We start from the raw sequence: 143,751 nt of genomic DNA on the forward strand, positions 1-143,751 counted from the left end.
ATGAACTCTTGGTTCATTTGTCGGATGAACTGATCTCCGATGTATTTATGCTTGAACTTTCTAAGAACAAATACCAAGTTACTTGATCATCGGACATTCTCAATATACGTTGGTCCACCAAATCCTTGCTTGCCCTCGAAGTAATGAGACTATTCCATCCAGCTTCTCTGTGTCGGAACAATGAAGTCCCTCAAGCATGATTTTTACATCATTAAGCCAAAGGTCCGCAACAACAGGACCTTCTTCGGCTTTACCTCTAAACTCAAGTGCTCTTAAACCCTTCAACTCCTTTACAACATTCATTCTCGGAGTTGAAGTATCAGAAGGTTGAAAACGTACCAATACCGCGTCTAGTGTTATGAAGAACACATCTTGATCACTTACAGGCACTCCAGAGGGTTCCTGATCTTCACTCTGCCTGGCCAAGGTAGGTGAATTACTTCTTTCAGCGGGCCTATCGTCACTCGCTTCACTCCTAGTGCTACCATGTCTGGACATCTATAAAAACATACCCATATCATTCTTATTAGCAAACCATAATACTTACTATTCTATCAGATCAGAAGTTTTCACTATTTTATTGGCATGTATACATTATGAAACTTTAGACTCCGGTTTATGCCGAGAATCGACTAAACCATGGTCTGATACCATTAATATAACACCCCAACCCGTACCCGAAATGGATACGAGTCTGAAGTGTCACATTGACTTTTCAAACTTTGACACTTAAAGAAAACAAAGAAAATTTAAACTTTCATTAATACAAAATATGTTAATTTACAAAAAGACCCAAAATACAAAATTGATCAGAGCATTCGTAATTAACAACTTATTACATGCCAACACTCTATACACAACATATCTACTTTGTCAATTACTTCTGATCTGATCTTTTAGTAGTAATGTTGTCCTTGTCGCTTCTATTATTGTTCTTCTTATTTCTTGGTACCTACGTGTAAATCACTTACACGTTAAGTCATAGACTTAGTGAGGCATAACATAATATATGTATACACATGTATAACAATGAATTTATGAACTGCATTCTTATCATTGATCAGGACATTTCAAATTTCATGTATCTCTTACACTATAACATATATGATGATAACATGTACACTAACACATACATTTTCATGCTATTTCACTTTAATTTATCTTTGGATTGCCAATGTACATTATTGAGAACAGAAGGTACATGAGTACATAGAGGTTGTGCATTATGCTGTCACCACAGCTCGTATAATTCCCTCAATGGGCATGAATTTTGTCCCGAATGACCACTGATAATCCCTCGACTCTTGGCATGCCTAATTTGATTATGTATAATGCTTATGATTTCATCTCTATTATGGTGCATTGCCCTCATGTATTCTCTTAATATAATTAAGAATTCAAACTATACATTTTCTTAATTATTGCCTAAATTATATTTCGGTCAATTTATATATCTAATGTTATAAATATTATCATTTTAAGTATTCTGATCACAAACGATCGTTAGAATATTTTATGAAGTTATAAATACGTATCGTTAGAAGAACATTCATTAATCTAATTCAATCAGAGTAGTTAGTATCATTAATAATAACGTAATATTAAAAATATCATGCACATCCATTTTGTTTTACTTCTTATAGTAGTTTTTCTACTTCTATATACGCATAATTTGAAAACCTTATCACTTTGCTTTGCATCCATGACACTAAATATTTAAATAACTAGTACATGATATATTAGATGCATACAGTAATTAATTTCAAGATTTAGATATAGTTAATAGTGAAGAAAGACCCCTAGAAATTACTAAAAGAATTGGCCCATGACTTGAAATAAAAATATTTGTTTGAACATTGATTTGTACTTAAAATCTGTTTAACCATCATTAAGGATTACTTTTAGTTAACCTCGAACTTGATAGTTTTTCTAACTTGATAGTTTGTAATATAATATCATATAATCTACAATAGATACATTTAGATTATCTTTATATTTTAATAGTTTAAATAGTTAATATTGTTAATTAATTTTATTAAAATGATATTGTAATCTTTTTTTTCTTCTTAAAATTACTAATTGTAATATAAAATTATATGATAATATAATGAATTACGTTGATATATGGATGGAATGATAATGAATGCTACAAGAAAAACGCTAACCTAAACCTAAGTTGTCCCCTTCTTGAAAATATTAATATGCAAATATTGAGTGATTAGTTCTATACTATGCTAATATTATTATGCACTAAATATGATGGTTAATGCTTCCATTTTGGTTCTAAATTTATATAAATATTAGCAATTAACATTTGAAATTGAAACTCCAGAATACAAATGGATAGAGTTGGATGGATTTCTCAAGGGTAACGTCGAATATCAAATGGAGTCGAAAACTTTCTAAATTTAGCTTTTCTGAATGCAAGCCAAGAGAATATGATTCTTTTCCCTAAGAATTGTGTGAACATTAATTGGCACATTCGTGAAGTGTACGAGCATCTAGTTATTTTTGGATTTGTTCGGGGTTTAGAAAATGGATCTTTCATGGAGAGTTTTGTATCAGGTAGATTTGTATCCACGAGTTATTCGACTTATCATGCTCCTTCTCACCATCCAACGTTTAGAAGATGACATGGAAGAGATGTTACAGATGCATTTAATTGCACACTCACAACCGTATGTAACAGAATTATTGTCAGAATGATGTTAATGATTTTTGAGATGGGAAGAATTGGAAGTGATGAGAGCCAAATGGAGAAGCGGCAAAGTTTTACAAGTTGTTGAATGAAATGAATGAACAACTTTATGAGGGATTTTTGTTTCTGCATTCGCCTTTTCCACTGAAAATGCCTGGGAGGGTGGACTGGTAACTCCTTTACGCAATTATTGGAGTTACTAGGAGAAGTGTTTCCTTTTGCAAAAATCCCTTAATCATGAAAATAAAGAAAATTATAAAATTTGGGTCTTGGATATGACAAAATTCATAGTTGTCTGAATGATTGCATGTTGTATTGGGGTGATCGAAAAATCAGGACTCTTGTCATGTATGTGGAAAATCTCGATGGATGATTAGGGAGCAGAAAATATTACTGAAGATGAAGCTCAAGGACGATCAAGAAAGAAACCGGTCAAGATTTGCAATATTTTCCTCTCATACCTAGCTACAAAGATTGTTTATGTCCTCAAAGACTGCTGAGTCTATGAGGTGGCATCATGATGGCAGAACCGATGATGGATTATTACGGCATCCTGTAGATTCTCTAGCTTGGAAGTCATTTGACAAAAAGTATCCAACTTTTGCGAGAAATCCTCGAAATGTCTGGCTCGGTCTTGCAACTGATGGGTTTAATCCATTCAAAATCATGAATACTTCGTATAGTACTTGGCCTGTTGTCCTTGTTCCATACAATTTGCCTCCCTGGATTTGCATGAAACAATCATCTTTCATCTTATCCATGATAATCCCCAGCGAGAAAGGCCCCGAGAATGATATTGATATTTACATGCAGCCGTTAATTGCAGAGTTAAAACAGTTATGGGAAGGGGTCGAAACGTACGATGTGTTGATGAAGGAGAACTTTAATTTATGCGCGACTTTATTATAGACAATTAATGATTTTCCTGCGTATGCAAATTTATCTGGTTGGAGTACCAAATGTCGTTATGCTTGTCCTTGTTGTGCTGCACAAACATGTTCGAAATGGTTGGTTAATGGAAAGAAGTTCTCTTATATGGGACATCGTCGGTTGTTACCTGATAATAATAGATTTAGATGTCAAAAGAATATGTTTGATGGTGATAAAGAGTTTCGAAATGCTCCTGACCAAATAATCGGCTCTGAAATATTCAGAATGTTGAAAAATATCAAATTTTACTTATGGAAAGATGAATCAACCAAGTAGTTCATGCTCAAAGAAAAAGGCAAAGCATGTCAATGAAGAGGTTGAAGTTGATGAACAATCAAATGACGAGTCTGATGAAGAGGATGATCCAAATGAGGTAGACTTGTGGAAAAAGAGGAGTATATTCTTCGAGTTGCCTTATTGGAAAAAGCATATTATGAGGCATAATCTTGATGTAATGCATATTGAGAAGAATGTTTGTGAGAATATTATCGGGACCATTCTGAATGATGGTAGAAAATCTAAAGACAATCTTAAGAGTCGACTTGATTTAGTGGAGATGGGAATTCGGCATGATCTTCATCCGCAATTACATCTGAATGGAAGACATTTCTTACCGCCTTTTATATTTTCTCTGTCGTAGAAAGAAAAAGAAGTGTTTTGCACGGTGTTGAAGGATATAAAGGTCCCAGATGGGTATGCATCAAACATTTCTCGATGTATTAGTGTTAAAGATCGAAGACTTTATGGTTTAAAGTTACATAATTATCACATATTAATGCAAGATTTACTGTCAATAGCTTTTTGCGGTTGCATGTCGAGTAAGGTGATGGCTTGTCTCATTGAACTTTCTAATATAATGAAAGCCATCTGTGGGAAAGTTCTAATGATTGAAGAACTTGATAAACTACAAGATCGGGTCTCCTTGACTTTATGCAACTTGGAGAAGATATTTCTGCCTTCATTCTTCAGAATTATGGTACATCTGCTAATTTATCTTTCTCACGAAGCAAGAGTTGATGGACCAGTTTTCTATCGATGGATGTACCCTATAAAGAGGTGTTAATTGAATTACACGTTTTAAATTACTACTGATTATACCTTTTAATAAATGTATTTACGTAGTATTTGTTTTGTGTATAGGTTCTTGGGCAAGTTGAAGTCTTATTATCGTAATAAGCGTTATCCGGAAGGATCAATTGTTGAAGGGTATTTGGCAGAGGAATGTATGACATTTTGCTCAAGATATTTGGAAGATGTTGAAACAAGATGGAATAGACCAAATCAAAATGGTGTGTTAAGTACTAATGACTTCCCTGAACATTATTTGTTTGGAAGTTATGGTCAACCATTAGGGAAAGTTGAAATTGCACACTTAGATGACACGTCTTGGGTACAAGCACACGATATGTTCTTTTCCATCACGATTCAATAGATCTCTTTCGCACGTAAGTCTTTCGGACCCAAGCTATATGAAATCTCTTAATCTTATATATATATATATATATATCAAATTTTAACGACATAATCTACTTTACAGTGAGTTTAAAGAAGTATTGAGATCTCGTGCATGCTCCCGAAGATTAAATCAGCGCGAGCTGCATAAGTTATTCATAGAAACTTTTCATGAATGGTTAGGCCAGACGGTAAGCAACTAAATCTTATGGAATACTTATAAATAATATACGTCTTGCTTTTTATATTGACATCAATGCAAATTAAGTCATCATTCATGTGTAATAGGTTTGGAGTGGGAGAGAAGTTAGTGAAGATGTTAAATGGCTTTCTCAAGGTCCGAATAGAATAGTTAAAAGATATAATGCCTTCCTCATTAATGGGTTCAGGTTCCACACGAAATCTCGTGAAAGATTAAGGATGACCCAAAATTGTGGAGTCGTAGTTACTTCGTCGACTACAAGTTATGCTACTGTCAGGGACAATAATCCGCAGGAGGAAGAGGTCGATTATTATGGAAATCTTACGGACATTATTGAGTTAGATTATTATGGAAAACGAAAGGTTGTGCTGTTTCGGTGTGACTGGGTTGATGTAAACAGATGCATAAAAAGAGATAAATTCGGGTTTACAATGGAGAATTTCTCTCGATTAACTCACACGGGTCAACGTTTGATGGATGAACCATATTTATTTTCTTCTCAAGTGAAACAAGTATTTTATTGTCACGATCCAATGGATGACGGTTGGTATGTTGTGCTCCGAAATACTCCAGAGACTTGTTAGACATCGGGGATGGAAGTAGAGATGAAATTGAAACAAGATCAGAATGTTTACCTCTACTACCACAAAACTTAGATGAAACTATCATAAATACAACACAATTTCAATGGGTTCGGGAGGACGTTGATGAAGATATTTATGAGGACTGACATTACATAAGAATGTCGTACGATTTTATATCATCATTTATTTATTTATAATCTTATAACCTTTTACATGGTGTCTTTCAATATATTCATTAATTAATGAGTTTTTTTATTACACATGTTTGTTTATTACATATACCATGCCGAGGAGAAAAATTACTAATTTGCGGGTTGTTCGAGCTTCTAAAGACCATAAAGAAAGAAATAACGAGGAATCTAATGCACCTGAGTCTTCCGAAGTTCCTGAAACTGTTGAAGAAGAAGTAGAAACTCAAGGTAATCTTCGAAACTTTATTTACTACTTTATTCATTTTCAAAACTGACATTTAATAATTTCTTATATAGTTGAAAATGTTGGAACGCGCAAGACTCGAGGACGTACAACTTTGAAGGAATTATATCAACGTCCTCCTGGGCATTGTGTCAAAGTTTCAAAAAACGATGTCGGTCAACCTATTGGCCCAGAAGCACGTCTTCTAGCAGGTTACTTAGTCATAGTTGGACGTAATGCGAATCTGTTACCGATCAATTATGAGTCGTGGCACGAAATGCCTAATAGTAACAAAAATCAGGCGTTGGATTTTGTTAAGGTAATAATGTCATTATTATTATATACTCTATAGAAATTCAATACTAATGTATCTTACCGTGCACATTTATTTGTTGTATAGGAGAAATTTCTTTAGAGATCTCTAACAATTATGTGAAGCAAGCGTTAGGGAAGAGATGGAGGGACCACAAGAGCTCCTTAAAGAAGAAATACTTCAAGAATGATCTCAGCCTAGAAGAAAAGCTACAAACAGTCCCACCTGGAATGCTCAGGTACCAATGGAAAGATGCAGTCAGATTTCGGAGTTCACAAAAAGGACAGGTATGATGTATTTTTCATTAATAATTGTAACGAATTATAAATCATCATTAAAAGTGTTTGTTTGACATTGTAGAACCGAGAGCATGTTGGTGTTGCTAGCAGGCAACAACAAAAGTTTACGCACATGGCTGGATCGAAGAGCTTTGATTGTATAGCTAATGAGAAGGTATTATAGATTATCCACATTATTTTTTGTATTCCATGTACATACTAACTCATAGTAATTATATTATGGTGCATTGTAGGAAAATACATCTGGTTCTAAAGATGGCTGAATCCAACTATTTGACATGACACATACAAAGAAGGATGTCACTCCTATGACTGCTGAAGCTGCAGAAATTATGGTACGTTTATTGGGTAGATGTTTTAAATTTACCTAACTTTATTTATATTTGTACAATGACATTTTTGCCATTTTAATTATTTATTCACCTTATTATTAGGAAAAATTGAGGGAGAAAAAGGCGGAGTATCACGCTACTAGTTCAAGTCAAGGTCTTGTTAATGATGATGACATTGAAAACCGAGCTATTAATGATGTTTTGGGTCTTGAAAGATATGGTCAGGTGTGGTGTCAAGGATCATTTGTTACTCCCACCAAATATTTTGGAACCAGTTCATCACAGTACACGTCATCACAGTCTCAATCTTCCCAATTAGAAGTTAGTCGTTTAAAACAAAAGTTGGTTGATATGGATCAACAAATGGCTAATATGCAAGCGGAAAATGAAGCAAGGGAAGCAGCGGCAGCACAGAGAGAAGCAATATATCAGCAGAGATGTGAAGAATTTGAAAAACGACTCAATGATATGATGCATATGCTACAGAAAACTCAACCTCAAAATCCACCGTCATAGTCTCATTTATGTTATCAGCATTCTGTTAATGTTACTGAACCGTGTTTAACTAAACTTATATTACGTTAATGAAAAATTTTATTTATTATATTAGATTTGATGTTGCTTGTTATTAATATAGAGTTTAATGTTATAACTGTTATGTTTGTTGGATAATGAAACAGGTTGAAAAAATAGATTTGGGGTAATCGATAATAATTTTTTAATTGGTTAAATTTTGTGTTATTTGTAACAAAAACGCCGCAATATGTCAAATATTTAGCGGCGTTTGTATCAGAAAAATGCCGCGAAATATTAACACCTATTGCGGCGTTTGTATCAAAAAACGCCGCTATGCACCAACTTTTAACGGCGTTTGTATCCTAAAAACTCCGCTATATACCTGACCTATAGCGGCGTTTTGTACCCTAAAAATGCCGCTAAATACTAGACCTATTGCGACATTTTCATAAAAAAATACCGCGAAATATCAACACTTATTGCGACGTTTGTGATAAAAATGCCGCTAAATATTGAAACCTATTGCGGTGTTTTTAAGACAAACGCCGCTAAATATCGGTACCTATTGTGGCGTTTGTTAAACAAGCGCCACTATATATCGTTACCTATTGCGGCATTTTTGGTTAACAAACACCGTGAACTTTAGCTGTGCTATTTTCAATGGCGCATTTTGCGCCGTTTTTCATAATGCCGCATGTGTTTTTGCAGCGCTTAAAAACACCGCTATAGGTAAAAAAAATGCCGCAAAAAGTCAGTTTTTCTGTAGTGATGGGGATTTTATTTTCTAGCACATTGATCGGGTCCTCTGACCTCTCATAAGCCTGAATTCATAGACAACATTTGATAACAGGATATAAACAATACACTCATTTGCAATAGAAGAGAGTTTTATTTTGTTTTTGAAAATATCACCAACAATATTACCTTTGCACCTTTTGCAACTTTTATAATGACATATGGCACCCGATCTCCAACATTTAGAGCAGTAACAACATCTCGCTGCCAATTATAGACAAAAAGTTCATCCTAATTGTCACGGACGTCTTTCGGTTGGGCCCAGAATTGAGTTTCGACTTGAATAACGGTTAGAGTCCCACCGATCACTTTAAAACATTTAGGTAGATTAGACACTATCTTACCATCTGAATATTATCCATAAAGCCGGGGCGTTTAACCAATTGCTCTAAGGGACAACTTAAGCTTTATTGTATATTATAATCACCTTTATCAGGCTAGATGAATCTTATTCATAAAGCTGAGGCGTTAACCAATTGCTCTAGAGGGACAACTTAAGCTTTATTGTATCTCATAATCACCTTTATCAGGCTAGCTAAATCTTATCCATAAAGTCGGGGCATTTAACCAATTGCTCTAGAGGGACATCTCAAGCTTTATTATATATAAATATAATTATAATTGGGTATAAGGATTCAACTTCTTAAGTTTGTCAAGAAGAACCTGTTATAGTTTAGGTGTTGTTGAAAGTCAAGGAATCTCATCTTTAGAGTTCAATTTCCAAGCAATTAACCTAAACTAGATTCACCTACTCGACTATTCCATCTGTGAAGATCATTATCATCACTAAACGTCTTAAACAAAAAGTAGTAATGTCATATAAAAAGGATGCCCCATGTTGTCCGCACCTATACTCATCTAAATACCAAGCCTCTTTTTTGTTCCCTTATGAGAAGGGAAGGTTATATTGGTTATCTGCAAGCGAAGGGTACATTGTTTGAGCGTATCTTCTTGGGTAAGGTCAAAGATCCTTGTTTAATCCTACTACTTTGTCAAAGATCTATAACTCCAATCATTTACAGAGTTTTTAATTCGGTTGATATTCAAAGAATTTCAAGTCTGTAAATTTGATTCATTGCTCACAATATTTAAAGTATCATAAATTTATTCAAATGTTCTTACAAAAACTTGAGAAAAAAAAAAAACAAATTCAAACAAAATGCATCAAATGATGAAATGATCTTCCTCACTTGGATGCCCCCAAGTTGTTGAAGTCGATCCAGTTCTGGTTACGCATCTTCTTCACGATTCTCTTGAATGCGTAACAGTTCTCAATAGTGTGCCCTGGGACACCGCCGTGATATTCACAATGAGCATTTTCATCATACCACTTGGGGTATGGGGGCTTCATGGGTTTCACCGGATATAGTGACACTACGTGGGTGTCGAGAAATTGCTGGTAAAGCTCTTTATAGGTCATGAGAATAGGGTCAAAATGTTCCCTTTCCTTCTTAGGTTCTCTGGAATCTTGTCTAGAAATACCTGACGGTACAACTATAGTTGATTTTGGGCTGGAGATTGTAACACTTTTACTGACGTGGCTGATGATGTTAATCTCTCCATCCCTCTCCCTCATAGGAGGTTTCTTACTGGCCTCCCCATCCTTAATCTTGCCTTACTTTATGGCCGACTCGATCATTTCTCTTGCCATAAGTAAGTCTGAAAAGCTTCCTGATATGATGGCAACCAGGTGTTCGAAGTATGGAGCCTTCAGGGTCTGTACAAAAAGCTTCCGAGTTTCTTTCTCATCCAAGGACAGATGAACTTGTACAACCAAATCCCTTCATTTCTATCCGTATTGCCTGAAACTCTCGTTATTCTTCTTTTCCATGCTTTATAGCATAACTCTATCTGGCATCATATCGTTGGTATGCTTGTATTGTTCCATAAATTACTTAGCCAAGTCCTTCCAAGTCTTGATATGGGATCAACTTAGCTGGTTGTACCACCGGATGACTGAGCCTGACAGACTCTCCTGGAAATAGTGGATCAGGGGTTGGTCGTTTCCTCCATATCATGTCATCTTTCGACATAACATGGTAATGTGAGCGGATGGGCAGCTGTTTTCATCGAACTTCTTGAATTCTGGGGACTTAAACTTCGGAGGAATAACTAAATCCGGGACTAGACTGAGTTCCGCGACATCGACTCTATGGTAGTCATGGTCTCCTTTAACTACCTTTATTTGGTCCTCTAATTGCTTGATTTTCTCCTCCATCTTCTTTGATTTGTCCTCTTCGTCCAAATTTGGTATATGGTAATAACCCGAATTATTCTCAAGATTAGATACAACAGTCTGTATCTTTGTAGCAGACGACGCCTTGTTTTTACAACAGATGAGTCCCCTTGAAGTTCCGGTAAGATTCCAGGTGAGACAACCACTTGCGGGGTAGGTGACATAGTTACCCCTTCCGATGAACTTGCCCCAAGTGTACTCGTTTGATGTAGACCAGAAAACTTGGCCATAATTTGATCGACCAAGGCCTCTTGGCTTTTTGTGATTGCATCCAGAGTATTTCGACTTCTCTGGTTTATCTTGTCCTCCAAATCTCTCTGGAACTTCAATATGTTCTCCTCGATCTGAGTAATTTTGTCTTTCATCTTTTTCTTTTTTTGAGCAAGAGTTATGCGAATGGGGCATGTCAAATGCTTGAGGTGGTATATCCCATATTTGATCATTTTTTTGAGGAGACATGCTTCTGTTAGTTAATGTGAATATAAAGAAATGAAAATAACAAAATGCAAAATATGTTTAAATGTATAATGCATGCAATGTTCGAGGCACTGATCAAAAAATGTGTCTGTTATTATAAATAATCTTATTGGGGACAAAAGTGTTACGTCTTACGAGATAAAAAACATTTTAAAGGTATAGACCCCGAATAACTTCAGACTGGTTGATTCATTTTCAGTCTTTTTCTGTCGCTGGTTGAATGCCCTGTAGAATTGTTCCGATTTCTCTGGCTAAACTGTACAAGCGACGAGCTGCTTGCTCCAAAAAGTCTCGAATGACTGCATTTTCGACTTTTCACTCTCTGCTGATTCTGCCCTCAACGAAAGCGCCTTTGGAAGTATCCATTGGAAAGAACTATCTGAAACTCACTTGTTTGTTTCTTGGATTTGTCAACAATGGTTTGTTGTCTTCGAAGGGACTCTCCAGGTTAAGGACTTTTTTCTCGTCTTGCCCCTGCAACCTTTGCCAGCTCGAAAAGTCGACTTCTGGTGTGCATGGTGTAAATCCTGGTCCATTCTTGGGCATTATTTTATCATAGCTGGATTTCTGAGCTTTTCATCTCTTGTATTATAACCCCTTTGTCCATTAATGCAAATTATTTACGTTTAACGAACACGTTTTTGGTGGATCAACACCTCTTTTTAATAATGCAAATGATGAAAATAAAATAAAAGAGAACAAAAATGAAAAGAGTTAGTGAGATAAAGATAATAATCAAAACAATCATGAAAATAAAAGTCTTACCCCACATGATATCTACCCAAGTATGCTTTTATTATTCCTACCGGACATGATCTCTATCTTGCATGTTGATTTTGAACAAGTCTTAACCACATAAACTTCTAGTTCACATGCTTTGAACAGAAAAATAAAGCAGGAAATAATCTCAACGTAGCCTAGGGTTTGAAATGAGGTTTTGGGGTGAGCTCTAATTCTCTATAGTCTCCCGATTTAGGTTCTAAAAAATGTACCCGAGTTCTCCTTGCTGGTGCCCCCTTGGGCTTACCAAACCCTTAGTCCTAAGCCCATTACAAGCTTGTGTGGACTAAGTTAAACTCGAGATGATACATTCCCTTATGCTCATATGAAGAATAAATTCACACGAAAGCATAAGGTATATGAACCCCGAAGGTTACTTGCTAGACCTATAAAGAGAATAAATTCTCACGAGAGCGTCACTTTCACTCCACTTAAAACAGGTTAGGAGCTCAGGTATAGAGCCTGAGATGAAAATTTTGAAAATCTGTAATCATTAAAAAAACGTCAGTACAACTATTTATTTGAAAATTAATCAAAAATAAATATTTAGAATCGAATAAATAAATTAAAATTAAAATTTATCATTTTCACTCAAAAAGACAACCGAAAATTAATTCTGGCATGACCCACTTACCTGTCCCCAGCAGAGTCGTCAAGCTGTCGCGGCCGTCTTTCAGTTAGGCCCGGAATTGGGCTTCGACTTGAATAATGGGTTAGAGTCACCACCGATCACTTTAAAAACATTTAGGTGGATCGGGCACCATCATACTTGGTATGTGTTTTACCAGAAATATGTCGGGTTCGGAGTCGGTTACGGTCAAGAAAGGATTATCACCCTTGAACCGCCCTTTCGGTACCAATTAATTTATCGGTTGTATTTAATTATGAGAATTAAAAAATTAAATTAAAATTTAAAAATTCAATTCGAATAATTACTTTTAATCGATTGAAATTACCCCTAAAAATCAATTACAATAGTATATTGAACAGAAGTCAAATAGACATATACTAGGAATATAATAATTAAAGGTTGAACAATTACATGAGAAATGACAGAAGTGAAGACATGATGTTAAATAAAATAATAGATAAAAGATGCACTGCATATTGAAAGTAGCCCAATGATGTCTAATGGTACCTAACCTCTGAATTCCAGAACCAATAGTTATACCAATAATAAAAATATATGGAAAAGCAAATGATAAACAACAAGGCTTTAAGAAATGTTATGTTAACCATACTTTATATTGAAATGTTCTGTCAAACAGTAAGCAAGAATAGACAGAAAAAAATGATTCAGTGAACCTAGATTTCAATCTGACAGACATACCCTTTTCGACACCACCAAACCTGAAAATGTTGATCATAAGCAATTTAAAATGATTTTTAGGTCATACGTGTTTATTCAACATCAGCTAAATTATCATATAATAATTCAGGTCAAAGATGGAATCCAGAAAACAAACCACAATAAAACTTGAATCACTTAAAACATCAAGAAAACTGAGAACCTTCTTAAATGTTCAAATATCCACGGGCTAGTACTCACCCCAGAAAGAAAATAACAGCCCTTCTCCCTGGTTTCGTTTTAAATCCCTGCATGATGTATGAAATTGCTTTGAGAACGGCTTCCTGAGGCGGGCCTTGCTCGAGTGTGGAGTTGGGGGGCACAAACCCGTTGGGAGGTAAGACCAAGTCAACGGCTGGCATTTCGAAGGGCCCCAACGTGTCAAGCAATTTATTTAGACGATCCTGCATCAAAGACTAATGGCAAACTCCGAGCGAAATAGGCGCGAGCTTTCTGATGACCCAAGCTGTGGCGCCCCTGAAGAAATATATTTCACGTTCTGCGAGATTGTTTTCAGGCCAAGAGTAAATGGGACCATTGATTCGACACAGTTCAAGACAATTCTTTTCCAATACTTGAAAATCTGGAATTAATCCAAAAAAACCTTGCATTGGTCTGCCCTTATTTACTTCTAGAATACCCATGGCATTCAAGTTACTTGGGTCACCAATGACAGATGGAGGTAAATTACGTATAGAAGCCTTGGCAGCACCAGACACCTTGCTCCATCGGCCCAAACCTTTTCTTTGGCTTTTCTTCAAGACACAACAATTCAACAAGAAAAGGACCGCCCCCAGACCAAGAGCTGCTGCCAGTCCCCCCTCTTCTGTTTTTCGTTTGTGCGGGTTCCCCTTTTATAACTTGTTGCTAACCCCTTAAGATCCCGTAAATCCTGGGATTTAACAAGATTTCGTGGATTCATGGTGGATGTTGAGAGTTTCGTGGGATCATGGTGAGTATCCGTTGAACAGATCGTCGTTTAACGATTCTAACTCCAAAATAGAATACACGATCATCACATCCAGGAGTTATGATTGGACCGTCATCACGGCCATTAAACGTATATATATCAGGTGTAATGCTGCTCTCAGCAAGATCCTTAAACAAAGTATTAACTTGTTTCACATTCCAAGCTTGAGCAAAGGTTCTCGAAAAATGTTGTAAGTGACAACATTGGGTTTACATCGTTTCATTCCCTTCATCTTGTTGAAGCACCCAGGGCTTTGTCCAAAGTTTTAGACTTATCACGGGAATGGAGGTGGTATGTGATAAGGGCATTATAAACCGAAGCATCAGGCCGACAACCACTGTTACGCATCTCGGAGAATAGCCACATCGTCATCCTAGTCTGGCCTTTCTTTCCCATAACCGTAATCAATTTCGAATAAATATATACGCTATAAAAAACCCGGATGCTCTAAAATCAATCAGCACTTACAAAGGAGATCAATTGGGCGGCCTTACAAGAAAACCACTACTACCGGCATCTAGTAAAGGCACCATTCATTATTGCATCTAACAATTATCTAGCAATTAATGATAACATGCAAACTGAGCATAAAATTTACCGTAAGTGCATGCAATATTTGACTGTTTAACAAGTATCTGAAGAAATTAACGAGTCACCCAGAAAACAATGCCACCATCATATCCAATTATTATAATGAGGTTCCTCAGACGTATATGTAGTAGAATGCTGAAACAAAGAAAAAGCATAATACGAACCTTGTGCATGCGTTCAGCAAGTTCGACATGAGCAGCTTTTACCTCATATCATCTCCAGTTTTTGTCCGACCCTGTACATAGGAGCAGGAATAAAGTTAAATAAAGATCGACACAGATTTACACCAAGCATTTAGAAAACTTCACAATGACTAAAGGACCATCAAATGAGGAATAAAGGGTATTTTCTCACCTTAGTAATTACCAAAAGTGACAAATCCATTCGATTCATGAGAAGAACTGAAATGGTATTCTTGACATACTGAACTGCACCAGGAATATCTCTATCAATCAATATTTTGTGCAGACATTCATTTACAAGATTTTTGACCAATAAACAATTGTCTCTTCGAACAGTTTCAATGCCTGTTCATGATGAAAGATGAATTAGCATTCAAGTTCAATAAACTTTCAGAAGCTCACATGGTTGAGAAATATCTTGTTTACCTTTAGTGTCCATTTTGTCATACTTTTGTGGATTAATCCAAATAAACCAGCATATCTTTTCTTGCTAATCAATAGATGGGGATAATAAATCTTCTCGAACTCTAGTTTGATGGGCTAAAAACATCAAGCCATTATAGAAAGAGGAAAAAAATAAAAACAACAAATGAAGAGAATATTAATAAACGGATAAACCAATAAGCAAAAAAAGAGGTTGACAAAAGAATAAAAATTAACTTTCAAGTGATAGTTTTCTATTTCATTGAATGACCTGTAGCATCCGTGGTCTGAAAGGTAATCTCCAAGATACATCAAAATTCAAGATTACAACTGACCAGAATTTTTTAATCAAGTGTAACAAATTAAGACTCGGACAGTTGTAGAACACTTGGCCAACCCAGGTTTACTTCAATTAAAAAGATGAAGAAAGATGAGACACTATTTACTAAAAAAGGTCTTACTTTTGTGAAAGTTCCACTGATGTGTTCAGCAGCTTCTCTCCCCAAGTTCATTGCTGCTTCTACATCAGACACACCAAATTGTACCATTACCGAATCTGTGTCCCTATAAATAACCTGATTATGAAATATTATTTTTAGTACAATTTCTGCCCCAGTATTCAAAACATATGAAGCAAGACCATCAAGCAACAATAAGTACACACATGCAAGCCCAAATATTGTTTCATTCTAATCTCCTTGGTCAGGCGAGTAAGTGAAACTTCCAAAAACCGGGTAAGACAAAGAAGCCTTAACTTTAGGAAGCTGAAATAGATGATATAGTAGGGGAAATAGGATCCATGGTATGAATACATCAGAAACTTAAACCCCCCCCCCCCCCCGAGATTCAATCAAACCTTTAAATGGTTAATCCATCTCAGTTCATTTTGATAAGTATATTGCATCAAGTTCATGACATTGCATATAAGTCTTCAACAGTAAACATTATAACTAAAGCTTTCGGGATGACTTACCTCAGCATTGTGTTCATAGCCTTCTAGCACTGTTAATTTATCTTCAACGAGCTTCTTGGTATGCTCAATCATTTGTCGACCTTCATAAGGTAATCAACACGTTAGATCAAACAAAACTAGAACAACGCATTTTAAATTATTTATAGAGAATGGAAATTTTCTAGCAATGCTGTTAATAAGATCATTCTATCGTACAATAGCTTATAACACTTGAAGAAATCTCTAAACATGGTAGCTGACCAACAGTAGCTCCTGTAAATCCATATACAGAATTCGCACTTACCTGAAACAAATAAAAAATCAAACAAAGCAATAGGTTGAAATTAACCTCTTCATTATCTGCATCATCCTCTGCTTCTAGGACATCCTCCTCCCCCATGTTTAGATCAAGTCTCGCTAGAACATCTGAAATCTCCGCCATGAGATAAGAAAAAAAACGGTTCAGCGACTGGAAAAAAACAAAGAAAAGGAAAAACTGTCAAAAGACAGAGAGAAAGTTGTCAAAATACAGAGAGTTGGAGATCTTAATTAAATTAAATTAACTTTGTAATAGTGTGTTATATAATCAGGGATGTCATTAAAAATATACAGCTTTCGTTTTGTTTAGTTAAAGAGACCAAAGCATAAGCTAAACGAAACAAAAAATACAACGTTAAAACAACGACTGATCTTTCTTGTCCATGTCCGGAATCGTTCATGAAAAATGACAACTTTTCAATAAAAAATGACACAACTTTGTAGGAAAAGTGTTCATGCCAATACTAAGTGGAGTATACTAGAAAGGGCATCGGTTTTTCGAAGATTTTTAGCTTCATTTGGGATAAAGTTGTTGTTTGTTCTCTAGGAAGGCCAATTCAATGTAGGGGATTGAGTACTCTCCCGGAGTCATCATCATCATCGTTGTCTTCTTCTTCTCCTCCGGTGGAAGTTGTGGTGGTCAACAACGATAACGCCTTGCCGGAGGATCATCCTGCGATGATATGTAATGGGTATGAAGTGGATTCCGATTTGGTTAGTTTGAAGATCAGTTTGTTAGGTGACTGCCAAATTGGAAAAACCAGCTTTCTGGTAAGCATATGGTTTTTTGGTCCTTTCTTTTCAGTTCTCTAATGAAATTTCACTTAGAATAAGTATGTTTTAGTGATTTATGTTTCGCTTTTGAAGATCAAATATGTTGGGGATGAACAAGAGAAAAGCCTACAAATGCATGGATTAAATTTAGTGAACAAAACAGTATTTGTTCAAGGTGCCAAGATTGCTTTCACCATATGGGATGTAGGAGGTAAAATTTTTTAATCAAAAAAATTGTTTTTGAACTTTCAGCTTTGTTCTTCTGATATTAAGCTCCACCCCCTGATTTATGTAGGTGATAGTAACTCACTTGATCATCTTCCAATTGCTTGTAAAAATGCCGTAGCAATTCTATTTATGTTCGATCTAACTAGCCGGAGCACCCTTAACAGGTTAGCTTAAAAACCTGTTTTTTTAAATTGAAAATAAATCGGGTACTGAAATTGATAGTTCTACAATATCTACAATAATTTTTCTTTGATTTTGCAGTGTTGTTGGATGGCATAGTCAAGCAAGGAAGTGGAATCAGGTACTAAAACCAGTGTTTCCAGAGAGATTTTCTCTTTCTTTTTCCTTTTGGAGTAGCTAGGATTAGCTGTTTGGCCAAACTTTTCCACATCTGAGAAAGTGGTATTGATTCTTGAAAATGAAAAATACTATTGATGGATGGTGCACGAATCAAGCAATCTTAGTAGTTAAAAGATGGTTGTTATTATTAGAGGTTTCGGGTTCGAACATGACGTTTGTATGGATGTTTGAACGTTCATTATGATTGAAAGTCTTTCGAACAGATACTACCTTATGATCACACCCGAGACTAATTAAAAAAAATAAGCTTGGTAATTGACACTTTAGGAAAGAAACTATGCTTTTGTAATCAATGTGGAAAAATGGCTGAATTCAATATTTTAAGGAAAAGTCATTAGATTGACGTCAAATTCAGGTTTTGCTGGCAAATAATAAAGAGGATTATTGGCAAGTTCAGTAGTAAGGACCATAGAATTGGTGCTCCTATTGATAGGTGGCCTGTATACCAGTAAAGGGTTTTATGAAGTGAAGCCCTTAATTTATGATGATTTTGTCCGTTCTTTATACCATTTCCCAAGTTAAGGGCCTTTTTTCCCCTTATGAATCCTCTAATAATAAGGGATGGTGTTATAGGGCATTACCCTATGTGTTGGCTAACATCAAAGATATTATCCTCTTGGACACCCTTTGGTCCCTCAAGACTGTTTTCATTTAAAATAAAATCTCTTCATTTCTTTCTCTCTCAATATCCTGCAGACAGCAATTCCAATATTAATAGGAACAAAATTTGATGATTTTGTTGGTCTTCCCAGATGTGCAATGGACTATTGTGACTCAGGTACAATACTCATGTTCTTTCTTCTGCATAATTATTTCTGTTAAATACGTTTTCGAGTGACCTAAAAACTTTAGATGAATTATATATATATATGTTTCTGATATTCACTCTTGAATTGAAGAGAATCGTGCATATACTTAGAAGTGACAGGTTTGAATAAAAGGAACGTCCTTTCCTTTTCAATCTAGATTGAAACACAAGGGGCCAACTTGATTGAAGTGTGGCAAATGACCAATGGGGAGTCAATTATCGACTTCTAAAACCTTGTGTATTTGGACTCGGATGTGACTACCGGATAGTATTGGACATAAAAACTTAAAAAATGAAAAGTGGGGTCGAGATAGCTGATGTCTTTTTCCATTGATAATTTAGACAATAGGAACAACGGAAAGAAAAGTTGTTCAGTCATAGCAGTAAATTGACCCCGCAATCACTACACTTAAGTCTTTCATTGTTAGGTTCTTTCCCTTTCCATTGCTTTAGTTTTCCCGGTTCTCTCATTGTAAAGCTCACACGCGGACTTCAAAATTGGATGATATCTGATGCTTCAAATACCGAACATTACTTAAAAATGAGTACAAGCAATGGATAATTTGGGGTCTCGTGGAAACAGTTAAAAATGAATTTCGACGCTCCTTGGATATATTTGGCTACCAATCATCTTAATTTATTTTCAGTAGAAGGCCTTGACAAAACACCATGTACCATGAAAAGAAGTACAAACAACAACGGCTACTTTGGAGAGAACATCGGCATACACAGTTTGAACTAGATTCGACCGAACCATCTGGTTCTACAAGAAACCTCTTCTTTTTCAAATGCAGAGAAACTGAATAGATGATGTTTTTAAATGCAGAGAAACCGAATAGATCAATGCCGTTATTTGCATTTTGTGATAAGGATATCGATAACAATAATAATCTCGCCTCTAGGAACCCATGTAAATCATGTCATCAACATAAAGGCAAATAATGAGAAAATCATGGGTACCTTGCTGTTTGAAATAAAGATTGGGCTCATACTTGCTTCTTTCAAAACCATTTTGAGAAAGTATGCATCGATTTTACTATACCATACGCGTGGAGCTTGCTTCAGCCCATAGAGAGCTTTTCGTAGCTTGTACACTTTTTCTTCTTTGCCTTCGATCGTGAATCCGTCAGGTTGAGCAACATAGACCTCCTCTTGTAAATCACCATTCAAAAAAGCCGACTTAACATCAAACTGATACACTATCTTTTTTACATGTGCAGCCAACGCCAAAACAATCCTGATGGTTTCAAACTGTGCAACCGGAGAGAAAGTATCATCAAAATCTACACCTGGTTGTTGTGAATATCCTTTCGCCACTAGACGTGCTTTGTGCTTTTGAATGTTCCATATGCGTTGAACTTGGTTCTAAAGACCCATTTAACGCCAACGACTCTTCTGTCTTTAAGAAGATCTACAAGCTCCCATGTCTCATTACGTTGTATTGCTGCAATTTCTTCTTTCATTGCAATTCGCCATTCCTCTTTGTCTGCTGCTTCTTCGAAAGTTGAAGGATCAACAACAAATAAGGCCTGCGTAGACGCATAAATCTCCTCCAAAGTTTTGAATTTCTTTGGAGGAGTCTCATCATCGGAGGAAATGCTACCATTCGAAGATGCACTTGACGAAGTTGGAGGAGACGACAGATTTGGAGAAGGGGTTGTAACACTTCGATCTGTGGAGCTGTTTCTTTACTTACAATTTCAAACTTGACATCACCTGCATTTCTTCCCAAGACCAGCTTGCATCCTCATTGAAAATCACATTTCTACTGATTATTATTTTGCCATCAATAGGACTGTAGAACCTGTAAGCTTTGGACTCAGAACAATAACCAACAAAAATGCATTTTGTTGATTTTTCATCAAGTTTGTTGCGTTTATGTGAGTCAACTAAAGTATAAGCAACACAACCAAAAACCTTTAAGTGGTTTACCCAAGGTCTTTTTCCGTACCAAGCCTCATATGGAGTTTGGTTGAGAACAACCCTTGTTGGTGACAAATTCAACAAGTAGATTGTAGTTGCAACAACTTCTGCCCATAATTGATTCGGAAGTCCTTTAGCTTTCAACATGCTTCTTGCTATTTCCACAACCGTCTGATTCTTCCGTTCAGCAACACCATTCTGCTCTGGAGTGTATGGAGCAGTTAGCTCTCTTCTCAGACCATGTTCTTCACAGAAACTATTAAACTCATGTGATACAAATTCACTGCCTCTATCTATACACAGAGCCTTGACGCATCTTCCAATTTGCTTCTCCACAAGTGCCTTGAATCTTTTGAATTTATCAAATGTTTCTGACTTGAACTGTAAGAATTAAACCCAACTCATCCGACTACAATCATCTGTAAATAATAAAAAAATATCTACTCCCACCAAATGATTGAGTTTTCATGGGACCAACCACATCAGCATGTACAAGTTCAAGGCACCTCAATGCCCTTCTAGACTTCCCCTCAAGAAATGGTTTTTTATATTGTTTTCCATATATGCACCCTTCACACGTATCTAAAGACTCAATTTTAGGCAATCCATCAATCATTTTCTTTTGACACAATAATTTCAAACCTTTGACATTTAAATACCCATACCTCAAATGCCATAATCTCAACTCACTGGTTTTTTTGACAGCAAGTGCATGGTTTTGAACATCATAAATAACAAGTGGGAATAACTTGTTTGGTGTCATGCGAACGTCAACTATAGTTTGATCTGATTTTTTTATCTTTGATCACACATGAGGCATCATCGAACATGATAGAGTATCCAGTAGCCATGAGTTGCCCTACACTCAACAGATTTTGTGACAAACTTGGAATGTAATAAACATCATAGAGAAGTTTCACATTACCAGAATTTCTTTTGACTACCACATTGCCCTTCCCTTCCACTTGAATTTGTTTGTTGTCTCCAAGTGTTACTTTTTGTTTGAAGGTTTCATCAATATCGTTGAACAATGACTTCACACCAGTCATATGATTCGAGCACCCACTGTCTAGAAACCAAATGTTGCTATGGCTTGCTGCATTTTCTTGATACGCTATGAACAATTTGATCTCATGATCTTCTTGCTCTGCATAACTTGCTTGTTCCTGCTTTGATCTTCGCCAGCAATCTGCCTTCACATGCCCAAATGTTTTACAGTAAAAGCATTGGATAAGCCTTTTGTTATCTCGTTGTTGTGTTTGATTTTGGTATCCACCGCTTCGGCCTCGTCCTCTGCCACGACCTCCTCGTCCATGAGATCCAACATGACCTCGCCATTTTTGTTCATTTTTCTAGGGAAATGCCTCTCATTTCACATGAAAAGCCTTGTCCTCGATCTTTTCTTCCGTTCTATTCAACCTCGCCTTATGGGATTGCAATGATCTCATCAATTCAACAAATGTGAATGTTTCTAGGTCTTTGGATTCTTCTATGGAAGCCACTACATGATCAAACTTAGGAGTGAGACTCCTTAAAATTTTTGCAGCAATTGTTTGATCATTAATATTCTCCCCATAAGACCGCATTTTGTTGACAATTTCAGCAACTCTGGATAAAAAATCATGCACCGACTCTCCACCTTTCAACTGCAAGTTTTTAAAATCCCGATGAAGTGATTGAAGTTTTATCTTCATTACCTTAAAGGAGCCTTGAAATGTTGTTTGTAAGATTCCCAAGCTTCTTTCACTGTATTTGATGCAGTAATTTAAAAAAAAAACAGTCTCATGAACGGTTTGCTGGATAAAAAATAATGCCTTTGAGTCTTTCTTCTTATTGTCTCTCAATCTCGCCTCTTCATCTAGTTCGGTATAGCCATTCTCAACTAAGTCCCAAAGATCTTGAGACTTGAACAAGGTCTTCATCTTGATGCTCCAAAACTCATAGCTTTCTCCGTTGAAGACTGGAATCGATAGTTGAGATACATTCATGACATTGCCGTTAGTCGCCATTTGTTACAAATCCCAGCTACAAACGAACCTGGATCAGATGCCAAAAATATAGAAAAAATAAAGAAGAAATAATGGACTTTTAGATGACAAAACTTTCATCTTTTTTTCAATGCTTATAATGGAACAAACATAGGCCTTATATAGGCTTGACAACACAATAAACTGACAGAAAAAAGGAACCACTACTGCACGTAAATAACAATAAAATCAGAAAAATAATAAACCACAACGGTCAATACTAAAAATAGGATGACTTTGAATCATTCTTCAACAGAACATACTCTCGGCTGTAAAAACCAAAACGAATTATTTAAAAGGCTACCAATAGCAATGCACAACAATAAAGATTCTTAAGTATACACAATTTCCCAACTAGGCCAGGGGATTAGGCATCTGGCAAGTACTTGGCGACCAAATCAATATGACAATCAAATTATTTCACTAGAAAACCAAACAGATTAGAACTAATTTCTCCTATAGACACGATGGCCGATGGGAGGCTTTTTCAGCATGGACTTTGTTAAAAATACAGCAGTAGCTAAAGCAACATCGATGAATGGATAACTTCCACACAAATAAACACAAGATGACAACAATAATAGCAGCAGCAAAATGCAGTGTGACAACAGGAGAATGACCAAAACAGGAAAGCCTTTATCACAGTCGGAGAAGAAGAAGAATGAGGAAACGATGAAGATTTGGGAAATGAGGAGCGAGGGTTAGGGATTTAAGAGGGGGATTTGGGAATTGAATCACGTGAAGGTCAGGTGATGAACTTACCTGATGAGTTGGAGCAGATCCAAGGAGAGCTGGAGCGGCCCAAACTCGATGGCCCAATACCTGCATAAGAGAAAAAGATAAAAAAGCATTTTGTTATTAGTTTGTTATTCATGACTGTCAGCTGGCATCCTTAGATTCACCATACTGAAATGTAACTAAATAATACCTGCCTGTGGGAGTATATTTTCCTTATGCAATGAATGAATGAACTTTTTCTTCTCTAAATTCTCTCATTATTCTATCATCTTTTCTTGAATTCTTCTCTATTTCTCTTGAGCTATAACAAATTGGTATCCAGAGCCTTATTTCCAGGCAAGTTTCAGTGGGTATGCCAAAGAAGAACCAGAATATGGCTGAAGTTGATCTCTCTGTGCTGCAAAAACAGATTGAAGAATTAGCTATGTTGGTAAAACAATGCCAAAAAGAAACTAATCCACCTAAATGGTGGGAAAGTCAAGAAAATCGTATCACTGCATTGGAGTCAAAGATGTCTACTAATCAAAGCTATATTGATGAACTACTAAAGATTTTAATAGGCAAAAATGGTGAGCAAGAAAATTCTGCTAATGAATAGGTACAAAGTCCTAATACTTCTAAAAATGAAGGGAAGAACCATGTTTTGGTTACTATGGTGAATGATAAAGCCAAATTTACTTATAAAACTGATGAACCTGTGATTTTAAAAGCTAAACCTGATGCTTGCTTAGCCCTTAAGAATAGTTCTAAACCTGATAATCAAATAAGTGAAAACAGTGAATCTAGACCTATTCTGTTGGGTTCTAAAGTAGAAAGAAGAGGCTCAGGGGGCTCCTTTAATAGTTCATGGTCTATATGGCATCGACCTAAAATTAAACTGCCATTTTTTTGAAGGGGTCAATCCTAAGGGGTGGCTTCAGAAATACCTTAAATATTTTTCCCTCTGTAGTGTTCCTGTAGATCAGAGAGTATAAGTAGCCACTATGTATCTAATAGACAAAGTAGATATTTCATTTGATGGCTATATCATGCAGAAACACCATGTAACATGTCATGAGTTTGAAGCAAATCTTTGTCACAGATTCAGTGACATGTATTTTTCTGATATAGTAGAGGAATTTACTAAGTTGACTCAGAATGAGTCTGTTGAGGACTATCAAGAGAGATTTGAAGAGTTACAACCTCACATGCTATTACATAATCCAACCTTAAATGAGGATTTCTTTGTATCACTTTTCATCATTAGACTTAGAGAAAATATCAAACATAAGGTCAAGGCTCTAGATCATAAAAAACTTGTCTGAAGCATGTAAACAAGCTAAGCTTTATGAATTATCTGTTGAGTTTGAGAACAGAAGAATGAGGCCTTCTTTTAAAAACTCACCCTATCCAAACCCCATTACTACTTCTAAGATAAATTCACTGCCAGTACCTACCAAGACCACATCATTACCAAACCCAAAACAGAACCTCATGGACTACAAAAGGCAAAATAACCTCTGTTTCAAGTGTGGTGAGAAATTTCTTCTAGATCAACAGTGTAAAAACAGGCAATTGAATATGATTACTAAAGAAGCTGACACTTCTCCACTGGAAGTTTTTCCTATTGATTCAGATCAATCTCCACAACAACAAGAAGAAAACCTAGAAATTTCTATGAATGTTATTACTGGCTGCATTGGCCATAATACATTGAGAATTCAAGGAACTATTCAGGGTAGACCATTGAATATTTTAATTGATAGCGGTAGCACACACAGTTTTTTGACCCCAAAATGGACTGATACTGGCATACAAATTACTATTCCTTACCCTTTGGCCATCACTGTGGCTAATGGAAAACAACTTTTCAGTTATGCTAGATGCAATAAAGTTGAATGACAAATGCAATGACACACTTTTATACATGATTGCAGATTGCTTAAACTGGGTGGAAGTGACATGGTCTTAGGGGTTGATTGTATGAAGTTATTTAGTCCAATACTAATGGATTTTAATAATATGACATTAAGCTTTGACCATCAAGGAGAGCATATTAGTATTCAGGGTAAATAACCCTCTATAGAACTATAACTGATTTCAGGGGCTACGTTACTTAAAATGACTGCATGGGATTGAGATATTATAAGTCACATTATTCTATTGAACATGACAGGAAATCCTCATCCTATCCTAATAAACTCCAACCTTTATTGGAGAAATACAGTATAATTTTTGATGAACCTGAATGACTACCTCCTCAGAGAACTCATGACCATGCCATTCCACTTAAGCCTAATTCAACACCTGTTAATTTAAGGCCCTACAGGTTTGCTCACAATCAGAAGGCTGATGTAGAAAAATAGATTGCAAGCATGCTCTCTTCTTCTGTTATACAGCCTAGCATGACCCCTTTTGCATCTCCCTGCCTTATTATCAAAAAGAATGATGGAACTTGGAGATTTTGTATGGATTACAGTTAGTTAAACAATATGACAATCAAGGATAAATTCCATATTCCTATGGTGGAAGATTTATTAGATGAATTGCATGGGGCAGTTTATTTTTCAAAATTGATCTGAGATCAAGATATTGGCAAATTAGAATCAGACCAGAGGACATTTACAAGACAACCTTTAGAACACATCAATGCCATTATAAATTTAAGGTGATGCCTTTTGGCTTTACTAATGCTCCTGCTATATTTCAGGCTCTTATGAATGAATTATTTAATTATTTTCTTAGAAAATTTGTCTTGGTATTCTTTGATGACATTTTGGTGTACAGTAGTAGTAAATAAGACCATATTAATCATTTACAGATGGTTTTAGAAGTTTTGTAAGTAAACAAATTATTTGCAAAATTGTCCAAATATTTTTTGGACAGATTCAGGTGGAGTATTTAGGCCACATCATTTTGGCTGTAGGGGTGGATACTGACCCCAACAAGGTGGAAACAATACAGACTTGGCCTAAACCTAAAACCCTTAAGTCTCTACGTGGGTTTCTAGGTTTAATAAGGTACTAAAAAAGGTTTATCAGAAACTATGGGCTTATTAGCAGACCTTTAACATAATTGTTAAAGAAAGATGGTTTCTAGTGGAATTCTGAAACTTATACTGCCTTTGAAAACCTTAAAAAATATATGTGTTCTGCTCCAGTCTTAGCATTACCAGATTTTTCTAAGAGTTTCTATTTAGAAATATATTCTAGTTTTGGTGGTATAGGGGTTGTACTTTCACAGGATGGTCTACCTATTGCCTATCTGAGTAAAGCTCTCAGCCCTCGACACTCTGCACTTTCCATTTATGAACGTGAATATCTTGTTATCCTATTAGTTATTTCAAAGTGGAGGCATTATCTAGAAAATAGACCTTTTTTCATCAAGACTGACCATGAACCCTTAAAGTATCTTTTAGAGTAGAAGTTGACTACCACTATTCAAAAGAAGGGGTTGACCAAACTGCTAGGATTGGACTACACTATACAGTACATAAAAGGAAAATCAAATGTAGTTGCAGATGTTTTATCTAGAAAATGGGAAGATCGAGCTCAATGTTTTACTTTGGGGGTAACAATTTTAATACCTACTTGGGTTCAAGAGTTAGAAGATAACTATTAGGGAGACAACCTAGCTAAGGATTGGATTTCAATCCTAACTATCAATCTTATTGTTGACACTAAATGAAAGTATTCAAAGGGTGTTCTCAGATACAACAACAAAGTGTATATTGGGACTACTGGAAGTCTTAGATTAAAGATTCTTTAAACCTTGCATGACTCTCCTCAAGGTGGTCATTCAGGAGCACAAGCTACATATCACAAGATAAGGTTAAATTTTTATTGGCCTAGACTTAAGGCTATGGTAGCTACTTATGTGAGGTGTAGTGAGACTTGTTAGCAAACTAAGGTGGAACATATAGCAAAGCTTGGTTTGCTATACCTCTGCCTATTCCTAATCAAGTCTGGGAAGTAATTACTATGGATTTTATAGAGGGCCTCCTACTTCCCTCAGAAAAAACTGCATTATGGTAATAGTGGATATGTTTACCAAATACAGTCATTTTCTGCCACTATCTCATCCTTATTGTGCAACTAAGGTAGCTAAACTATACCTAGACAATGTTTATAAGTTACATGGCTAGCCTAAAATGACCATTTCAGACAGGGATAAGACTTTCACTAGTGTCTTTTGGAAGAAATTGATAAAACAGTTGGGTACTAAAACCCTTTTCAGCATTACTTATCATCCAGAAACAGATGGCTAAACAGAAAGAGTCAATCAGTGTTTGGAGCAGTATTTAAGAGGCCTTTGTTTCTTTCAACCTAAACAATGGGCTAAATGGCTACCCCATGCAGAGTGGTGGTGCAACACCACTTACCATACTGCTCTAAAACTTACTCATTTCCAGGCCTTATATGGATACAAACCACCTATTATAGTTTAGCCTACAGACTCTACAGTATAATCAGTAAATGATCTCATGAACAGTAGAGAAGAAATTAGACAGCTGGTTAAACAACAACTATAATTAACTAGTAATCGAATAAAGCAACATGCAGATAAAAAATGATCAGAGATAGTTTTAGCTATTGGGGATATGGTTTACCTGAAATTACAGCCATACCAGCAAACTTCACTTGCCCTATGAAAAAACCTGAAATTAGCAGTCAAATTTTATGGGCCATACAAAATTCTAGAAAAAAAATAGGAGCAGTGGCTTATTGATTAGACTTACCAGAATCATTGCGACTGCACCCAGTATTCCATGTGAGCCTCTTGAAGAAATTCATCGGGGAATCATCCACTTTTGCAACAGATCCTCCTACAATAGATGAAGAAGGTCAGTTAAGAATCAAACCTTTAAAAATTATGGGCAGACGTATAGTGAATCAAATAGCAAACCGTGACTCAGTTTTTGGTTCGATGAGAGAATTTGGATGAAGCAAATGATACTTAGGAAGATTATTCGGTTCTCAAAGGACAGTTTTCTACGTTTTATCCTTGGGGACAAGGCTCGTCTCATGGGGAGGGTATTATTACAGTTGGAGAAGAAGAAGGACGAGGAAACGATGAAGATTTAGGAAATGAGGATTGAGGGTTAGGTATTAAAGAGAGGGATTTGGGAAATGAAGCATGTGAAAGTTAGGTGATGAACTTACTTGATGAGTTGGAGCAGGCTAAGCAGTTCCAATGAGAGCTGGAGCAGCCCAAACCCAATGGCCCAATACCTGCAAAAGAGATAAAAAAATAAAAATCATTTTTTATTAGTTTGTTATTCAGGACTTCCAGCTGGCATCCTTAGATTCACCGTACTGAAATGTAACTAAATAATACATGCCTGTGGGAGCATATTTTCCTTATGCAATGAATGAATGAACTTTTTCATTCTCTAAATTCTCTCTTTCTTCTATCATTTTTTCTCGAATTCTTCTCTATTTCTCTCGAGCTATAATAACCTTTTATCAATCAATACCATAGTGATTAACAATATCTGCGTACCACGGTATATGTGTCTGTGCCAAAAATAATTTTTCCTCAGGAAATTCTTCCTGAATTGGTTCGTCGATATTAGAGGTGGGGAGTCAACTTAGGTGATCTGAGACTAAATTTTCACATCCTTTCTTGTCTTTAATCTGAAGATTAAACTCTTGTAAGAGTAAAATCCATCGTATTAAGCTTGGTTTTGCCACTTTCTTACTTAGTAAATATTTCAAAGTTGTGTGGTCAAAATAAACAGTAATATTAGTACTGAGAAGATAAGAACATAATTTATCCAAAGAAAAAAGGATACCAAAGAGTTTTTTTATCAATCTTTTGTTTGAGCATAGCTGCAACGCTTGAGTCACTTGCATCGTACATGATTTCAAAGGGATAATCCCAATTGGGTGACTGCACTATGGATGCCAAAATAAGTTTTTTCTTTAGGATGTCGAGAGCTTCTTTGCATTCGTCGTCGAATTCAAAAGATTTGTCCTTTTGTAGAAGCTTATAAAGTAGTTACGCTATCCTGGAAAAATTATATATAAACATGTGATAAAATCATGCATGTCCAAGAAAAGAACGAACTTATCTCACAATTGTGGGTTTGAGAATGTGCGAATAATATCAGTTTTTTCTTTATCAGCCAAAATTTTATCAGCGGAAACAATGTGACCAAGAATTAAACATTTGTCAACCATAAAATGACATTTTTCATAATTAACGCACAAGGTTATATTCAAGGCATCATTTTAACACATTAGTTAAATTCAAAAGACACTCATCAAAGGAATTACCTTATACTGTAAAGTCGTCCATGAAAACTTCAATTCCTTTTTCTATATAATCAAAAAAGATACTAAGCCTGTATCTCTGGAATGTAGATGACGCGTTACATAGGCCAAACGACATTTTTCGTTAAGCGAAGGTACCGAAAGGACATTAAATGTTGTTTTATATTAATCTTTCGATGTTACTGAAATCTTAAAAAAAAACCCTGAAAACCATATAGACAAAAATAGTGAGATTTATCAGCTAATCGTTCAATCATTTGATCAATAAAAAGGAAGTGAAAAATGATCTTTTCGAGTAAGTGAATTCAACTTCCTATAATCGATATAAATTCTCTATCCGTTTTGAATTCGTGTAGGAAATAGTTTCGCCTTTAGAATTTTCAATTATCGTTACTCTGGTCTTCTTAGGAACCATATGGATTGGACTTACCCAATTACTATCGAATATCGAATAGATGATATCGACGTCTGAAAGGTTTTGAATTTATTTCTTCACCACCTCCATTATTGAATGATTTAAATGCCTTTGTCCTACTCAGGATGATTTTACACCTTTTTCAAATTTACTCTTATGCATGCATGTCGATGGAGTGAGTCATTTGATGTCGACTATAGTCCAACTGATTGCCTCCTTATGTGCGCATAGAATTATCACCAAGTCTTCTTTCTCCTCCTTTGAAAGCTTATTTGAGATAATTACCGGGAGGGTGGTGTTTTCTCCTAGGAATGCATATTTGAGATGATCCAATAATTGTTTAAGTTCAATATGCGGTGCCTGCAAAATTAAAGGTAAAAGTTTAGATTTACTTGAGGTTAGGCGTAAATCAGATTGGATAGAAAATATATTTTCTATCTCCCTGATTTCTTCATCATAGTCATCAGATAAGTTAGTCTCAATAAAATCATCTACCAAAGGTTCAATAACATCAAAAAAATTAATGCTTGCAACATTATCTAGATATTTCATCGCTTTGTAAACATCAAATTTTACAACCTCACCATCGAATTCCATAGAAATAATTCCACTCTTAACGTCAATTTTTGTCTGTGCTGTGCTTAAGAATGGGTGACCAAGAAGGATCTCAAAAGAAGAATTAGTTCGATCGTTTTCCATGTTGATGACATAGAAATCGACTGGAAAAATTAATTTATTTACCTTAACAAGAACATTTTTAAGAAGTCATTTGGGATGAATGACGAATCTATCAGCAAACTAAATCGTTACTCTAGTTTCCTTAAAAGGCTTAGCAGAAAGTGAATTGTAAACAGATAAAGGCATAACATTAATTGAAGCACCAAGGTCACACATAGCACATTTAATTCCTACCTTGTCGATTTTACAAGGGATAGGGAACATACCTTGGTCTTTTAATTTCGGTGGAAGTCTGCATTGAAAAACAGCTAAGATGTTTTCACTTTTCAATATCGGTAAGTCTCATTTTATTCATGCAAAGATCTTTTAGAAATTTGGTATATCTCATCACTTTTTGTATTACTTCAAGAAGTGGTATATTAATCTCTACTTTTCAAAAAAATCAAGAATTTCATTTTCCTTAGCTTGTTTGTTGCATTTTACTAACCTGGAGGGAAAAGGAGGTGGCGTGGCATAAGGAGAGATTACAGGAGGCATTGGTTTTAAATCTTTCTTTTTATAGGCGTTAGCTTCCTCTTCTTGGGATTTTTATTTCTTTCTTTTTTCTTCCTCTTATGTATCAACTCCTTCTTGATCCTTCTGGGATCTCAAATTTTCTTTCCTTATTGGAATTTGTGACAGATTATTTAGAGATTGGCTTCATCATAGTACTACTTTGAAGGGTGAAGACACTAACGTTCTCTCGTGGGTTTGTCTCAGTTTAAAATGGTAGCTTTCCATATGATTCTATTCGTTCCACGATCTAAGCCAATTGACTTATTTGTTTATCTATTTCCTGTAAATGTGTTTTATTTCGGTTTTGAAATTTTTCTTGATAGAGTGCCAAACTCTCTACGATGGATACGATGGATTCCAGTGAAGACTTTGTCAGTTGGTAATATTGTTATTGAGGTGGTCTCGGTTGATATGGTTGTTGATGAGGATTTTGGTTTCACGCATAGCTGAAGTTTGAATGGTTCTTCCACCCTAGATTATAGGTATTTGCGCTAGGGTTGTATTGTCTCTTTGGAGGTCTTAGAAAATTTCCAGTTGCATTAACTTATGTTGTAGAGTCTTCTTGTAACATCGGACAATAATCTGTGGGATGGTATGACATTGTGCATATTTCGAAAAGTCTAGTCATATTCGGTTTTTCTGTAACAAGAGTTTGAACAATATCAACCAATTTATCAATTTTATTTTCCAATGAAATTGTACTTATCTCGTGAACCCATCGAGTGGGTTCACTCGCAGAGCCAAATAGTTGAAAGTTAGCAGCCATAGTTGAAATCAGATTTCTGACCGCTTGTGGAGTCATATTAACGAGTGCTCCTCTGCTAACTGAGTCAATCATCTTCATCTCCAAATGAAGTAATCATTCGTAAAAGTATTGAAGAAGTGTTTGTTCTGACAATCCATGTTGTAGGCAGTTTTTACAAAGTTTATTGAATCGTTTCCAGTAGTTGTATAACGATTCTCCATTTATTTGTTTCACTCCTATGATTTTTTTTCTTAATTCACTCGTGTTTTTTGTAGGGAAAAACCTGTCAAGAAAAAGATGAGTCATATCAGCCCATGTATTAACAAAATTAGGAGGTAAATAAAATAATCAATCTTTAGCCGAGTCAGCTAAAGAAAAAGGTAAAGCACAGAGTTTAATTTGATCATCAGATACTCTTTGTGGTTTCATGCTAGAGTAAACTAGATGAAACTCAGTATGATGCTTGTGAGCACTTTCGTTGGGCAATCCATGGTAAGTAGGTATAAGATGAATTAAACCTGTTTTCAGCTTAAATGATGTTTCTCCATGAGGGAATGCGGTGCATAACAGTTGTTTTCCAGAAAGTGCCGCAGCAAATTCCTAGATTGTTTGTTGATCCATTGGAATTGGTTTATCGAAGTCTTTTCAACTTCAAAGAAGGTTTCAGCGTCAAAGGGTGTCTCCAAATTAGGTTCTGGATTGGATTTATTTTGTTGTGATTGTTGTTGTTGTTCTCACCTTTCTTGTAGTGTATGTGAACGTATTCTTCGGGATAGTGCTTCGATCTTAGGTACCCAATCAATTGGTTCGCTTGGATTTTTCATGGTCATAAATCAAAATAAATTTTAATCAGTAATTTTACTATATTCCTCGGTAACGACGCCAATTTGAAAAATATCATAATTTTCAAATAAATAATCATTTTTTCTCGAATAATTATGCTAAGAAAATAATATATAGAAGAAGGGTGTCAGTCCACAAGGATTAAAAAATTTGTAATTCGATTTGATCTTGAACCAAGAAACCTGTAAAACAAGTAAATTAAAAAGAAAGGGAACTTTAAAGTAAAATAAAATTAAGATAAAACTAAGATGCAAAAAATAAGAAAAATTGAGAAAAGTAAATTGTAAAGGAATAATAAAAGATGAAAAATAACCTCCAGCTTTGCTTTCCCTCAATCCGTCTCGATCACTGAAATAGATTTTATTTCGGATACTTGTCGGTTACAGTCTACAAGGCTCAACCCTTGTAACTTGCTCTTCTCTCTTTGGAACTGATTTACAAAGCCAATCCTTGAAAATTAGCCCTTGTTTGGATTAATATCGACTATCAATATTAAAGCTAATGTTGGTTTTGAATTGGAAAAGCTCGTGCTCAAATCATAGTGCCTCGATGAGAATTGATCCCTATCTTGATTTCCCTTAGCAAACCGCCACTAAGATTGTTCTTAGGAAATTAAATTTGCTACAAGCTGATTCTCCTCCCCAACTGTAGATCACAACGTTGAACAAACCAATGTGTTCTATACACTCTTTGGATTTAAGATATTGAGATGTTGAAGAAATGTCGATTGTCTCTCATTATTTGCAGAAAAATTAAGAAAGAAATTTAAAGATGTTATACCTTTTTGATTCTCACGAGACTGGTTGAGTTGTCACTCAATTATCAGCTAACGAAAAGTTTAACCAAGCATGGTATAAATCATGTTTGACGTGTAGGCTTATACCTCCTTCAAGCTTCACCCCTACGAGTATGTATAATCTTGAGTTAAACTAATGAAAATAAAATGCAAACTCTTAAAATATTCAAACTCGTAATTCTAACAAACTAAAAATCCTAATTAATAAATATTAAAATCCTAAATAAAAATTCTATACAAACTAAATTCGTTATAAATTAATAAAATCTCAAACGTTTGAATTCAATTATAACTTTTAAATTCCTAAAGAATTATTGTTCGCCTTGATTTCCTCCTTTGATCTTGTTACTTAGAATATTTAATTATAATTTATGTTTGGATCTGTTGAGTTAATCGATCGATGAAATGGCCAAGAGGGGGTGAATTGGCAATAAAACTTTTGGTGGAAGCTTTTGCAAAAAATTGAAAATATTTGCACAGCGATTTAGAGTGGTTCGACTTTCTTAACCAAAGTCTACGTCCACTACCTTAGCTATCCACACTAAGGATTTTCCAACAAATTCACTAATTTGTTCTTTCTTTTAAGGACAAAGAGTAACCTTACAACTCCCTCAAGAATTATACCTCAAATTCTTGAGCACACTCTTTTTCAAAGAGAAATACACAAATTTGCAAACTTACAAGGAAAACCTCATAAGGTAGATTGTTTGCACAATTCTAGAAAAAAGAAAGAACACTCAAGATAATACAATTGAGCACAATAAGTGTTCTTGAAAGCAAAAATGAATATTGAATGAAATAGGCTTGAAAATGCTCAAACTTGAGGTTTGATGTTTTCTCTTTGATTCTCTCTTGATTCTTGTTGATTGTTGTTTCTTGTTGTTGATCAATGGCTTCTAAGCTTGTTTAAATACTCCTTTTATTGATTCTGAATGTTGGGGATGATTAGTGGAGTCAATGGAGCTGTTTAAGTGTGAAAACAATTAATAAAACGGTTTGGAGCGTAGGGGGAATCGATACCCCCTCATAGGGAATCGGTTCCCTAAGTGTAAAATTCAAATATTTCGACCGTTAACAAGGGGGAATCGGTACCCCCTTGGGGGGAATCGGTTCCCTCTGAGCCCCATTCAGGGGGAATCGGTACCCCTTGGGGGAATGTTCCTCTGGACAATCTGGAATTTTGGCTTATTTTTTGTTCGAAATACTTTGTGAAAATTGTTTCAAAAATGGTTTAAGTATAAAACACAATTTTACACTTTAGTAAGGTTTAAAAATATCTTTGAAAGACTCGGAGTAATATTTTGATATTCAAATAATTATATCGAATATTCTTAGAAAATCTTTTGTAAAATCTTAAAATTCATTTATGCTTAGTTTGTTATATCGAGACATCAAAATATTTTCAACAATCTCCCCTTTTTATATAACAAAACATTTAGTAATTTTAAGATTTTTTAATTGAAAATATATCAAGTTTTGAAATTTCTCCCCTTACTATAACACACTTCTCCCTCTTATTATACTTCTCCCCCTTTTTGTTAAATCAAAAAGACTTGAAAATGTTTTTAAACAAGGTTTTGAAAAACATTAGCCAATTGATTTAGAAATTTAAGGCTTTAAGCTGCTAAGATCACAATCTAGAGAAATATTAGCCATTAGTTTCATAATCCAATATTCATAATCAAATGTGAAATGGTAAAGTTGGTTATATGTAACTAATTGTAGATGATGCAATAATGAATAAAAATTTCAACCAAACAAAATATATATATATAAATATAAGTTCAACCATCCACAGAACATAAATCCAAACATATAAGCATTCAAAGTCAAGCAATCCACAAATTCAAGCATTCAAAAACATCCAAAATGTTCAAACAATAAGTTCGGAGTTGTATACAAGAAAACTAAAGCACGACAATAAATCAAGCATCCGTAGGAGGATCGGGAGAAGAAAAATGAGCTCGTATAACGGCCATCTCATGTGTGAGCGCATTAATACGTTCATTCGTAGTTGCGTTGTTCGTGCGCATCTCCCGGAGAATTTCCAATTGTTGAGCTCCCATTGTGGATAAGTAGGACTCTATGGAAGTAAAGCGTGAATCCATGGATGCATACCGGAAATCAAATATTTCCATAAAGGATTGGAAATATGGAGGCATTTGATCCTCTGGTCTGGCTCATCGTCGGCTTCGTCAGCTTTCGGAGGTTGCTCACTGGTACGAACCCATTAACCAGTCTTTGCTTTGATCTTCCATCCCTATTTAATTAAAGAAAGAGGTTGATTTGGTTTTTAAGAGGAAAAGAGTCATCAAGACCAACCCTAAGCCCGACCTTTTTACACATATTACTTAGAATATAACCGTAAACTAGAGATGAACATAGTTTCTTATTTGGAACAAGATTTACGGTTTCGACAAGTTCAGCAAAGACAATCTGTGATAGGTTGATTTTAAGATTATTTTGGACACAATGTAGCCAAAAGAGATCTAAAGCTTGAAGAGTGGAGTAACGCCTCCGGATGGTCGAAACCACAAGAGATCATGAGATGAAGGAAACGATCATGGAGATCTAAATCACTCGCACTATCCCTTCGTTTATATTGAGAACCTACCATTTGTTTTTCATTGTCTAACCGTCATTATCTAATCCTAATGCGTTGGCTATGTATTTCGGGTCAAGATGAAAGAATCGTCCTAGAAGATAGGATCGAATTCCTATAGTTACGGTTTTATCCCAGTTTTGAATGCAAACAGCATTAGAGTAGAAGATGCGAACGATTTGGTGGTAAACTATTGGTTCAAGCTCGAAGAGTTTATCAAATTTCCACTCTTGTAGGGTAGGAAGATGTCGAAAATTGATGTCTAACATGGCTTGAAGAGATGGGATTCGTTCCTCGGATTTTGTAAGACTCAAAGTATTGAGAATACCTAAAGAAAAGATTGTCTACGACCGGGTTCATTGAAGAACGAATTACGAATGGTCATATTTGGATCATTTGGATTTGGATTGGATTGGTGGAGGAAAAGGAGGTCATTTTTTACTCGAGCGACTAGACGATGTTCTAGGTTGTTTAGGATTTGACATGGTTTAAGAAATCGGAAAAGGATAGGTAGCCTACAATTTAAAACGCAATTTCAATCAATCCCAAAACTCAATTGAGTCTGCAATATTCAAGGTTATCTAAATCGAATCCTAATGGGCAAAGTTTTGAAAAATTATGTTTGAAAAACAAGTTTTGAAAATTAATATGCGTATAGTTTTTATAGTAACAACATAATTAAATCAAAAACACAAATTTTGAAATTAATTAAAGATTTTTGTTTTTTTTATTTCGAAAATTCAAAAATTAATTGGAAAAACAATTGTGAGATTTTGATGAAATTAGTTGTAAAATCTAGTTTCTAAACACTAAACAATCAATGCCCGATCATTATATCAATCTAGAACTAATTAAAACTAGTCATATGTTCAAAAATTGATAAAATAGAAGTTTTAGAAAAATACCTTGAAGATCTTCGGATTTGAGTGAAATTGGATGAAGTTTGCACGATTTTAATGATTCTAGCAGGTTTAGGAGATGAAATATGATGAAATTCCGACTAGAAATTGTTGTTTTGAAGCAAAGTGGAGATTTGGGAGATGGAGAGGAGTAAATGGCGTGAGAAGGATAAGGGTTTTGAGAAAATAGGGTATTTTGGCCTTGTAATATCCAGAACCCTCGGGGGGTATCGATTCCCCTACGGGGGGAATCGGTTCCCCTTCAGGGGGTATCGATTCCCTCTGCACCAAAATGCTACAAATATGATTTTAAACACTCAATATGCTAAATCAATTTGCTCTAGTGGTATTGGCAACTCATATATTGAGAATTAATCATGTTCAATCAATCAATTTTATTCTTAAACTACATTTGAACATAAAATTAATTTTCACTAAGAATCATAAACTCCCCCTAACTAATAGCAATTAATGCAATCAAAAATTATTATTATTACAAGAATTTTTCATTTATTCTTAAAAGTGCTAAAATTAATTTAAACACTAAGTGAAGATAGGTCAGTTAAACCTAATTCTCTCCTAAGTGTCCAAAATCTTTCTTTATCTAAAGGTTTTGTAAATATATCCGGTAATTGATGCAAAGTATCAACAAATTCTAGAACTACATATTCCTTAGCGACATGGTCTCTAATGAAGTGATGTCTAATTTCAATATGCTTGGTTCTAGAGTGTTGGATGAGATTTTTAGTGAGAAACATAGCACTAGTATTGTCACACTTAATAGGAATGATACCTACTTTAATTCCATAATCAAAAAGTTGTTGTTTCATCCATAAAACTTGTGCACAACAACTACCGGCTGAAATGTATTCCGCTTCAGTGATAGATAATGCAACATAGTTTTGTTTCTTTGAAAACCAAGAAATCAACATATTTCCAATAAATTGGCAAGTACCGGAGGTGCTTTTCCTATCTAATTTGCATCCTTCATAATCCACATCAGAGAAGGCATGCAAGCTAAAGCTAGAGTCTCTAGGATACCAAAGTCCTAAACTAGGAGTGTCCTTAAGGTATCTAAAGATCCTCTTAACATCTAGTAAATGTGATTCCTTAGGGCATGATTGAAATCTAGCACATAAGAAAACACTAAACATAATGTCCGATCTACTTACAGTTAGATAAAGCAATGAGCCAATCATGGATTTATATAATTTAACATCCACACATTTACCTCATTCATCTATGTCAAGCTTTGTTGATGAGCTCATTGGAGTGTCATGAGGTTTCCCATTTTCCAGACCAAACTTCTTGAGCATATATTTGACGTACTTAGCTTGATTGATGAAGATGCCATCTTTTCTTTGCTTGATTTGGAGTCCCAAGAAAAATGAGAGCTCCCCATCATGCTCATCTCGAATTCACTTTGCATTAGCTTAAAAAATTCTTGGAAAAAAACATCATTAGTAGAACCAATATTATCATCAACATAAATTTGAACTACTAATAATCTTTACCTTATATATCATCAACTTAAATTTGAACTACTAATAAATCTTTACCTTTATGCTTTAAAAACAATATAGTGTCAACCTTCCCTTATGAAAAACCTTTTTCAATTAAAAAGTTTGACAATCTTTCATACCAAGTTCTAGGAGCTTTGTTTTAAACCATAAAGTGCTTTTGTCAATTTAAGAACATGATCTGGAAATTTTGAATCTTCAAAACCAGGAGGTTGTTCCACATACACTTCTTCTTTTATAAAACTATTTAAAAATGTACTTTTAACATCTATTTGATATAATTTAAATTCATTGAAACATGCAAATACTAATAACATTCTAATTGCTTTCATCCTAGCTACGGGAGTGTATGCTTCATCATAGTCTATGCCCTCTTCTTGAGTATACCCTTGAGCAACAAGTCTAGCCTTGTTTCTCACTATATTACTACTTTCATCAAGCTTATTCCTAAATACCCATCTAGTACCTATAGTAGACTTATTACTAGGCCTTTCAACTAATGTCCATACTTTACTTCTCTCAAATTGATTTAACTCTTCTTGCATAGCCATAATCCAATGTTCATCATTTAATGTTTCTTTAATATTCTTAGGCTCTATACATGAGATAAATGCAACATAATTACAAATATTTCTAAGAGAATATCGAGTTGTTACCCCTTTGGATGGATCACCTATAATCTCACCATCCTTGACATAGTTGTACTCTCTTGGGTTAGACACTTTCCTTTCTTCAATGGTTGAATTCTCGAGGGGATCATGAATTTTCTCATCTTTTGTTTCTTCCTTTGATGATGGTTCTCCAACGTCATTTCTAACGTCATTTTCTTGTATAATACCTACATAATCATCAACACAAGAATCATTCCTCGGAAGGAGATTATCATCGAAAATAACATGTATAGACTCTTCTACAACTAAAGTTCTTTTATTAAATACTCGATAAGCTTTAGAATTTAAGGAATAAACTATAAAAATTCCTTCATTACTTTTAGCATCAAATTTTCCAAGATTATCTTTACCATTGTTTAAAACAAAACATTTACATCCAAAAAGGATGAAAATAGCTAATGTTAGGTTTTTTAATTTTAAAAAATTCATATGGAGTTTTCTTCAAAATAAGCCTAATCATTACTCGATTGATAACATAACAAGTGGTATTTGTGGCTTCCGCCCAAAAATATTTTGGCAAATTGTTTTCACAAAGCATGGTTCTAGCCATTTATTCTAAAGTTCGATATTCCTCTCAACAACTCCATTTTGTTGAGGGGTTCTAGGTGCTGAAAAATTATGGCTAATACCATTAGAATTACAAAATTTAGTAAATCTAAGATTTTCAAATTAAGTTCCATGATCACTCCTAACACTAGTTATAGAGTAACCTTTTTCGTTTTGGATTACTTTTGAAGACGTGATAAATTTTTCTAATGCTTCATCTTTAGTACTTAAGAATAGAACCCAATTATATTTAGACTAGTCATCTACCAAGACAAATGCATATTATTTTCCACCCAAGTTAGTAGTCCTAGTTGGCCCAAAAAGATCTAAATAGATCAATTGTAATACTCTACTAGTGGATACGTCATTAATGGATTTAAAAGAAATTCTCTTTTTGTTTTCCTTTAGCACAAGCATCACAAATTTTATCATAATCAAATTTCAGTTTTGGCAAACCTCTTACTAAGTCACCTTGAATTAACCATTGCAAAACACTCATCCTAGTCTCCTATGCCATAACCAACTGTCATGTTCATCCTTAGCAATTAGGCATAAATAAGTCATATCAATAAAATCTAAATGCACCATGTATATGTCCCTATTTTATGACCAACAAGCATAATCAAAATAGATGCAATGTCAATCAATTTTGCAATCATTTAAAATAAGACATTGTATCTTTTATCAAATTCATTTTTCAAAAGATTATGCTTTTAACCCATTCACATATAAAACATTATGCAATAATGATTATAGAGATTAAGTGCATATGCATAATGTTTTAAAGATGTTATGCATTAAAAGTTGATATCATTGAAAATTTGAAATCTATGCATAAACATTAAAAAGTTTAAGGTCAAAAATTTGTAAAACCAAAGTTCTTGAAAAATCGATATCAATTGTTAAATAGATATCAATTACATTTTAAAAACAATTTTGACCAAAAATTAATATGATGAACTAGAGTTTATAAAACATTACAAAAAATTACTATGTTCATCATACAATATCTTTCAACATACATGAGATAAAACATAATCATTTAGAACATTTAAAAACTCATGCATGCATAAACTAAATGAGCAATCAAATAAAATAATTAATTAAGTTTAGAGGTTACCCATTCTTTTTTCATGTGTGGCTAGAGCATTTTGAATATCATCATCTTTGTCACCAATACTCCCACACTCCTACAAGAGACATTTAAGTAGATTTTGGTATCCAAATTGCTTTGGATCCGTGAATGTTAGTTTCAATGCCCCTTGTTCCTTTTGGAACTCATACTTGTCTAATTTTAAATCTTTTTCCTTTCTTTAAAGGACAAGTATGCGTTCCTTATGACCATGATAACGACAATGTGAACACATTGTCATTATTGAACTAGATGAATTATTTAAAATGATCTCTTTTTCTTTTGTTAAGCATTCAAGCTTAACTTTCAAATCAAAATTTTCTTTTTCAATACTTTTAAATTTCATTTTTGAAAGCTCTAAATCCTTTTTCAAGAGTTCATTTTGATTTTAAAAATCCATTTTCGTTTCTAGAAGAAGTTTGTTTAATTTGAATTTTGTTTCAAAGTTTTCTGATTTTAGTTTTGGAAGCTCTAACTCCTTTTTCAACATTTCATTTTGTTTTTCCAAGTCTGTTTTAGCTTTCAAAAGAAAATCATTTTTAGCTATAAATTTAGAAATTAAATTCTTATATTTGGAGTTCATGGTCTCAAACTCCGAAACTAATTCATCATAAGCATCTTGTAACTCATTAAAAGATTTTGAATTTAATTTATTTGAGTTAGAAGATATCTTTGGCTCTATGAGAGCTAATAGAGACATCACCTTTATTGGTTCTTCTTCTTCCTTGTCTCCATAGATCTCCTCAAGCTTATCCCACATTTCCTTGGCACTTGAACAAGAAGAAACTCCTTTATATACATTAGGATCAATTGCACAACATAACATGTGCATAGCCTTTGTGTTTTGTTGAGCTTTCTTCTGTTCTTGATCACCCCACTTCTTTGCCTTCTTCGTAGGAGAGGAATATCCTTTCTCGATTATCATCCAAGCTTTCATATCAAATACTTGGATAAATATCATCATAAACCTCTTACAAAGACGATAATTTATTCCGTTGAAGTGTGGAGGCACGTCAATTGGTCTGGATTCTTCCATGGAGAATGAACCGGAAGTGGACGCCATTTTTATCGATTTAACTCTTCCCAAATCAACTCAAGAAGTGGTTAAACCTTCAAATGAGTGAGGCTCTGATACCAATTGTTGAGTTAATCGATCGATGTAAATGGCCAAGAGGGGGTAAATTGGCAATAAAAATTTTGGTGGAATCTTTTGCAGAAAATTGAAAATATTTGCACAACGATTTAGAGTGGTTCGACTTTCTCAACCAAAGTCTACGTCTACTACCTTAGCTATCCACACTAAGGATTTTCCAACAAATTCACTAATTTGTTCTTTCTTTTAAGGACAAATAGTAACTTTACAACTCCCTCAAGAATTATACCCCAAATTCTTGAGCACACTCTTTTTCAAAGAGAAATACACAAATTTGCAAACTTACAAGGAAAACTCACAATGTAGATTGTTTGCACAATTCTAGAACAAAGAAAAAACACTCAAGAATAATACAATTGAGCACAATAAGTGTTCTTGAAAGCAAAAATGAATATTGAATGAAATAGGCTTGAAAATGCTCAAACTTGAGGTTTGATGTTTTCTCTTTGATTCTCTCTTGATTCTTGTTGATTGTTGTTTCGTGTTGTTGATCAATGGCTTCTAAGCTTGTTTAAATACTCCTTCAATTGATTCTGAACGTTGGGGATGATTAGTGGAGTCAATGGAGTCGTTTAAGTATGAAAACAATTAATAAAACTGCTTGGAGCGTGGGGGGAATCGGTACCCCCTCATAAGGAATCGGTTCCCTAAGTGTAAAATTCAAATATTTCGTCCGTTAACAAGGGGGAATCGGTACCCCCTTGGGGGGGAATCGGTTCCCTCCGAGCAATCTGTTATTTCTCGGAGCCAAACCATTCATCGGTACCCCCTTGGGGGGAATCTGTTCCCTCTGGACAATCTGGAATTTTGGCTTATTTTTTGGTCAAAATACTTTGTGAAAATTGTTTCAAAAATGGTTTAAGTATAAAACAAAAATTACACTTTAGTAAGGTTTAAAAATGATCTTTGAAAGACTAGGAGTAATATTTTGATATTCGAATAATTATATCGAATATTCTTAGAAAATATTTTGTAAAATCTTAAAATTCATTTATGCTTAGTTTGTTATATCGAAACATCAAAATGTTTTCAACAGGATCGAACTTTGAATTTGAGTTGGTGTCAACTTTTCCCAAATAAGTGAAAATCTGTTTAATTTACCTTTTAATTGTTATTTCCTGAAAGAAAAATAAATTCATTCATAAATTCGAATCAAAACAGTCCAAATTAACACTATAAAATGAGATAACATAATTTAATTAATAACAAAATATTAGCTAAATAAAACACTCTATCATTGAGAAAAACATTAACCTATCAACAAAGCTCCACAAACTATTAACGTTTCTAGGAGGCGAATCACGAAAGCAACTATCAAAATCAAGGGGAGACATGGAAGCAGGGGCGGAGCATAATGAGGGTCCAAAGGGGCCCGACTCCTGTTAAATTTATATATTTGATATAATTTTGGTCTAATAGTATTTTAGTTCATGAAAAATAATTATTTTAATTAAAACAATATAAAATTTTATTAAATATTTAATTAGATATGACCGAACTAAAGAACGACCCCATGTTCTCAAAAATTTTAGTCTAATAACAATTTAGGTCATTGCAAGTTTTAATATTACACAAATTAAATGTTATCTAGTAAATTTTGAGTTTTTTTATATAAATCTAGGGTAAATACAATATAATATATGTACAAAAACTCAATTATTTAACAATAAACGCTCATGCCCCCACATGAGCAGTGCTCGAACTCGAGACTTCAATGATAACAACAATCCACTAAGATTGTTGAGTTTTGAGTTTTGAGTTTATATACTTAATAAATTTTTATATATACTTTTTAAATAATTCAATATTTTGACCACTGTCAATATTTAATTATAGTTTCATCACAACATAGAGGGAAGAGATATCTCCATCTGTGTGAAAGAATAGATGTTCGAACTGCATCTTTAGTGGGGAGGAGATGTGACAAATAATAGGATCTGGCAAACTATGATCCCTGTCTAACTTAAAAGGCAATTCTAAGAGCTAATTGAATCCTTTCCTCCAACGCGCGTCTTTTAGAATTTTCCTATATTTCAGTTTCCAACTCCAGTATCAGTTCCCGACATACGTGAAATCTTACCTTTTTTTCGGGCAACTGTGGTTTATGTTCTTACAACCCGATTTCTTCTAGTGTTTTACCGCCTTACCAGAACCACGTGATTCGGCTCAGCAGTCGGACGAATCACTTCCCTTCCTATAAGCGTCAATCCCTCTCTTACTTCACTACTTGGGTCTAATTCTTTTGTTCAAGTCGGTGTGTTGGTGGCCCAAAACAATTTGGGTTTAAATTTGGTAACAAGCACTCGGGCTAGAATTAATCTCATTAGGCCCCAAGAATTAGAGACGATAACTGCATCTCCTTAGTAGGGTCCCTGTGACCCTTTTTCTCTATGTCCCTTTTTAAGTGTCTTATTGCATTTTCAGATAGAGCATTACCTCCAAGTAGTCGAAACACAAGAAAAACTTTTTCGCCACCATTTAAAATCTTCTATTGGCTAGAATTAATCTCATTAGGCCCCAAGAATTAGAGACGATAACTGCATCTCCTTAGTAGGGTCCCTGTGACCCTTTTTCTCTATGTCCCTTTTTAAGTGTCTTATTGCATTTTCAGATAGAGCATTACCTCCAAGTAGTCGAAACACAAGAAAAACTTTTTCGCCACCATTTAAAATCTTCTATTTCAACATTTTATCTGCACTATATTGTATTCAAATATATGTCCGAGATGAGTACGGGTCATAACAAAAAAAAAACTTTAAAATATTGAAATCCACACAGTATAAAATTCATTTATTTTCTCTGGGGAAGGAATCAAATTCGTGACTGACATCTTACTTTCAGAATGCTAAAAAAAGAGTTGAAGCAACAAATATTGCTCCCATAGAACCAGTAACACTCATGAATACTGAAGAAGCTGCATTTAGTGGACATTCACCACTCGGTGCCGGTGTAGGGTTAGTTTCAGCAGTTTCGGGAGGTGGAGACGCAGCAGGAGACTCCGCTGAAGGTTTCTCGACTGGCGGAGACGCAGAAGGAGACTCCGCGAAAGGTTTTTCGACTGGCGGAGACGCAGCAGGAGACTCTACGGAAGGTGCCAGAGGTGGAATTATGTCAATTGAACTAGAAGGCGCAGGAGGAGGAGGGGCTGTTCCATTTGTGGTCGAAGAACAGTTACTCCGGTCGGCTAAAACAACCACCACCAACTTCTCATTCTTTTCACAGTTGCCTTTGTTTCCGCTGATGAAATAGTAAGGACCGGAATGACTCAATGAGAAAACAGTGTGACCATCGGTGTAGCTGGAGAGTGGCGATTCCACACAGCAGTTTTTGTAGGCCTCCTCGTTGACATGAAGCACTGAATCATCTTTTGGTGTGTAGATGAACACTGTGACATAAATTATCAAACACGTAACAAATTAAAGATCGAAAAAAGAAATACAAATATCAGGATTTGAAATCAAAACCCGTTGAAAGAAGTTACCAAGTGAGTCATCAATCTGAAACCTGTTCTTTTCTGCCCATTGATTGTAACTATCAGCATTGTGAAGGCCCCAATTCACTGAGAAATCTCTTGCATAACCCTTCGTTGTCATCAGCACCATGAAACAAATCCCCAACCCTAATACATTATAGGCTTTTCTTTGATAATCTGGTATAAAAATGGAGATAGCCATTGCAATGCAAGGAGCACAAACAATGGACAAACTGTTTTTGAACCTCAAAACTGATCCAATCTGAACTTTAGGGTTGGCAACAGTGGGTGCCAAGACATGGGTTTTTGTAGGACAATTTGCACGGGAACTTTACAAACTGTGGCAGAGAAGTTTTTGCTTCTTTTCCATATTCTATCCCTTTTCCTTTGGATTTCTTGCCTTATGGTGCAGAACATATATCTTTCTCCATGCTATAGTTATAAGATGTAAGTACGTAAAGATCCTTCAGAACATCATAATTTACTAGAACACTCTTTTGAATCATTTATATTACTTGCTTTAGTGAGGGTTTATGCTTTGCTTCTCCTTATGCAATAATATTTATTTACTTATCCTTTGGGAACATCTTGTATACGTTACTGGAATTTGCTTTCACATGACAGGGTATGGTTTTCCAAGAACAATTGATCCTAGTAATTTGTCTGAAGAAGAATGTATTTAAGCTCTGGGTTTATATCGAAGTTCCTTCTTCCTCAAGTTATTCATTGATTTTTTCACCATTATGAAGCATTAGAATCAGAAACAATTAAAAAGAAAAAACGGGGAAAATGATTTCTTTTGAAATAGAGCAGCTAAAACTTGTCAAGAAGTTTGAATCTATGGGTTCACACTTTAATATTATATATTTAATCCTTACAGTTGCATGATACATGTCATAACCATTTTTTTTTTTAAATATTAAAATATTTTTTTAAAAATAATTATGACTTTATTTTTGAAAAATTAATGATTTTGTATTGATTTGAATTAAATAGGATAAGAGTCGTCATCGACCTTTGGGTTAGGTAGGTCGAAGACTTAAAAACGTCGTTTAAAAACAATTTAAAGAAAAATTGCTTTTTAAGACAAAAATGGTATCGTCTATTTTTTATCCGTAAAAAATATTCCCTCATTGATAAATATGTGAATCGAATAAAAATTAAAAAATCAATGTTTTCATTCACATAAAATAAAGTAAATCATTACTTAAAATAACACACATTGCATCATTCGAACAAATTAATTAGTAGAATATACTCGACTTATTTCAAGTTTCTATGTCGTTAAAATGCCGTACCGAATCGCACCACTTCGATCAAGTGGTACTTTCCACGCTCATTCTATGGATACGTGTTCTTGAAATATTCAAATAATATTAATATTTAAGGAAATATAATAGAAACAAATACGATGAGAAATGTAAAATCAAATATTTACAACATAAAATAATAATATTTATTTAATGTTATACCTAAAAATATACAACATGTTAAATATATAAATTCATAAGGGATTAAATCATAACAATAAAAAATTTAAAGGACCAAAATATGATTAACAGAAACTTGAGGACCAAAATAGCAAAAGCAAAAACCTAAAGGACAAAAATAGCAAAAACATAAACTTAAAGGACTAAAATAGCACAAAAAGAAACTTAAAAGACTAAAATAACACAAACAAAAATTTAAAGGATTGAATAATAAATATAATTAAATGAAAATATTAAACAATACAGGTACTATAAATAAAAATAACCCATAAATCATATTAGGGATCAAAATGAAATGAACGGAAACATAAAGGATCAGATAATAGTTAAACCAAATGCCCACACAGTGACTAAAATAATAAATTACAAATATTGTAGCCAAATTCAAACATCCACAAAAATACACAAAACACGATATCAGTGACTAAAACGAAATATTTACAAATATCATAACCAAAATCAAATATTAGTAATAATACATTACATATGAAATCAGTGACTAAATTCCAAGTAATGAAACATAAGTGTTTGAAATAAAATGAAATGAAATTTCATTAAAAGTCTGAAATAGAACGTTACAAAGCTATAGGGACTGACATTGCTATTTTCTCCTAAACCACAAAAACACATAGAAAAAGAAAAGACGAAACTACGTTTTTCGATTGGTACCAAAACGATACTGTTCTGGTCAGAGTATTTAAGCCCAAATGAGGTTGTTTTTTTACCTTCCTCATTTGCTTCTTTGTTCAAAAAAAAAAAGAGTTTTGTGAGCTCTCTCAACCTTCCTCGTCGGAAAAGAATGAGTCTCTCTCCTTCGGCTACATTCGCGGCGGCCGGAAGAGGCTATAGACAAGAATGTTTAATTGGTGCCCATAGACATGAAGCGTCCACCAATTATTCTCGCTTATATTGATCTCAATCTTGAGGTACTTATAAATATAATGATTGACTATTCAAATTTCTTAGGTTTTATGTGACAGCATATTTTTCGTAACTTCCGGTAACCCTTATGTGTTTAATTTAACAGACTTTGGTTGCGACAAGAATGTTGACGTCAACTGGCCCTGGTCAAACTCATTGGGGGTGATTCTGGAGTCAACAATCCAGTACCTGCCACAAATTCTGCAGATGCCCAGTTAAAAGTATTATTTTATTTCTATACTTGATGTTTGACCATAACTGAAGTTGTGATTCACCTTTATATATGTTTGTATTAGTGTTATGATATTTACTGTTTCTTAAAATCTTCTTCTTATGTCTTCTTACAGCAAGAGCTCGCAGCAATATTCAAGAAAATTGGTGACAAGCAGACATGCACCATTGATCTCTATGAGCTTTATCGCATCACTCAGCTATACCCCAAGGTAATTAATATAGTTTCTATTGTGCATCTCTGAAGGTAGCTAAGAAAATTGTGGAGACTGATTTTTCGTATTTTTTTAGATTGATATATTTGCTCAGCTCCAAAATGCTAGTGAGGCATTTCAGACTTATATTAGAGATGACTTGGCTCAGGTTTGTGTTGTTACGTAGCAGAGTAAAATTTTAATGGCTAGATGTGATGATGTGCTTGTTAATGAGTTTTAGTTGCAGATGGAGAAGAATGCTGCTGCTGGAAGGACTCCTTCAAGTGTACCGATGGCTACCCCTCCCCCTGCATCTCTTAATGCTTCATCGCCCGAATTTGTGCCTCTGTCCCCTGTACAGACCAACTCTTTAAATGATTCTAAATCATTAAGCACAAAACCTGAACCAACAAACTTTAATTTGCCACCATCATATGCTGAACACAACCGGGGGTCTGGTAATGCTATGAATACAGCAAGAGTTCGTGCCCCTGAAAATACATTGGCAGACCAAAGAAATGAGAGACTTATGAGTGGTGGTAATTTACTAGTCTTTTATTATTATTTATTGTTACCGTTGCAATATTGTTCCCATGTATACATTTTTTGGATTCACCATTGAAGTTGTTGAATGTACAGTAGCCAGTGGCACGTTGGATGCAATCAGAGAAAGGATGAAGAGTATGCAGCTAGCAGCAGCTGGTGGGAACATCGATGAGTATGCAAACCGATCCTTGGTAGCCCTTTCGAGCTTGGGATTCTTGCCATTGACAAACCTATTAAAATTGATTTCAGCAACGTTACAAAGGCATCCAACATCACAGGATTCTTGCCATTCTGTGCTAGTTTTGAAGGAAATGGAAAAGTAACATTGAAGAACCAAGTATCACCCAACGTTTGTGTGGCAAGCAGGCATGGCCAGTTTGGTTTGATGGTGAAGTCGCCGCAGTCGTTGGCTGTGAGGAAGAATATGCAATGGAAACTGGTGGTGGGATGCTCGATGGGAGCTGCTTTGGGGGTTTTCCTTTTGGGGTTGTTTTTAGTGGCGATGTTTGTTAAAGTTAAGAAAGCAAGAATGAAGGAGTTGGCGAGGAGAGCATATTAATAGGAGGCTCTTCAGGTTTCCATGGTTGGACATATAAGGGCTCGAACATCGCCTGCAACTTAACATCATCTTTTAAATGGTAGCTATGGATTCTTTTTCTTTTTCATGTATGATCATTTTTTTTGCAAGGTTAGCTCTATATGTCTTCAAAATAGAATTGATTCTTATGTTCACTATCTTGGAACATAACAACTCTGTTTTTCAAAGACATGTTAAGCTTCACTTTATTTCATTATTCTCTTTTCCATAACTTCTGGCTCAATGTCTAGGAAAATAATAACACAATTGTTCTTTTTCTTACGATATTTAACAAAGGGTATTCTTTGTTCTCCATGATTCATAAACACATATTTAACAGTATTAATGAAAATAAAGTAGTTTTGTTGGCCGTCGGCGATTCACCTATTTAGAATGTAAACATTGTCGATTGAAAAATACAAGAAACCTCCCAGTGAATGCGTCATGTATGAATCGAAACTAATTTCCACAATGTAAATATTTAGTTAAATGTTGATGTAAAATTTTAATATATTTTTACATAAATTATGTAAAATTTAATATTAATTAAAAATAAAATAATACATTATATATTTAAATACTCAAGTAATATATTATCAACATGTAGAATTTTTATATAAATAATTTTTATTTATATATTTAGAATTTCACTTGTTAAAAATATAGAATAAGGACAATTTGGTAAAATATACATTCCAGTAATCTTTTATTCCTTCAATCAAACACAGTAATGTAACATTCCCAGTAATCCTATCACTGGTAATCTTTTATTCCCACTGATAATCTTTTATTCCCACTGATAATCTTACATTCTGTGAACCAAACGCACCATTAGGAAAAACGAAGCCTCTGACGACCCTTAGTGCTCTCGACTGGCTTCGACCCACGATAAGAACTCCCTCTTTCTATTTTTCTTATTTGGTTTGAGTGATTTTTTCTCTTACCCTTTTTTTTCTCTTCTCTCCCTCGATTCCTCCTCTCTTTTTTTCAAAACCCCCGAATCCCTTTATTTCCCTCTCTTTCTTCTTCTTCTTTCATTTTATGTTCCCTTCTCTCCTTTGAGGGAAGAGGGTATCATTACCCTTTTCTGTTGCTTGATTGACAACCCAATCTGTCTTGGGATTTTATTGAGATTTGCTTTTTTTTTCTCTGATTTCTCTGCCATCTCACTGTTGATTGTCACTGTTGGGTGCAGACTTGTCAACGGCGACGTCAGAGACAGTCGGCAAGGATAGGACTCGGCTTGAGCGAATGGCTGGGAAGCTAAAAAAGCAAGCGACGACAGTTGTTAACATTGGAGCTGCGGTAAAAACCCTAATGGCCACTGATCTGGACTGTTGGATGGGTCCATATTAGACGGTCCCTGATGATGCAGTGTTAGGAAATCATTAGAAATCCTAAGAGATTCTAGGTTAGATGCTGGGCTGGATCTTAGGCCGGTTCGAGTCTAGTTGATCGGGTCATCCGGGTTTTGGGTTAGTTGTAATTGGGATGATGAGTTGGGTCAATTGTATGGGATTGGGTTGTATCATTGGGCTCCACTTTCGGGCCTACAAAAAATGTAAAACAAAATAATAATAAAATAATAATAATAATAATAATATAATTAATATATTTTTTCTCGAGACCCGAATAAAAACGGGTGTCTACAATACATATAAAAGTAATATATTGCATAACAGAAAAGTAGGTCGGACTTCAAGCTGTTTAATTTTTAATTCCGATTTATTTTTCGTACCTAATATTTTCATCTAAATCTTGGATAAAACATGGAATTTCCCTTGTCAATGATCAGATTTCCCCGCCCTTCTCATCCGTCCTGGAACTTTGTTCAATCAATCGGCAAATGCATTATTTGATTTCCCTAAAACAACAAATCAAAGTTCATAATTATAATATGCTCATGATTGATGAATTTTGTTCAATTTGTTTTGAGTTTTAAATACTTACTAAAAGAAAATACACTACAAAGCGAAAAACAAAAGTAAAAGGAAAAATAAAAAGAAGACCACCCAATGATCATCATCATCGTCAACGGAAATGATCTGTCATCAGCAGCAAGAAAGTAACGATCGACAAGAAGACAACAGCCGTGTATGAAACGGGAGAGCTTCGGGTTGCGGCGTTGGGGAAATGAGCGGGCAACGCGCATTCGGCCCCATTGAAGATGACTTTGGAAGGGAATCCGTCGCCTTTTTTAACGTTGAGTCCTTGAATGTTCTTCTTGGTGAATCCGATGACGGATTGTTGTTTGCCAGGAATCCTAGGCTTACCACTACTGGAACCATTTACCTCTCCAACCAAATATTCCGAACCTTTCAAACTCTGGATGAAAATGGTGTTCTTAGGGGACTTCAACTTGGTTGCATTGAGAGAATATACACTGTCGTAACCGGGGAAAGCCTTTTTGAATTGAAGAGCAACGAACCAGTCTTTAAACGGCTCATCTCCCCAGTTAAACAGAGTTATCCGAGCCGTCCATCCGCCCTTATGATCCGAAATGATATGCCAGTTTATGCTAACCCCACAATTATCAGGGCAAGGCAACCTTTTCGGGATTTCCTTGTGCTTCAATGACGCATAGGCTTTAATTTTCAGAGTCCGGTTTTCGGCAGGAACCAAAAGAGCATCCGTTGGAAGCGCCATCGCCTTAGCATCGGGGTTGCATTTATCGGTATTAAGATCATCACATCCGCATGCACAAGTACTGCACGGCACCGCGGCGTCACTGTAATAAGCCGTGTACGAAACACAGCACTTTGCTTCCTTCTTCACCGGTTTCGTCATGTTGCAGACAACTTGCCAGCTTGCTACGGCGTATGTCTTGGCGTCAAGTCCAGTCGAATTGGGGAATTCGGTTGGGTCGACTCGAACCGGCTGACTGCATTTGTATTCGGCACTGACCAAGGTGGTTATATTCCATCTTTGAGGTGGGTACAGCACGGTTTTGGATACATCAGGGGGGATTTTGTATACCCTTAATTGGAATATAGACCTTGCTCTGTTTTTATCCATCACCCGTGACAAAAGTGAACCATCCCTACAACAATAAGGAACAAGGCCAACCTGTGAGTTGTTGGCTCTGTCGGGCGGCAAATCGGATATGACCGGCGTTTTCTCGCAGTTCATCGCTTGGGAGAAATCAAAACCGCTTAGGTATTGGCCCTGTAAGCCGAAAATACACTCGGAATAATCGATTTTCCGAGTGTAGGCTCCTCTCATGCTATAGATGAACTCGCCCCTCATCCATTCCCAAGTTAAGTTCCACTTAGAAAGGCAACTTAAGGGATTGTCATTGTCAATGGTTACTTGAGCCTCGTAGCTTCCTTCATAAGATTTAAGAACATCATACACGAAATTTACGTCCCCATATTGCCTTGCTGCGTACTTGTTGGTACTACTCTTTTTCTTGTATTTTGGGTCTTGTTTGCAACACGAGTACATATACGTAGCTGTAAAACCAAACAACTATGTAAAATTGTTCCATGCATGTCTCATGCAAAAACAAAACCTAATTTCGAACAAGAGTGGAAAAAAGGAAAAAACTTACGATATTTAGTAAGCTTAGGGCATTTCCAGCCATCGTTAACCAGCCTGATCGACTTCGGCAACGGAATCGATTTCTCTTTCATTCCGAACATCGTGCCGGTCAAATCGATCTGAACCGACATCTTCGTATAATCTGCAGCAGTATCAACCGAGGTCTGAAGATCCGCGTTGGGGTATCCTGCTAAGGTTGCTCCCTTACTAACATTGGCCGGAAAATCCCCGGCGCCGTCGACGAGGACGGCGTTGTTTGCCGACACCAATATCTCTCTGTGTTGAAACCCAATAAATATCTTCCATCCTTTTACCTCTTCCAACCCGGTATTCACTATGGTGGCCGTGGATTTAAATGCCCATGATTGAGCCGAAACGTTTTTCAGGTAGGGTAATTCTTTAATCCTTTCGATGAACGTATAGGTCAAGAACACACCATTACAATTCGTTTGCGCCGGGGGCGGTGACGCCGGCTTCTCGTCGTCATCGGAATAGTCATCGTCATAATCCGTAGCACCATAACATATCTGAACTCTTAAATGGATAAATAGAAACGCAATATACATGAGTTTCATCCATGGCAATTTCAAGCTTGCATTTTTTTTTACCTTTACAATCATGGCAATTACATGAGAGTAAGTAGGCAGAGGCGGAGGTGGAGGCGGAGGCAAACAGAAGGTGTTGTGGGGGGGTGAATGCCACGCAGCGACCACGTGGCAAAGAGGAGAGAATTACGAGTGAAATCCCCTATGAAGTTAAGGGATTGAAAGGTTACACGGGAGAAGTGAAAGGGATATAAAGTGGACCAAAGTTCTGTTCCTCTAGTTTCTCTGCGGTTGCTTCGGACAAGGTAAAGTTTATGGTGTTCTAATTTGTGTAATAAAGTTTTTCAGTTTTCCTTTTTCCTATTTTTAGTTGTGGTTGATCAACTATATGTCGCTTCTTGGATTTCAATTCATTAATTTGAAGTGCCTAAAATAAATAAATGGCTGGATAAACAATGGTACTGATCTTAAACAGAGTAATATAGTTAGGGGTTAGGGTTGATCAAAATTTGACTAGGTTCAAAAAATTGAATTTTTTTAATTTCGAGTTATTTAAATTAGAATTATCAATTCGGTTTTCAAGTTCAAGTCAATTTGAAATTTGAAAATTTCGAGTTACTCGAAAAATCAAAAAATAAACTATGTATTTTGACAGTTTTATGATTTAATCCATGATTTCATTATTCATTCAATTCCTCCATTTTAAGTCTATTTTTAACTAAATTTAAACCACATTCTACTAAACTATCATAAAATATATATTTACTTTCAATTCTTTTTTTTTATTTTTTAATTTAGTCTCTCAATTTTTTATAATTTTCTTATTTCTACGGTTCATCTTTTATTTTAAGTTTGTTTTTATCCAATTTGAACCACATGTCATATACTACTGTAAAATATCTATGTAACTTTAATTCTTATTTTTTTACTAAAAATGTACATTTTCTTTTTTATTTAGACCCTTAACATTACATTTTACTTAATTTCGTCTTTTCACTGTAATTGTTTGCGGACTCTTTCTTCTTTCAATTCCTTTACTTTTTTTATATTCTCATTAATATTCTAGCCTCAAAATAAAAAAAATATAATATTATAAATATATTTTATAAATTTATATTATATTTGATATATTAAATAATATTATAATGTGAAAAAAATATGAAATATATATATATATATATATATATATATATATATATATGATTAGAGAAAGTCGAAAATTTAGAACTAATCCTTACTATAATACTATAAATGGTTATAATAAAATTAGTATAGAAACTAGAATAAAACTCAAATTTTTTAAACTCGACTCGATTAAAAAAAAATTCAAGTTAAGTTTGAGTGATAAAATACGACTTGTCAACTCGAATAACTCGAAATTTTTTAACTCAACTCGGTCGAATGCTCACCCCTTTAGAGTGACAATTTAACTCGAATTCGACGGATTCTGATCCAACCTGATTCGATAGGGTCATTTTTTGGTGACTGATAGTTCAGATGGAATTGCTTCTTCATTGTGTCAATGGCCAAGCAAGTGAAATCTGTGGGTGAGTTGGACAGGATCAGTAGTTTGCCTGATCCTATTATTTGTCACATCATGTACTTCCTCCCCACTAAAGATGCAGTTCGAACATCTATTCTTTCACACAGATGGAGGTATCTCTTCCCTTCCATGTCTACCCTTGATATTCGATAGTTGCTTTCGTGATTCGCCTCCCAGAAATCTCAACAGTTTCTGGAGCTTTGTTGATAGGTTACTGTTTTTCCCCAATCAGGTGAGTTTAGAATGCCTTAACCTGCATGATCCTAGTCCTACTTCGCGAGATAATGATTCTCTACGCCTCTATGGTTGTCTATCTGCTGTACTGTGGCGTGCTGTTAAGGAAATCGTTATATCTTCTGAATCTGAGAACTGCCCCTTATTCCCCACTCTTCTCTTCACTAGCCAATCACTGCAGACACTGAAATTGAACATCGATGGCGAAATGAAGGTTCCGACTAATGCCTGTTTACCAAACTTCAAGACTCTACATCTTACAAATCTCGTATTCCTAGATGGTTCAATTCTTAAGTTAATTTCCAGTTGCCATGTTCTAGAAGATTTGTCTCTTGATGTATGTGATTTTTGTAAAACAACTGTGCTTAGCATCCATAATCTTTCACTCATGACTCTGTTTTTAACTTCTCTAGCGATGTTAATCGAAAGTGCAGGATATGTAAATTATGTGGTTGAGATTAACACCCCGAGTCTCGTCTATTTACGGTGCTCTGAGATAATAGCCGAAGGCTATACTTTTAGTAACATTTGTTGTCTAGAAAAAGCTTATATTTCCATCTATCCATCTACAACAACAACAAAACCCAATTCCCATATGCAATGGGGTAAGGGGGAGGTAGGGTAGTAGGCTGCCCCCAACGCCAGGTTGAGAGTAACTTCCGTGGAAGACCTCTGACAGTCAGAAAATTAAAAATATAGATAAAATGCAATGCATGTATAAATAAATACGTAAATACATAGTTGAACAGTATTCATATGCAGTCATTAATATCATATGCGCGTTTGTAATGGACAGTAATCCTTACAAATAAATCCCTGCGAAAAAATCTCTGCATATAGACAAAAACGTAAGACCCGACTAAATTTAAAAGTGAAGAGAATGTTACACAGAAATCAACGATAGCAAGCCCAGCTCTAAGCCTTCATAAATACCAATAACAGAAACGTATAAAAAGTAGAAGTTATGAAAATTACTACAAAGGCATTAAAAGAAGACAGAGATGATACACCCTAGAGATGTGACCCACACTACTCGACTACCCTAATCTTAAGTCTCCATACTTTCCTATCAGAGGTCATGTCCTCGGTAAGGGCTAAATCCATCAAATCAGATCTCAAGCAGTCATTTCCGCCTTGGTCGTCCTCTCCTTCTGGCACCGTCGATTGTAATCGACTCTACCCTCCTGACCGCATCTGACGGTAGTCGCCTAAGGACATGCCCAAACCACCGTAGTCTTCCCTCCCTCAATTTTTCGAAAACATGCACCACCCCCAAAGACATCCTAATAGCAGAGTTTGTTGTCATATCCCACAGGGTCCTACCGCATGTCCATCGAAGAATTCTCATTTCTACAGCCTCTATCCTCCTTATATGATCCTTATTGGTTGCCCAACATTCTGATCCATACAACGCTGGTCTTATTGCCATCTAATATGGGTGCGAGTGCAACATCTGGTGTGGGTCATGTACGTGGTGCAACCCATCTTTTTCAAGCAATTTGCGATGTACAAGATCTGACTTTGCTCATTAATGTTGCTGAAACGGTTAGTGAACTTATATTTTGAGTCATTGTCTTGAATGTCAAAGAGTTTTCTATTAACATCAATATAAAAGTTCAAGTGTTGTTGTTGTGCAGCTTTTTGGAAGCTGTGTAGAAGCAGGGCTTGCATTTCACAACCTTGTTGAACTGAAACTTCTGAATACTGAAGGAGATTGGAATGCGACCAGGACTGTGGAGTTTTGTGTCACGTGCCTAATCTTAAGAAGCTTACACTGGATCTGATATGAAAGCTTCCCTAAATACATTCTCATAGTTAAATGTATGATACAAATTAATCCTCCAGCCTTTCTTCTTGTTTTGTGTGTGAGAGTTTAGGGTGTTCCTCTAGAAGGATTCAGGGTAGAACCTAAACAGACAGTTGCTCCCTGCTTTGTCACAAGACGCACGACTTTGAGGAATACTCCACGAGGCTGCAGGCTTAGAAACCATGGATTTTGATGTTATCCTTCTTCACAATGCCAGCCTGATAAAAAACAAACACGGATGCCAATTACGAAATCAAACACCACACAGAGTCCGATGTGCTTTTGCATAAACTCGCTTAAGACATCAAGATATTCAAAGCAATAACGAATACCTGAACGAGGAAGGTTGACACATTCTTATTCTGGTCACCCTAAAGTTGAATAACCTGAATATATACAGTGACATGACTGACAAACTTAGCAACCGAATACAAATAATAGAATACTGACAATGTAAATAATCTCTTAGTAAGGGGTTATAGACACACCTATCATAATTCAGGGTCCTGGACACTGCTATTGCAGCAAAACTCCTCCTTAGATCTTTTAGTATCTTGTTATAGCTGAATTCTTTCTTCAACCCCTGGACAGTTGTCAGGCTCTTCCGACCATTCCTTTGCTGAATTCGAATATGCACGTACTCCTTTCTGCCGGCACCCGTGTCCTCAGCATTTGCATCATCAAAGGGATCTAACACAGAAAATACATAAGTTACACCCATATTAACAACAACAGAGAGATAAAAAATGACAGCAAATATTAGAAATCAAGTTATGATGGAAGCATACCAGAAGCAGTAGCAATTTGAACGTCAAGATCAGACATGAAACTTAGATGATCAAAGAGGCCATACAAACACAAGCTCAGACCTAAAAACACCGAGAAATAACATTAGATTTAGCATATCTTGATATAACATACACCCATCAAGAATAAGAATAATTTTCAGGTAAAACAAAAAAAAAATACAATTTGATTCAGCAACTAAACAAAAATAAAGCATCTCAATGATTACCATCAACAAGTTAATCAGTAAAACAGACTACTAACAAACCTAGCAAAACAAAAAAGCAAATAAAAGAATAGGAAGATCATTCTGAAATATAATAATTACAAGAAACAAACTTGTTTGCAACAACTGATATTCGGCCTAGCAATGTCAAAGCATAATTTGCAGATTCTCAGATTGATCTCCAAATTCCGCAAAGATTACTAAAGAAAATAAAAGATAAACAATAAATCACCCAGAAAAGTTAGCAACAAATTAATTACATATATCATCATCGATAACCCCAAATATGAAAACTATAGATTGACTATTTAGATTAAATTCACTTGAATCTAAACTACTTTATCTGATAAATAAACAAAGACAAGTTAACCTTAAATGTTAAATTCCGTGCCGTTTCTTCAGAAGAAAACATTCTTAATTCAAAATTAAATATAAACTTTGATCATATGCATATAATCAAAATCCAAGACCAGGACATCTAAGATCAATCAAACAGCTGACAAAGAAACGATCTTTAACACACACAAAAGAGGAAAATAAAACGGAGATGATTGATTGGAGACGTTACCTGATCCGAGGATTCTAGGGCATCGTTTAGATAACTGAAATTCGGGATTATCAGAAAGGTAATCGGTGAAATTAAAAAACCCTAACAATCGGATAAAGTCTGAGAGGGGTGGATTTTAATTTTTCGATCTTGGGTGGCTTTAAAAGACACTTTTTATTTTATTTTCGGAAGCAGCACGCAACTTGGCAATATTATATTAAAAACCAACCATTACTTATTTTTCTAACCGTAACCCCATAGCAGATTTGTTAGTAAAATACTTTAAATTACACACGTATGATTATTTCGTGTTTTATTTAGCGCGGGAACGTGTCTCGCCATCCACAAGGTGTGAGGAATGTCCGACGTGGATGACATTTTCAGAGGACATAATTTAATATTGATATTTAATACCTCACGTTTTGCGTAAAACAAGGTTTTTGAGAAAATGAACCGCCCCGAGAAATTTATCGCGAGTAGTATTCAAGGTGCCTTGCGTTTTCTAAAGCGTGAGGTCTTTGTTTTCCAGCACAAATTCCATGTGCTGATAAGCATGTTCGGGTATTTAATCTCAAAATTTTAGATAGTTAAAAGATTAGAGGCGAAGTATTCGAATTTTTATTTCAATTGAGACAAATATAGAGACATACGAGATATCACGAGAAGGTTGAAAATCGAGTTGAAAATGATTTAAAAGCTTGTTTTGTGCATGAAGGAAATGACAAAATGGTTGTATAGGCATATTTGAGGGGGTTTTCTGGTAGTTAATCTAAAAATTTGCACAATTTCTAAGAGTATAGGTGTAATATCGTAACTTATTTTTTTGATCGAGAGTAATATTGGCACACACGAGACATTTTTTATTGGGGTAAAAATTGTGTTCAAAAAGGTTCTAAAGCTAGGTTTTTCGCATGAAAAATATGCTAACAAACTATTCGAGATTAGGGCGTGATCGATTAGGACATTTGTTCTTCGAGTGGCTAGGATTCCTACAAATAATACAAAGGTTCGGTAGTCCGGTTCTTTCTCGATGGTCGACCAAATCTTCAACACAATAAATCCTCGTTGAACGTGAATGACCTCTTTTTTGACATTGTAGTGTGAAATCTGGACGTATTGTAGGTTCATCATCAACTGCATCCGGATCCCTTTCGTTTCTAATCGGAGGAAACTCGTATTGGTACACATTAGATACGGTTTTTAGTAAGTACACGCAATCAACGAACTGCACGTAATCAATCCTTAGAGAAGAACAAGCGGTAATTACATGAAGATATGGATATTTGAATGTTTGGAATACTCTGCAGTCTCATGTTCTGTCACGTAGATTAATGACGTATGCATTGTGTTGTATGCTTTCGAATGGCCTAGAATATTTTGAAACATAGAATTGATTTGTATAAAAGACGCATGTCGCACTCATCGCGTTTGAGTGATGCAGAAAGGTTTGCAATTTTTTATGGAAGTCTGGGTGGATTATGTGACCACCTGCAATCCACTCATCTGCTTGCCTTCTAAAGATTGCAAACATAGTTGTCAAACGATAATATGTCACTTTGACAATAGAAGTGATAGGCAAATGTCGCACTCCTTTCAGTAATGAATTGATTGCCTCAACCAAATTCGTTGTCATGTGACCATATCATCTGCCCCCATCAAATGACTGAAGTCATTTCTCCATTAGGATTTTAACAAAGTAGTTGAAGCCTTCATGATTCAAGGGTCTTAATTCTTCAAACAGCTTGTTAACCTTGCATGCATATTACGAGTGGCCTACCCATTGAAAATACAATAGTTAATTATAAATAATAAATGAAAAAAAAATATATGAATCCAAATAAATTGAAAGGTATACCCATTCGAAACACTATTATGTGTTTATCTTCGTTTCTAAATTTCTGTAAATAATTTACGGTAATGTGGCGTAAACAATACCGATGATAAATACGGGGAGGCTACCAAGACGATTTAATATGCTCGATTGCGTATCTGATCTCTGTACCTCTGTCAGAAATAAGACATATCCTAACAAGACGCTCTCGCAAGACATGTGATAAAGCATATATGTGCAAGTACTTGAAGAAGAATGCCCAAGAGTCTATATCTTCCTTTTCGACTATTGCTAATGTGATGGGAATTGTTTCCCTATTGTCATCTTATGCCACTGCCAACAACATTATTTGTGTATATCTTCAGTACAACCAAGTGTCGTCTATCTGAACCATCGACTTACAATGCAGAAATGCATTAACACACTACGAAAATGTCCAAAATAGCATGCAAAATGGGCATGCACCTTGTATGACACGGTTGTTTTCATACACCAACACAGTTTCCAGTTTGACGACCATGCTTGGTATGTATTTCTTCACCAGTTTCAGCCATGGATGCAATTCTTTGTATAATTCTTCCCATTGGCCATACACATTTTGTTGAGCATGATACCTAACATACCATGCTTTATGATAGTTAACAGTGTAGTCGTACTGAGATATGATTGCAATAATACAACTGGAAACTGTAATATGTGGATTTACTTTGACCAGTGGTATGAAGGCATCAGAAAGCACGTGAACATCTAAGTTTGGATAATTCTGAGTAAGCCTACTGGCGGTACATCTATGAGGTTGTTTGTACGGACTGAAAGACGATTCCAAGAGAATCATCGCGGATAATTCTACCATCATAATATACCAAAGTAGTAACAATTCCTCTCATCGACATGTTATGAAAATATATACAATCATGCAAAAAGAATATTAAAATATGCACGAAGTGACAATGCCTTCAAACTATGTATGTAACACCCCTAACTCATATTCGACCCGAATACAAGTCCGAGATGTCACATTGACTTTTCAAACTTTGATTCTTAAAGAAAAATTCCGGGAATTTAAAACTTTCATTAAAACAAAATACTTTAATTTACATAAAAGAGACCACTTAATACAAAATTGATCAGAGCATTCGTAATTAACTAATTATTACATACCAACACTTTATACACAACAAAATACATACTTTGTCAATTACTTTTGATCTGATTTCTTAATAATGTTGCTGTCCGTGCAACTGCTATTCTTAATCTTCTTATTTCCTGGTACCTACGTGTAAATCACCTACACGCTAAGTCATAGACTTAGTGAGGCAATAAATGAATATGCAACAATATCTTCATGAATATGCATTCTTACCATTTCCTTCATGAAATTTCAATATGCATGTATCTATTACACAATAACATATATAATCATATCATGCATGTACAAAACTTACCTTTTTGTACCACTTTTACTTTACTTTGTATTTCAATTGCCCATGTATATTATTGAGAATAGAGGTAAGTGAGTGCATTGAGGTTGTGCACTAATGTTGTCACCACAGCTTGTATCAATTCCCTCATGGGGCACCGAACCTTAGTTCCGCATTCGTCCCGAAGGACTGCCATATATATCCCGTAGGACCACTACATCCCGAAGGACTACGTCCCGAAGGGCCATTATACTCTCGACTCTTGGCATGCCAATTACACCTATAGCTCTCATATCGTATACTATGGGCATTATTCTTATATTTTATATGTTCATGTACTCATGTCATTTCTCTTGTGATCATGTAGTTCATGTCATTTCTCTTGTGATCATGTAGCTCATGTCATTTCTCTTGTGATCATGTAGCTCATGTCATTTCTCTTGTGATCATGTAGCTCATGTCATTTCTCTTGTGATCATGTAGCTCATGTCATGTTCTCATATCACATATCATATCACATGTGTATTTGAATCTATTCATATATATACATCATTTATCCAATCACATGAACATATATATACCTTATGCATGTATTACAATAATTATCATGTATGCATGTTCACAACTATTGTACTATGAAAATCAATATAGGAATTAGACTTATCACAAGTCTTATTCTATTATACTATACATATAGTATGCACTCACCTTAGCTTTGCTTTGATTCGATTCTAATCCTTTGATCGTTCCGGAATAAGCTTACTTTTAGTATCTATATAATCACACATGGATCCATATCAGCATTATAGCTAATATACTCTAATGGTTCGCTCTTTAGATTAAGATAAATGCCAATTTCCTCTTTTAATGAAGGTATGCATCGATGCACTACTTGTGCATCGGTGCATAAAATGCATTCGATGTTTTATTATTAATGGGATGTATCGATGCATGCCTTATGCACCGATGCACTAATTGCATTCGTCCTTTTTATTTTAAACACTTTCTGGGTTTAACCTTGATGCATCGATGCACTATGAATATGCATCGATGCACTCTGCTCAGAATCCTCTTTTTGAACCCGAAAATTCATTCATTTTGGATTAAATCCTTCATGTTTAATCCTCTTTTTCATTCTTAACTATATTACACATCCTTTAACCAATTTATACTCATTTATTTCATCTTAAACCTCCAAATTCTATCATTCATATACAATTTAAGAATTACATCAATAATTCAACATGTTTGAATTCCACTTTTAACACTTCGTATATCTTAACTAGATTGATGACAAGTCAAATTTAACTTTCAATTCTAGATATGAACTCTATTCCAAGATTTCAATTAAGAACTTGAAATCTTAAATCTCTCCTAACTCCATCATCCTTTGATGTTAAGATAACTTAAGCTTTCCTTAAGCTTAGTTATCATCTAATAATCAAAACCCAATATTAAATTTAACAAGAAATTCAATAATCAGAAATCTTACATTTGCTTTGGTTCACACGCACAAGGAAGAAAGAAGAAGAGAACTCTGGAAGTCTTGGGTGTTTTCTCCCCTTCCACCCACGTGTATCCTTATATATACATACTTATCCCTTCTTTAATTATTTTTCCTTACAATTACTCTATTATCCTTCCATTCATTATTCCTTTCAATTCCATCCTACATAATAATTTACATGTAAATCTTTATACTATTCATTCATTTTATTTTAACCACCAAATTCTGAGACTTTACAATTTAGTCACTAACCCGGTATTGAGGATGTTACAACTCTCCCCCTTAAGAAAATTCATCCTCAAATTTTCATTATGCAAAGAGGTTGGGGTACTTAATCCTCATGTCCTCTTCACGTTCCCATGTTGCTTCCTCTACTTTGTGATTCCTCCACAAGACTTTAACCAATGGAATAGTCTTGTTCCTTAGTTGTTTGACTTCGTGAGCTAATATTTGAACAGGTTCTTCCTCATAAGTTAAATCTGGTCGAACTTCAATTTCTTCAGTAGTCACAATGTGGGATGGATCAGATCGATATTTCCTAAGCATTGAGACATGAAAGACATTGTGTATCTTTTCTATTTCAGGTGGCAAAATTAGCTGATATGCTACTGGTCCTACTCTCTTAGTAATCTCGTAAGGTCTAATGAATCGAGGACTCAACTTTCCTTTCCGTCCAAACCTCAATACTCTCTTCCACGGAGACACTTTCAAGAACACTTTATCTCCGACTTGAAATTCAATCTCTTTTCTTTTTAAATCAGCATATGATTTCTGTCTATCAGCTGCAGCTTTCAGATTATTCTGAATTACTTGAACTTTTTCTTCCGTATTCTGAATCAACTCAGGACCAATAACTTCTTGATCCTTAAGTTCATACCAGTTCAAGGGCGTACGACATCTTCTTCCGTATAGAGCTTCATAGGGAGCCATTTTGATGCTTGACTGATAATTATTGTTGTACGCAAATTCAGCAAGTGGTAAATACTTTGCCCACGATCCTTTGAATTCAATGACACAAGCTCTTAGCATATCCTCCAGAATTTGAATAGTTCGCTCAGATTGACCATCGGTTTGAGGATGAAAAGTTATACTGAAGTTCAACCGAGTTCCCAGTGCTCCATGTAATGACTTCCAAAACCGTGTTGTGAATCTAGGATCCCGATCAGAAACTATAGAAATAGGTACACTATGCAAACGTATAATCTCTTTAATATACAGTCCCGCATACTTATCCATGGAGAAATCAGTTCGTACTGGAATAAAATGAGCTGACTTAGTCAATCTATCTACGATCACCCAGATTGAATCCTTTTTGTTCGGAGTTAAAGGCAACCTCGTGAAAAAATCCATCGTTATGTTTTCCCATTTCCATTGAGGAATTGAAATTGGTTGTAACAATCCTGACGGAACCTGATGCTCAGCTTTGACTTGTTAACAAGTCAAACACTTTGATACAAATTTTGTAATGTCTTTCTTCATTCCCGGCCACCAATATCGACTCTTGAGATCCATATACATTTTATTCCCTCCCGGATGCATTGTAAATAGACTAGAATGAGCTTCCGTTAACAAATCATTCTTTAATTCATCATCATCCGGAATTACCAATCTTTCTCGATAATACAAATTCTCATCAGACTTAATTTCATAATTCGTACCCTCTCCATTTCTTATCTGTTGTATCTTCTTTAAACACTTTCTATCTTTAGCTTGCAATTCTCTAATTCGATCTAGCCATGCTGGTTTGACAGTCAATTCTGCACAAATTGCACCATCTTCTCTTAACAATAATCTAGTATCAAGAGTTCGCAAAGCTGCAAACGTCTTTCTACTCAAGGCATCAGCTACCACATTCGACTTTCTGGGATGGAAATCAATAACAACATTATAATCCTTGAGAAATTCTACCCCTCTTCTTTGTCTTAAATTCAACTCTTTCTGAGTCATCAAGTATTTTAAGCTCTTGTGATCCGTATACAAGTAGCACTTTTCACCATACAAGTAGTGACGCCAGATCTTTAAAGCAAACACTACTGCCGCTATCTCTAGGTCGTGTGTTGGATAATTCTTCTTGTGCGGTTTTAGTTGTCTTGAAGCATAGGCCACTACCTTGCCTTCTTGCATTAATACGCATCCCAAACCACTATGAGACGCATCACTATACATTATAAAGTTCTTACCAGACTCAGGTTGAACTAACACTGAAGCTTCTGTAAGAATCTTCTTTAACTTTTCAAAACTCTCCTGACATTCTTGATTCCAAACAAATTTTACTTCCTTTTTCAATAGTTTAGTTAGGGTTAATGCTATGATCAAAAAAATTTAACAAACCTTCGATAATAACCAGCTAACCCCAGAAAACTTCTAACTTCTAATACATTCTTTGGAACTTCCCACTCTAGAATAGCTTTAATCTTTTGGGGATCCACTCGAAATCCTTCTGTAGAAATTACATGTCCAAGGAATGTCACTTCATTCAACCAAAATTCACACTTAGAAAATTTAGCATAAAGCTTCTTGTCTCGTAAAATCTGTAAAACAATCTGTAAGTGTGAACTATGTTCTTCTTTTGACTTTGAATATATTAAAATATCATCAATAAATACCACATCAAATTGATCCAAATAAGGTTAGAATATCATGTTCATTAGATCCATAAAAGCAGCTGGTGCATTCGTAACTCCAAACGGCATCACGATAAACTCATAGTGACCATATCTTGTTCTAAACGCCGTTTTTGAAATATCTTTCTCTTGAATCTTTAATTGATGATAACCCGAACGTAGATCAACTTTTGAGAACACTGAAGCTTCCTTTAATTGATCAAATAAATCGTCAACTCAGGGAAGTGGATACTTGTTCTTGATGGTCACTTTATTGAGCTGTCTATAATCAATACAAAGACTCATTGATCCATCTTTCTTTTTAACAAATAGAATAGGAGCTCCCCAAGGTGATACACTTGGTCTAATAAACCCTTTGTCTAGTAACTCCTGTAATTGAATCTTTAATTCTTGCAACTCTTTTGGAGCCATCCTGTATGGTGCCATTGTAATGGGCGTTGTTCCCGGTATTATATCAATCTGGAATTTTACCTCTCTGTTCAGAGGTAAACCTGACAACTCTGCAAGAAATACATCGGGAAATTCTCTGACTATAGGAATTCCTTCAATCCCTTTCTCCTTGGTTCTAACATCCAGCACATTAGCAATGAACCCTTGACATCCTTGTGGCAATAACTTTTTCGCCGATATTACTAAAATTACATTTGCCAATGGATTCCATCCTTCACTAAATACCACCACATCTACCCCTTCTGGACTTCTCAACGTTACTCTTTTCAATCTACAATCGACATTAGCGTAATAACGATATAACCAATCCATTCCAATATCACTTCAAATTCGTCGAAAGGTAATTTCATCAGATTAGCAGGAAATTCAATTCCCTGAATTTGTATGGGACAACCTCGGCTCACCAAAATTTATCCGGGCAATGTGCCCTAATGGGTTCGTCACTATTACCTCATTGCTAGTAGTTTCTAATGGAATGTTCAATTCTTTCACTAACTTACTAGTAATGTATGAATATGTAGACCCCGTATCAATCAATACAATTACACCTTTGTCAAACAATAGAAAGGTACCTGTTATAATATATGGGCCATCACAATCCTCATTGGTCTTGAGGTTGTACACTCGAGCAGTGGAGTGTATCTCCTGTTAAGCAGAGGATTCCGATTGGCTTCTTCCTCTACCTCTACCTCTTCCTCTCTGGCCTGCGGAAATAGATCTCTCTGGCTATGTAGATTCACTGGTTAACATTGGACAATCCAGAAAAAAATGCCCAGTGTCCCCACATCTAAAGCAGACTCCAAAAATCATCCGGCATATCCATGAATGATTCTTTCCACAATATGAGCATTGTCTGGCTTGACTCTGATTAGATCTCCCAGCTCCAGATACCACTGACTGATTTTGTCTACCTCTCATCTGATTTGATCCTCTAGCGGAGGATGCCACTGACTCTGATCTAACTTAGAGTCAAAAACCAGCATCTCTGCCCCTTTTTGATAGTGCGGAACTCGAAGAAGCACCCGTTCTTTTGATTGTCTGAGCTCTCAAATTTTCAAACCTCTCGTTCTGAGCTCTTTCCAGAGCCTTGGCACGGTTGACTACCTCTTGAAACAAGGATAAATTCAAGATAATTAGTATTTCCTTCAACCGAGGACGTAACCCCTCTACAAACCACTCACAAGTATCCTTCTCCGTAAGAACTAGCTCAGCAGCAAAGCGGCTCAACTTATTGAATTCACACTCGTACTCATATACAATGTGATTCCATTGTTTCAAATTCATGAACTCTTGCTTCATTTGATGAACAAATTGATCTCCGATGTACTTATGCTTGAATTCTTCTAAAAATAATGACCAAGTTACTTGGGCATTAGACATCCTCAATGTAACATTGGTCCACCAGATCCTTGTTTGTCCTCTCAATAAGGAAATTACTCCATCTAGCTTCTCAGCATAGGAACAATGAAGTCCCGTAAGCATGACCTTCACGTCATTAAGCCAATGGTCCGCAGTAACAGGACCTTCATCGGCTTCCCCTCTAAACTCTAGAGCTCCTAATCCCTTCAACTCTTTCGCAACATTCATTTTTGGAGTTGAAGTAACAGGAGGTTGGAAATGCGTCAATACCGCGTCTAACGTTCTAAAGAATACATCTTGATCATTTACAGGCATTCTAGAGGATGTCTGTTCTTCACTTTGCCTGGCCAGAGCAGGTGAATTACTACTTTCAGCAGGTCTATCATCTCCCACTTCATTTCTAGAACTAGCTCGTCCGGACATCTATAAAAATACAACCATATAGTTCTATTAGCAAATCAACATACTTACTATTCCATCAGATCAGAAGTTTCCACTATTTTGTTGGTATGTATACATTATCAGACACTCTAGACTCCGGTTTATGCCGAGAATCGACTAAACTGTAGCTCTGATACCATTAAATGTAACACCCCTAACTCATATTCAACCCGAATACAAGTCCGAGATGTCACATTGACTTTTCAAACTTTGATTCTTAAAGAAAAATCCCGGGAATTTAAAACTTTCATTAAAACAAAATACTTTAATTTACATAAAAGAGACCACTTAATACAAAATCGATCAGAGCATTCGTAATTTACCAATTATTACATACCAACACTTTATATACAACATAATACCTACTTTGTCAATTACTTCTGATCTGATTTCTTAGTAATGTTGTTATCCGTGCCGCTGCTATTCTGAATCTTCTTATTTCTTGGTACCTACGTGTAAATCACTTACACGCTAAGTCATAGACTTAGTGAGGCAATAAATGAATATGCAACAATATCTTTATGAATATGCATTCTTACCATTTCCTTCATGACATTTCAATATGCATGTATCTATTACACAATAACATATATAATCATATCATGCATGTACAAAACTTACCTTTTTGTACTACTTTCACTTTACTTTGTATTCCAATTGCCCATGTATATTATTGAAAATAGAGGTATGTGAGTGCATTGAGGTTGTGCACTAATGTTGTCACCACAGCTCGTATCAATTCCCTCATGGGGCACCGAACCTTAGTTCAGTATTCGTCCCGAATGACTGTCATATATGTCCCGTAGGACCACTACATCCCGAAGGACCATTATACCCTCGACTCTTGGCATGTCAATTACACCTATAGCTCTCATATCGTATACTATGGGCATTATTCTTATATTTTATATGTTCACGTACTCATGTCATTTCTCTTGTGATCATGTAGTTTATGTCATTTCTCTTGTGATCATGTAGCTCATGTCATTTCTCTTGTGATCATGTAGCTCATGTCATTTCTCTTGTGATCATGTAGCTCATGTCATGTTCTCATATCACATATCATATCACATGTTCTCATATCACTTGTGCATCGGTGCATAAAATGCATTCGATGTTTTATTATTAATGGGATGCATCGATGCATGCCTTATGCATCGATGCACTAATTGCATTCGACCTTTTTATTTTAATTCGACCTTTTTATGAGTGCATCGATACCCTGTGCATCGATACACCTTCAAACACTTTTTGGGTTTTAACCTTGATGTATCGATGCACTATGAATATGCATCGATGCACTCTGCCCAGAATCCTCTTTTTGAACCCGAAAATTCATTCATTTTGGATTAAATCCTTCATGTTTAATCCTCTTTTTCATTCTTTACTATAGTAAACATCCTTAAACCAATTTGTACTCATTTATTTCATCTTAAACCTCCAAATTCTATCCTTCATATGTAATTTAAGAATTACATCAATAATTCAACATGTTTGAATTCCACTTTTAACACTTCGTGTATCTTAACTAGATTGATGACAAGTCAAATTTAACTTTCAATTCTAGTTATGAACTCTATTCCAGGATTTCATTTAAGAACTTCAAATCTTAAATCTCTCCTAACTCCATCATCATTTGATGTTAAGATAACTTAAGCTTTCCTTAAGCTTAGTTATCATCTAATAATCAAAACCCAATATTAAATTTAACAAAAAAATCAATAATCAGAAATCTCACCTTTGCTTTGGTTCACACGCACAAGTAAGAAAGAAGAAGAGAACTCTGGAAGTCTTGGGTGTTTTCTCCCCTTCCACCCACGTGTATCCTTATATATACATACTTATCCCTTCTTTAATTATTTTTCCTTGCAATTACTCTATTGTCCTTCCATTCCTTATTCCTTTCAATTACATCTTACACAATAATTTACATGTAAATCTTTATACTATTCATTCATTTTATTTTAACCACCAAATTCTAAGACTTTACAATTTAGTCACTAACCCGGTATTGAGGATGTTACAATGTAATAATCAAGAAGCGTCAAATGAACTTATGAGTGAGACTGAGCTTACTGGTCAATTTTGTAACACCCCAACCCGTACCTGACCCGGATACGAGTCCGACGTGTCACATTGACTTTTCAAACCTTGACTCTTAAGAAAAATCCCGGGAAATTTAAAACAAAATACAGACTTTATCAGAGTGCTCGTACTTAATGACTTATTACATGCCAACACTTTATACATAACCAAATACATACTTTGTCAAATACTTCTGATCTGATCTTTTAGTAGTGATACTGTCTTTGCCACTTCTATTCTTTCACTTCTCGTTTCTTGGTACCTATGTGTAAATCACTTACACGCTAAGTCATAGACTTAGTGAGGCATATAAAACATATAATATAACCATATATCATTTCATATAAATAAAAGACATACATATGCAAACACTATCAATAATCATTTCCACTTACCATATACTCATCATATAACACATATATCACTATACACAGAAACACACATAACATCATATAATTCATGTATGTGCATTCATATCATTGAATCATGACATATCAATATGCATGAATCTATTGTATGATAACAATATACAATCAGGTCATGCACACATGCAACTTACCTTCTTGTATCACTTTCACTTTCATTTGTCTTTCAATTTCATTGCCCATGTATATTATTGAGAATAGAGGTATGTGAGTACATTGAGGTTGTGCACTAATGCTGTCACCACAGCTCGTATAAATTCCCTCATGGGGCACCGAACATTCGTTCAGTATTCGTCCCGAAGAACCTGTCCAGAGGTTACAAAGAACCCCGGTAACTATCCAGAGGTCATAAAGATCCTCGGCAACTATCCATATGTTCCTTTCAACATAGGTAAACCCTCGACTCTTAGCATGCCAACTATACCTATAGCTCTCATATCATATACTATGGGCATTTATTTATATATTTCGTATCACTTGTTCTTTCTCTTCTGTCACATACCACATGTATGTGTAACCATATATCTCATACCATATCACATGTATTATATATACATGTATTCACGTAAATCATTTCATGTAATTCATATCACATATATCACATGTGCATATAAGCTTATAGCTTCTTTCACATATACATGTAGTCACATAGCTTTCTTTCATGTAACCATGCATGTCATGTCAAATAACATATATCATATGTTGCATTTTCACTTAAGCATATAAATCATATAACATAGCATCCATCTATTTCTATGTATTAATGCATACATGGTAATCACATAACAATTTAGAAGTTACTTCTTACCATAGTAACTCCATCACTGGCTCATCGCAAGCCAATGTTAATTCAATAAAATAAGTACAAAATAAATTGCACTCACATTAGCTTTGCTTTGATTCGATTCTAATTCCTCAATTGTCCCGAAACGGATCACGTTCTATCTCTACATAACAATACACAGATTCATATCAATATTCCAATTGATATATTCTAAACTGTCACTTCTTAGGCAAAGAGAAAAGCCAATTTCCTCTTTCAATGAAGGTATGCATCGATGCACTACTTGTGCATCGGTGCATAAAATGCATTCGATGTTTCCTTATTAATGAGATGCATCGATGCATACCTTATGCATCGATGCACTAATTGCATTTGATGTTCTATTATTAAAAGGATGCATCGATGCATTATCTATGCATCGATGCATCAAAGGCATTCGATGTTCTTCTTTTAAAGGAATGCATCGATGCACTTATGAATGTGCATCGATGCACCTTGTCCAGAAATTGTATTTCAAGCCCGAAATTCATCAATTCTTCATTCAATTCTTCTATTTTAATCCCCTATCATGTCTTTAAACTCAATTATCATTATTGAAACCAACTTATGTCCATATAAATCATATTTATCTTCCATATTTCATCAAGATTCTTAAAATTAAGAATCTTACTAAACTTTCAATTTTGTTATAAATCTTTTCTAACTTCATAAATCTCTTATTCTTATTGATGACAAGTCAAATTCCATCTTAAAAATCTCTTATTAACTCTTTTCCAGAATTTCCTTTAAAAACTCATTTTTCTTTAATCTTTCATAACTTCTTTATCTTTCAATCTTAAGATAACTTAAGCTTTCCTTAAGCTTAGTTATTATCTAATGATCAAAACCCAACCATAAATTTAGCAAATAACCAACTAACAAAGAAACTCACCTTTGCAAGCTTGGCTCTTCACGTTTGAGAGAAGATGAAGATGAAGAAGATAAGTCTAAAACTTATCTCTTCAATCATACATCTCATGTATTATAATACCCATTTATTAATATTTAATATTATCTTTGTTCAATGACCATTTTGCCCTTCATCTACTTTAATAATTACTAACAACTTTTAGGAATTATTTCCAAATAAATCATTGAATTATTCCATTCTTCTACTTAATTCATCAAATTCTTAAACTTTACAATTTAGTCACTAACCCCTAGTTTGGGATGTTACAAATTTACTTCTTTGCTTTAATTTTTGTATGTGCAGCTTGCTTCTTCACTAATATTTTCCTGAAATACGGATTAGAATGGAAGTCTCATTTTTAATATAATAGTTACTTTACGAGATGTGGAAGGGACTTGGGCGGTATAGAATATTCCTTACTTGACTTAACGTGGCAAGAACCTTGCGTTTTGCAAAGCTCAATTTTCTAATATTCCTGATGTGGCAGCATTCGATTTGATATGATGGTTTACTTGTACGTCACGTCTTGCACAACGCGAGTTGTTGATTATATTCTTGAATCCCAACAACAAATATTCCCCACTATTGCCTTCTTAAATTCCTTTTATTCCACCAAACCAAATCATCTCCGCAAAACCTGCTAAAAAACTTCTAATTTGAAAAATGCATCATCTTTTGGTGGGATCTGGATTTCCTTTGGATACTTCTTGAAATTGTGTTACATTTTTTCCTTTACATTTGGTATCAAAGGTACCAAGAATAATGTTAAGGCATCCTTTTCTGATGGCATCTAGATTTCCGTTTAGGCCTTCCGAACTCTTCCTCCAAGAATTAGCTCCAGGTGAACACCTTTTGAGAAACCTTTTTGAGCTTTTTCCTTTATGCTCAATATCGACTACACGAAGAAAGAAGACGAAGTTTTCCTCTGCGTTTCTTTGGCGCGGTGGTATCCTTTTATTATGGAAGGAAACATCTATTTCTAATTTCCCCTATTGTGCGCTAAAATTAAAATGTAAAAATCGCTCAAGTTATTTACATAAATCGTTCTATGTTTACAATTTCTCATATGTGTTCACACCAGTTTCAATTGAAATATAAGTTACAAAACTACGCTTGTAGCCTCAAACATTTTCATAGATGTTTCGTTTAACATCCCATATTACTCAACAAAATTTTTTATCAATCCATTTTTTAACTTCGGTATTTTTAAAAATAATAACTCTATATATGGTATAAATTTATTGATTTTAAGGTTTTTTGCATTAATTAATACCTCACGTCTTGTGGAACGCGAGTTACGTCTAAATCGCTGGATTTTATTCGATTTAAAATGTTGCGCTTTTCCAATGTGTACCTCGTATCTTGGGAAAACGAGGTCCATCGAATCCTCGCTTCTGGATGAGTGTGAGTCTTGTTATAAATATGGGCCCATTTTGGAAGGATTTCTAACCCTGATTCAAAGCAAAATGACAAAAATGTTTTTTTTAATATTATCGAATTTTTTAGAGAAGTCTTAACAAAATTTTACTTCATGTTGCTTCTAACTCCGTCCTCGATTTCGTAAACTCACAGTTGAGTTGCAAGAGTTTTCATAAAGCTGCCGATCAAGATTATATTTTCAAGAATGTTTCCATGAAAAATATTAGCATCATGCCGTGGTTTTAACCCGAGAAGATGATTCACCAAATATGCCTTCATGCTAACAATCCTGAAGCTTTATATAGAGAATACATGTTTAAATTTTAGTGGAAAAATCCGTTCTTCAGTCTATATTTATTGAAGCAAGCGGTCGATAGAGGTAACATCAATCCCATATATGTATATGGCCTTATTCTAGTTTGTTATGGGTGCAAATCGAGGGATGAAGGACTTCGAATCGTGAGCGCTTTTGATCTCTCGAAAATAAATTTACTTGTTCTTCGTCTGGAGATGAATCATTTTCTACATTTACAGTCGTGGCATCGTCACCACATTGCCTTCCCATAACAAATTAAAGACTGCAATTCTCCTACCAACTGTGCGCGTAATTCAGACCTCCAATATTGGCACCGACATTATGACAATCTATATACTTATTATGCTTCTTATTGTTGGAACCATAAAGCAAGTTTGATTTGTCAAGTTGTACTTGACTATTATGTTCAATATTATTAGTGTCTATTTATATAACAATCTACATGTTTAATATTATTGGCGTTATTAGTGTCTATTTGCAATAAAATCTATTTTTTTAAAATGTTATTACACCAAATATTATGTAATCAAAATAAAATATAGGTGTTATGTAATTTTATTAAATACGATGTAATAAAAATAAAATGATTAAGTTAATTTTAAAAGACATCGCGTTTTGAAAAACGCGAGGTACCTTGAATATCACTCGTGATAAATTTCTCAGGACAGTTCATTTTCTCAAAAATCTTGCTTTACGTAAAACGTGACGTATTAAATGCCAATATTAAATTACGTCATCTGAAAAGATCATCCACGTCGAACGTTCCTCAAGTCTTGTGGATACCGAGACATATTTTCACGTTGAATAAGATACAATATGATTATATGTGTGTAATTTTAGGGTATTTTTTTAATAAATTTGCTAAATAAATTACTGTTAAAAAATAATTAATGGAGTTTTTAATATAATATTCCCACGCAACTTAGGGTGTGAGAATTTGTACTTGCGAGATTTTTTTATGAAGAATTTGTTCTCGCATGATAACCTTTCATGATTAAAGTTCGGAACGTTGCTTGTCATGGAATAAAGCGTGAGTTACACTGTCGGTGGGGGAAAGGGGGAATTTATTGAAGTTGAGGGGCAAGATTGTCTAACGGATGTGGAATTTTCTTTTTTCTTTTGGTTCGAGGTCTTGGTTTAGACGATGTCATTTTTACGCATGGGACAAATCTTAAAGTCGACACTTGGCGGCTGTTGTGTTAATGGACTACATAGGTTAGGACATGAATGGATTCAGATTGGGATGAGATTGGAAGATGGGCCCATAATTCATATGGATTAGGAAAAAAATCCCAATCTAATTAAGAGAAAAACATTATAATTAAGAGAATAAAATTCAGTGAGTAATCGTTTAATTTAACTTTTAAAAAGTTAAATGTTTAAAGTTTTAAATTATTAATATTGATATTGTAAATTTGCTAAATATACTAACAAATGTTAAGTGTAGAATATAATTATAATACTTAACAAACTAAAACGTTTTTTTTCTAGGAGTTACTGAGGAATTATAAGGAACGACAGACTAATATAAAACTAAAAAAATAATACAATCGAAAATATGAAAAGATCCTTAACAAAATAGGTTTAGCGGCACCTAAAATGTTAACTTATTTATAATATATTGGGTTATAACTATTTTAAAATAATTTTAGATGGTATAACCGAGAAATCTAACTTACAAATTAAAAGCATAACACAAAATATTATAAAACGGAACTGAAAAAGTTATCAATGTAGTAACATAATAGGTTACACCTAAAATGTTATAAAGATAAAAGAAATTTATAAATAATAAATGTTATGAATATTATTAACATTTTATGTTGTGCTTAAAATGTTATTAAAGTTTAAGCTGGTGGATCATTGGATTTTTTTATGATAAAAAAAAGTTAAAAATTGAAAAATGTTATGAATATATATAAGAAATACGGATGCGCTTAAAAATGTCATGGTTCAATAAGAAACGGGTTGCGATCTGGAATGTTAATATTTTTATTTAATAAAATGGGTTGCCCCCAAGAATGTTATTGTTCACTAAGAAATAGTTTGCGATCTAGAATGTTAATATTTTTTTAAATAAAATGGGTTGCGCCCAGGAATATCATAATTCACTAAGAAATAAGTTACGATCTGGAATGTTAATATTTTTATAAATAAAATGAGTTGCACCCAAGAATGTCATGATTCACTAAGAAATCGGTTACAATTTGGAATGTTAATATTTTTATTTATAAAATGAGGTGCGCCCAAGAATGTCATGGTTCACTAATAAATATGTTGCGATATGGAATGTTAATATTTTTATTAATAAAATAGGTTGTACACAAGAATGCCATGGTTTACTAAGAAAGCAAGTTGATCTTAAATATTATTTTTTCTATTATAAAAAATTCAAAAGTATGGATAATATTTCAAAACTATCAATACTTTTAAATTCAAAAGTTAAAATATTTTTTTATTTTTTTAAATTCAAAAGTATGACTATTTTTTAAAGCCTTTACATGAACAAACTTAATTTAATTAATAAAAAAAAACACACGTGACCGTTACAACCCACATTTTTCTAAAATAATCAAAATTATAATTATAATTTAATGAATATAATCTTTTCAAGATGAACACATGAACCAGCTAAATATAAGAGCTTTCAAATTTCATTGTCATGTTTGACTGGTTCATTGAAACTGTATTCTAACTGTAAGCTTCAATTTCGTTCAGATCATTGAAATCCTTCAACTGCAATGCTTAAACGGCAAAGCAGATAATCTAAGTGAAGATACCCAAGAATTCAACATCTGTATACTATTGTCAAAGATCTCATGACATATAATTTACAACCTTTAAAAAATATCAAATCTCGTAAATAGGTGTGATTCCCAATAGATTGAAGCATTTAAATTTAAAAGTATCGATACTTTTCTAAAAGTATCAATACTTTTAAATTCAAAAGTTAAAATATTTTTTTTATTTTTTTTTAAATTCGAAAGCATGAATGTTTTCTAAAGCTTTTATGTGAGTGAATGCAAGACATGATCCACTCCCCCAAAATATTATTCCTAATATCGATTTCTGATTTTAAATATTAATATTTAAATCATTAAAAAGTATTGATTGGTAAGAATAAATATTGATATTTCTTTCTAAGTGTCGATAATCATGAGTATTATTAGTACTCAAGTCAAGTGCATTTATTTTATGTAAAACAAAGAGCATATACTCATCATTTACATTGTTGTGTGATATTCTAGTGTTTCATTACCGACATTTTTCGTAATTAGACTTATTAAATGGGGTATATCGGATCTAGTTAGGTCATATTGATTCAAATTTTAAAAGTTTTATGTTATTTGCTTGATTTACTTTAGATTTGATTTATTATAATTTTAAACCATTTCATATTTTGGTTGTTTCAAGTTACTTTTAGATCATTTTAGGTTTAGATTTTTTTATTTAGGTTAAGACAATCTTGATTTTATTTTATTTTTGTCATTTTAGGTGAATTATTTTGAATTTAGATAATTTGAATTTAAATAATTTTAATATCAAATCATATAAAGTTGAAGTTGTTATGTCTTCAAATAAATAAATAATTTCACGTCACTTTGAGTTTTGTTATTCGTGTTTAAAACTCGGGTTGAAATCATTTTATAGTTACTTGTTCAAATTGTTTCGGGGTTTAGAGATGAGTTTAATATTAAGGTTAAAAAATTATAACAGTTGACCTCATATACTGTTAAGGTTAAGAAATTATAATAGTCGATGTAGAATGTTAACGTTAACATTCTTGTTTGCAACCTATTTTATTAATTAAAAACTCTTATCATATTTTAAGTGTAACCTAAAATATTAACAATATTCATAATATTTACCGTTTATAACTTATTTTCTTAACATCTATAATATTTTAATACAACTGTTATATTACTCTAACCAATAACTTTTCTAGTTCCAATTTATAATATTATAAATAGCGTTTTTAACTTGTAACCTTTTTTACTGATCACGCCATTCATTAGTCTTATTTTAGGCTTCGCACACCATAACTCATTACTTGTAATGTTTACTTTTTTATATTTAGAAAAATGATGCATGCTACTTAACCACTCTAAGTAATAATAACTTAGAAGGCACAATTATGAAAACCAAATTTATCCAAAAACATCGTAATGGAAATCTTAAACCTTGAGCAACAACTATCAAAATTATTTTAAGAAAGGCTTAATTCCCAAATAAGTGCCCAAATTATCTCTTTTGTGTCAAATAAGTGCATACGATTTTTTTAATAATATAAGAAAAGTTAATATTTTTTATAAACATAATAATATTTTTAATATTTTTTATAAAAAAATTCAAAATTACCAAGTGTTGACATGTGTCACTTAATGGAAAAAACTAACGGTGTTGACGACCTAAGAACCTAAAAGGGTAATGTTTGTAACGTTTAATACCCAGATGGGTCAAAAAAAACCGTAAGCACTAATTTGGCAAAAAAGACATAGTATGAGCACTTATTTGGACATTAAGCCAGAAATTTATTTTTACTTCAAACCTGCAACGGCATAGTAGTAAGCTCACACAAGCATAGAAACCATCAACATAAACCACTGAAGATACCAAACATTAACTGGACTGACGTTGGATTCCACTTCATAATTTCATACTTAAAAGCCACCACGGAGGCGAAGGACAAGGCGCAAAGTTGATTCCTTCTGGATATTGTAGTTTGCAAGAGTCCTCCCATCTTCAAGTTGTTTCCCAGCAAAGATCAACCTCTGTTAGTCTGGCAGGATTCCCTCCTTATCTGGATCTTAGCCTTAACATTATCAATTGTGTCTGAGCTCTCGACTTCCAGGGTTATGGTCTTTCCGGTCAGGGTTTTCACAAAAATCTGCATCCCACCACGAAGGTGAAGCACTAAGTGGAGGGTGGACTCCTTTTGGATGTTGTAATCAGCCAATGTGCAGCCATCCTCGAGTTTCTTACCAGCAAAGATTAACCTCTGCTGGTCTGGGGGATACCCTCCTTGTCCTGAATCTCAGCCTTGACAATGTCAATAGTATCTGAACTCTCCACTTCCAGGGTGATGGACTTCCTGCTCAGGGTCTTTACAAAAATCTCCATTCCACCTCTCAATCGAAGGACCAAGTGGAGTGTGGACTCCTGCTTGATGTTATAGTCAGCAAGAGTACGACCATCCTCGAGTTGCTTACCAGCAAAGATCAATCTCTGCTGGTCTGGGGGATTCCTTGTCTTGAATCTTGGCCTTCACATTGTCGATAGTATCAGAACTCTCCACCTCCAATGTGATGGTCTTTCCTATGAGGGTCTTAACAAAAATTTACATTCCACCTCTTAATCGAAGGACCAAGTGGAGTGTGGATTCCTTTTGGATGTTATAGTCAGCCAGAGTACGGCCATCCTCCAACTGTTTACCAGCAAAGATCAACCTCTGTTGGTCTGGTGGGATTCCTTCTTTGTCTTGAATCTTGACCTTTGCATAGTCGATGGTATCCAAATTTTCCACCTCAAGGGTGATGGTCTTATCAGTGAGGATTTTAACGAAGATTTGCATCTATATTGAATCAAAATAAAACATAAATAAGTTTAAATAAACTAAAAGAAAATAACAGATGTGCATGTGTATATATATATATAGCCAAATCCAAACCAAACAAAGCAAATTTTTAATAGATTTTTTCTAAATTGATATACAAAATCCTATGAAGAGGGTCCTAACAAATCACGATTCCAGCACTAGCTAATACTATTCATCCTGTTATGATTGGTAAACCCCAATTTGACCTAGATTTTTTAAATAGCAACATCAAGCCATCAATTTAATTGAAGAAAGTAAATTAAAGATTGCAATTTTAAAACGATAAACAAAATCTACAGGCCAGTTCAAATATATTGGAGATAGGTTTCTGTTCTGCAATTGAATATAAAGAAAACCTAAAATTGAAAAGGGGAAGTTCCTAACTTTGATTCATAAGGTTCATGGAACATTTACACAGGAGATACAAGAAATAGTCCAATCCAATATAATCAAAATCAAAGGCAGAAACAGAAGAATCGCGATTGAATTAGGAGGAAACCCTAAAATCAATAAGAGAGCAAAACCCCCGACCTTAATTCAAAAAATATCTTGGGAAAATTTTAAGAAATAAACTAATTAAGAACTAAATCTACTAGAATCGAATACAAGAACGAAAACTGAAATAATATAAATAATAAACAACTTTAATTACCTTGAAAGAAACTTTTTTTGCAAAGGGCTAGAATATATCGATTAAACACGCTGTTCTTGAATTTGAGACGAGATTTACAAAGCCAATATCGCTTTAAAATCTAGGCCTGTAAACGAATAAAAAATTCAACAAACGTTCATCAACAGTTCGACTGAAAGTTCGTTTATTTATTAAACGAACAAAAATAACAAGATTTTATATTGATATAATTAAATGAATAAATACGAATAAAAGTCTCGTTCGTTCATTTACGTTCATCAACATTCGATAATACGTTCGTTTATATTCGTTCATTTATGTTCGTTCGTTTATAGTCACCATACCGTTTGAAAATATAAAGATTTAATAAACTTTAAACTTAAATCCATTAATATTTTTAAACTCAATTAATTTTAAACCCAAATAAAAAGTACTCAAATCAATTAAAAAATATAAATCCTAAAATTATTTGAAAATAAAAAACTCTTATCAAATATAAACTCAATTAATTTTACGTTAGTTTGTTTATGTTCGTTTATATTCGTTCGTTTGTGTTCGTTTACATTCGTTCATTTGTGTTTGTTTATCATTTAAACGAACAAATATAAACGAACACGAACAAGTTAAATTTCTTAATGATCGAACATAAACATGAACATACCCCGTTTAGTATTCATTGAGTTCTTTTACAGGCCTAATAAAATCTATTTATAAATCGTACAATAATATACTAGATAAACATAAATTAATTTATTGTGTTTAAAATTCATAAAAGAAATTAAAAACAGACTCATATATGACATTTATTGTAATATTAGTAATATAATTGACAGCATTAGCAATGTGTGATTCTTTAATTTGTATTGAATTGCTTAGAGATGAGAGAGTAGCTTTTGCTTTCTGAGCTTCTTTATTCGACTTTGAATCAGTTCTCGTTAAAATAACAATTTAAAGGAAATTCTTACAATATACGATTGAAGGCGTAAATGTCTGCAAATCAATCACCGAAATCTTTGTTCCCATATACAAAACTAGTGTACTGATGACTGGTTTATTTGACTTGGACTTGTAATATCATGATTTTTACCTATATGGAGAACTCCGGCCACCACCACCACCCTGTAGTTTTATGAGTGAATAATAAGCTCCGCCGCGACCCAAGGAAACCAGTTCATTATGTGAACCATGTTCCACAACTTTACCGTTCTTTATAACAGCGATGGAATTGGCTTTTTGAATGGTCGATAGCCGGTGAGCGACGACCACGCATGTTCTGTTGACCATCATCTTCTCAAGTGCTTCTTGAACCAAATTCTCCGATACGCTGTCGAGTGCACTGGTGGCCTCATCCAGTAGGAGAATCGAAGGGTTCTTCAGTATGGCTCGTGCAAGTGCGATCCGTTGCTTTTGACCACCTGATAGCTGAACGCCTCTTTCTCCACAATTCGTGTCGTACCCATCCTTCATACCGCTGCAAATCACAACACAAAAATGGTGTTTTCATTGACTGTTGAAACTCCAAAACGAACTAACAAAAGTATGCACCATGCAGTTGACATGTATACCTTATGAATTCATGGGCATTGGCGAGTTTCGCAGCTTTTCGAATCTCAGATTCTTTAACATTTGTTTTCCCATAGGCGATGTTTTCACGGATCGTTCCTGCAAACAGGGTTGGCTCTTGACTGACAAGTGCAATATGCGTTCGCAGCATTCTCAAATTATAGTTCTTTATGTCCTGTGCATCGATGAAAACCGATCCCTTTTTCGGATCGTAAAATCTCTCGATAAGTCCGATAACGGTTGATTTCCCGGAACCACTTTGTCCCACCAGTGCCACTGTCCTCCCTGCTTCAATTCTAAGGTTTAGACCCTTAAAGATCATTTGGTCAGGTCTGGTTGGGTATGCAAAGAACACATTTTTCAGTTCTATTCGTCCCTTAATTGACTTTTTAATCTCTAGACCCCATGTATAAACAGGATCGATCTCACTTCTCCTATCGAGGATCGCAAAAACTGATCGGACCGCACTGTTTCCTTTTGATAAATCATTGGTCATAGTTCCGGCTTCTGCAATGACATAAGCCGTAAATAGCAACACCAAGAATGCTTGAAAGAGATGCTCTGATGATATTGATCCTTGTGTCAATAGTCTCCCACCATACCAGTAAGCTAATGCTGTAGAGGCTGTGTTGAAAAACTGAGAGCTAAAGAGACCTAAACCGGAAAGCCATGAATGCCGAACACTTTCCTTTCTCGGACCTTCTAATGTTTCCTTGAAAAGCCCCACTATTCTTTTCTGAGATGAAAAGGCAGTGATAGTTCTATGGTTCACCACTGCTTCACTTGCTAGTTGGCTTCCTTCCTTCTGTGCTTTTTGAGCCTTTCCCGACATGCTCTTCATCAAGATGCTCCTTGCATAAAAGCTTCCGACGACTAATGGTTGAACTGCGATCATCACCATCGATAATCTCCAGCTAAGTATAAGTGCTAGTACATAAGCGAAAATGGACCCGAAAATGGCTTGAACCAGCAATGACATTCGGTCCCCAACAAGGGAACGAACCATGTTGGCCTCGGTAGCCAATCTTGTGCAAATGGCTGCACTTGTGTTCTCCTCTTCATCAAACCAACTGATCTCAAAAGTCATCAACTTCTCGAGGAACTTCTCCCGTACCCTTTTCGTTAACTTCTCTCCCATTACAGCAAAATTGTAGTGTTGGAGGAGACTTGATGTGAAATTAAGAGCAGCTATGCCTAGGAAAACGAAGGACAAAGTTCTGGATCTCAACTTGATTTCGGATTTGTCCGTGCGGAAGTAAATCGATATAAGTAATCCGACACAGTATGCATTTATAGGCTGAACTGCTCCTGAGCCAATTGCAGCCACACTTCCAATCAAGGCTCTTCCCCATTCCGGCGCATTCATTTTCAACAAACGCCATTGCGACGGAGTAGGATGAGCTACTTGGTTGAAGTCTTCTTCGTCAGTGTCATCGTCAGGATCATATTGGATGGTGTAGGAATAGGGTGTTCCCACGGATAGACCAGGGCTGAAAGGGCTCAATGCTGGAGTGCTCGGAACACTCGATCTATAACTCATCGGACTTTGAGCAACTTGCAACCTGTGGTGTTTTCTTCCTTCGGTTTTGTAGTCTGAATCATCAGAAGATTCGTTTTGCAATGCCATTTTCTGCAACTGTACCATCTGGTAGTATTCTCCACCTTCTCTGCCATTCGTTTGCATTAGTTCATCATGAGACCCTGATTCAATTACTCTACCAGATTGAAGAACCACAATCAGATTTGAATTCCTGATTGTCAATAAGCGATGAGCAATGATGATGGTTGTCCTCCCTACCGATGCCTTATCAATCGCCTCCTGCACTATCCTTTCAGCTTGTGCATCCAATGCACTTGTAGCTTCATCGAGAAGCAAGATTTTAGGGTCCCGGATCAAAGCCCTTGCTATGGCAATTCGCTGCTTCTGGCCACCGGACATCTGAAACCCGAACTGACCAACCTGAAATCCACTCAGTTTTAATGTTATAACCAGGTATAACAATTCAAAAACAGTTTTCAGGTTGAGAGATTAGAAGTTAGCTTACATGAGTTTCGTATCCCTCCGTTAACTTGACAATGAAGTCATGCGCATTAGCCGCCTTAGCTGCGTTTATGACGTCTTCCGTCGATGCTCCTTCTTTCCCAAACAATATGTTTTCTTTTATGGATGTTGCAAAGAGTACAGGCTCTTGACTAACAAGTCCCATTTGAGATCTCAACCATTTCAGCTGAAGTCTACTTATTTTGTATCCATCCAAGAGAACCTCACCTTCTGTAGGATCATAAAACCTTTGAAGCAAAGCAATGGTTGTGGACTTTCCCGAACCACTGCCTCCGACGAGACCGACAGACTTACCGGCTGGAATTCTAAGATTCAAACCTTGCAAGACAGGTGAATCAGGCCTTGACGGATAGGCAAAATGTATGTCCTTAAATTCAAGCTCTCCTCTTACATATGACAAAGCCTTCCCTTTCCTATCATCTGCATCGATAGAAGGAGTCCGGTTAATCATCTCGAAAATCCTAGTAGCAGCAACGGTTGCCTCAGTGATGCCAGTTAAATTCGGTAATGCACCTAACACACTCCTGCAATGACGAATTGAAATGATAAGGAGTTCACAAGTTCAATCAGGATATAAGAAATAAAGTACATCATCATGAAGAATATTACTTACAATCCTCCCATTATGACATTGATTCCAGCTACAAAAATCGAACCCCCTTTTTCACCTTTCTCGGTGACCAAATAAGTCCCTACCCATGCCTGAAAAGCCCATCCTAGATAAATGCTTCCCATGCTTCCCATCAACAAGCCCTTTGCAAAACCTTGCTTTATTCCCAATTCCAAAGTCGTTTCAAGTGCTTGGCTGAACTTCTCAATTGTTTGATTCTCAGCTACATAAGAATATACAGTTCTTATGGAGGAAATTGCTTGCTCTGCAATCCCACCAGCAACACCATAAGATTCAATCATCTTCATTATCACATCCATCATCATTTTCCCGAACAACAGTCCGGGTACTATGAAGAACAGTGTCAAAGGGATCGCAGCTAAGGCAAGTCTCCACGACAGTATGAAGGAAACAACGAGGCAGAAGAACAACATCGAAAGAAACATGAGACAATTCGGGATCTACATGAAGGGAACATGGGGAAACAATGTTGGAAACAATTGAATCAGTTTTGTATGAAACAAGATTACATGGAAGATGTGTACTAATTGACTCTAGACCTTGTCACATATTGCAACTTGGATTGCATTGGCATCAGCTGATATCGTCGACACGACTTGGAACGTTGTCGATGCACCGGTTTCCTGAGTGTCAAAGAAGGCAACTTCCTGTCTGAGGACTGCTTTCAAGTATTTAGTCCGTATTCGGGAAGTCTGTCTCTCCGCCGTTCGTGTCCAACAAACCCCTTCTGTATGTACATAAAATAGCATTCAGTCAAATGGAACAAATGATTCTTGGAAAGGTTCTACACAAGTTATCACAGTTGAACTTACCAACAAAGGCTGAAACTCCGACAATGATCGCAACATAGAGCAGTCTAACTGCATACTGCAGAGCAGAATTTATAGTAATTGTCACAAACTAAAGTATTTGCTGCAATGTTAAGTTAGTGGCACATACCTCATCTACAGTATCATTAGACAAGTTGAAATTGGGATCTCCATAATCATTAATCACTTTGCTAAGAACAAGCATTGTAAGAGGGTACTGCAATCCATCTCCAATACTACCCAAAGTTCCGAAGAACATCAACAGCATGTCGACGCGGTCGGCGTATTGAAACATGCCATCTTTGGCAGCCATTACCGATGCTTCCCTTCAGCAGAAATGAGACCCTGTCTTTTGATTTTTGTTTACTTTTCATCAGCTCTAATGGATGAAGCCTGGATGAGTTTTATATACCGGACTTTATGTACAGTCATCCACAATCTATCTGCAGGCAGAATCTACCTTGTTGTCTTACTTTATTATGCCGATGACAGATGGAATTGATTAAAATTGTTTTAAAATTGGCCGGCTTGAGCATCTTTTGACAGCAGAATGAATGTTGGTATCTATAATTCCAACCATTTCATTGTCGAGTGATTTGTTCGAGTCGAGTGTGAGTGTCGAATACGGGTAATACGGGTAATGTGTGTCAGACACGAATACAACATTCGACAAGCTTTGTTTTGATTGGCAGCCACTGGCATTTTTATATTCTGAAGATTAGGCTTTGTTTTTAACATTTTAAGCAAAATTCTTCACATTTTTCCATTGTCTTGTTCGAGGTAAATATGAGCTTTAGTAAAGCATTGAAAGAGTCAAGTACAAACACATTGAATCATTCACCTCCATTGATACTTTTTTGACGCTTCTATTTTTGGCCAAGTAAAAGTTAAAGCAAAATCTAAATCGGCAGCCCATTCAGGACTTGCCTGCCACATAAAGTTGGATAGAGCATCGTCGGCAGATGGAATATATTATAAAAGGGATAAATTCTAGAAGTTCAAGAAGATAATTTATAAAATTTTACACGAGTAAAAACAAATTATGAATAAAATTAATAAGAAAAAATTAAAATATATAATAATATGAAATTGTCAATCACTGTTTCAACTGTACCTTCGATTCATCTCTATTTTCATCATTTCCATCAACTAAGGATGAAAACGGACGGGACGGGTAAAATATTTAAACTCACAATCGCTTAGGTAAATACATTCTTAAATTTATCCCCACACTACCACCCATCCTATTCCCGTATATATCTACCCATACCGCTAATTTAAAAACGCTGATCTCAATTCTAAAAATGTTTATACCTAACATTTGGTTAAATTATAAATTATGTCAATGAAATCTTAGGATTTACGTAATAGTCTCTAAAATTTTAACTAAATTCATAATGGTTTAAAATTTATATGGTAGGTAGTTAGTGACGGGCATATGTAGGACGACCGGATACAAGGCAGATAAGATCTTAAATCCATCACATACCAACGTCGTGTATGACTTTTTATATCTACACTCGTCTACTACCCACTAAATTTACACACATCCCTACCCCAATTAGTGCGAATACGATACAAAATATATGAAATTATACCGTCTGTCATCCTTACCATCAACCTTGAACCCGCTAATTTAAAAAACGCTGATCTCCAATTCTAAAAATATTTATACCTAATATTTGGTTAAATTATAAATTATGTCCAATAAAATATTAGGATTTACATAATAGTCTCTAAAATTTTAACTAAATTCATAATGGTTTAAAATTTATATATGTAGTTAGTGGACGGGTAGATGTAGGACGACCGGATACAGAATAAATAAGGTCTCAAATCATCACCTACCAACATCGTGTATGACTTTTACATCCATATTCGTCTATTACTTACTAAATTTACACACATCCCTACCTCAATTGTACGAGTACGATACAAAATATATGAAATTATACCGTCTGTCATCCCTACCATCAACCTTGAAATCCTCGCCATCCTCTCATCCACCTTCCGTTCATGCCTTGCTCTTTTCGCTACGACTTCCCCCGCTAAACTTAAAGTGGGCAGCTTAAGAGGACGTAAACCACACTTGGTATTGTCGCGTTATGGTTAGCATATTAGGGTATGTTTGTTTGGGGGAAACAATTTACGGAAATCATCCGATCAAATACCATCACCGACTTCTCACCGGCGACATTTTTTGAGGCCAACGTTCATCTTCTCAGGTAACAAAATCCCCTTTTAATTTCAGATTTATGCCTCCATGTTTTAATCTCAAATCGATTCTTCCGTCCAGCGTCTCACCCCTCTTGTTTCAGAGCCTTCTATCCCTCTCGTTTCACAGCCTATTAACCCTTTCTTCACCTGGTCAATCTCATAATACCCTCTTCGTCGATGTCTTTAGCACCTCCTCCATCGGTTAGCAAAAGCTTTCGCAATTGAGTCATATGCTATATTTTCTATTCTTTCTGAGTGGTTGTAAACCAAAATACAAGATTGAGTTCTATCTGAAAACTCTCCCTATCATCCCGTAAGTAGCAGTCGAATTTAAATACTTTTTGTTCTTTAATCTAGGTTTGAGGAAATCTTAATGTACACTTTGAAGTTTCTAATGTTCTATTTACACTTTGCATTCAGTCTTAGTTACTGATTTTTTGACAATTCTATCTCACGAAGAGTTGTTTTAAACATGAAAAAAAGACTTTATTTGAATCTCATCCTTTTAAAACCTTAGTACATGATGAATTTGTATAATGAATTTTTATGACAATGTCTTTTATGAAGTTCTGAAGCATCTGAATGGTCATTTAGGTTTTATGTTGACTAATCAACCTAAAAGCATTTAGTAATAGATGTGAAACACAATATTTAACAAATGTAGAATAACAGTACCTAATTTTTTTTCACCACCATATTTCACTCAACGAGTAAAATTTATAAATAGTGAAAATCTTTTAATGTACACCTTAGTGTGAGCAGGAATTCAAATAAACTAGCATACTTTTTATCTAACAAAACACTTCAGCATATTGATTTATTTTATACGTTCGAATGCTTGAAAAATTTTATATAGAAACTGAAGTGGTTGTGTTTAAACCATGAGAGGATTAAAACTTGATACCGTTTCTATGAAAGATGGTTATAATGGTATAAAAACAATGAAAATCTTGTGGTGTTTTGACTTTGTCATAGTTCTTCATGGGCACATAGATTTAGTAGGTTGGTTTTCTTTATAGCGTGAATTGTAAAACTATCAATTTCCAATTGAACCTGTCAATTTTAATGATTCAATATTACAGTGCCCGAAACATTTTGTAGGATGATGATCAGGAATCGAAGAATTCGAGTTGATGATGTTTTTTGCCTATGGTGGAGAAAACGAAGACCGTAAAATCAATTACTCAGTAGAACACTAGTAGCATGATCGTAGAATTCGAGGGGTTAAACTAAAGACTCCTCATGACCTGCTGGAATTACTAAAAGATTGATGCTTTATCAGAGTGAGCATTTGGTTCCAACACACATTGTTTGTTTGATGTTCCCTATATTGAGTTGATGATGTTGTCATTGAACGTTAATGCAAAGAAAATGAATGCTTTATTCTTCCTTGGAACAAATGTACAACATAAGTTGCATCTTCTTCTAGTGTTTATGTTATGAGCTATGTTTTTGTGCAACAAGAAGGTTGGTGGTCTTATTTATGAATTTTACTATCAAAAGCAATTGCGGCAACTTCATATGAAATATGGTAAGGTAGTTTTTTTATTGAATTTGAGGTGCTCATATTTACATTAGACTCGTATTTTTTTATTAGGGTGTGAGTTCTTTCTGTGATGTATCCTCTAGTGATGTGGAATGTCATTATTTTTTAAAATGAATTGGACAAAATATGACAAACATGCTCAATCAGTAGAGCTTGTTATGGATACTCAACCTGCTATGTACATTTTCTATGGTTTTAGAATTGTTGCAGGTGGTTCAAGAATTTGGCTTTGGTGTATATAATGAAGAGGTCATTGATGCCATCAATGTGTTTTTAATAAATTATCAATATTAATTATATCAGTTGAAACAACTTATAACATTAATTATAAGCTAAAATATAAATTTCTAATAATAAAATTAAAAAATAGAAAAACACAAGAATAATTCATAAAATATGCATGTTTGTTAATGGAAAACAGATACTCAAAATTGTTTTCAAAAAATTTACCAAACAGTGGAAAACATTTTGCACTACATCATCCAAATAACGAAAAATATTTTCAAAAAAATGTAATTTATTTTTCAGTATTTATTTTCAAGAATTTATTTTTCGGAATTTATTTTCAGTAAAACAAATATACCCTTAAACATAAAAAGGATGAAATATATTGACCATAATATTAATTTAAGAGGATATATAGTAAATACTTAAATATGTTGATATATATTAAATAATAACATCCTCAAGAGCTTTTTCCTAATATATTTAAGAGGATAAACAACAATTAGATATTTGGTTTGCGGAAAAGATCATTCTCAAGGGGAATATTTTTTCCGAAATTATATTCTCATATTTGTTTAGTGGAAATGATTATTACAAATAATAACTTATTACCATTAGTACTAATAGTAGCATTTTTTTTAAAATGGTGGGAATGTCATCACCTCCAAATTGTTAGATAATGAATAATTCCCACTACTTTGGACACAAATACATATGAAATAATATTTTTTTCCATATGGATCATTCTGAATTCTTGTTCTTTATGCTTTACTCAAAATTATAAACTTAATAATAATAATAATAATAATAATAATAATATACAAAGAGTTCAATTTAGTAAAATATTAATAAATTTGATTAGTTAAAATAATTTAAAATTTTAATATATTAATCATTAATTTTATGAGGTGAAAATTTTATTATCGTAAAATATGTAATTATTTGAAACAATATTTAATTTTGAGTTATTAAAAAATAGATCTTATACATTAAAAAATAATAAAATTATCAACTCGAGATTACCATATTATTTTTTATCTTATATTATATTTTATATAAATAAATATGATTCTTATGAATTTTTTAAAAAAATATAAGTTTGATATACTAATTATATTAATTATATGTTAAATGAATTTTTTCCTTTAAACTTTTTTTTATTAATCTGGGGTAAGTACAAGACAATATATGTTTAAAGATATAACCTTTCGACATTGATTGCTTACACCCCTGACATCAAAATCTTATATTCCTCCTATCAAACACTGTAATCATACATTCTTATTAAACAAACCAAACAGGGTAATACAACATTGCCAGAGTAATGTTACATTACAGTAATCTTATTCTCAAAGATAATTCTACATTCTGTGAACCAAACGCACCCTAAGTGTTATGGGAATGTAAATAGTAAAAATATCATCTTAAACTTAATTAGTTAAAAAATAAAAGATTCTTATTTCAATTTATTTATTTCATTGTGATTTTTAGTTTGATGTTTATGTTTTAAAAATTATTAATTTAATATTGAGATTTAACACAATATTTTAAGTAATAAATTAATCAAATTATTGGGTCTAATTATTTTAAAAAATAAAAATATTTTAATTTTATTTTAAATTAAATTTTACGGTAAACTACTTGGGTGACCATACAACTATGGCCAAAAATCATTTTGACCACTAATGTTTCGACTTGATCAATCAGATCACCCAACTATTTAAATGCTTCAGTTAAGCCACCTCATTAACATTTAACGTAGTAGGTGATGTGGCAATTAAAACATTTTGGTATAATTATACAATTGGTCCATGTTATTCATATATTCTTTCAATTTGATCCTAATTTTAATACATCAAAATAAATTTAACCCTCGAGAATCAGGAGGTGCCACATGTCATTGGTGACACATCATGACACTTGTTATCATTCGATTGGTGGACTAAATTTATATTAATTTATATTTAATTTATATGTGTCACCATCTGATTGAAAGAAAATAAATCATCAACAACAGTGGGGATGGGGATTTGAACCTTGGTCACTTGGTCGGAATAGTTACAGCCAAGGCATCCAAATTGGTTTACCTTGGACAACAATGATGTATATCTTGTACCTTATTATGTAAATACTTTACTCAAAATTAATAATATTTTATATATTTAAATTTTAAAAATCTATTTTATTTTTTTCTTAACTTGTTAAATATATTTTTTATTTTAATATAAAAATATATTTTTATTATTATCTTAACTTTTAAATGAAGAATAAAATATATTTTTAATTTAAAATAAGAATAAAATAAAATTTTAAGTGGAGATAAGAATAAACTATATATTTTATATTAAATTAGTAATAAAATGTTTAAATATATTTTAAGTTTAGGTATTTAAAAAAATATTTTTAAGTGATGATAATGATAAAATATATATTTTTATAATAAAATAAAAACAAAATATATATTAATAAGTTAAAACAAAAACAAAATATATTAAATAAGTTAAAACAAAAAATAAAAGACACTTTTAAAATTTAAGATATATAAAATATTAGTAATTTTGGGTAAAACACTTACATACTAAGATACAAGATATATATCATATGTTGTCCAAAATATACTAATTTAATGCCTTTGCTTAATGGTTTGGCTCCAGCTATTCCAGCTAAGTGACTAGGGTTCAAATCCACATCTCTAATGGTTTAAAATTTAAGATGTATAAAATATTAATAATTTTGGATAAAACATTTACATACTAATATACAATATATTTATCATTTGTTGTCCAAAGCCAAGTGACCAGCTTTCAAATCCACCAATCGAATTATGGCATTTTATCTCCTTATTTGAGGGTTAAATTTATTTTAATTTAATAAAATTAGGATAAAATTGAAAGAATATATAAATAATAGGGACCAATTATGTAATCATACAAAAATATTTTAACTACCATTTTACCTCCTCCGTCAAATGTTAATGGCATGTGACTTGATTAAAGTATTTCAATAGTTAGGTGGTTTGATTGACCAAATCGAAGCATCAGTGATCAAAATGATTTTTGACCATAGTTGAGTGGTTATTCATATAGTTTACCCTAAATTCTATCACGTGTAGAATATTAATAAAGGTAAAGTATATAAATAGTCATCTAACTTTTAGGACGCTTGAATTTTGGTCACCCAGCTTCTGAAACTTAAAATACAGTCATCGAACAGGTAGTTCTTTTCCAGTAAGGTCCCTATTATTACATCCGTTAGTTTTTTGTTGACATGACAATTAACCTCCCGTTAACTCCATCTTCTTCTTCTTCCTCCTCCTCGACCTCTTGCTTCTCAAATAAAGTCACATCGCCTATCTAGAATCTCAAAACCAATCTAGTAAGGCAATAAAGGTCAAAGTCGTAAAAAAGGGTTAGCTAAACTCTAGCTACCTTACTGATACTACCTAAGAAAGAATCAATCCAACAATGTTGAAAACATTTTGATGCAAAAAATTTCTAAGTATATTCGTTATAATTATTCGAATATCAAAATATTACTCCAAATCTTTCAAATGTCATTTTTAATCCTTACTCAAGTGTAAAATTAAGTTTTAATCTTAAAATAATTTCAAAACGATTTTACAAAATATTTCGAACCATCTCAAAGCCAAAAATTCCAGATTGCTCAGAGGGAACCGATTCCCCCTGAATGGTTTGGCTCCGAGAATTCCAGTATGCTCGGAGAGAACCGATTCCCCCCAGGGGGTACCGATTCCCCCCACTATTCAACGGTCGAAATATTTGAATTTTACACTTAGGGAACCGATTCCCTATGAGGGGTACCGATTCCCCCCACGCTCCAAGCTGTTTTATTAATTGATTTCACACTAAAACGGCTATATTATCTTCACTAATCATCCCCAACGTTCAGAAGTGATTCAAGGTGTATTTAAGCAAGTTTTGAAGCCTTTGATCAATAAGAAATTATAGAGAAACAAGAGAGAAAACATCAAACACCAAGTTTGTGCAAATCAAGCCAATTTTCCTTTCAATATTCATTTTGCTTTCAAGAACACCATTTGTGCTCATTTGTAATTATTTTGGAGTGTTCTTTTCTTGTTCTAGAATTGTGCAAACAATCTACCTTGTGAGGATTTCCATGTAAGTTTGCAAATTTGTATTGTTCTCTTTGGGAGAGAGTCGAACCACTCTAAATCGTTGTGCAAATTTCTTTCAATTTTCTGCAAAAGCTTCCACCAAAATTTTAATTGCCAATTCACCCCCTCTTGGCCATATTCGTCAATCGATTAACTCAACAATTGGTATCAGAGCAAATCATTTGAAGGTTTAATCGCCTCTTGAGTCGATTCGGGAAGAGTTACATCGATAATCAAAGTCATCAATGGCCTTTACTTCAAACTTCGACTCCGGTCTCGATTCGATTCCCGTCAACAAGCCTCCTTTCTTCAATGGGGCTAATTATGCCTATTGGAAAAATAGATGATGTACTTCATTCAAGCAAGTGACATGGGAGCATGGAATGTCGTAGAAGAAGGATACTTCAAGCCTCTCACTCATCCAAGATTATGGAGTGAATGAGAGACAAAAATGTTCCAGCTCAACTCCAAAGCCATCCATATCATATTTTGTGCTCTTTGACCAGATGAATACGAAAGAGTTTCATCTTGTAAAACCACCAAAGAAATATGGGACAAACTTCAAGTCACTCATGAAGGTACCGATGAGGTAAAGAAATCTAAAATTAGTATTCTAACGCATAGCTATGAAAATTTCAAGATGAAACCAAATAAAGATATCAAAGCTATGACGGATAGATTCTCAACGATTGTCAATGGTCTCAAATCATATGGAGAGATCATTTCAAATGAAAAGCTTGTGAGGAAGTTAGTCTACTCCCTCCCAAAATCGTGGCAATCAAAGAAGACGACAATCATCGAGTCTAAGGATCTAACGTCCTTAACTCTTGAAGAGCTAATCGGTTCACTCCTCACTCATGAAATGATGCTTGAAGATGAGGTGGACCTTGATAAGATTGAAGAGACACCAAAGGAGAAGGAGAAGAAGAAAAATATTGGAGTTGCTCTCAAATCCACAAAAAATGAGAGTGATTCGGATGAAGATGACGATGACGAGGAAATGACATTGTTTGCCAAACGGTTCAGAAAAATGATGAGACCTTACCGAGGAAGAAAATTCAAACGAAATGAAGGCCTAAAAATGAACCAAAAAAGAAGGACCCGATCATTTGCTATGAATGCAAAAAGTCGGGGCATGTCAAATATGACTGCCCATAATTAAAGAGAAAGGGTCAATCAAAGAATAAGCACAAGGCTCATGTGGCTACATGGAGCGATGAAGAAGGTTTTGATGAAGAGGAACAAGAAGTAGCAAACTTGTGCTTGATGGCATTCGGGAAGATCTAAGTAACCTCTAACTCATCTGATTTTGATGATTTATCCTATGATGAGTTAGTAGAGGAATATAATGGGTTGGCTTCGGATTATGAGAAATTGTTTTTAAAATATAAAAATGATGTTTCAAAATTGAAAAATGAAAAAAAAACTCATATCCAAAACCAACAACGACCTTGAAAGTAAAATCAAAGATTTGTAAATCAAACTAGAAGAGTTTGAAAAGAAAATTTTGGATTTGCAAAATTTACTTTCAAAGGTCAATGATGATCATCAAAAGAAAATTGATGATCTTAAAACTTCTTTTGATAAAGTTGGAACAAAACGTTTTGAAAATGGAGAAAATTCAAAATCCAACTTTGTTAGAGAAAGTTTTAAAAACTACATCATAGAGGTCCCCAAAGAACCTCTAATGGAAAATCATTAGAAGTATATGGGTTCCTAAAGAGCCATTACTACTAAAGATAAGGATATCCTACACAAATGGATACCTAAGGGGACTAGGATTTTGGAAACTAATGAATATGGACCCAAAAGAATTTGGGTACCAAAAATTAGAAATTAATCTATGTTTGTAGAAAAGGAGCATGCTATAAGGCACGGAAACAAATCCAAATTCATGGTACCTTGATAGTGGATGCTCAACACACATGACCGGAGACAAAAACCGGTTCATTAAGCTTAACGCCAAGAATGGAGGAGAAGTGACTTTTGGTGATGATTCAAAAGGTCACATTGAAGGTATTGGTACTATTGGTAATACCTCTTCTATACAAATTAAGAATGTTTTATATGTGAATGGATTAAAGCATAATCTATTGAGTATTAGTCAATTTTGTGATAAGGGATTTAATGTCATGTTTGATATTAATGGTTGTAAAGTCATTGACATTGCATCTAATCAGATTATGCTTGTTGGTCATAGAATAGGAAACATATACATGGTGCATTTAGATTCTATTGATATGACTAATTTTTGCCTAGTTGCTAAGGATGAACATGATAGTTGGTTATGGCATAGGAGACTAGGACATGCTAGTATGAGTGTTTTGCAACGGCTAACTCAAGGTGATTTAGTTCGAGAGTTGCCTTAGCTTAAATTTGATAATGATAAAATCTGTGATGCTTGTGCTAAAGGAAAATAAAAGCGAGTTTCTTTTAAATCCATTAATGACGTATTAACTAGTAGAGTATTACAATTGATCCATATAGATCTTTTTGGGCCAACTAGGACTACTAGCTTGGGTGGAAAACAATATGCATTTGTCTTGGTAGATGACTATTCTAGATATACTTGGGTTCTATTCTTAAGTACTAAAGATGAAGTATTAGAAAAATTCATCACGTTTTTAAAAGTAATCCAAAACGATAAAGGTTACTCTATAACTAGTGTTAGGAGTGATCATGGCACTGAATTTGAAAAATCTTGGATTTACTGAGTTTTGTAATTCTAATGGTATTAGTCACAATTTTTCAGCACCTAGAACCCCTCAACAAAATGGAGTTGTTGAGAGGAAAAATCAAACTTTAGAAGAAATGGCTAGAATCATGCTTTGTGAAAATAATTTGCCAAAATATTTTTGGGCGAAAGCCACAAATACCGCTTGTTATGTTGTAAATCGAGTAATGATTAGGCCTATTTTAAAGAAAACTCCATATGAATTTTCAAAATAAAAAGCCTAACATTAGCTATTTTTATCCTTTTGGATGTAAATGTTTTGTTTTGAACAACGGTAAAGAAAACCTTGGCAAATTTGATGCTAAAAGTGATGAAGGAATTTTTCTGGGTTATTCCTTAAATTCTAAAGCTTATCGAGTATTTAATAAAAGAACTTTAGTTGTAGAAGAGTCTATACATGTTGGTTTTGATGATAATCCCCTTCCGAGGAAGGATTCTTGTGTGAATGATGATATATGTATTATAAATACAAATAAAGTTAGACATGACGTTGAAGAACCATCATCAAAGGAAGAAACAAAAGATGATGTAACTCATGATCCTCTTGAGAATCCAACCATTGAAGAAAGGGAAGTATCTTATCCAAGAGAGTACAACTATATCAAGGATTGTGAGATTATAAGTGATCCATCCAAAGGGGTAACAACTCGATCTTCTCTTAGAAATATTTGTAATTATGTTGCATTTATTTCATGCATAGAGCCTAAGAATATTAAAGAAGCATTAAAAGATGAACATTGGATTATGGCTATGCAAGAAGAATTAAATCAATTTGAGAGAAGTAAAGTATGGACATTAGTTGAAAGGCCTAGTAATAAATCTACTGTAGGTACTAGATGGGTATTTAGGAATAAGCTTGATGAGAGTGATAATATAGTGAGAAACAAGGCTAGACTTGTTGCTCAAGGGTATAATCAAGAAGAGGGCATAGACTATGATGAAACATACGCTCTCGTAACTAGAATGGAATCAATTAGAATGTTATTAGCATTTGCACGTTTTCATGAATTTAAATTATATCACATGGATGTTAAAAGTGCATTTTTAAATGGTTTTATAAAGGAAGAAGTGTATGTGGAACAACCTCCAGGTTTTGAAGATTCAAAATTTCCAGATCATGTTCTTAAATTGACAAAAGAGCTTTATGGTTTAAAACAAGCTCCTAGAGCTTGGTATGAAAGATTGTCAAATTTTTTAATTGAAAAAGGTTTTTCAAAAGGAAACGTTGACACTACATTGTTTTTAAAGTATAAAGGTAAAGATTTATTAGTAGTTCAAATTTATGTTGATATAATATTTGGTTCTACTAATGATGTTCTTTGCCAAGAATTTTCTAAGCTAATGCAAAGTGTTGAGATGAGCATGATGGGGCTCTCATTTTCTTGGGACTCCAAATCAAGCAAAGAAAAGATGGCATCTTCATCAATCAATCTAAGTACGTCAAAGATATGCTCAAGAAGTTTGGACTGGAAAATGGCAAACCTCATGGCACACCAATGAGCTCTTCTACAAAGCTTGACTTAGATGAAGGAGGTAAATGTATAGATGTTAAATTATATAGGTCAATGATTGGCTCTTTGCTTTATCTAACTGCAAGTAGACCAAACATTATGTTTAGTGTTTGCTTATGTGCTAGATTTCAATCATGTCCTAAGGAATCACATTTACTAGCTATTAAGAGAATCTTTAGATACCTTATGGACACTCCTAGTTTAGGACTTTGGTATCCTAGAGACTCTAGCTTTAGCTTGCATCCTTTCTGATGCGGATTATGGAGGATGCAAATTAGATAGGAAAAGCACCTCCGGTACTTGCCAATTCCTTGGAAATATGATGATTTCTGGTTTCAAAGAAACAAATTGTGTTGCATTATCTACCACTGAAGCCGAATACATTTCAGCTGGTAGTTGTTGTACACAAGTTTTATGGATGAACAAACTTTTTGATTATGTAATTGAAGTAGGTACCATTCCTATCAAGTGTGACAATACAAGTGCTATTTGTCTCACTAAAAATCTCATCCACACCTAGAACTAAGCATATTGAAATAAGACATCACTTCATTAGAGCCATGTCACTAAGGAAGATGTAGTTCTTGAATTGTTGATACTTTCACCAGTTAGCGGATATCTTTACAAAACCTTTAGACAAGGAATATTTGGACACTTAGGAGAGAATTAGGTTGATCAACTTATCTTCACTTAGTGTTAAAATATTTTAGCACTTTTAAGACTAAATGAAAATGCTTAGAATAGTAATTTTTATTGCATTCATTGCTATTAGTTAGGGGGAGTTTATGATTCTGATTAAAATTAACTGTTCAAATAGTTTAAAGATTAATTTGATTGTTGAACGTGATTAATTTTCAATCTATGAGTTGCCAATACCACTAGAGAAAATTATTTAGCATTTGTGTGTTTAAAATCGGATTTTAGCATTTTGGTGCAGAGGGAATCGATACCCCCATGAGGGAACCGATTCTCCCTTTGAAGGGAACGATTCCCCCACAGGGGAATCGATACCCCCCTGGGGTTCTGGTTTTATCGGGCAGAACCCTTGGTTTGGCTCAAAACATCTCTTCTCTTCTCTCTCCGCCGTTTCCCCTACTCTCAAATCTCCATTCTTGCCTCAAAAAACATTTTTAATCGAATTCACTTCAAAATATCTTCTAACCTCTAGCATCATTAAAATCTTGCAAACAACATCAAAATCCACTCAATCTCATCTTTCAAGGTAAATTTTTCTAAATTCTCTATTTCATTGATTTTGAACATAGGACTTGTTTTAATTAGTTCTAGAAAGAAATAGTGATCGGGCATTGATTGCTTAATGATTAGAAACTAGATATTACAACTAATTTCATCAAAAACACAAGAATTTTTCCAAAAATTTTGAAAATTTTGAAATAAAAAATTATTTTCAAATTATATGTTTTAATTGACCTACTAGCATCATTAAATCTTGCAAACAACATCAAAATCCACTCAATCTCATCTTTCAAGGTAATTTTTCTAAATTCTCTATTTCATTGATTTGATATAGGACTTTTTTAATTAGTTCTAGAAAGAAATAGTGATCGGGCATTGATTGCTTAATGATTAGAAACTAGATATTACAACTAATTTCATCAAAAACACAAGAATTTTTCCAAAAATTTTGAAAATTTTGAAATAAAAAAATTATTTTTCAAATTATTATGTTTTAATTGAATTATGTTGTTGTTATGAAAACTATACATATATTGTTTTTCAAAATCTTATTTTTCAATAGTTTTAAAAAACTTTGCCCATTAGGATTGATTTAGAGAACCTTGAAATATTGAGGACCCAATTGAGTTTTGGGGTTGATTGAATTACATACATGTGTTTTCTAAATTGCAGGTTATCCATTCTATTCCGATTTCCTAAACCATGTCCAATCCTAAACGTGCTAGGTCATCATCTAGTCGCTCACACCGTCAACCAAATCCACCTCTAAATCCTCCTATTCCTGAAATTCCAATTCCTAATCCTAATCCAGTTGATCCCAATTTAACTATCCAAAATTCATGCTTCAATCATCCTGGTCCTAGAAATCATCACTTTTGGTATTATCAATATTTAGACTCTTACAAAATTAGAGAAGAACGTATCCCTTCTCGTCAAGCTATGTTAGATATTAATTTTAAATATCTTCCTCTTTTACAAGAGTGGAAATTTGATAAACTTTGTGACCTTGAACCTATAGTTTACCATCAACTTATTCGCATATTTTATTCTAATGACGTTTGTGTCAAAAACCGAGCTCAAACTGAGACCATAGAAGTTCGTTCCTACCTCCTAGAACAATTCTTACATATTAACTCGGCTTACATAGCCAAGGAATTAGGATTAGATAATGATGGTATTTCAAATGAAAAACAAATTTTAGGTTCTCGTTATAAAATAAGGGATAGTGCGAGTGTCTTAGACCTTCATGAACATTTTCTTCATCTAATGATTTCTTAGTGGTTTCGACCATCCGGAGGTCGTTATTCTACTCTTAGAGCCTTGGATCTTTGGTGGTTACATTGTTTCGAAAAAAGTATTAAAATAAACCTACCTCATATCATTTTTGCTGAAATTATTGAAACCGTAAATCTTGTTCCTAACAAGAAACTTTGTTCATCTCTAGTTTACGGTTGCATTTTGAGTAATCTATTTTCTAAAGCGGGGCTTAGAGTAGGTCTAGATGTCGTTTTTCCTCTAAAGAAACAAATTAATCTTCTTTCCTTAACGAGAGCGGGATGGATAAAGGATAAGGAAACCAGTGAATGGGTTCGATCTTCTGAAAATACTCCGGGAGCTAGTTCTTCACAAGCTCCACCAGAAGCTGACGATGATCCCGAGCTTGAACAATTAATGCGAGACATCAATGAAGCCGAAGATGAGCCTGAGCAGCCCGAGGAGCAGCCGAGGAGCAAGCACAACAAAACGCATCAAATGCCTCCATATTTTCAATCTTTTATGGAGACATTCGATTTCCGATATGCTACCATGGATTCGCGCTTTACTTCTATAGAGTCTCATTTATCCACAATGGGAGCTCAACAATTAGAAATTCTCCGAGAGATGCGCACAAACAACGCTTCGATGAATGAAAGTATTGATGCACTCTCACATGAGATGGATGCGAGCACGTTTTCCTCCTCCCAATCCGGATGTTTGATTCTGTGTTTAGCTTTAGAACTTTGAACTAAAAAATTATTGTTTCAACATTTTGAATATTTTGGAATGTTTGATTTTGTGGATTGTTAGACTTTGGATTTGTTTGGATGTTTGAATTTATATATTTGGTTTAGTTAAATTTATTACATCATTTACATCATGTTAGATATATGACCAATTTTGCCATGTCACATTAATTATGAATATTGATTATGAAACTAATGGCTAACGTTTCTCTTGATTGTGATCTTAGCAGCTTAAACTATAATCAATTGGATAAATGATTTCAAAAACCTTGTTTAAAATCTTTTACGAGTCTTTTTGATTTAACAAAAAGGGGGAGAAGTGTTAAAGTAAGGGGGAGTAATTTTTCAAACGTCGTTTTTGATTTCAAAATATTAAAATTACTAAAATGTTTTGTTATATCAAAAAGGGAGAGATTGTTGAAAAATATTTTGATATTTCGATATAACAAATTAAGTTAAATGAATTTTAAGATTTTCCAAAAAGATTTTCTAAGTATATTCAATATAATTATTCGAATATCAAAATATTACTCAAAATCTTTCAAATGTCATTTTTAATCCTTACTCAAGTGTAAAATTAAGTTTTAATCTTAAAATAATTTCAAAATGATTTTACAAAATATTTCGAACCATCTCAAAGCCAAAAAATTCCAGATTGCTCAGAGGGAACCGATTCCCCCCAAAGGGGTACCGATTCCCCCTGAATGGTTTGGCTCCAAGAATTCCAGTATGCTCGGAGGAAACCGATTCCCCCCACTGTTCAACGGTCGAAATATTTGAATTTTACACTTAGGGAACCGATTCCCTATGAGGGGTACCGATTCCCCCCACGCTCCAAGATGTTTTATTAATTGATTTCACACTAAAACGGCTATATTATCTTCACTAATCATCCCCAACGTTCAGAAGTGATTCAAGGTGTATTTAAGCAAGTTTTGAAGCCTTTGATCAATAAGAAATTATAGAGAAATAAGAGAGAAAGCATCAAACACCAAGTTTGTGCAAATCAAGCCAATTTTCGTTTCAATATTCATTTTGCTTTCAAGAACACCATTTGTGCTCATTTGTAATTATTTTGGAGTGTTCTTTTCTTGTTCTAGAATTGTGCAAACAATCTACCTTGTGAGGATTTCCTTATAAGTTTGCAAACTTGTATTGTTCTCTTTGGGAGAGAGTGTTCTCAAGAATTTGGGGTATAATTCTTGAGGGTTTGTAAGGTTACTCTTTGTCCTCAAAAGAAAGACAAATTAGTAAATTTGTGAAAAATCCTTAGTGTGGATAGCTAAGGTAGTGGACGTAGACTTTGGTTGAGAAAGTCGAACCACTCTAAATCGCTGTGCAAATTTCTTTCAATTTTCTGCAAAAGCTTCCACCAAAATTTTAATTGCCAATTCACCCCCCTCTTGGCCATACTCGTCAATCGATTAACTCAACAAGCAAGGAATATTACCCTAACAAACCCATGATTCCTCAAATGCAAGCTTAAAATTAAATTAGAAAATCAAAAATATAACACACAAAAATATATTAACATAATATAAAATTGGAATATTTATTTCATAATATATTAACATAAAATAGAAAGCTCTTCTCTTTTGTTTGATTGCTTGGATAGTTGTTCTTAACCCTTCTTCAAGTGTCCTTAACTTATTTTTATATGTTGTAATGAGTTTGTGGTCGTTTCTAGTAGTTGGAGATGTTTTGGAGCCGACTGAGATTCATTTTCTTCAAAATAAAATTACCTAGGACATGGAGTACTGATATTCCTTTAATGAGTATAGGTACTACCTTTATAATTTTTAAATAAACTAGCCGTTAAAGATTATTGGGCTTGACCAATATCGATACTATGCTTCATGGTATTGATACCACTGTGTAAAGTAATATCGATACTTATTTTGCATTCTGGAATTTGAGCTATTTGAAAATCAACTGGAAGTATCGATACTACATAGAGAGTATTGATACTTCTCTTACCTTTGGTATATGTACCACATGAACAATATTTACCGAAGACATGACCTCTGATAGGAAAATATAGAGGCTAAAGACTAGGGTAGTCGAGTAGTGTGGGTCACATCTATAGGGTGTATCATCTCTGTCTTCTTTTAATGTCTTTGTAGTATTTTCCATGACTTCTACTTTTTATACGTTTTTGTTATTAGTATTTATGAAGGATTAGAACTGGGCTTGCTATCGTTGACTTCTGTGTATCATTCTCCTCATGTTTCCTCTTTTAAATTTAGCCGGGTCTTATGTTTCTGTCTATATGCAGAGATTCTTTCGCAGGGATTATTATGCAGGGATTAATTCCCGTTACAGACGCACATATGATTTTAATGACTGCATATGAATATTGTTTAGCTATGTATTTATGTATTTATTTTATATATGCATTGAATTTTATCTATATTTTTAATTTTCTGACTGCCGGAGGTCTTCCACGGAAGCTACTCTCAACCTGGCGTTGGGGGCAGCCTACTACCCTACCTCCCCCTTACCCCATACATATGGGAATTGGGTTTTGTTGTTGTTGTTGTGTTGTTGTTATATCAAAATATTATAAAACATGGTTCAACAATCTCCCCTTTTTGATATATCAAAACATTTGAAAAATTATTTTTGGCAAAACTTCCCCTTAATAAAATATTTTATGAAAAAAAGAAATATTTGGAAAATATTAAAGCTCCCCTTTTTCATTGAGAAATTGATTTTTTTTCAAACATATACTTCTCCCATTTTTGGTATATAAAAAATAATTCAACTTTAAAGTTCGAAAATAAAATGGAGAGTAAGTAGTAAATTTTAACAAAAAATAAAAATAAAGGTCCCCCTCAATAAAAGAATTCCAATTGAAAATTTGACTAAAAAAATTAGACACTTAAAAGATAATAGATTTTAACAAAGATGAACAAACAAGCTAATAGCACAAGAAATTCAATATATCCAATTCTAATATATTTTATGCAATATTAATTGTTGAATTTAAGTGCATGTGCATAAAACTATCCAAAAATGTTATGCATTTGAAAAAAATTAATATCAATTGTTAGAGAGATATCATTTTCAATAAATCGCATGCATAAACATTTAAATTAAGGTCAAAAAAAAATTGTAAAATCAAAGCATTAAAACCAATTTGACCAAAAATTATTATGATGAACTAACAATTATGAAAAAACATTAAAACTTTAAAATGTCCATCGTAATACACTTTTTAACATACATGAGATAGAAAACATAAAATTATTTAAATTCAAAACTCAAGCATGCTTAGATTAAATGAGCAACCAATTAATCAAAACAAAAACATTAAGCTTAGAAATTACCCATTCATTTTCAAGTGTGGCTAGAGCATTTGAACATATTCACTTTCATCACCATTGCTCACACACACACCAACAAGAGACATTCATTTGGATTTTGGTATCCAAATTGCTTTGGATCATTGAACGTTAGTTTAAATGCCCCTTTTCCCTTTGGAACCCATATTTGTTTAATTTTAAAATGTTTTCCTTTCTTTAAAGGACAAGTATGTTCCTTGTGACCATGATAATGACAATGTGAACATTTTGTCATTATGGAACTAGATGAATTATTTAAAATGATTTCTTTTTCTTTTGTTAAACATTCAAGCTTAACCTTTAAATCAAAACTTCTTTTTCAAATATTTTAATTTTCATTTTTGAAAGCTCTAAATCCTTTTTCAAAGTTTCATTTATTTTTCAAAATCAACTTTTGCTTTCAAAAGAAAACCGTTTTCAACTTTAAGTTTTGAAATTATTTTCTTGTATTTGGAGTTCATGGTTTCAAACTCCAAAAATAATTCATCATATGCATCTTGTAACTCATCAAAAGAATATGAAGTAGATTCACTAGAGTTAGAAGATACCTTGGGCTCTTCAAGAGCCATTAAGAACACTACATTTAGTGGTTCTTCTTTCTTGTCACCATGAAGTTCTTCGAGCTTATTCCAAAGCTCATTGGTATTTGAATAAGAAGAAATACCTTCCTAGACATCGGGAGCAAATGCACAAAACAACATGTACATGACCTTGGCATTTTGTTGGGTTTTCTTTCTTTCTTAGGCACTCTACTCATTCGTCTTCTTATTTGGAGAAGAGTAGCCATTCTCGATCATCTCCCATACAACAAGATCATTGGATTGGATGAATAGTTTCATTAATTTCTTCCAATGATGATAGTTGGCTCCATTGAAGTATGGAGGCTTGTCAATGGTTGGGAGTCTTCCATGTAGAACGAGCCGGAGGTGGAAGCCATCTTCTCGGTTGTGTCAGAAATGGATGGAGCTTCTTTACGGAGCGTCTCAAGGTTGTTAAACCTTCTAATGAGTCAAGCTATGATACCAATTGTTGGGATTATCGATGAAGCTCAATTGAACAACTAAACAATTGCCAAGAGGAGGTGAATTGGCTTTTTTAGTTTAGGGAGTAAGGAGTAAAACAGATAGGAAAAATTGCACAATAATTTATAGTGGTTCGACTTCTCAACCAAGTGTACATCCACTACCTTAGCTCCTCACTAAGGATTTTCCAACAAATTCACTAATTTGTTCTTTCCTTTTCCAGGATAAAAAGATAACATTTACAACTCCCTAGCTTTTCAAAGGCTTAGCTAGAACCAATCCCCTTTTACAAAAGGTATAAAGAAGTAAACAAGAAAACCTATGAAATATAGGGTGTTTACAAGAAAATTAAGATCACAAGAAAAACAATTAAAAGATTTGCAATGAGGTCAAAAACACAAATATTTACAATAGAAAGGAAAATAAGAATAAAAGTTATTCTCTTGTGTTTGATTGCTTGGATAGGTGTTCTTAACCCTTCTTCAAGTATCATCAACTTGTTTTTATATGTTGGAATGAGTTTGTGGTCATTTCTAGCCGTTGGGGGTGTTTTGGAGTCGTTGGAGATTAATTTTCTGCAAAAAAAAAACACTCAGGACAGGAAGTATCAGTACTCCTTTAATGAGTATTGGTACTACATTTATAATTTTTTAAATAAACTAATTGTTAAAGACCGTTAGGCTTGACCAGTATCGATATTATGCTTCATGGTATCGATACCACTATGTAAAGTATTATCGGTAATCCTTTGAGTATCGGTACCTATTTTGTATTCTGTAATTTGAGCTATTTGAAAAACAACTTGTAGTATCAATACTACCTAGAGAGTATCGATACTTCTCTTACCTTTGGTATCGGTACCACATGAACAATATCGGTACTGTTAATATATTATCAATACTATAAAAACAGTATCGATACTATGTACTCAGAAAATAGTTTTGTGCTCAAATTCAACAAGGGGAGAAATGCTTACTTTGTCCTTTTTTTATTTAAGGAAGGTATCAGAAAGGTCAAGAGTTGGAGCAGTGGTTAGACATCCATTGGAGTGAATCTCTTAGTTGAAACAAATGCTTTATCGGAGGGAAACCGAGATGGAAAAGAGAAGGCATTATGGTTCTTTAACTGGAGAAAACTTGAGTTGAATTAGGAGACCCTAAAACCACTAAGAATATCTATATTTGATGAACCCGTTATAAGAAAGCTCAACACATCTTCTTACGAGATTTTACTATTCGTTTACAGTTATCAAAATAGAAGAAAAATCACAGCTTGAACCAGAGGTTTCAATGACCATCAACCCATAACTCAACTCCTCTAAGAACTTTCGAATAACTTTCCATTTAACATTGAAAACTTTGATAGAATTAGAAAAAGAAATAAAAAAAAGATATATCCTCTATAACTTGTTTTGCTTTCTCTTTTCCACCCATTTTGCTATTCTACTCACTAGTATTAAACAATCCCCATTTTACTTTTGATGAAAGAAATCAAAGGAAGGGCAGTGATTGTTTATCTATGGATGATGATTTCAACTTTTTCTTTCCCATTTCTGCCATCAATCCAGAGCAAATAAAAAGCAAATCTTGTTTATTTTTCACGGAGAAAAAATTGATTTTTTTAGATTTTGCAATAAATCTTTATTGGGGTTCAAATGGATTTCTTCTACACTTTGTCTTTTGATTTTTGTGAGAAACGAAAATGGATGAAAAGAGAATAGTTTTGATAAACTCAAAGCAAAGTTGAAGAATTTAGAAACGGGAATTTTAGGGTTTTTAGTGATTTAGGGTTTTATATGGGTTTAGGGTTGATTGGGTTTATTTTAGAGAGAATAATAAGAAAAAGGGTTAACGTGAGGTTAACTGGCATCAACAAAAAAACTAACGGGTAACGGCAGTGACCTTACTGGAAACAAACTAAAAGTTCGAAAACTGTATTACAAGTTTCAAAAGTTGGGTGACCAAAATAAGCGCCTTAAAAGTTTGGGGACTATTTATATACTTTATCCTATTAATAATTATTGATGAAGTGTTAGGAGTTTATATAAATTTTTTTTATTGAATATTAATATAAATTTTAATTAATTATTTAAAAAATATATAACAAAATTATAAAAGGTTGGTTATAATATAAAGTGAGATAATTTCACATTTTTTAATTAAATTAATGTAATTTAATCAAAATTGTAATAATATATATATATATCAGTTTGGTGTATTTCATTTTTATCACCTGTACCTATTTATAAAAGCTCAAAGTGAAACATAGAAAAGCAACTGACTTGGAGCTAAAACCTTGAATATTGGCTCGCTGGGAAATAAAGTTGGAAAGCGGCAATGGCGAAGACGCCGATAGGGTTAGAACCGGTGGTGGGATCGTTAACGTCATCTAAGAAGAGAGAATACAGAGTCACTAATCGACTCCAAGAAGGCAAACGTCCCTTATACGCTGTCGTTTTCAACTTCATTGACTCTCGTTACTTCAACGTCTTTGCTACCATCGGCGGTAATCGGGTAAGTAATCGGGTAATCTTTGTCATTTTGGGTACCCTTTTCATTTCGAATTAACGGGTTTCTTTTTAGTTTGCGTTTAACCTGTTCAAATGCAAGATTTTACTTCAATTTACTTCAATTTGCCAAGAAAAAGACACCTTTTTGCCTTGGTTTTGAGAAGCTTTAATTATTCAATTTAGTATCTGAAGCTTTAAATTAGCTAATAGCATCCTCTTTTCCTTAGGGAAAACCATTTCTTTGGGATCAGTTTTGCATGAATGAATTAACACTTCCGATATTTTTTTTTTATTTTGCTTTTAGTTTCGATTCTTATTCAGATTAGAAAATTTTCAATCTTTACTAGTTTTCTTTGCTTTTCTACCTTCATTCGTATTTTGAATTTATGTTATGAATGTTAACTTTGTCCTTTTGTTTACAGGTGACCATATACCAATGCCTTGAGGGCGGTGTTATAGCTGTTTTACATCTTATGTAGATGAAGATGTAAGAAACAACACTTACATTGTATTTATTTCTTCCTTTGAAGTTATCTTTTTGAATAACTGCATCATTCGATGTGCTTTGTAGATCAGAAGGATGAGTCTTTCTACACTGTTAGTTGGGCGTGCAGCGTTGATGGTGCCCCATTTGTGGTTGCTGGAGATATTAATGGCATAATCCGTGTAATTGATGCAAGTAATGAGAAAATACACAAGGTATCATCCTTACACAATCAGACTGATATTTTTATGTCCATTTGACATTGTTGAAAATTGATGTTGTCCATACATAGTTTTTTTCATTCCATTTCATGGACGTGTATATGCAGAGTTTTGTTGGACATGGTGACTCCATAAATGAAATTAGAACTCAGCCATTGAAACCGTCACTTATAGTGACTGCAAGTAAAGTAAGCAACAAAACATTTACTTGATAACTGTTTTCTTTATCAAACGGCTAATGTTTGAAGCTGGAACAGGATGAATCCATTAGATTGTGGAATGGCCATACTGGAATATGCATTCTGATATTTGCTGGAGCCGGGGGTCACCGCAATGAAGTTTTGAGTGTGGTAGGTGCTGAGAATATCAACTTATCCTATAGTTGTCTTTCCCTTGGGAGTATGGAACCATGCTTTTAATATTTGTAATGTTTTTTACTTCCGTGTTTTTCAAAAATCATATACTGATGGTTATGATTGCTATTGTAGGATTTCCATCCTTCAGACATTTATCGAATTGCAAGTTGTGGGATGGACAACACTATTAAGATTTGGTCAATGAAAGATGGTATGGTTATGAAAATAATCATTGTGGATTTATGTTGCTCTTGTTGATTTTGGTGGCAGCAAACAAAATTTTCTGACATATAATTGGAGTATTAGAGTGAAAACTATGGGATGTCCATGGTTTTTATCGGTAAAAGACTGGTTATGTTGCCTAGGACCTTGGTTTTTGGGGTTCTGGGATAAGCTGGAATGGTTGGATCTGATGTTTGATATTATCTAGCAGTAAACAAATTGAGTGATGTTATGATTGCCAGACGAGTGATTGCATGCTAGAATTAGCATCGAGTAAACACTGATTTTGGCATTCATTCCTTTGTATCATGTTTTTCATCTTTCTACAGAGTTCTGGACTTATGTTGAGAAATCATTCATGTGACAGATATTCCTTCAAAATTCCCAACAAAATATGTACAATTCCCTGTGAGTTGCTGCTGTTTCTTCTTCTCTATGTCAATCATGACTGTTGCTCTAATATTTTAAGGGTTACATCTATTGTTTCCAAGTGTTCTTAGCTTCAATTCATTCAAATTACGTGGACTGTAATCGGTGGCATGGCGATTTCATTCTGTCAAAGGTAAACTATTTTCTCTATATGTTGTTATATCATCTTTCATGGAGTGCTCAAATTTGATTTAGTAAGCACAACCACATTGTTGTTGAGTAAATTAAGCAACCTTTGCGGGAATGGCATGCCTAAGTAGTATAATTTTAGGTTGCTTTCAGATGTCTTACTTCAAATGTTATTTTAAAGTTGTCGTTGTAACTGGCAAAATGAGTGAGAAAGGCAGAGAGAGATATAGAGAGCTTGTGACAGGTCGTTCATCTTCCGATAAGGAATGGACTGTTTTTGTAGATAATCTTAGTAAGAGAGTTACTAGAAGAGAGTTAAGAGAGATCTTTAATATTTATGGTCGTGTTTTAAGGGTTTTTATTCCAAGTTTTATGGTGAAACCAAATTATAAGTCATCAACGTTCGCCTTTGTGCAATATGCGATGGAGGAAGGTTGTAGAAGAGCGATTCAGAATGTCAATGGAACGCTGATAGATGGGAAGAGAGTCTCAGTGGGGGTTGCAAAGTATAAGAAGGAAAGGAGAAGAGCAATTGATGACAAAAGTTCCAAGTGGAAGGTAATAAGCAAGTGAGAGGGGAGGAAGGTAGGCAGCAGGAGGTTATGGAAAAGTCGAGTAGCCTGAGGGATGGTAGAACGTATAAGGAGGTGGTGAATGTGGAGGAAAGAGCGGAGCATGATAGGGCGGGAATTAAGGGAGGACAAAACTTGAAAGCAAATGGGTTAAGGAATGTATGGGAAATGCACATTCCTTCTGAAGATTCAAGCTGGGTGAAGAATTCTTTAACAGGGGTTTTAAAATATCCTCTTCAGTCTGATATGGTGAAAAAGGCTCTGGCGAAGGAGGGTTATGAGGTCAAAATAGTAAGCTGGGGATACGTTAGGAATGCTTATATCGTTATATTCAGTTCTAATGAAGATTTCTTAAAGGCTTGGTCGAACATTAGAGAGAAGTTGTTCCTTTGGTTTAAGTGGTTATCTCCATTGTTGAACGAAGGAGTTCCATTGGCGTACTGCTTGGTAGAGTTGGTGGGGCTACCATTTCTTAGCTGGTCTGTACCTTTTCTGGAGAAACTTGCAAGAAGGTGGGGAGAGCACGTGAGTATCATGGAGGAGACAAAGAATAGAGATGATCTTTCATCAGCGAGATTACTGTTAAGGGTAGCAAGTCCTTTTGATATACCCGAAAATACTTATGTAGGGTCATATGGAAGATCTTTTAAAGTAAAATCAATATGGGACCGAAGTGTAACAAATTCCAAGCTGGAACCAGAGATGAGTTGCTGAAGTATTCTGTTGATGGGAGCAGTGATGATTATTCGAAGGAGGATGAAGGAGTTAGCTCAGAGAAGGAAGAAGACAAGTGGGAGAAGTTAGCAGAGGAAGTATGGTCAAAGGTGGACACGTGGCTACAGCAGGGACAAGAAAGTGGGAGGTTAGAAGGTGGCGGGGAACAATCTCTGAAACATAAGTCCCACACGAAACCTATAATTAATGGGTTGTCAGACCTTTTTGAATTTGAATTTGAGTCTAATTCCTATAGAGATTATGCAGGGCTTGGGTTGCGAAAGGAAGTGGATCAGTTACATTCAGCCCAATCTGATTCTAATGGGGAATCATCTTCACCAGTCTCTAAACTAATTCCTGCTGGGACTGCTGTTAAAATTAAATGGGATGGGCTGGATAAGCAAAACAAGTTCCAGTCTCTTTATGAATTAATGGAGGATGATTTATAGAAGAGGATAATGAGGAAGGCCAGGGTGGTGAATTTACTGATCGTGGTAAGATAGAAGAAGGAAGTTTTGGGCATGAGGAAATTAATGAAGGATCTATGAAGAACTTAAAGTTGGAAAATGGGACATTCAGTTTATGCATGTCTGTCAATTAGGAGTGCACCCGGTGGTAGGAGAGAAAGAGGTAGATATGCTAGAGTTTATAGAAGGTCAAGAAATAGACGAATTTGGTTAGGTGCAAATAACAAAACATAATTATTTTGTTCAGAGGTTAATTCGAACCAAGGACAGAAGGCAAATGAAAGCAGATATTTTCAGCAGAGTTCTTCAGAATATAGGGGAGTTGGACAGGAAAGGATATCATTGTTCAATAGATGTTCAGAAGACATCTAATGTCCCATTAATTTGTAGTAATCATTCAGAGAGTCTGGCAGCAGCTTCTTATACTGCTTCAAGGACACGTTTTAATGAAAGAAGGAAGAGAAGAACTCTAATCAGTGAAGCTTTGGAAATGGTTAATATTTCTACTGCTTCTTCATCTCATTTCTCGAAGCTGTTAGAGGAAGCAATGGCCACATGGGAAGTGTGTCAGATGTTAGGTATTTCTTTCAAGGGAAGAAGGCTTTTATTGATAAAATTGTGAGTCTTGAAAATGGTTTGGAGGTAGGAAGGAAGGGTGATATGCTGGTTTGCAGGGTATATTTTTGGGGTTTGGGTTTGAAGTCAGTATATGCAGAAGTTTAGTATCCTTGGAACATTAGAGGTTTAGGGAGGAGGGAAAAATCTTTAGCAGTTGCAAGGCAAGTTAAGAAGTTCAAACCTGCTATGATTTTTATTCAAGAATCTAAACTTGATCAGTGTCATGCGTCGATTATAAGGAGGATTGGAGGAAATTTGCTGAAGGGAGTGATGGTTTCTCCTGCACAAGGGTCTAAGGGTGGATTGATTAGTATGTGGAATGAAAACATTTTCAATGTTACTAACCAACATGCTCATAGTAGGTTTATCGCATTAGTGTGGAATTTTTTGAATGGCCAAAAGGAGTTTGTCTTCATTAATATCTATGGACCTGTTATTAAAGATGAAAAGAGGAATTCTTTGGGGAACTGCTGAGTTTTGTTAATTTGTTGAATTTGCCAGTTTGTATGGGGGGTGATTTCAATGTGTATCTTGTTCCGGAAGTAAAGCAAGGGAGATCACAAAATTGGCATGCTATTGAAACTCTTAGATCATTTGTACAAGAAGCTAACCTTATGGATCTGCCTATGTTAGGAGGAACTTTCACCTGGTGCAGTAACAGAGAGTTGCCAACATGGGTTAGACTAGATCGATTTCTAATTTGTGGCAGATTTTTGAACAGCTTTCCTAGGATTTCACAATGCTTTTTACCAAAATCAATTTCAGATCATAATTCGGTCTTGCTGGAGGATGTTAGTCACAATTGGGCCCCCGAACCCTTTAGGTTCTTTAATTTTATGTTAGAGGAGAAAAGGTTTGATGATTTGGTTGAAGGTTGTGTGGTTGATGAGAAGAAGAAGAGGAATAGAGGGGGGATTTTCAGGCTGTTACAAAATGCGAAGAAGATGATTAGAAATTGGCATGGCAGCAGTCATTTAGGGGCAGACTCCATTTCGCTGCTTGAAGTGAAAATAAACGACTTGGAAGGTGGAATGTTGTCTACGGGGGAATGGGATCAGTTGATTGAATTAAAAAATGAGTTGTGGAGATTGTTAAGGATCGAGGAAAGCATTTGGTGGCAGAATTCAAGAAATAGATGGATCATAAACGGAGACAAAAATACGAGGTTTTTTCACCTTAGTGCTATGAAAAGAAATAGTGTCAATACTATTCATTCTCTGAAAATTGAAGGGGTGGTAATTTCGGAACCAGTTAAGATAAAAAACAGTGTTTATGAGTTTTTCAGGACTGCCTACAACACAAAAGCAGCTTTAGAGGTTGAGGGCCTAGAGTTTGATTTTATGAAAATATCAGCAGCTCAAAGGGCTTATATGGAGGAGGAATTTACAGAGCAAGAAGTGTGGAATGCAATTTCTTCTTCTGATAGTGCTAAAGCTCCCGGTCCGGATGGTTTTACCATGGGTTTTTATAAGAAATACTGCAAACATTTGAAGGAGCACATTATGGAGTTTTTTTCAAATTTCTTTGAAGGAAAGGAGTGGGTACACAGGGTTAATCACGCTTTTATTACCTTGATCCCAAAGAAAGGTAATCCGGAGATTATAGAAGACTATAGACCCATTAGTCTTGTGGGCAGCCTATATAAAATTCTATCAAAAGTGCTTTCAAAGAGACTTATTTCTTGTGTCAAAGATATTATTAGTCCTAATCAGTTTGTATTTATTCCGGGGAGACAATTGTTGGAATGTGCTTGTGTGGCCAATGAAGGAATTGATAGTTGGAGGAAACAAGGGCTTAAAGGGGTCGTCTTTAAAGTAGACTTCAGCAGGGCGTATGACACAGTGGAATGGCAGATTGTTATAAGGTTAATGAAAGAGATGGGTTTTGGTGATAGGTGGTGTTCTTGGATCACACAGTGTATTTCCACAACTTCTATATCGGTCCTACTCAATGGGTACCCTACAGAAGAATTTCTTAATGATAAAGGATTAAGGCAAGGATGTAGCCTCTCTCCTATTCTGTTTAATGTTGTTGGGGAATTACTTCACAAGATGTTGACAAAAGTAGTGGATTTGGGACTGCTTCAAGGGTTTTGTTCGGCAATGATCAAAATTCCTTTAATTTATCACACCTTCAGTTTGCGGACGATCTAATTATATTCTGTCGAGCCTCTATTACTCAGATCAAGAATGTTAGAAGAGTTTTGAGGATTTTTAGCCTAATGACAGGGCTCCATCTCAATTTAGCCAAAAGTAAACTTTATGGTATTAATATGGAGAATGACTTACTTGAAGAATAGGCGAGGGATATTGGCTGTTCAATTGGCTCTTTCCCGACAGTTTATTTAGGCCTTCCATTGGGGGCAAAAAAAAATTCAGAGAAGTTGTGGGAGCTGGTCATAGAGAATTTTAGTAGAAAATTGGCGGGGTGGAAAGCTTCATCTTTATCCATGGCTGGTAGATTGGTGCTTATTAAGTCGGTACTTCATCTTTACCCATTTTTACCTATCTATTTTCAAGATGCATCTATTTCTCAACAGTTAATTCTTTGATGTCAAATTTTCTATGGGGTGGAGGGGCGAGAAGAAGAGAATGCATTGGGTTAGTTGGAAAAAGATTGTAAGCGTTGAGTGGTGGAGGCTTAGGAGTTGTTGATTTGAATCTACCAATCGAGCGTTGTTGGGGAAGGGTATGGAAGTTTGCAAATGAGAAAGATTCGATATGGAAGAAATTCTTTTGTAGTAAACATAATGTGAGTTGTCATTCCTTGAATATAACTAAGGCCCTCTCTCAAAAAGACTCGTGGATTTGGAGGGGAATTGTCAATAACTTCTCAAAGAATGACTTCATTGGAGGTTGCCTTAGATCTCATGCAAAAATACAAATAGGGAATGGGAAATCTGTGTCTTTTTTGGAAGGATACTTGGCTTGGGGATTGTCCATAAAAATACTTTTTCCTAGGATTTTTGCACTTTCTACTAACAAAGGTGGCATGTGGCTGATTTTGGAAGTTTTGACTTGAATGGATGGAGGTGGAATATTAAAACGAGGAGGAATCTATGTGATTGGGAAGTGTTGCAGTTGGTTGAGTTATTGAACAGTCTTAAAGATATTAAACTGATTGAGTCTTTGGAGGATTGTTGTTGTGGGATGGCTTGGGGGAGGGCTGTTTTCTGTCAAAGAGTGCAGGAAATCTCTAGCTGTTTATGAGGATGCATATCAGTGGAGAAACTGTGTTTGCTGGGGTTAGTCCCTCCTAGAGTGGAGACTTTCTTTGGCAGCTATCTCATCAAAAAGTTGTTGTTAGAATGGAATTGATGAAAGGGGGGTTCTATAGGGGAGAATACTCTATGCCCTTTATAACCTATGTGATGAATCAGTCCAATCTTTTTTGTTCTGTCAAGTTTCGTGGGAGTTGTGGAATAAACTAATTTGTTATTGGGGTATTAGTCTAGCTTTTCCACTTGACCTTCCATCCTTACTTAGTTCTTGGTCTGATTTGAGGCCTACTTCAGTTATCTGGAAGTTTATTCCGGGTGTGTGTTATGGTCATTTGAGAATTAGAAATGAAATTATCTTTGATAATGGCAATTTGGACAGACTTTCACTGTTTTCACTGTTCGGTTAAGGCTAGCAAGATGGTTCTAGCAAATATCATCTTTCCTCTATTAAGGTGGATCTTTAATTGGTGATCCTTCCTTGGCAGATAGTATCTCTGCTTCTAAGGAACTACTCAGACCTGTGTGCTGGTGGATTCCTCCTCCAGTAGATTTTTTTAAGTTGAATGTGGATGGGGCTTTTAGTAGAGTTGGGAGAGTTGCTGGAATAGGGGGTCTTCTCAGGGATTGGAATCGGGTTACACTTATCTCTTTTTCAGAAAATGTTGGTCCTTCTCATCCCTATTTAGCAGAACTGAAAGCTATAAAAAGAGACATTGATATCTTTGTTTCTTTAGAATGGTTGTTGAAGGGCAGACTCATTATTGAAAGTGATTGCAAGCTTGTAGTGGATTGGATCAAAGACCAAGCTTTGGTTCCTGTTTTCCTTTCAAATTTTGTTAAGGAAATTGTATCTATTGTTTCTTTTAGAAATTTTATTGTTAGGTGGATTCCAAGGTCTTGTAATTGCGAGGCTGGCAAGCTAGCAAAAGAGGGGATCGGGTGACGATTTTGTCTGTTTCAGTTGGTGTTTGTTTCTGAGCTAAGAAGCTAGAGGAGTGTGTGAGATCTTATATTGTATGTAAAAGTGTTTTTAAGTCTTATGTAATTGGCTATCATTAATAAATTGAGTACTCTTTTCCTCCTTCTAGCAAAAGAGGGGATCGGGTGACGATTTTGTCTGTTTCAGTTGGTGTTTGTTTCTGAGCTAAGAAGCTAGAGGAGTGTGTGAGATCTTATATTGTATGTAAAAGTGTTTTTAAGTCTTATGTAACTTGGCTATCATTAATAAATTGAGGTACTCTTTTCCTCCTTCCGCTAGTTGGGTCTTACCTTAGGGGTAAGGTCCACTAAGAGGGAGGTTTTTAATGAGACCTCCTATTCCTATAAAAAAAATGTTATTTTAACATTTTGTTTCCCTCATTTTTGAAGGTCGTGCTGGGGTACTTGAAATTAGGATATAAAATGAAAAGCACGTATTCGTTAGATGACATCTTATCTTCTTTTATAAATCAAGTTACATTGTTAGAGATACAATATTTATGAACTTTCTTTCATAAGTTAGAACTTCTATGCTTACTGGCAGAAAATTAGAGTTAAGGTTTTCTTGTGAAATTTCCCTAAGGCTTGATATTCTGAATCTTCATTTATGCTGTTTTGTCATAAGCTGGATTTTTTCTTTCCGTGTTACTTGCACTCGGGTGTGAGTGTTGGACACGGGTTTATGTCCAGCATTGGATATGTTCAGCTTTTTAAAAGTTTTTCCATGTTTTTGGAAGATCCTTGAAGGGTTATATCCTTATGTCTAAAAATATGTTCCCTTGGAGAGTCCAGAGTAATATATGAATTTCATCTCACATGGGGTGATATAAGTTGCTGTGTGGTGTAATTACAGAGTGTTGACAATGAAATTGTACTATGGAAACCAAAGACGAAGGAGCAATCTCCCGGAGAGGTTTGAAATTTGAGATTTCTCTTTATTTTTCTTGTTACAGATATATATATATCTTTGGGGAAACTCTCAACTTCTACTACGATGATGACCTTCAAGATGTTTCTTGCTTAGGGTACGGTTGACATTCTTCAGAAGTACCCTGCCCCGGAGTGTGACATTTGGTTCTTAAAATTTTCGTGCGACTTTCATTACAATTCCGCTGCTATAGGTAATATGGAAGGCCAAATGCGTTTTTTTAATGTAAATAGTATTAGCAATTATGGTATATTGCTTGTTCGGTTACAACAATCCTTGTCACCGATAAGATTATTACTTGTTTTTTTATCTTTTGATCTCCCAAACAAATTGTGCATCTTGGTATATTGAATATTGTTGTTAGAACTTGTACTCATTTATATGCATCTATGGATATGGTAGGGAATAGAGAAGGCAAGATTTTTATCTGGGAACTGCAAAGTAGCCCTCCTGTTCTCATTGCTAGGTTTGCTTGATTTGTCCTTTGACGGAAGGTAGCTACTGCTCAGATTTTGGATGTTGCTTTTATCAATGAAACAAGAACCCCCCCCCCCCAACACCACCCTTTTATGCACATAACAAACATTGGTTTTGATGTTGATTGTTGCAGCACCATTCTCAGTTGCTGTGAGGACGGGACGATATGGCGATGGGATGCTGTCCAAACCAACTAATCATTCCCGACAAACATGTTAAACTGCTTGTCTTGTCTTTCCAATGTATGGGAAGTTTCGGCTCGAAGTTGATGTCATGAATCTTATGCGTTAGCCTCATCGACCTGTTAGATAAAAGTTCCGTTTCTAATGTTTGAAGAGTGATCTGTGAAGTATATTGTTTCTAACTATTTGTTTTGCTTGAAGTAATCTGTGAAGTATATTGTTTCTAACTATTTGTTTTGCTTGAAGTAATCGTATCTGGTACATTATGTGGATATGATCCATTAACGACCTTCCAAATGCATAGTAGTCTTAACATGTTACATATATCCATTACGTGGATAAGATTATTTTGCCTAGGTATCCTACTTGGAATCATGCCATGTTTTTCAGATGTCTTGTTCCAATACAAATTAGGCGATATATCAACTTCAATAAGAAATCGACATGACAGAAACATAAATATAATCAAATTGCCATTATTTCTAATGATTACTTTACAAGATATAACCATTTCCCTTTGACCAGCCGATGTTGATTTATAGAGCTATTTCTTGACATTTAAGGTGATATAGTTTTGACGCCTTTATTCATATATCGAATTGTAGTTAAACATCATTTCTATCATGTCAGGATCCAGATGGATACTTTACTAATTATATGTAAAATCCATGCTTAAAGTTTTCTCCAATGAACGTAACCTTTACATGCATTTACATATGCCTTCATGTGGAGGCAAAGCTAAGTAACACCAAACAAATAATTCCCTTTATTGTCAGTATGTTTTAAAACTCTGATCTCTCACCCCCTTCTTCATCTTCAAAACCAAGCGAAAACCTCCCAACTCAACACAACAAAGTCCCATTCTTTTTCTCTCCAACAACCCCTCTTTTTTTAAAAAAACATAATAGACTTCTAGAAAACCCTCATGGTTCCTAGCATTGTTATGCAAGTAGTGAAAGCTACAGTTCCAAAACAAAACACAGCCTTTCAAAACCCTCCCTTTTTACACCTTTTGCCTCCTTGGGTTCTTTCCTCTCTCTCTCAGTTCTTCTCTCAAAACTGTCTCAGAAGAGGAGTAGAGATATAGAGAGCAATAATGCAGCTGCATGTGTCACCGAGTTTGAGACATGCAACGGTGATGCCGGGGAAAGGTGTAAGAGAATTCATCAAGGTTAGGGTTGGTCCACGGTGGGCTTCCTACCGAATGCTCTTTTATTCGCTTCTCTTCTTCGCTTTCCTTGTTCGTTTCACCTTTGTTTTGTCCACTGTTGATGCCATTGATGGGGATCAGTCCAAGTGCTCCACCATTGGTAATTAACTCTTTTTTTTTTCAGTTATATTTTTCTTATTACCTGACATGGTAAATAACCAGACAATAGTACTCTTATATTTTTTGATTTATCACAGGTTGCTTGGGAAAAAGAAGAGGGCCAAAAATCTTGGGAAGAAGGTTTCAGTCACATGTAAATCCATGTGCTCTAGTTATTTCATTAAATAGTTATCTCATTCTTATTTTAAAAAAATAAGGCAATAATTAAGAATATCATGGTTTTTCTTTACTAAGAAATTTAAATGAATTGTGGGTTTTATATCTGAAGGTTCCAGAGGTGATATACCGGAAATTAGAAGAAGCAGTAAAGGAAGATGAAGTACAAGGGAAAGCTGATATACCTCAGACATTACAAGATTTCATGGCTGGAATCAAGGAAAGTAGATCTGATGCTAAATCCTTTGCTCTAAAGCTTAGAGAAATGGAAAGTATTAGATATTATTGAATCTAGACTTATATAAAGGTTGAACTATCAATAAACTATACTGTCCAAGTTTTAGATTAATTATTTTAGATTGAGCTTACCTAATCTTATTGTAGATTAATCTTAAGGATAAACTACATGCATGGTCATTAAACATTTAAGATACTTTTATTTTGGTCACTAAAATTAAAAACCTTATCAGAATCATTGTTATTAAGTAAAACTTTTATTTCGACCATTGACTGTTAATACATTAATGATAGCTAATGTGACATGCTCAAATGTCTGACGCCGACTGAGGCAATATGCTACATGTGACATTAATTTATAAAAAAGTGATATGTGGGCATTCTATTTCAACCGTCAATAAAATGTGAGCATGTCTCCTTTGGTATCGTTAATAGATTAACTGTTCAATGATCACAATAAAAGTTTTTTAATGACAGTGAATAATGAAAGTTTTTAGATTTTAATGACCAAAGTGAAAATATCTTAAAAGTTTAGTGGTCATTAGAATATTTTACCTTTAATATTTTATTAATTTTTAATATTGAATGGATTTTCGAATCACCAATTAACTTATAAATAATATTACATTTTTACTTCTTTTTCTTTCAGGTACTTCTCCTTGAACAAAGAACGAGAAAAGCCAAAATCCAAGAATATTTGTAACATGTAGCATCAAGCAGCATACCAAAACAGTTGCATTGCCTAGCACTAAAGCTAGCCAATGAACGCTCCAGCAACGCCGCCGCTGGCCTCCAGCTCCCCTCGGCCAAGCTAGTCCCCGCCCTTGTCGAACAACTCATACTTCCACTTCGTCTTGGCGCCCGACACTGTGCTCGCCGCCTCGGTCGTCACAACAACCCTCATTAGAAACTCTTTGCACCCTCAAAATTTTGTGCTACACATAGTTACCGATAGGAAAACGTACGCCCTGATGCGGGCCTGGTTCTCGTTGCATCCTTTGCTCCTGCTGTCATTGAGGTCAAGGCATTGCATCAATTCGAATGGCTTTCGAAAGGGTAGATCCCCGTTTTGGAAGCCATGGAGAAAGATCAACGAGTAAGGTCCAAGTTCAGAGGGGGCTCATCAGCAATTGTAGCAAATAATACCGAGAAGCCTCAAGTTATTGCTGCAAAACTACAAGCACTTAGTCCTAAATACAACTCCATGATGAATCACATTCGCAATACATTTACCTGATATAATATAAAATTCGTGTCGAACACATACTCTTATCTGTTTTTCCAGCTGTTTCCCAGCCTGAACAAGGTAGTCTTCCTGGACGATGATATCGTGATACAAACTGATCTTTCACCTCTATGGGACGTTGATATGAACGGGAAAGTAAATGGAGCAGTGGAGACATGTAGAGGTGAAGATTCATTCGTGATGTCGAAGAGATTCAAGAGCTATCTCAACTTCTCACATCATCTGGTTGCAAATAGTTTTGATCCTAATGAATGTGCATCGGCTTATGGTATGAACATATTCGACCTTGAGGCTTGGAGGAAGTCGAACATTACTCGCACATATTATCATTGGCTGGAGCTGGTAAGCTCATTAATCATTCATCTAACTTGCATGTGACGGCACTGTGGCGTCCTGAGTAATTCAATTGGTGCTGCAGAACTTGAAATCGGACCTGAGTTTATGGCAGCTTGGAACATTACCGCCCGGACTAATATCATTCCGCAGTCAAGTTCGAGTTATCGATCCATTTTGGCACATGTTGGGATTGGGTTACCAAGATAATACGACTTTATCTGATGCGGAGACGGCCGGCGTTATCCATTTCAATGGCAGAGCTAAGCCTTGGCTTGACATTGCTTTCCCTCAACTTCGACCATTGTGGGCTAAGTAGATCGATTTCTCAGATAAAATTCATCAAGGGTTGTCACATTCGGGCATCGTGATGTAATTATGAGAGAAGTACATGTTTGTATATGAGGAACGAATTCATGGCCTTCAATACAAATTTTCAAACGAGGGGATAAAAACATGTTCCCAGTGACGAAAACATAATAAATCAATAACATAAATGAACAAAAAAAAGATTTGGAACAAAAAGGACCATTTTAATAGTTTACTCTTAAATTTATTGAAGAAGTGGCGCTAAAATGACAAAGCTATCCTTTAAATGGATATCCTTCTGGTGGTCAATAGTTTCCAGTTCTTCAACGGATATAAACTGAAACACAAAGAAACCTCAACTCTTATCTCTAACTTAACACTGCTATTCTTCTTCAATCCTCAAATTCTTCATGAAAATGGCGCATTTAGCCAGCTTAAATGGAATCAGTGAGACCCTTCCCACAACCCCAAAGCTTCCGACCTTCCAAAGAACCCGAAAAGCATCGGGTTTCTCGGAAAGAACACTTCAAACTTCCAGGAACAACCACCACCACTACAAACTACAAGAAGAACGGCATTGGCCCTTGCCTCCATTGCTTTCGTCGGAATTTCTAGCAACTGTATCTCCCTCGCTGAAGATGACGGTTATTGGATAACCAATCTTTTGCCGGTCCCTTCAGTCGAAAATAGTAAGCTTTCTTAGACCATTTTCTCATTCTTGCAGGTGTTCATTGCTTGTAATGCAACAGTTCTCTAATACGTATTGAAATATGATTCCGTTTTTCCCCCTCCAATGGCAGAAGATATTACGAATCCAGAGACCGGAACTCGATCTTTCGTCAAGACAGGACTATATGTGGCTAATCTTAACACCAAGAACCAGATATATAGGCTCAAGAAATATGCATTTGATCTGCTTGCAATGGCGGATTTGATTGGACCAGACACTTTGAATTATATTAAGAAGTATTTAAGACTTAAATCTGCCGTTATGTACTTTGATTTTGACAAAATTATCTCTGCGGCAGCAGTGGATAATAAGCAACCACTCATTACTTTGGCCAACAGATTATTTGACAGTTTTGTGAAGGTAAAAGAATCAATCTCTGAATCAATCTGCAGAAAATGAAAGATCATTATCAGGCTAAGATTGTAAATGCTTTCCTGTTTTGTTCGCAGCTCGTAGACGCTGCGAAGATGCATAATTTTCCACTGACCGAATCATGTTATCAAGACACAAAAAGTTATTCTCCAAGAGGTCATGGCTCGAATGGCCTAAATCTGCAGCATTTTTCTTTGTCAAATATTGGGCAAATTCTATATGCTTAACAATGATGCAGCGCACTTGTCCTCGAGTACATTATCATATATGATTAGGGAAAAACAAAGATGATTGTGTCTGATTTCAATTTGATGGCAGGAATTAATTTCAGTAGATTACCATGTTATCCCGATATTCTATTTTTGTTAAATTACTCATTCTCGATATGTATTATCCCGATGATTGTGTCCGATACGTACCCGAGTGCAAGTAACAAAGGAAACAAGAATCCAGGTCTGAATTGCAGATAATTAATGTGGCACTGTTTCTTCTAATTGAAAAGAAAAATTGTTCATGACTACACATATTCTTGCAGGGTCTATCTCATGTTTTAATACCATATGAAAGGTTTTCATCATGTCCAGGTTATCATGTTCTTAGCATTTTTCTGCGACAATTTGTTTCACATTCATTCAGATTTTTTGCCAACTCCATCAGCAGAGGTATCAATATGCAAAGGCTTTCGAGGAATTCGGATCTCGAGAACCACATCGTTACTTAGGTATGTCTCTATTCTTCTGCAATCTGCATATTCTGGTAGTTCAAGCCTCCTTACATATCCATATTCCCACCAATTGCAGCTTCTCCAATCTTTTTTCTGAGATTCCCTTTGCAGCAGCTTTAGTTGACCAAAAATTTCAACAATTTTCCCCTTTTCGACATGGATTGGTATATTATTCGTTTTCCCAATTCCTGTTTTAATCCATCAAAACATCATTTGATCAGTCTAGACAAAGATAAATAACCACTAAACCTATGGAATCTTTATCCCTATTCTTTCAAAGAATTCCTCATGGCTAAATTCATCTTAGTTTTCTCCTTTTTCGGAACCAAAAATGTTTCAAACACAAGGTTCCTTGTTTTACAAGTCAATTTAGGGTTCATATCTATCTTAATGACCAATAAAACATCACCTGGCAGCCTAAAAAAAAAGAACCTATGGGATGCCGTAATTCCAACTCTTCCAAAGGATTTTCCATCAGTAACTCCACCTTATTTATCCCGTTTCTGGAACCAAAACTGTTCCGTAAATAAGGTTCCTTGTTTTACAAGTCACACAGCTTCAACCTTAGGGTTCATACCTACCTTTATGAACATAAAATTTATATTCAATGTTTGGAATTCTTAAAAGGGTGCCCGAAAAGAACACTTACCTGGTAGTTCTGCTTTGAGAACGTAAGCCTGGTTTGTCTGAAACCAATCAACCGAGCTCTTGCCTGAGTTCCTTAGATTTGATAACAAGCTATCTGATTCAAAGTCCCACAGAGGAAAAGCATCTGATGGATCAAAGAATTTTCCAAACAAAAGTGGACTAAACAATGATCCTTCCCCAAATACCTTATGCACTGTTGGATTTCCCTGGGAGAGTAGCCTCTTGAATTCTTCTTCGGATAATGAAATACACCATTTGTGAGGAGTTTGATCTTCTACTTGAACTTCAAGTTTAAGACAACTAGTCATTGAAAGACTACAAAACCAAAAAAACGAAGAAAAACTATGATCTTCAGAGTCTTCTTGCGAGAGAGTTTTGTGGAAATTTGGCATCTTATAGTGTGAATGGGAGTCTTTTTGATAAAGCAGTGGACAAGATTCTCAGAGACCATTTGGAAGAGTGTAAAGTAAAAGAGAAAGAAAAGGAATCGTTCTCTTATGGAAATTGATCACCGATGAGAAGAAGCATGGACTCTTCAGTTGTCCTAAAGTATCGATATTTGATATTGCACTATGATTTTCTAAATTAAAGTTGTGTGAAAAGAATATTTTTTTATCTAGTTTCGACGTAAAATATATCTCTCTTCTTACATCTGAATATATGTCGAAAGCCAAAGAATATGAAAACCGAAGCAACTTAAAAGTATTTCTTTCAAATTTAATGGATGTCAGCTGCCTAGTTCCATTTCCACCTATTGAGGCTACTGTATATGCATGCATGTGTGGTTTTTGACATCTTTTAGAACTACTTTTCCTAAAACACAAGAATTGGTATCTTCTTTTCTCCTTCATATATGCTTGAATTTGGAGCTGTGGAAATGCAGCAGCCGCTTTGCATATGGGAATATCAAGTCTGAAATTAAACTGGTCCCATTTTTCATTCATTGCCCTTATGTTGCAGTTCCTTCAATGACTATATAAAGATCATCTGATCTCCTGGTTTTGCATGTTTCATCCATCCCAGACAAAATGCAGCTATAAGTAAACATTTAATAGAATAGACAGAATTTTAATCAATAGTTGAAAATCATATATTATCTTACATTTTTAATTGAGCAATTAAATTAAAACTTTTTTTTTCATGTCAATCCCTTTCCATCTTCAGTCCTACCGAGTGGGGTTTGAAGTAATCCGAAGCGGGGCGGAGCAGTTAACGTCGCGTCAAGAAGGGAAGTAAATGGTATTATCGTTCACTCGATAAAGAATCATATACAAAATTTTTCTTCCCTCCAAGGTAAAGTGGATTCTAACAACATTACCCCTGTTAAATATTCTTTCGAGATCGATTTAAGTGCAACTGGCAGATGAATGGAAATCCAACAGGAACCATAAATCGAGTACCAGAGGAAGGTCAGCAGTTTGCGATGTTAGTTCCACAGACGTCTTACATTGAAGCAGTGATGCCATTAGCTTATCCCCTTTCGGTCGGTATTTTGTATGTATTAATAACTGCATCACCAATGGTTTGGCGGTCTCTCGTCTTGATCAACTGCCAATGCAACATTCACATGATGGAAAACATAACTTAGATCTCACTGGCAACATTATTTATGCGATATGTTGTCTCAGTACTAAGTTTCAGTATATAATGTGGCAAGGTATATATTTGCTTGAAAAAGGTAAGAACGTCATACCTTTTCCGAATGAATAAATATTAACTATTCTCATCTGAACTAGAATCAGAACTAGAATCATCCACCCTTTGCTGAGAAATTGCATTAGCAAGCTTCTGACGAGGATCAGGACGAGGTGGTAGTGCAGCAGGAGGATGAGAAGGCAGTGGTGCAGTACGAGGACCAGGAGAAGGCGGCGGTGGTGCAGGAGGACTGGTGGAAGAAGGTTGTGGTGGAGCAGGAGGACTGAGAAGGTGGTTCGGCACTAGGATCAGGGGAAGGTGGTTCGGCATGAGGATCGGGAAAAGGTGATTCGGCAGGAGTATCAGGAGAAGGCGGTGGTGCAGCATGAGGATCAGGAAAATGTGGTGCGGTAGGAGGATCAGGAGAAGGTGGTGCAGCATAAGGATCAGGTGAAGGTGGTGAAGCACGAGGATCGGGAAAAGGTGGTGTAGCACAAGGATCAGGTGAAGGTGACGCGGCACGAGGATCGGGTGAAGGTGGTGCAGCATTAGGATGAGGCGACGATGGAACGGCACAAGGATCAGGAGAAGGTGGTGCAACACGAGACTCAGAGGTAGATGATACATTGGACCCCTGCTTTTTAGGTGGTGGCTTAATAGGGCAATTTTTAACCTCTTTGCACACCTTATCCAAAATAACCAAAAAGTCCCGAACGATGGAAAACAATCGTAAGCCCTCATCCTTTTTTACATTACCATGAAAGTAATCGCCGGTGCTCTTCACTAAATCCATTACTTTCTTCTCCTCCTCAAGCAATGACATGACATCCGACTCGGCATTCTGCACAAAACTCTTTAGTGTGTCGTGGAAACCACTTTTTTCATCGCTATCCTTCATCTCAATGTTCAAGAAATTACATGCTTTCACCATGGCTTGGCCAATTCTGGCAACAGTTGCTGTCAAGTTTTCAGCATCAAGAGCAGCAGCTTTCTTGACATATTCAAGCTCACTACTCAGATTTGAAACCTTCTGGAGACCAAGGCTGCGGTAGCGCTCTTCCTCATCAGGGGAAGCATCCTCAAGAAGTTCTTCGGATTTTATGCTACTAAAACTTTTGCTCTCTCTTGCAACCCGGGCAGCTCTCAAACCTTCAGTGCGTATTATTTCTTGGACAACAAAGTGCAATAGTGTTGTCTTACCATCTACTCCTTTAACATCTGATAACTTCAAAAGTGTGTCAAGTTTGAAAGCTTGTGCACCACCACGGAATGTTCCGTCATTCATGCGATTTCCGGTTTTAAGAACAGCTTCTAAGAGCTTGAAGAAAAGGCGACTGCTTTTAAGTTCCTTGCAAGCAGACTGAAAAAAAAAGGAAAGAAACATTTTGGTTTACCATCTAAAATGTGTTTTCAATGCACGACGTAGCTTGTATTAATTATCAAACCATGCTTATCATGCAAGTCATACAGTTTAAAATATAATGACCCACCTCTAATGTTTGAAAGGATTCTCTCGTCGCAGTAAGATCGTCATGAAGAGTGCACATAAACTGCAGTGTTTCCATCTTTTTATAAGCATAAGGGATGTCGACCAAGGCTTTCAGGAACCGCTCAGCAGGGCCAAGTTGACTCATTGTACCAGTGAACAGTCTAAGTTTCAGTTCTTCCTCTTCAGTAGGTGCCATCTTCAATAAAGTTTGGAGGAGTTCGATGGGAAGCTCATTTGCTGATTTCAGAAGAACAGGTTAGAATATCGATATTGAAAGCTGAACAAACCAGTAATGCTTTTCCAAATAACAATGAAATTGCAAGATGGATTAACAGCATAAAGCCAAATCTTCAATAAAGTTTGGAGGAGTTCGATGGGAAGCTCATTTGCTGATTTCAGAAGAACAGGTTAGAATATCGATATTGAAAGCTGAACAAACCAGTAATGCTTTTCCAAATAACAATGAAATTGCAAGATGGATTAACAGCATAAAGCCAATCAAACACATGATTGATCAAGAACACAGAGTTTCTTGAAGCTCTTTCAGTTATGAACTACACCCTCACATGATATTTAAGAAAATACTTTTAGATCAGAAAAAACTCGTCCAATATGATGACTCCTTCTCCTCCTTGACACAACCGAAAAAAGGAGGAACGAAAACACTTTGGGCTGTTCTATCTCAAATGGTTAGCTTCAACTATATATCCATGTTCGGTTCAGGCACTACACATGTTTCTCAGAAGCACATTCTTTTAAAGGATAAATAAGGTGGAAGAAAGAACCTTCAACAAGTGCATCGGAAACTTCTTCTGAGGTCACATTCAATGCCTTCAAAAGGATTGATAAGTCAGAGGTTCCTTCTTAGTGGAATCCCTTTTATCGCTCTTGCTCTTCTCAACAGGTGTATACCCAAACAGTGTTTCAATCTTCTCCTCATTGAACCTGCAAAGTTAATACCAAGTATCCCATACTGATCCATTGGCATCAAGAGTAAAAGGAAACAAGAACAGAATAGTTACATACTGGAATGATCCCGCTTTAATCTGATTCCACACCTGTCCTTGCTCAGGGGTATTTGCAACTTTATCCCAAAAAAATGGCTTCAGTTTGGCTTTAGCTTCCCCTGAGCCACCTACCCCACGACCCAAGGCTGGTGGTCGAGGCACCTTTGAACCTAAGGATGGTGGAGGCGCTCTTGGAGCACCACCACCTTTTGGAGGAGGTGGAGGAGGAGCACCACCTTTTGGAGGAGGTGGTGGAGGACCTGGTTTAGCAGCTGGAGGTACAGGTGGAGGAGGAGGTCCAGGAGGTCGAGGGCCTGCACAGCGAGATGGTGGTGGAGGAGGAGCATTATCTGGTGGGGCAGGAGGTTGAGGAGCATCTTTTCCAGGAGGAGGATTCAAAGGAGGTAATCCACCTGAACCAGTCCTTCCTGGAGGCAACGGTAAATGTGAACCGGCATTTTCTGGTGGTTTCTCAGAAGATTCAACTGAGGCATTGGTGACATTTCCATCCAAGGATATTTCTAGAGCATCAGATTCAATGCCATTAGTTGAAGCATTTTTATGTAAGCTTGATTCTTGACTAGATCCAGCAGCAAGAGAAGAACCTGAAAAAGGAAAAGGAACTTTCCATAAAAGATTCGACAAAAGCTTCTAGAAGGCAACAGCATGTTGCAAAGGGAATGTCTACACCACCTGAGGCATCACTTCTTAAACTGAGAAGGGGGCTCTCATCATTTAATGTAGATCCAGGATCACTACGACAGCAGATAAATAGTACCACTAATGCAATAAGAGACGTTACTACTGCAGTGGCGACACAAGCAATAAAAATTATTGTATTGTCTTCCTCTTCCTCTTCTATTTCTTCTTCTATAGTTACAGCTTCAGATTGTTTCTTATGTATAGTTAGTTGAGAAGTTGATAATTTGACACTTAACGATAGATCTGTACTAGAATCAGGAGATTCATAAGAAAGCGAGGGGGCTGGAGGTGAAGATCGGCCTAAGTTCGAGGCAGAGTCTACTGCAAAGCTCTGAGTAGCTAAACTCCTCCTAGAAACCTCACACCAGCGAATCAATGACTTGGAATAAGGGGGATAACAAGTCTTCAAGCCACTGTCTTTTCCAGTTTCTTGGAATAGAAGTTTATTCTTTCTTATGCAGTCAGAAAGAGATCGCTTTAACTGGGGACGGAGAACGTTAATCAATTTCTGAAAGCTTTCTTTTGCTAATGAGTGACTTTTTTTATAGACACCATTGGGTCTACTTCGTGTTTCCTCTGAAAGATGCGACTTGGGATCTTCAAAAGCTTCCTTCAGATCTTGTTTGCAACTCATCCATAACAGCTCAGCCTGTTAATGACAAGCATGTTAATGCCCTAACCTATTCACAGTGCAAATTACAAGCACTAACCTTATGACTAATGATTTTCATTACCTAACAGACATTTTCACTAATTATGTATTCAATGTCACTGCCATCAGAAAATGGTAATAGCAAGCCTTAAAAACGATACGAGACATGTTCAAAGACCACTCCAGCAGTTTGAACATGTAATGCATCTTGTAGTTAAACATACCTCATAGATATTCAATAGGGAAGTTACTAAAACTACATTACAAATCTAAATAATGGTTAGTTGCTAAATTGTGATTCCATCATATTCTCAAGGTTTCATTAAACGTGCAGTCAACCATTTCAACACCAACAATAAAAGGCTTAAGCACTGTTTCAATGAAGATTGAAGTATTTTTTTCAAAATAAAGAAATTCATAAGTGATTCCTATCCATAAACAAAACATTCTTCAAAAAAGCCGAATGCATTCAATGGACATTAATGCAAACTAAACCAATCACATAGCCAAACTGTATACGTGCAATGAGTTTATAGTAGACAAGTTGATTGAAGATAAAGAGCAAACAAGTGAAGCAGTCTCCTTTACCAGATTATCATCAATCTCCCCGGTTGCTGGATCTAATAATTGGTTAAAACATTCTTCTTCTTCATCCTTGGTGAAATCTAAGCTGACAGCAAATGATACAAAAAGCAGCACTATAAAAAACCCCAAACATTTTGTTCTCGGGACGCCCATTTGTCCTTGTATCATCAGCATCATCACAATCACTTCCTTTTCATTGCATCGATAAACAGAACCCCCACCACCAACACAACCCAGAACCCTACAAATTTCTATCAGCTAAAAGCTCAATTCCTTATAATGTTTAGCACCAACAATTCAATTGTCCCTCAAACGGAAACCTTAAAAACCTGCTATAAAAATAAGCATATTTTCCTCCAAAACTTGATGAAATAATGAAACTTGGAATCAGAACTCCAAAAACCAAGCGAAACCCAGAATTCATCTTCCCTCGGAGAACCAAAAGGAAATGGGATCAGGATCATATTTTGGTTAAAAAAAAAACAGGAAAGAGCTCAAAATCTTTTCTTATTAATTTTGCCGACCATTTGAATTGGTTATTCAAAGATCATAAAATTTGAAGAAAAAAGAGCAAAGATAGGATCCTCATTATATGACCAGATCCCATCAATGGGAACTCATTGAAGGGGAAAACCCATATATACATCTGCTGTAATAATGCATGAAAAAGAAAGTTGATCAGGATAATCTTGCCGTTATTTTGATCAAGGGTTCCTAGAAGCAACGGATAAAATACAAAGTTACCTGCTATTAATTTTATTTTTAGTACGTTCTTGGTTTGTTGGGGATTTTTTTTTATCTTTTATTTTCGTGGGTACGAAACGAACAATGAGTGTCGAAAAGGGGCAAAAATGCATTTTGAATAAATTTTAGGATTTAAAAGTGGAGAAATGAAGGATTCGTTATGACAGGTTATTGTTCTTTGAAAATTACTACTTGTTGATTTCAAAGGATTCTTCTTCTTTTTAACTAATATATTATCTCCCAACATATTCTGACCAAATACGATATATTAGAGATTTTTAAAAGATCTTATACTGATTATCCAGTTTTATAATTGTATATCAACAAAAAAAATTCAATGGATCATCCAAATATCATATTTTTCATTAATTCCCAACTTTTTTGGAAAGCATAACGCAACAAATAAGATTTTAATTTTGTTAAACACTTCCTAAAACTATCATAACATTACACTAAATACAATGTTGTTGTTCATCAATATCTCATAATAAGCATCTGCACATATTACCAAAGATCTATCATCCATCAACATGATGGAAGACAAATTGAAATATTGCATTCATGTTTGGATCATCAAATATAATGATTTATTAGTAGATTATATTCACATAAAACTAGAAAAAAAGAACCTAAACTACCCACTAAACTATGATACTGCGAACAAACTACAATTCCACAAAAGACATTAAAACACCCTTCTTTCTTTCTTCTTCAACTAAAGAGGGCAACCAAAGCTAGAATTCGGACCTGTTCAATCTCAGAACCACATCTACACGTAGCAAAAGGAGAACTTGCCACTTTCAGAACCTAAACTAATCAATCTGGATCTAATCATCATCACCGGCAGCTGCCTTGGAGGAGGCTCCGGTTTTCTTGGGGAGGAGGAGGTTGTGGATGTTGGGCATCACACCTCCATTGGCAATCGTTACATCTCCGAGTAGTTTGCTCAGCTCTTCGTCGTTCCGAACGGCGAGCTGGATATGACGAGGCACAATTCGGGTTTTCTTGTTGTCTCTGGCTGCGTTTCCGGCAAGCTCAAGAACCTGAAACAATCATACAATGATCACTAAGTAAGATTACGGAAACAGGAAAACGCCAGCAATTCAATGAAAAAAAATAATGAAGTCTTATGTGCATACAAGCATTGATTTCTTCTAATTTTTTGGGATTAAAAAGTATCAGATTTTCACAAAAATCTTATTTCGAGACAGAGTAGCAAGTCTTTGTATGGGAATAAACCCTAATTTATTATTAGCTACAGGAAATGGAGAGAGTTAAATTTAGAGAAATAAAGCGCAGATCCTAAATGAAACGCCAATTTTATAAACGTTTTATGAATAACCCTAATTTAGAACATGGATCCATAATTCTTTTGAAAATGACAACTCCCCAAAAAAAATGCTGAGTAGTTATCACAACAACAAAAATTGAATAGAGAATAAAATTTCTCAGAAAAGGTAACCCAGTTTAGGTTAAAAACCAGATAAACAATTTTATAAAACATACCGATTAATCCCTAAGAATTTAAATCCAAATTAGGAAAGAAAATGATTGTACCTCAGCCGCAAGATATTCGAGAACAGCGGCGAGATAAACCGGAGCTCCAGCTCCAACACGTTCAGCATATTTCCCAGCCTTAAGGAACCGAGCGATACGACCCACCGGAAACTGAAGCCCGGCCTTGCTACTCCTCGATGTCGCCTTCTTCGATGCCCCGGATCCGAGAGTTTTGCCCCGACCAGCCATTTGAAACCCGTAACGAAAACTAAGAATTCCCCAAGATATAAACGTAAGAAACTGCAAAAGTTGAACGCTTGGGAAGGAGAATGGGAGATCTAAGTGACAGTATATGGTTGTTTAGGTTTATATATAGAGGATAGCATAAAGGTACTAGCCAATGGAAAGAGAGGGCACGGATCGAGAAGGATTAACCGTTGGATGGTGAGGAAATGAATAGCTCCAATTTGAACCGAACACCGCTTTGGCATTTTTGCTTTTGCGGATTTTAGTTAGTTAAAATTTGAGGGAAAATCAGTTTTTCTTCTTTCCCTTTTGGTTTGGGATTTTTCTTCTTCTTTTGGAATGAAGCAAAAACTAAAATGTCGTGCAACTTTTTATTAGTTCTTTCGGTTAATTATAATATACGTCCCCAAATTATGAGTTCAAATTTAAATTGGTTCTTATACTTACAAAATATTTAATTGAATCCTTAAATTATTATCATATCAACCATTAAAAAATACTTAAATCATTAACAATATGTGTTGTTAAGGGACTAGTCTCTGGTACACAATTATCGAAATCCTAACTTCATAGTCGATCAAAATTTTATTTTTGGTGACAGATTATTAAAACTTTTGATATTTCTTAACTTGTCTCATTTTAAAAGTTCATGTTAACACTTATATAATATCCCTCATCGAATGCCTTTTTTTTCTTCTATGAAACACGGTTGACACATTTATACACGAGGGCATCTACTATGTTACCAGTTCAACATGTTCCCTGAGACCCTGTAAGGGGTTTCACATATGTTTATCTACCATATCTTCTCTTGAAAGCCCAAAATCGACTGCCTGCATGAAATGACAATCCCATTTTCTTACAAATATTTATACACTGATGCCAGTATTTCTGGAACAAAGGATTACTCATAAATCAAGAACCCACGTTCCATTCCAATAAGGCTAACATCAAGAGGTTTATTAACAAGAGAAAATAACATCAGTGACCGAAAATGCCTTATAATATACGATTTTGACCAACTTTTTTTTGATTTGCCAAAATGACCAACAAAATCGCAATGCGATCTCTAAATCGCAACGCGATCTCCAGTATCGCAAATCAGTTTCCAGATTCGCAACGCAATAATACAAAATCGCAACGCGATAATACAAAATCGTAATGCGATTTTCAAAGCGTCATTAGTATCACAACGCGTATTTTATTTTCAAATTCCAAACACGAATATTAATATATCATGTAATCGTAACTCATAACCTAAAACTCTATATCACAACTCAATCCCATCTCCATCTCTCACTCTCTACGGCGACATCCGTCCCCATCTCCGACGAAATCCGTCTATCTCCATCTCTCAGATCCACCCTCACAATCATTCACGGTCAGAAATGAAAAATCAACCAAATCAACCACCGAGAGTTAATTTTTTTAATTATTTTTATTTTGAAATTTTTGCATTATTATTAGGTTTTTCATATTGAAATTGATGATAAGTTTACTGGTAATTTCAATAATAGATCAACCATTTCACTTAGATTGCTTATTAAATTCATTCGATTGATGCCAATACTGCTAAAATGTTTAGTCTTTAACCCTGTGAAGTTAGTATTTGTCTTTGTTTTGTTTTTTGGTTGAAGTAATGCAATTCATTCAAGTTTCAATTTTAGACAATGACTATTTGAAACCGAGAATCGCAACGCGAAATGAAAATTGCAACGACAAAATCGCAACGCGATTTTAGTTTGTTGCGATTTTCTCGTTGCGATTTTCATTTCGCGTTGCGATAGTCAAATTCGCGTTGCGATAGTCATTTTCGTGTTGCGATTTTCATTTTCGTGTTGCTATTTTAAGTTTCAGAAACTATTCTTCTTCTGCAAATTGAAACTTGAATGAATTGCATTACCTCAACCAAAAAACAAAGACAAATACGAAATTCACAATGTTGCAAATTTAAGTTTGAAGAATAAACTACTACTACTCTTTATGTTTATTATTGTTTTTGGTATATCTTCACAGTGTAGTTTTTGGTATATCTAACTTGGTATGTTTATTGTTTTTATAGAACTTGTTTTCGGCTCAATTGACCTTAAGGAATAAAATAAGCCTAGTCACTACAATTGTGCCGAAGCTTTCACCTGTACAAAGAAAATTGTTTGAGGATACTTGCTTCGGGCCATGGTTGAAAGTACAACATCCGGGTGGAGATGCTATGTTGACCCATTTGTGGCTTCAGACCATGACTAGCAATCTACCCGAGAGTATAAAACGTGGTAATGAAGAGATATGATTTTATTTTCCACCGGCGTATACGTGTTTTGGGCGGGAGGAGTTTTGCTTAATCACTGGTCTACGCTTCGGACACGATGATGTAGGTCGATACACTAGTCATATTACCCGCCCATCATGGTTATCTCGGGTTTTTCCTGAGCTGTCAATGGAGAAGCCGAATTTACACGTCGATGACTTGACGAGATTATTTAATAAGAAATATGGTTTTACTCTGATGGATGACGTCGATGTTGTTCGAGTATGCCTTTTAGTACTTTTGCATACCAGTTTTTTAGGTAGAGAGGCCAAACAACATATTCCTAATGACCTAATATTATTGGTAGATGACCTAAATGCATGGAACATGTTTCCGTGGGGTTCGTATCTATAGAAAGCTACCTGGAATAAGTTGTCGTCTGCCTTTGATGACTGAAATAGTTTGTGCGGCGATGGTTCTAAATACACTTTGTCAGGCTTTATTTGGGCCTTTAAGGTAAGAATTTCTATATAATGTTTCCAAAATTATAATTAATTATTTAACAATTACTAATGTTTGTGTATTATATTGTTTGTAGATTTGGATATTTGAGGCTTTTCCCGGCATGCAGACATATGCATTAAAAACTTCAAATGATATTCCTAGGGCTATTTCCTGGAAGAGGAAACGGCGGTTGTTGGATTGGGAAGAGTTACTATGGTATACGACAATAAATGATATAAGTTAACACAAATACTACCATATATAAACAAGTTATTACTAGTACACGTTTAACTTTGTTTGAGCTTTTATATTGTTAGGAGGCCAACACTCCATTACAGAGGCTGACACCCACGGAGGCTGAGCTTGCCACTGATTGGTGGCAAGCTAGTAAGCGTTTTTTTATGGCATGGATGATGAGTAGCCTCCACTTCGAGAGCCATCACCTTACCCAGATCACCTGACAACCACACTATACACCTCTACAACGAAAGCCATCACCTATTTCGTCACATCATCGAGCCTCTTCTCCACCATCACCTCATGATAGGCGACCGTCAAAGATGCCATGACATTTATCTCCATGTTCTCCACCTCCACGGGATAAGTTAGGGGAGTTACGTGATGAAAATGGTGCATGGTGTGATGAGGTATCTACTTTACGTGGTGAGGTAGCCGCTCTACGTGAGATGGTAGCATCGTTGCAGAATGAGGTTCATACTCTACGCAACGAGATAAGTTTAAGATTTTTCATATTTAACTTGATTTACTCGTAATTTCACTTAGATTAACCATTTTACTTAGATTGCTTAGTAAATTCGGTTGCTGCCAATATTGCTAACAGTTCTAAAATAACACTGTGAAGTTAACATTTGTCTTTGTTTTGTCTTTTGGTTGAAGTAATGCAATCCATTCAAGTTTCAATTTTTAGAAGAAGAATATTCGCAACACGAAACTTAAAATCGCAACGCGAAAATGACTATCACAACGCGGAAATGACTATCGCAACGCGAATTTGACTATCGCAACGGGATAATCGCAATGCGAAATAAAAATCGCAACGTGAAAATCGCAATGCAAAAATGAAAATCGCAACGCGAATTTAGTTTCGCGTTGCGATTTTTATTTTGCATTGCGATTATCTTGTTGCGATAGTCAAATTCGCATTGCGATAGTCATTTCCGCGTTGCGATAGTTATTTTCGCGTTGCGATTTTAAGTTTCGTGTTGCGATTTTAAGTTTCAGAAACTATTCTTCTTCTGCAAATTGAAACTTGAATGGATTGCATTACTTCAACCAAAAGACAAAGACAAATACTAACTTCACAGTGTTGCAAATTTAAGTTTCAAGAATAAACTACTACTCTTTATGTTGTCCTTGAACATGCACTAAACCTATATGTTATCCTTTTAAATGTTTATATAAGTGCTTACTTCTGGAATGTTATCTGATGCATTTTGTGAACTATGATAGAATAATGACTTGGTTGAATACCGTGCAAGTTTGAAACATATTTGTCTTTGTTTTCACTGTTTAATATCATGTTTGTTTATTTACTGATTTATGTATTAATTTATTTTTAGCGGCCCGATAAGGTGGATGCTTTACGTCGGGTTTTTTCTTGTACGACGGGGTTCACGCATCAGACGGCGTGCACGTGCCATTACGTCTCCGTTCACCCCAATAGTGCGAAGACTCCGTAAAAAGAAGCTTGACTCACCTGTTATCATTCAAGAGGCCTCTCCTATCGTTCAAGAGGCCCCTATCATCCCTCAAGAGTCCCCTCCCACCATTCAAGAGGCCCCTGTCATCATTGAAGAGGTCCCTCCCACCATTCAAGAGGCCGATTCACACGGCGTAATATGTCGAATTATTGAGAAACCCTCTCACGTGCCGGACATAATGGATGAGTGTTGGCTTTCGTATAAGTTACCGGCCAGTACCATTCCGGCAGATGAAGTGGATAGGAGAAAACTATCGGAAACAATTCTGGATAATACCCTTTGGGCTAAGACCGCAGTTGATTTTTATCTATATGAGCGGAGCCATGGGTGTTATGACATATACAAACAACGATGATATGCATTTGTTGCTTGATCGGTCTTGGTGGGGTGTGTTATTAGGGGTTGAAGACAATGGCTATTTCGATGGGGGTAAGTCTTATATTTTCTTATATTTCATTTGATTAATTTTTTTAAATTTATGTAATTCACTAATATATGTCTTTTTTTTTTGTAAAACAACATATTGATGCATGGGTGTCACGTCTTCTAATAATACGGAAAATGAGGAAAAATAAAAAAAAATACGCGATATACAATTATGTCGACGTCTTTTCACGTAGTTCACTTGAAGAAGAAACGAGATGAATCATATGTGTTGGGTAATGGACAAGCTAAACTTTATCTGCATGGTGGGAGGTCGATAAGGTTAGTATTTATTTTTAAATATTTTAAAGGTGTTCATAAATAAGTGCGTAATTGAATTATTACTTATGATTGCAGGTGTTTATCCCTATTTTGGAACATAATCATTGGTTCTCGTCGAGCTTCAGCTCCATCCCTGAAGACAATAGTATATGACAGCATGATTACATATCATTGTCTGATTTGAGAGATATTATTAAGGGATGGAGCTCTCATTGGCTAAATTATTGGATGCGATTAATATTGGACTTATTCTGGAAACAAGAAGCCAAAAGAAGTTCAATGTTACAGTTATCAGACGAGACCGCGCCACAATAAACGCAGGGGCCAGAGGGGATTGTGGTCCTCGTATGCATGTGATTGGAGCGTTTGACGACAGGAAGTATACAATTTCTACCTCCCACCGATAGAGATAGAGGTGCAGTAGGCTTGTGGTTTCGGCATTTTATGGCTAGAGCGATATATGTGAGATGATGCCTACCTACATCCGTGCTATGAAAGTGTCCATAAACAATTGGTAAGTCAAATGCAAGTGTTGTTAAGTACTAGAATTCAATAATTTGTTGTTTGTTGGTTTTAGATGTGTAGAAAGTTGTTTGAGCAAATTGGTTTCTGCAGGTTAATCCTGAAGTGAGCTGTGTGAAATTGATGTATGGGTGCATAAATAACTGTCTGGGGTACACTTTTTTTGATTGTTTAATTGATTCTTAAAAGTTGATTTGTTTAATTGATGAGGAAAATAAGAATTATTATTTTGCTTGTAATTGATTTGTAAAAGTTGATTTGTAAAAGTTGATTTGTTTAATTGATGTGTAAATAATTCTTATTTGTACTTGTTTAATTGGTTGAAATGTAAAAGTTGATTTGTAGATTTCAATCTACATCATATTGAAGGCAAAAGACCTGTTGAATGTACATTTTCGCAACGCTAAACTCAAAATCGCAATGCGAAAGTCAAAATCGCAATGCGAAAGCCAAAATCGCAACGCGAAAGTCAATTCGCGTTGCGATAGTCTAATACACTTTGCGATTTTCTCGTTGCGATAGTCAAATTCCCATTGTGATAATCAAATTCACGTTGCGATAGTCAAATTCGTGTTGTGATAGTCAAATTCGCGTTGCGATAGTCAAATTCGCGTTGCGATATTCAAATGAATGTGTAATAAGTGATAACAACTGAACAGATCATAACAATGTTCAAACTCAAGTTACTAATACATGCCTAACTGAAAATGTTAAAAGTTTACACATAAAATACACATAATACAACGTTTGCATTTAAAAATCACCTAAGTTAATAGTCCCAAAAGGTGAAGTCGGTTGTGATTGGGATTTTGATTACGATTTTGATTACCTTTTGTGTAACATCATATGAGCTTTGGATTTTGATGAAAAATCCATATTTTGGTAGAGGAAAAGATGATTGTGATGGCACTGGTGATCCACATGTCAACCTTGTATGACCACTTTTCTTGCACCGACTACATGTCGATCTCTTCTTCTCTTCACCCTTAGACGGTATTCGATCGTGACTTTTTGGTCGGTCAGGTAGCCTTTTGTCTATGGCTGGTGGCAAAATGTTTGTAAGTCATCTTGTATGTCCCACTTAGAAGGATGTGGAATAGGGTAGATAATCTCGGCATAAGTCTATCGATATACATCTTTAGTGTAGCAACCATAGCGTATGCGCTTGAATCATCTTGGTTTAGATGAAGAGCAACTTTTATAACATGGCCACAGATAACCAGATGTTTTCCATTTCATACAACTACAGTCTTTGCATTTAGATCGACAAGCCCATTTAAGTTATTATCCAGTACTTCAAACAAAGTGTTTGAACATGGTTCAACTCTCCATGACGTTGACTTCACAACACGTTTCGTTATTTTTTTTCAGTCCATGGTGTAACACGATGTTCCAATGTTCCTGTAAATTTAAATAAATAATACTTAGTAAAATATATGATAAGTTACGAATTTAAAAAAATAATACCTGCATGGTTTCTTCTTATAGTACCACTGTTGAATAGAGGTCGACAAAACTCCATTAACATAGTAATGGGTAATTTCCGGGAATGAGACTTAGAGCGTTGATTGATTCTGCACTATTAGACGTCATGAAACCATATCTTGCTCCAAGTTGATGTACTCTGACCCTCTTTTAAACCCGACATCTTCTAGTGTTTGAGCACATTGAGGCAAAAACGTCTTAACAATTATATGCTTATTAAAATCCACTTCCCGATAAGCTTTTACAGCCTTCCAGTATGTCCTATTTGTGATTTTTTATACTAACAGACCTTGATTTTAGATTCTATACAAATAAACACCACAAAGTCCATGAAAAGCTCTGGGAAACACCTTCTAACAGCGTTGTCAATTGAGTTTGCCCTATCGGATATGATTGTCAGATTGCTAATAGGACCTATGCAATCCCTAAGATGCCCCATAAACCATGTCCATGAATCAGAGGTTTCAGATTGCCAATCCCGTAAGCTATTGGCAATATCCCATGTTAACATCCATGACTACTGCTAATAAGTTACTCCAGGTATCGACCTTTCAAATGTGCTCCGTCAACTATAATAACTGGGCGCATGCAAGTAATAAACGAACGAATCTACAAAATAATATACACAAGAAATATAATCATTAAATGTGAAATGCATGGAACTAACAAAAATGAGTCAACAAAATTATATTGATTTACTAACCGCAACACCAATGGCGATAAACAGCAACTCAAAGCGTCCATCTCTATCTGTTTTGATATGAGTTACCGACCCATGATTTTTCAGCTTTAAATTGTGACAATAAGCCGGCAGTTGGGCAAATGATGCTTCTGGAGACCCCCTCAACAATTCCAAGGCATAATATTTGGCTCTCCAGCTTGAGAATTTGAGGATACTAATCTTGAACCGAGCATTCATGTCAGTAATAATTTCATGTCCCTACCCTGCCATTTAAAAACATTAACTCAGCCAAAAAACCACCCAACACCTTTTTGTTTGCCTGTCTATGGTGAGGAAAAACTTGGGTTCTTGAAATGGATATTTATCAATAAAAGTCCTAACTTGAAACATTTCGCAATCTTTTATCCTATTTGCAACCATACGCCACGTACAGTTGTGTCAATCATACACTTGTTTCGAAACGATCTTTGCTTGATTTGTAACTTTTAGTTGATAGTCATCTTCCACACATTTCGTATACAAAGCTATCTTAAGTCTTCCTTTGTATCAAAACAATCATCTTTCTTGATACGAATAATTTTGTGTAACAATCAATTATTTTACAACTCTTCTGTATCTGAAGTAATTATTGATTCCATTATTCCCGTGGCATTTTCTTCGGGGACTTTCTTCGGGGATTTCTTCTTTTTTTCTTCAGGGTTATATGAATTACTGAATGGATGTTCAACATGTCATTCACAGTCGTAACTTCCTTATTTTCATCAACAATATCTTCCTCGGCAGCGGCTGTTCATCATCAAAATTCGGGTATTGACCAATATACAAATCATTACACGCAGTGTTGTTTCTTCTTCTATGAAACATCATCAAAATCCGAGTATTGACCAAGATCAAAGTCCGGGTATTGACCAGATCAAATTTGATAAATAGTACTCACAATTTTTTTGTGGCTCATCATCGTCTAACTGGTCAATACGAAAACCGAAATTTGGTGCTGAAAGTGATTGGGATTTGGATTAGGGAAATGTGTGGGTTTTGAGATTGTGTGTTTGGTATTGGAAAGTGGTGAAATAAAATTGCTTGGTGATGAATTGTGGTGGAACCATTAAATTTTGAGCACCATAAACTGGGGTCGAAAAACTTAGTTGATTACTACCGCTACTGACCCAACTTCACTACTTCTAGGTTCAACAACTACAATGTAACATCATCTTGAGGCATATATTGTAAAACACCATGAACATTCTCCCATGACCCTCAAAACACAAATTTATCCAAACATGATCAACATTAGATGATATCATTATTGTAAATTAATTTACTAAACAAACGAGCTGCGAAACTAAAACCTGTTGCTGGATGGGGATATGTCGTTGGATATAGGATGTCGTTGGATATAGGAACGGATGTCCGGAGAGAGAGAGATGGATGGAGTTGCGATTTAGGGATTTAGGTTATGATTGTGCTGCTGCGTAGTTATATACCCAAAACATTTGTTGCGAAACTAAAACTTGTTGCGAATTGGAATTCAGTGTTGCGATAGTCAGAATCGCGTTGCGATTTTATTCACATTGCGATTTTGCTAAATCGCATGCGAATTTTGAAAATCGCAACGCGAATTTGGAAAATCGCAATGCGATAGTCAAAATCACGTTGCGAATCTGGAAACTGATTTGCGATACTGGAGATCGCGTTGCGATTTAGAGATCGCATTGCGATTTTGTTGGTCTTTTGGAAATTAAAAAAGTTGGTCAAAACTCGTATATTATAAGGATTTTCGTCACTGAGGTTATTTTCTCTATTAACAAATAAGCAAATAGATTTTCTACAGATTTTCATGCAAATATATTACATAACAATCATGAACATGTTACGTACCCCAGCTCTCATAGAATAAAGTATACACACTCTAAACCGCAAGTTTGTTTTCTGGCAAAATTGGTCAATAATCCAAAGAAATAATTTTATTGGTATTTTTACAGTGCAGGGTAAACTCATCACGCCCGCATGATAAGTTTACTCAGATATTTTTTTAATATCAGATTTATAGGCTCATGAGATCTAATTGTTTAATATCTTTTTTGGAACTAACCATGCCCATAGCGAGTTCTGTTAATATATATTTTTTAATTTTAAAAAATATAAAATATTATTATTTAAAAAAACATTGAGGCTTGTCATGCTTAGAACTAACCATGCCGCATAGCGAGTTCTGTTAATATATATTTTTAATTTTAAAAATATAAAATAATTATAATTATTTAAAAAAGCATTGAGGCTTGTCATGCTTACATGGTGAGTTATATCTGGATTTAAAAAAGTAGTCGTTAAGTGAAAGCCGGCAACAAACGAAAATTTTCAAATCCAACTAGAACTTGCCATGTGAGCATGATGGGTCCATGAATTTTAAAAATTTTATTTTCATGTTTATTATTTAAAAAAAATATTTTCTTGTTTATATCAATTAAAAATAAATATTAAAAATTGAAAAATTAATAATTTTATTTATTTTGTAAAATTTATTACAACTAACAACTAAATAGAATCATTAAGAACAAAAAATTACTTATATTTTCTTAATTCTTGACGATGTCGAGGAGTGGTTGAATGATAATGACGATGGGCTCATCGATTTCTTTGTTGTTGTTGCCCGCTTTCGCCTTCATCATGTTGCAATGTTTGCTTCTTATTGAACTAGTGTAGTGTACATCAGTATATGATTTTGATTTGCACCTTCGGGTGATAATGATGGAGTATTTAAAGT

At 35.1% G+C, this 143,751-nt stretch overlaps 10 protein-coding genes, 2 long non-coding RNA genes and 5 pseudogenes across 13 annotated transcripts; 7 read left to right on the forward strand and 10 right to left on the reverse strand.

Annotated features, from left to right (window-relative positions):
• Positions 1-15,296: 15,296 nt before the first annotated feature.
• LOC120141642 (DNA polymerase delta catalytic subunit-like) lies at positions 15,297-16,936 on the reverse strand. The gene is made up of 6 exons (XM_039156452.1): positions 16,844-16,936; positions 16,711-16,798; positions 16,516-16,595; positions 16,004-16,117; positions 15,546-15,659; positions 15,297-15,464 (listed from the first exon to the last, which is right to left on the reverse strand). The coding sequence occupies exons 1-6, from the start codon at positions 16,934-16,936 to the stop codon at positions 15,414-15,416; spliced, it is 540 nt and encodes a 179-aa protein (XP_039012383.1). The 3' UTR covers positions 15,297-15,413.
• A 150-nt stretch (positions 16,937-17,086) lies between these two features.
• LOC120141643 lies at positions 17,087-19,458 on the forward strand (annotated as a pseudogene).
• A 25,830-nt stretch (positions 19,459-45,288) lies between these two features.
• LOC120141552 (mavicyanin-like) lies at positions 45,289-46,238 on the reverse strand. Of its 2 annotated transcripts, none has more exons than XM_039156386.1 (3): positions 45,961-46,238; positions 45,566-45,864; positions 45,289-45,475 (listed from the first exon to the last, which is right to left on the reverse strand). In XM_039156386.1, exons 1-3 carry the CDS (start codon positions 46,151-46,153, stop codon positions 45,317-45,319), a joined length of 651 nt encoding a protein of 216 aa, XP_039012317.1. In that variant the 5' UTR covers positions 46,154-46,238; the 3' UTR covers positions 45,289-45,316. The 2 variants fall into 2 exon arrangements, with proteins under 2 accessions (XP_039012317.1, XP_039012316.1); XM_039156385.1 differs by having other exon boundaries at positions 45,289-45,453; positions 45,534-45,864.
• A 2,259-nt stretch (positions 46,239-48,497) lies between these two features.
• LOC120141537 (protein MOR1-like) lies at positions 48,498-49,671 on the forward strand. The gene is made up of 5 exons (XM_039156376.1): positions 48,498-48,583; positions 48,710-48,805; positions 48,885-48,956; positions 49,035-49,326; positions 49,427-49,671. The coding sequence occupies exons 4-5, from the start codon at positions 49,035-49,037 to the stop codon at positions 49,654-49,656; spliced, it is 522 nt and encodes a 173-aa protein (XP_039012307.1). The 5' UTR covers positions 48,498-48,583; positions 48,710-48,805; positions 48,885-48,956; the 3' UTR covers positions 49,657-49,671.
• Positions 49,672-51,887: 2,216 nt separating this feature from the next.
• Positions 51,888-54,050, reverse strand: LOC120141588 (COBRA-like protein 10). Its single transcript, XM_039156407.1, has 2 exons — positions 53,461-54,050; positions 51,888-53,362 (listed from the first exon to the last, which is right to left on the reverse strand). The coding sequence occupies exons 1-2, from the start codon at positions 54,023-54,025 to the stop codon at positions 51,942-51,944; spliced, it is 1,986 nt and encodes a 661-aa protein (XP_039012338.1). The 5' UTR covers positions 54,026-54,050; the 3' UTR covers positions 51,888-51,941.
• A 1,467-nt stretch (positions 54,051-55,517) lies between these two features.
• On the forward strand, positions 55,518-56,215 carry LOC120141644 (FBD-associated F-box protein At5g38590-like). The gene is made up of 3 exons (XM_039156453.1): positions 55,518-55,651; positions 55,749-56,109; positions 56,207-56,215. The coding sequence occupies exons 1-3, from the start codon at positions 55,518-55,520 to the stop codon at positions 56,213-56,215; spliced, it is 504 nt and encodes a 167-aa protein (XP_039012384.1).
• A 1,338-nt stretch (positions 56,216-57,553) lies between these two features.
• On the reverse strand, positions 57,554-59,303 carry LOC120141545 (protein translation factor SUI1 homolog 2-like). The gene is made up of 5 exons (XM_039156381.1): positions 59,160-59,303; positions 58,368-58,448; positions 58,068-58,269; positions 57,912-57,965; positions 57,554-57,797 (listed from the first exon to the last, which is right to left on the reverse strand). Exons 2-5 carry the CDS (start codon positions 58,402-58,404, stop codon positions 57,785-57,787), a joined length of 306 nt encoding a protein of 101 aa, XP_039012312.1. The 5' UTR covers positions 58,405-58,448; positions 59,160-59,303; the 3' UTR covers positions 57,554-57,784.
• Positions 59,304-80,080: 20,777 nt separating this feature from the next.
• LOC120141584 lies at positions 80,081-81,078 on the reverse strand. Its single transcript, XR_005517780.1, has 2 exons — positions 80,998-81,078; positions 80,081-80,321 (listed from the first exon to the last, which is right to left on the reverse strand). It is a non-coding gene; the product is annotated as an uncharacterized LOC120141584 (long non-coding RNA).
• A 981-nt stretch (positions 81,079-82,059) lies between these two features.
• Positions 82,060-86,546, reverse strand: LOC120141645 (putative multidrug resistance protein). Its single transcript, XM_039156454.1, has 7 exons — positions 86,172-86,546; positions 86,045-86,099; positions 85,772-85,959; positions 85,215-85,672; positions 84,585-85,125; positions 82,542-84,499; positions 82,060-82,447 (listed from the first exon to the last, which is right to left on the reverse strand). The coding sequence occupies exons 1-7, from the start codon at positions 86,352-86,354 to the stop codon at positions 82,060-82,062; spliced, it is 3,771 nt and encodes a 1,256-aa protein (XP_039012385.1). The 5' UTR covers positions 86,355-86,546.
• A 1,428-nt stretch (positions 86,547-87,974) lies between these two features.
• LOC120141581 lies at positions 87,975-89,654 on the forward strand. Its single transcript, XR_005517779.1, has 2 exons — positions 87,975-88,266; positions 89,360-89,654. It is a non-coding gene; the product is annotated as an uncharacterized LOC120141581 (long non-coding RNA).
• Positions 89,655-108,221: 18,567 nt separating this feature from the next.
• On the forward strand, positions 108,222-118,667 carry LOC120141574 (annotated as a pseudogene).
• Positions 118,668-119,545: 878 nt separating this feature from the next.
• Positions 119,546-122,219, forward strand: LOC120141572 (annotated as a pseudogene).
• A 137-nt stretch (positions 122,220-122,356) lies between these two features.
• On the forward strand, positions 122,357-123,470 carry LOC120141569 (annotated as a pseudogene).
• A 253-nt stretch (positions 123,471-123,723) lies between these two features.
• On the reverse strand, positions 123,724-125,023 carry LOC120141568 (21.7 kDa class VI heat shock protein-like). Its single transcript, XM_039156397.1, has 2 exons — positions 124,568-125,023; positions 123,724-124,106 (listed from the first exon to the last, which is right to left on the reverse strand). Exons 1-2 carry the CDS (start codon positions 124,956-124,958, stop codon positions 123,823-123,825), a joined length of 675 nt encoding a protein of 224 aa, XP_039012328.1. The 5' UTR covers positions 124,959-125,023; the 3' UTR covers positions 123,724-123,822.
• A 1,242-nt stretch (positions 125,024-126,265) lies between these two features.
• On the reverse strand, positions 126,266-126,707 carry LOC120141570 (acrosin-like). The gene has a single exon (XM_039156399.1). It carries the CDS (start codon positions 126,640-126,642, stop codon positions 126,280-126,282), a length of 363 nt encoding a protein of 120 aa, XP_039012330.1. The 5' UTR covers positions 126,643-126,707; the 3' UTR covers positions 126,266-126,279.
• A 29-nt stretch (positions 126,708-126,736) lies between these two features.
• LOC120141646 lies at positions 126,737-131,130 on the reverse strand (annotated as a pseudogene).
• Positions 131,131-132,061: 931 nt separating this feature from the next.
• On the reverse strand, positions 132,062-133,209 carry LOC120141571 (probable histone H2A.3). Its single transcript, XM_039156400.1, has 2 exons — positions 132,938-133,209; positions 132,062-132,423 (listed from the first exon to the last, which is right to left on the reverse strand). Exons 1-2 carry the CDS (start codon positions 133,124-133,126, stop codon positions 132,208-132,210), a joined length of 405 nt encoding a protein of 134 aa, XP_039012331.1. The 5' UTR covers positions 133,127-133,209; the 3' UTR covers positions 132,062-132,207.
• Positions 133,210-143,751: the final 10,542 nt, after the last annotated feature.

Source organism: Hibiscus syriacus, unplaced genomic scaffold, assembly GCF_006381635.1.
Source record: "Hibiscus syriacus cultivar Baekdansim isolate YM2019G1 unplaced genomic scaffold, ASM638163v2 tig00110812_pilon, whole genome shotgun sequence".
Classification (NCBI taxonomy): domain Eukaryota; kingdom Viridiplantae; phylum Streptophyta; class Magnoliopsida; order Malvales; family Malvaceae; genus Hibiscus; species Hibiscus syriacus.

Bases quoted from the DNA above. Each gene is read 5' to 3' on its own strand.
- LOC120141571 (XM_039156400.1), bottom strand. From the start codon at position 133,126: ATGGCTGGTCGGGGCAAAACTCTCGGATCCGGGGCATCGAAGAAGGCG. The intron at 132,424-132,937 runs GTACAATCATTT...TGATTGTTTCAG, and splicing joins TCGAATATCTTGCGGCTGAG to GTTCTTGAGCTTGCCGGAAA.
- LOC120141537 (XM_039156376.1), top strand. From the start codon at position 49,035: ATGGAGAAGAATGCTGCTGCTGGAAGGACTCCTTCAAGTGTACCGATG. The intron at 49,327-49,426 runs GTAATTTACTAG...TTGAATGTACAG, and splicing joins TGAGAGACTTATGAGTGGTG to TAGCCAGTGGCACGTTGGAT.
- LOC120141645 (XM_039156454.1), bottom strand. From the start codon at position 86,354: ATGGCTGCCAAAGATGGCATGTTTCAATACGCCGACCGCGTCGACATG. The intron at 85,960-86,044 runs GTAAGTTCAACT...ATGTACATACAG, and splicing joins CGGAGTTTCAGCCTTTGTTG to AAGGGGTTTGTTGGACACGA. The intron at 85,126-85,214 runs GTAAGTAATATT...TCGTCATTGCAG, and splicing joins AATGTCATAATGGGAGGATT to GAGTGTGTTAGGTGCATTAC.
- LOC120141588 (XM_039156407.1), bottom strand. From the start codon at position 54,025: ATGAAACTCATGTATATTGCGTTTCTATTTATCCATTTAAGAGTTCAG. The intron at 53,363-53,460 runs GTAAGTTTTTTC...TTGGTTTTACAG, and splicing joins CCCTAAGCTTACTAAATATC to CTACGTATATGTACTCGTGT.
- LOC120141570 (XM_039156399.1), bottom strand. From the start codon at position 126,642: ATGCTGCACCACCTTCTCCTGATCCTCCTACCGCACCACATTTTCCTG.
- LOC120141545 (XM_039156381.1), bottom strand. From the start codon at position 58,404: ATGTCTGATCTTGACGTTCAAATTGCTACTGCTTCTG. The intron at 58,270-58,367 runs GTATGCTTCCAT...TTTCTGTGTTAG, and splicing joins TCAAATTGCTACTGCTTCTG to ATCCCTTTGATGATGCAAAT. The intron at 57,966-58,067 runs GTGTGTCTATAA...GTATATATTCAG, and splicing joins AGGACCCTGAATTATGATAG to GTTATTCAACTTTAGGGTGA.
- LOC120141642 (XM_039156452.1), bottom strand. From the start codon at position 16,936: ATGGCGGAGATTTCAGATGTTCTAGCGAGACTTGATCTAAACATGGGG. The intron at 16,799-16,843 runs GTTAATTTCAAC...TATTTGTTTCAG, and splicing joins ATGATGCAGATAATGAAGAG to GTAAGTGCGAATTCTGTATA. The intron at 15,465-15,545 runs GTAAACAAGATA...CATCATGAACAG, and splicing joins TGACAAAATGGACACTAAAG to GCATTGAAACTGTTCGAAGA.
- LOC120141644 (XM_039156453.1), top strand. From the start codon at position 55,518: ATGGCCAAGCAAGTGAAATCTGTGGGTGAGTTGGACAGGATCAGTAGT. The intron at 55,652-55,748 runs GTATCTCTTCCC...CTTTGTTGATAG, and splicing joins ATTCTTTCACACAGATGGAG to GTTACTGTTTTTCCCCAATC.
- LOC120141568 (XM_039156397.1), bottom strand. From the start codon at position 124,958: ATGCCAAATTTCCACAAAACTCTCTCGCAAGAAGACTCTGAAGATCAT. The intron at 124,107-124,567 runs GTAAGTGTTCTT...GGATTAAAACAG, and splicing joins TCTCAAAGCAGAACTACCAG to GAATTGGGAAAACGAATAAT.
- LOC120141552 (XM_039156386.1), bottom strand. From the start codon at position 46,153: ATGGCTATCTCCATTTTTATACCAGATTATCAAAGAAAAGCCTATAAT. The intron at 45,865-45,960 runs GTAACTTCTTTC...TTTATGTCACAG, and splicing joins TCAGATTGATGACTCACTTG to TGTTCATCTACACACCAAAA. The intron at 45,476-45,565 runs GTAGAGTCTCCT...CCTTCAGCGGAG, and splicing joins TTCCACCTCTGGCACCTTCC to TCTCCTGCTGCGTCTCCACC.